The sequence below is a fragment of the Zingiber officinale genome, chromosome 8B, assembly GCF_018446385.1.
Source record: "Zingiber officinale cultivar Zhangliang chromosome 8B, Zo_v1.1, whole genome shotgun sequence".
NCBI lineage: Eukaryota > Viridiplantae > Streptophyta > Magnoliopsida > Zingiberales > Zingiberaceae > Zingiber > Zingiber officinale.
Genome location: NC_056001.1, coordinates 3277725 through 3421903, shown reverse-complemented (window position 1 = coordinate 3421903; position 144179 = coordinate 3277725). Strand labels below are relative to the sequence as shown.

The window sequence follows — 144179 nt, the reverse complement described above, 5'->3', positions numbered from 1 at the left end:
ATTTTACTATTAGGGCATGAGGGGGAGGACTATTAGGGCATGAGGGGGAGGATGGGTTTGTGTTCGAGGAGAGGTTTTCTCCGTCGCCATCCTCGCGTGAGAGCCAACACCACCACCTCTCCTTCTGCATCCTCCTCGAGACGCCAGCCACTCTCCTCCCCTCCTGCGTCGCCCGTCGGCGCACTCCACACGACGCCGACAGCTTTCTCCTCTTCTCCCTCTCTCACGCTCTCTTGCAAGACGTCGCCCCCATAGCAGAGTCGCTGCCGTCTCCGGCCAGCCGATGCCTCCCTTCTTCCCTCACCTCTGACCTCGACCATCTCCCCTCTTGTCGACCTCCTCCTTCGAGGTCTAGGTGCCGCCTCAGGCGTCACTGCCTTGTGACCTCTCTCGCCGCCTTTGCTGCCCGTCAACTATGCCGGCTTCTGCGCCATCTACCCTTTTCTCTACACATGGACCGCCTCCAGCAACCGCCATCAGTCACCCTCATCCTTCTCCAGAGCCAAGGGTGTTGTCCTCGTGCTCAGGGGTCGCTGCCCACGTGCTAAACTCATCCGACGCGGTCTCCTCCAAGATGCCATAGCACCATCTCTCTCGCCGCCGTAGTGCAGGCCACCTCCATGTCGTCCGCCATGTCGTGCGTCTTCGAGGTTGAGCGGGCCTCCGGGCCCCCATTGCAGTGAGCTCTGATCTGATTGTGCTCCGTCTTTGCTATGTTCCGGTCTTTGTGTCGTCTGATTTGTGTATTAGATTCTGAGTTGTGTGTCATATCTTGACCTGGGTGCCGATATCATATTTCGGCCTTCGTGCCACCATTGTATCTCGGCCTGCGCGCCGTGTCCCAGTCTGCGAGTCGTGTCCTGGCTTGCGAGCCGTTGTAGTATTCCGGCTCAGGAGCCTTCGTCCTATTTCGGCCGACATGCTGCCTTTGGATCCAGGCTGCACTGAATTCCATATCGTCGCCCCCAGATCCGGCTCCTCAGCTGCCGCATATTCGTCTACTCTTTAGGGTCGTGACGACTCAATCAGGATCGTGACTAGCTCACCGATCCATCCGAGGGCGCCCCTCGGGGCCAAGGTACGTTCTCGTAATCATTATTCGTGCATCTCATTTCTCTACTATCATACGGCTGCTCATAGATTCGTGTGACCCACCTCGAGCATCGGGGTACCAGAGATCAGGGCAACCCGGTCGCTGGCTGCAGGTGACATTGACCAGAGGTCTTTCGATGATTTGGTCAACACAAAAGGCAGCTCACCATCCGGACATGGAGATGCGGTCAACATTCCAGACACATCGTTCCGACAGTTCCGTCTTCTCAGATTCCCGATAGGATCACCATTCTTGATACACATAATCCAAAAGTAGATCCCCCTTTAAACTTAATATAAGTTGGGGAGCGATATCCCTACTCAATATCAACAATTATTATTCCATCCGAACTCAGCATCTTGCAAAATTGAAGCAAACGAGGAGTAGCTAGAAGCAAACTAAAAAATAATTTGCCTCACACAAGATCTCATTGGCATGATTCAGACAACAGTAAAGTTATCTTTTCTTCTTTCAGTTTGTCTGCCATAATATCATTTTATTTGTTCGTCATATAGGTCAATTGTGTCAACCAATTATTGTTGCTCCTTTGATGATGGGTAACATAATAATATGAAGTTTGCTCACTTGTTGATCATTTGTTTTCCCCTATCGAAATCATTGAATTTATTTGACGGATCCTATTAATGTAATTTGATGCTACTTCATAGAATTTCACAGCCAATGCAACAAAGAAACGCACCTTACATTTCCCCATTTGAGAGGTTGGTTCTCCAACTTCTTATATAGTTTATAGATCATAGGATTTGAATCAACATTAGTTATTTGATTTATTGACACTAATTAGATCAAAGAATGAGGTGAAACAAATTCTTTCAAGGAGAAGTATGGCAAGATGCTTACCCTTAAGATTAATATAAAATAATGATTACGTGTATAAACTATTTACAGGTTCAGGATCTGCTAAATGAAAGACCCTCTCACACCTAGTAACTAGATTGATTCAAAAGCTTGTGACCACACCTTCCGCTTGGTATGTGGAATTGTCAGTTGTTGAGGTGTTAAAATAAAAGACTCTGAATGATGCCATTTGGCATTAAATTAACCAAGGAAAGACCAATCAATGGAGCAAAGTGGCAACGAAGCAGCAAGTGTCCAATTGTCTCATCAACAGTTACAAAAGATGCAACTCCAGTGCATTGAGATGCCAATGTCACGAAATAAGTGGGTTTTGTTCAGTTAGCCTTCAAGGATCAGATGGGTAAGATCCCTGTATTTGTTCGGTGCTTTCAAAGACCTAATAAATTCATTTTAGCAAAAGTCTAAGTTCTCTTCCTGGAAGAAATTTGTAGATAAGTTTTCATCTTCACCAAGTTTTTAACAAGTTGACTTTGTCGTTCATCAGTTCAGAGTTGTTCTGGAAGATGATCCAGAGTTCTATAACAAGTGTTGCAGAAACAAGAGATCATTGATTCAACTCATGTTTGGTGGCCATGGTGTGATGGAAGCACATTAGTTTCTTCTTTGGAATTCCTTGGCCATCTAGCTTGGATTTATTCTTTGAAGGACTTGACCATTTGGTGGTGAAGAAGAGGAACAGGCTTTCTGTTCAATAGATTGTGTCAACTATAGATATGGCTGATTTGTTGGAGATAGAACAAGTTATGTTTTCACCAGTAAGCCTCACTGATGTCCAGAATTTGGTTTTTCTTCAGTTCATGGATGGATGCCACTAGAAGCATCAAGAGGGCATAACTCTAGATTACCTACGCCTAGATAGAGAGGGATGCCATTGATTTTGGGTTTGCAGATTAGTTTCTGATTCAGTAATATTTTTTATATTGTACTAATATATTTTGAAAGCATCGTGATGAGCTTATTTCCCCCGACAAGTTTTTCTTTTCCTCAAAAAAAAAATGATGCAGGCTTACAATGTCATTGTTCCACAGTAGTCCTTGTCATGTGACATAGCATGTTCAGTTGTTCATTAATTATATACGCAAGTGAGTAATCAATAACTTGACTTGTGAGGTATGCAAGATGAGTTATACTGGAAATGCAATGTAGATGGCAGTTGTGTCAACACAACCTATAGATTCATGTTTGAATTGGATGATGAAGCATCAAAAACCTCAAATCTATGGGCCTGAATGATAGATTCAACTCAAGAAGGACTCGTAGCAGCAAAGGTATGACTTTATCAGATACTGATTGTGTTTTCTGTTGTGGATAATATGAAACTATAAACCTCCTTTTTAGTGAATGCAAATACACTAAAACTGGGTGAAATTGTGTGGCTTCAAGCTTTGGGAATTGCTATGAAGTATTGCACAAGAACTTCTCACTCATGTGAAAGATTCAAGCATGCAAATGCGACAGCTTTAGCTTGGTGTCAATCCTGATCATGTAAGAAAGCCTGTTCCGAAAGAAAACCCCAATTTATATGAACGGTATCGTTTATGCAAACTATGGTTGGAGAGGCTGAACCAAAACAAAAGGTTAAAAGCAAAAATTTTGCTCAAGGATATCAAGAACAAGATTAATTGTTTTAATGGGTAAAGGACCATAACTATGATGTAAGACTGAAGAACTCGCAACTGCCTATGGAGCCACAGCAAGTCGAGAGTGCATGGGTTGTCATATTTTGCTTTGAATTGCTTTTTACAATCTTCAGGGTGAAGTTGCAACTGCGCGTGTGTTTACAATCTTCAGGGCGGAGTAGGTAACTAGATTAGGATGATTCACCACAATCAAAATGAAATCTTAGGACATATTTGGCAATATCTTGTTATCAAACAAGCACAATGTGTTTGAAACAAATAAGCAAGCAGTTGTTGGGCCTTCCAAATATATATCCATGGAAGAGCAAGCACTAATTTCGGAGGCAAGAGGAAAATATATACACACCGCTGGAAGCAAGGTTCATCTGTTGTTGGCGAGATTGCTCCGGTCGTGAAGCTAGATCATACTCAGCCCAAGCTGCAGCAAGAGAAAGAGAGAGAGAGAGAGAGAGAGAGAGAGGTTACGAACTTTAATCGAGGAGCAAAAGAAGATGAAAAGTAATACCGGATAAAGATTACCAGAAGACGACGACGACGATCAAGGATGGGAAGAAAGTTTCCATCTTTCTCCCACTCCCACTCCCACTCCCGCTGCCCTCCCACAGAGACTGACGAAGGATCTCACCCCATCTGAAGAAATATCTCGCCCATTGCTAATGGCCATCCACGTTTAATCTGACGGTTCAGGAATCCCAATCAAAGCGAAAGTGGAGAGTGCCACACGATGCCGTTTCCCGATTCGCTTCCCTATTCGTGTCAGCGTCGAAACGCTCCGAGGACGGTTCTTTCCTTGAGGGTATTCCAGAAGAGGTCCATCGTAAGGAGTTAATCTACTGCAAAAGGCGAAATCGATCGTAAGGAGTTAATCTAAGATCAAACGGGAGGGAGATAGAGAGAGAGAGAGATGGAAGCGAACAGCGGCAGCGGAGGCCGGAGAGTGGACGGGAGCGCCAAGGCAAGAGTGGTGGAGCAGATCAGCCAGGCGGTGCAGTCGACCTCTAATCTCCTTCGCCTCATGCAGGAGTCGTCTCCTTCCCAGGTTTGGGGAGGTTCTTTGTTCTCTCATGTTTAAATGCTCTAAAATATTGCATCGGCTAAATTCCTGTAGCTGAGATTTTTACCTAATAACCCGTTGGCATTGCACTAACATTTTCCTGAGCATAATATGCCATTGAGAAACTTCAATTGTGGAAAACAATTCCGGGTGGAAACTCGAACTGGTAGGTTGATTTCGCAATGTGAATTGCAACTTAGATAAAGTAGAGGGCGACAATTAGGAAATCATCAATTTCAACAATCTCGGTACTATGTTGTGTCAATTGATCATTTATCTACATGAAGCTCTGTTACTGATCCTAGATAATTAGGAAAGTTGCAGTGTAGTCACAATTCTTGTTGATAGTTTCAGTTTGCCTGATTTTGATTCTAACAAGATATGCATATGAAGAGAAGAAAAGTTCAATTTATATAAAGAAATTGGACCAAATAAGACTAAAATTTCATTTATATTTTGTTGAGATAGATCACAATTTGTTGAGATTTCTCTAACCTCGTGAAGGTTCATTATGAATAAATCAACTATGAAGAGAGTAGTATCTCGAGACTATGGACATGAAGGTTCAGTGTTTAAAGGGTGTATAATTACAAGACTGTTGAAACTATACTGGAAATTTCTGAACCTTAGGCACTCTAAGGTCATGTTTGTCTGAATATGTTTGCATCATGCATTTTATGTGTTTCTTCATGTGCGAATGATTTTTAACATAAAAATGTAAAAGACCTCGGAAGAGACTCCAGACATTAACCCATTGTGGGTCTTAGGGCATCTCCAATGCAAGGTTTGTAAGAGGTTTCTAAAATCAAAAAAGTTGAATAAAAAAGCTTGAACCATTGTAGAGGTGCTGCTCTAAGTGAGCAGTAGTGAAAACTCAAACCTCCTCGTTTGTATCAAATTGATGTAATATGCATGGAGCCATACAACTACATGTTATGAATTAAATCACAAAAAGGCTCACTTAGAGCTTTAACTATTGGGATGTTTCAATGAGTTTTTATAATGTTGATGTGGCATATTGGAATCATTAAAAAAAAAACTCATTTAGAGCTTTAACGATTGAAGATGCCCTTACATTAGAAAGAACTTTTTCCTTGGGATCACCCATTCCATTGCTAATTCCAAATTCTTAGTTATTTGCTCTTTCTCTGTGTGTGTGTGACCATTATTCTCAATATGTGTTTGCGACAACTGTTTGGGATTGGCAACGTGAATATCATCCCTCAGTTATGCTCTATGCATTTGTATTAGATTGAGTAGTTTCTTTGATGACCCTATATGCTTATATCTTCCACTCTAATGGATTCAACCTTATGTATATGTATATTTACATATATAGAACAGAGAATAAGCAACTTAGCATCACCTCAAAGGCATGTCGATCACAACTATCTGCACAAATGAGTTCATAGCAAGAGTTGATAAAATCTCTGTGCGGTTAGAAGAGTGATAAGGAGTCACTTTTTTATCCAAATGCCCTAGTTGCCTTGAGTTTTTGAATTGTAATGAAAACGCACTTTTGTCAATAAAGAGAGAAAATGTTAAAAAGATAAAAGTTATTTATTGCAATCTATGCTTTGGAAAGTGCTTTTAAGTAATTATTTTTCCTTAAATTTGTAAAAGTCATATATCATATCATTGATATGTTTTCCCTTGGTATTTCATTTTTATACCTTTCTCAATCCTCACTATTTGAAAACTCTCCTACCTATTTTTCTTGACTTTGAATGTTACAATATGTTTTAGATTTGTATATTTATATTTATATTTTTAACTACTCTTCTCCAGTGTTGATATCACAGCTAATATTACTTCAAAACTTTAGAATGAGGTCCAAAGAATGTGCAAAATTAACATTAATAAAATTATATTAGAATTATTGTGATAGATATTTAATTAATCAATATTATTTGTTAAGTCATGTCCATTATATCTTTTTTAGTTTCTTGCACTTTTAATACAGTTTTAATAAAATCGCATTTGAATGGTAGTTTTTGTAAACCCAGTATGAACATTTTCCCAGAAAAAAGCCATGTCTATATAGCTAACATCTGTGTACTTATGCACTGGACCGTTGCTTAATCTATTTTGGACCTATACTAATAGGAAGCACTTCTGTAACGATTGCTCAACAAACATTTATCTGCAGATTTGCTATCTCCTGTCTAATGAAATTGGTGATGCTTATTCAATGTGTTTGCATTGCGCTTTTGATTAACCTGTGTATCTCTTTTCCTTTTCTTCTTCTAGGTTCAATTGGCAAAGCTGCCAAAGAATCTCTTGGCCAAAGTATCTACTATTAAGAACACCGGGCACGTAAGTAGCTGGTCAGTTGAGATGTAACTGTGATTGATTAACCTTCGAAGTTGTTTAATTTCAAGATTTGGCTGATCGCTCTTAGGTCCTGGAGCAACTGCCTCGTGTCATTTCTTCCTTGGATGCTTACATAGAAAGCAGCTTGCATAGGTCAGGCTTCCATTGCAGTTGTGTAGTAATCCTTTTTTTGGTACCTCAGGAAAATATCTGTGCACAGTGCATATAAGGGTTTGTTTTGCTGCTTTGAATTTATAATCTATTAGGAGGTAGTATATTGCCCTTGTTAAACTGTTTAAAGTGTTCATGCCACCTCCAAGTATTTAAGAATGACTTATTTTGGTTTCAAGTCTTTGACAGGCCATGCCTGATGATTGATTTGATTTCCAAACTATACATGCTCCATTCTTGCAATGTTATGTCTAATATCCAGAAACTATATACATTTCATTTCTCCAAACTATACAGACTTGAATTTGCACAGTTTAATTCTTACAACTTTTGATCCACAGTGCTACGCAGCTGATGCCTGTCACCCAGTTGCTTTCTAACATGCAAAACTCTCAGCTCAAGCATGCATTTCCAGCCAGTCGGCAAGGTGAAGAGCCAAAAGAAATCGAGTCAGCAAAAATCGATGAAGCCTAATCTTCTTCTGGCGTTGGAATTTCATCCTTAACTTGCAGATTAGTTGCTAACATTACCAAATTGTAACTATCGACGTAGAATATCTTTTCATATTGATTTCATATTGCACTTGTATCAAAAGACATCAAATGATATAACTTCAGCTTTTTACCGAACCAACGACATAGGTAAGTTTTTAAAATGATCAAATCGCATAGGATAATTTAAAATTATCAAATTACGGCATCATATTGCACTTGTATCTATTTCTAATTTTATCTTTATATTGATATTTTGATGTAGTCGAATCAATTTGGTTTTGTATCGAAACGTCAAAATTTTAATCAAATCAGTCGATTGATTGTTTAAATTAGTGGATTGATTTTTTTCGAAATCAATTTTAGATAAAATTGGTTGATAGATCAAACGATCTCGGGTTGACATGAAATTAATTCTTATGTATTCATCTATCTCTCTTTATTATATTTATACCCTCAAACATCAATTTGGCATCTGGTATATCAGTTAGTTTTGTCTAAAATTGATTGATTAATCAAATAACTTTGAATTGACATGAAACTAATTTCTACGTGTTCCGCTATCTCTCCTAATTATATTCATGCACATTTGACTTAATATATTGAGAGCAATGCTTTTTTGAACACAAATATATTTAAAAAATTTAATTCCTATTCAAAAAATTCTGCTGATAACCAAACGACTAAACGACTTCGAATTAACATGAAACTAGAGCTTATGTGTTTGACTAGTTCTCCTGATTATATACATGCCCTCAGACTTCAATTTGACCTTGTATATTAAGAGTAATGATTTTTTGAACATAAATTAAAATTTTCAAATATATTCGTGTTCAAAAAAATTATTACTCTCAATATATTAAATTAAATTAATATTTGAGGGCATGAATATAATCAAAAGAACTAGCTGAACACATAGGATCGAATTTTATGTCAATCTAAGATTATTTGGTGCATCAGCCGATTTTTCCTAAAACTGGCTTATAGACCAAATGGCTTTGGATTGACATAAAACTAGTTCTTATGTGTTTGTCTACCGCTCTTGATTATATTCATGTCCTCAAACTTCAATTTAACTTAGTATATTAGAGTAATGATTTTTCAAACACAAATTAAAATCCGGAGAACTAACCGAATACATAGGATTTAGTTTCATATTAATCCGAGGTCATTTGATTTATCAGTCCGATTTTTTGAACAATTGATATTTGAAGGCATGGATATAATCAGAAGAGATAAATAAACACATAGAAATAGTTTCATATCAATTTGAGGTCGTTTTGTCTATCAACTAATTTTATCTAAAATTGATTTTGATTAAAAAAATCAGTCAATTGATTTGATTAAAATTATGAAATTTCGATATAGAGTCAAATTGATTCGGCTATTTAAAACCTTCAATGATAAGATAAAATTAGAAATAAGTACGTGATTTAATAATTTTAAAATTATTTTAAGATTTAATAATTTTGAAAACTTATTTACAGTAAAAAATTGGTATAACTTGGATAAACCATTATAATAAAACACATAAATATCAGAAGAATGAAATTCGATGGCAATTTCGAGCTCATTGGCTTTCGATAGAATTTTTTTTTTCAAAGTAAGTTAAGAAAAATAAAGGATCGAGGATGTTCGAAAGTTCTTGATAAGATTTTTTTTTTAATGAAGTTTTGATCGTGCTTCTCTTTTATATAATTCGAGATTATCTTTTTAAGAAAATCAAGGATCAAGTCTCTAATAAAAATTAGCACTAAATATTAAAAATAATGTAATAAATGTATGATGCGATGACGATGGGCCTCCCACCCCTGCTATCACGGTGAAAATCAAAGGAGTTCAAAGTCAAGACGGTCAACGGGTTGACGGTGTTGACCGGTCGGGCGAATCATACTCTGACGAGGGATTATGCACCAACCCACCGACACAAGGAATAATCAAGTCAATGCTCAAAGGACACGCAGAAGCTGAGCCGAGCGGCTCCTCCGCTCGGCCTAGCAGCAGACTCGATATCAGCCGAGCACGCGGACAGTAACCTGCCCGTCGAACGGCTATCCCGCTCGGCCAAGTAATAGAGAATGTGGACAGTGGGCTTCCGGCCGAGTGATCATCCCGCTCGGCCCAGCAACGGACGACACTTGGACATGAGACTTTTAGCCTAGCGGCTATCCCGCTCGACGTGACAGTAGACAGCAGACATCACAGGGATAGCAGAATTCTAGCCGAGCGGCTATTCCGTTCGACCAAGCAATAGACACAGCAGGATATCTTTGGACGCCCTTTTGGGAGCTAGTGCCGCTGACAGGCGGCATGGTCAGACAGAAAATCGTACGGAAAAAGCTTCTACTGTCATTTCAAATATATGCTTGGGCCGTTAAGGTACCGTGTCAGGGACACTTTATTGACACGTCTTTTCAGAGAAAGCTTTGAGATGCGTGCTCACCTTGGGAAGCGTGCACGGGCGCTTCCGGGGCTCAATATAAAGGGGGTCTAAGCTGTTGAGGTTGGAAGGTTGCAAATATAGTTTCATATTGAAAACACATGGGAAATATCATGAGTTTATAAAAGAAAAGATATCTCCATTGGAATGAGACATTTTGGGTAGAGCCCAAGAGCAAAATCATGAGGGCTTAGACCCAAAGTGGACAATATAATACCATTGTGGAGATATCTAAATTGTTTTCAATCCTACAATTGGTATCAGAGCTTGGACCGCCAAAAGGTTTAACCGTTGACTGTGCATAAGAAATATGGTCTGATTGAGCCATGTGGGTACAATATTGACCTCGAACAAAGAAAGCGGGGGCTCCTATGTTCGGATCAAAATGACTAAACACCAGGCAGGAAGTCCTAGTTGCGACTAGGCAAGGAAGTCCTAATAGGTTGGGTGGATCGAGGGGTAGGAAGACCTGATGGGTTGAGGATCGGGCATGGGAAGATTGTGGTCCTTTGTTTGAGGGGGGATTGTTGGGGTTGTAAGGTTGCAAACATAGTCCCACATTGGAAATACATGGGAAAGATCATAAGTTTATAAGAGAAAAGATATCTCCATTGGAATGAGGCCTTTTGGATAGAGCCCAAGAGCAAAATCATGAGGGCTTAGACCCAAAGTGGATAATATACTACCATTTTGGGGATATTTAAATTATTTTCGATCCTACACAAGCATCGGCGGAGGTATGCTTTTCATGTGATTTATATTGTAGTTCTTGCTTCTTCTTGCTTCGCCAGAGACTGACTTGAGCGTCGGAGGGTCATCACCAGGGACCCCTTCCCTGGCTCAACACTGACGCTGCTTGTGTTATAGGCGGGAGCAAAGTCCACCGGAAGTCAGCAGGAGCGCCACATCCCCAGCATTCATCTCTTCGACTTTCGGGCAGGATCGTATTTGGCGCTGTCTGTGGAAACGTCACCTGAATCCGATCCGAGAAGATGGAAGACACTAGACGACTAACGATCGTGGCACTCACCGTGGCATCCTCCTCTCCGCCGTCGCCGAGCCCGAGGGCTTCTTCATGTTCTTCTTTCCACTGCTACCACGAACCAAGAGGGGAACCTCTACTCCCCTTTCTCGTCGCCTTCCTTCTCCTCTCTCCCTTCTCCACGTCGGCCTCGCCCAGGAGCCTAGATGCAGACTCCTGCAGCCACCGCCGCCGCCCCTAGCGGCTGACGCCGCTTCCTACGGCCAACGTCGTTGCCTCCAGTGGTCGGCGCCGTCTCCAGCGATCATCGCAGCCGCTGTCACCTCTTCCTGCGGTATTACAGCCGACTCCGGCTTCCCGACCGTCGACTTCGACGGCTGTATAGTCACTGTCCCCTCCGCTTTCGGCGCAGATCCGATCCAACGCCATGTTTCCGGACATCTGTTGTGTTTCCGGCCATCGAGTCGTGGTGTTCTGCTCTTTGTATTACTATTATGATTGTGAGACGCTTTTACCAGCCAGCCTATGAGTCGTTAGTGTGTGTCGTATTCCGGCCTGCAAGCCGCCTTGTGGGTACATGTTACACCGGATTCCACGTCGCCGCTCCCAGACCCGGCTTCTCAACTAACTCACATCCATCCATCCGTCAAGGCCGCGACGACTCGATCATCATAGCGATCAGCTCACCGAGTCATCCGATGGCACCCCCCCCCCCCCCCCCGGCCCCCCCGGGGCCAGGGTACGTTCTCGTACTCATTAATCGTGGATTTACTTCTCTAGTAATATCTGACTGCTCATATGTTCGCAGGACCCACCTCGAGCATCGAGGTATCAAGGATCAGGGCAACCCGGTCGCTGGCTGCAGGTGTTGTTGACCAGAGGACTTCGGATGACTTGGTCAACATAGAGGACAACTCACCATCCGGGTCATGAAGATACTGTTAGGATCCTTTCGTACGGCTAGAGAGGGGGGTGTGAATAGCCGACCCCAATTCGTTCGATTCTTTCTACAATGTCGAGTTAGCGCAGCGGAAATAAAACAATAGAAGCGACAAGGAAAGAAATCAAACCTCAAACTCAATGGATGTAACGAGGTTCGGAGATTAGGGCTCCTACTCCTCGGCGTGTCCGTAAGGTGGACGAGTCCGGTCAATCCGTCGGTGGATGAGTCCCCGGAGAACCGGCTAATAATATACTCCTTGTGGGTGGAGAAACCTCACCACAGAGTCTCTTGCAACAGCAAGATAAGTGTACAAGAAATACAGCAAGAAGCAAGAACAATATGAATGTAATCGCACTCTACCAATTGCTTGCTTTCTTGTCGACTGGAGGTGAAGCAGCAACTTCACGCGACGCCTACAACAGCAGGAACCCAGCCGGAAGCTCACGCGAAGCTTTGGAGGAGCTCAACAAAGCTCAAGCACACTTAGAACGGCAAGAAGGAAGAAGGAGATTTTTTCGCACGAAGATGCCTCGATCCTTTATACTGCGAAGAAGAAACAGTGAAGAAACTAACTGTGCAACGGCTAGAACCTGATCGGTCTGACCGTCGGCCTAAGCGCATGAGGCTTGTTTGTCACTGATCGGTCCCGCCGATCGGTGTCGCGATCAAGCCCTGATCGGTCGTGGACCGATCAGAACCTCTGATCGGTCCATAGACCGATCGCTCCTCACGCCATCGATATTCCGATCGGTGCCCGATCGATCAAATGGATCGGTGGCGGCCGATCCACGGTTTCTTCTCGCGGTTGCGTTGCCTCTGATCGGTCTCGGACCGATCAGATTATGCCTGAGCCATTCAGCACGCCCGATCGGTCACCGGACCGATCGAGGCAAGTTCTGATCGGTCTCACCGGACCGATCCAACTCCTCGGTTTAGAGTGCCCTCTAACCTAGTTCGGAGAACGAGCTACCAAGCCCTCTCCGACTCCATATGCCAAGCTTCACTCACTTGGACTTCTCAACACGGATGTCCGATCACCCTTGATCCATCTGGATTTTCCCTTGCCCGACTTCACTCACGGGACTTTCACCTAGCTTCACTCACTAGGGTTTTCACCGGCTTCACTCACTTTTCCACTAACCGGCTTCACTCACTGGGACTTTCACCTTTCACCTAGCTTCACTCACTAGGATTTTCACCGGCTTCACTCACGATTTCCACACGCCTAACATCCAGTTAGGACTTTCTCATTCACCTAGCTTCACTCACTAGGATTTTCACCGCCTCACTCACCAGGATTTCCAATCTGCGGCTTCACTCACGGGACTTTCATCTGGCTTCACTCACCAGACTTTCCTCTGCCTCACTCACCAGGACTTCCCAACCGCCTAACATCCCGTTAGGACTTTCCCTGTCAGCTCCACAGGACTTTCCAACCGCCTAACATCCAGTTAGGACTTTCCACCGCCTGGCTCACCGGGACTTCTCCGTGCCAAGTCTTCATACTTGGACTTTTCCGTGCCAAGTCTCCATACTTGGACTTTTCCGTGCTAAGCTCCTGCTTGGACTTTTCCGTGCCAAGTCTCCATACTTGGACTTTTCCCGTGCCAAGCTCCCTGCTTGGACTTTTCCATGCCAAGGCTCCATACTTGGACTTTTCGCGTGCCAAGCTCCCTGCGTGGGCTTTTCCGTTGCCAAGTCTCCATAATTGGACTTTTTCCCGAATCAGGTCAACCAGGTAAACCTTGACCTATGGTTGCACCAATAATCTCCCGTTGCACCATAATCTCCCAAACATCTATTCTTGTCCCATATCAAGAATAGAACTCTCTCACGAGTGTCAAACATCAACATGCAACACAACTAGGTCAACCTTGACCTAAGGTTGCACCGACAATCTTCCCAAGTCAAACATCAAAATACAACTCGAGTCACGTCAACTCGAGTCGGGTCAACCAGGTCAACCTTGACCTAAGGTTGCACCAACAATCTCCCCCTTTTTGATGTTTGACAAAACCATAATCAAGTTAGGTTAACCCGATAACCTAACTTAGGTTTTCAATCATCTTCCAATGTCCAATGTTCTTTCCTTGAACATTCTCTGGACATTCTCCCTTAGGTTAACCCGATAACCTAACTTGGGTTCTCTAATAATTCTCCCCTTTTGACACACATCAAAAGTATTCCAATGTTCTTCCTTGACATTCTTTCCCTAGCTTAGGTTAAACCGATAACCTAACTTGGGTTCTCCAATAATTCTCCAATGAACACTCTCCCTTTTTGACACACATCAAAAGAATAAGGAGGGTATCAAGGTCAAGAGTTTCTTCCTAATGAAAGTCCCATACCTTTCATTGAAACTCTTATTTTCCCTTGATACTAAGCTCAATAATCCACTTAGTGATAATCCCATATCACTAATCCTCAAGGAGTAAAACTCCCCTAAAAGTCAACTCCCTTGACTAATAGTTAAAACTCCCCTAAAGGCCAACTCCCTTGACCATTGTACCAACAATGTCTTGGAGAATTTCAAACCTTTATAAATCTAAAACCAACTTTCACCAAATTTCAGACATGCGATGAATTTCACACATTGGCACGCTTATCGACCTCACGGATCGGTCACCGGACGATCCACGACTGGATCGGTCCAAGGCCGATCCAGCCCTCTGGATCGGTCCGACCGATCCAGATCACAGGGATTTCGATTTTCTCCCGAAATTGAAACCCCTAATAAATTCCAGAAAATTGAAAAATTGTGAAATTTTGAGGATACATTCCTCATATCATACACTACCATGGAAAAATAATTTTCTATGAAAATAGTTTCCATTTTCAAATCTTGATACAAAGTTCAAAAACTTTGAAATAGTTCAAGTTTTAACTCAACTTTGTATCACAATGTTCAATGATGAATGCTATCACTAGGAAAGCTTCATCAAGGTTTTTCAAATCAATTTTAAAATGCTTTTAAAACCATTTGAATTTAGGACCATAATCTTAGGGCTAGATGTACATGACTTGTACACAAGCTTTCCCTATGATCCTCAATTTCTTGAATTAGGCTCATCTAGGTACAAGAACTATGCACCTTGATCCTAATTCATGATCCTAATATCTCACACACATCTAAGGTGTATCAAACCACATTCAAGTCAATTTGATGTGAGATATGGGTTAAGGTCAACTTAGGCTAAGTTCTCATGCATTTTCTAAACATCAATTTGATCTCAATATCAAAATGTGTTTTTCCTTAAATCAATTACATTGATTATAATGCAAGAGATGATGACATGGCATATAATGATATCATAAGTAAAAACATGTGCCAATGTCATGATGTCATGGCATAAAGTTTGAAAACTTAAATAAAGCATGACATATAAACTAGCCTAGCACTATCATGACATTTCAAATGATGATAAAACTAAACATGATGTCATGACATGTCATATGGCAAACAACCATGGTAAGTTAACACAAATAAAATACCTAGATTACCTATCTAAGTATCCTTAATCTCTTAGTTAACTTAAATTCTAATCCTAGATTGCCCATATATCCCTAAGAGAAACCAAAATCCCAATTATGGTTTTTCTTTACTTAAATTGTGCCAAATAAGATTAAAATATTCTCACTTTGGCACACTTTACTCTTCCAAGGAGTGAATGATAAAGATTATCCCCTTTCATTTTCAAAGGTTCCCAAAAACCTTGAAAATGCTCCTTGAGTGTCAATTTCCTCAAAGTTGGGTTAACTACCCTTCTTATTGGAGTTGACACTCTCTAACCCATCTATGGGGTAGAGAAAATGCTCCTAGGAACCCAATACCTACTTGAGCTCATTGGGTTCACTAAAAATTCACTAGGGATGACTTCCCTAGCAACCCTCCTAATGACCCTCTTAGGCTTTAAAGCCTTGGTCATTTGGGTCTCATCAAGATCAACTCTAGGGGTGACTCCCCTTGTGACCTTGGTGGTGGTCTTCCTAGCCCTAGGTTTTGTTCCATAATCGAATGGAACATTATGATAGGTGGGCTTGACCATTTGGGACTTAGGTTTGTGACCCAAACCTTTCTTGTCCTTGGGCTTTGGTTTTTGACCCTTAAACCCTAGAGATGACTTCTCCAAATTCTTAAGAGTCTTTTCCAAAGTATCAAGTCTTGACTTCAAGACTTGATTCTCCTTCTCTAATACCTCAATTTTTGATTTATCACTCTTCCTTGAGGTATTCCTAGGCATGTGTCTAATTGATTTAGGATTCCTACCTAGGTTATCCTTTTCTAGGCTCACATGTTTGGCACCTAAGCACATATATTGATTCCTAAGATTATCATGCTTATCATTATTTGCAATTGCAATAAAACTCCTAGCATGCATTTTATTAGAATTGCAAAAATGAACCTTAGAGGTTACCTTAGGGTTTGCCTTAGCTCCCCCTATCGATGTGCCCGGTCTCTTGCCCTTGTGAGGTTGCCTCCCCCTCGGACAATGACTCCGATAATGTCCCCTTCGCTTGCATTGGAAGCATACCACGTGCTCCTTGCCTTTGCGTGTCGGGACTCCGGCTCCCTTGACTTTTGGTGCCGGTGGAGTCTTCCTAACCCTCCTTGGACACTTACTCTTGTAGTGCCCAAACTCCCTACACTCAAAGCATATTATATGTAACTTATTTGAAATTACGATGCTTGAGTTACCTAGGGTTGAGGATGGATGAAGGCTCTTTTCCTCATCCCTTCCGGAGGTAGATGCTTCTTCTTGCTCCGATCTTGAAGAAGAGCTCTCCTCCTCTTCTTCCTTGGATGTTGAGTAGCCCTCAACTCCCAATTCTCTATCTCCATGAAGTGAGCTACTTGATGACTCACTTGTCTCCTCTTCATGACTTGAAGTGGAGTTCTTCTCATGAAGTTTGGCCAAGTTGTTCCACAACTCCTTGGCACTATTGTATCCTTCTACCCTACACAAAACATCATTAGGTAAAGAAAATTCAATGATTTTCGTTACCTCATCATTGATGGTTGATTTGTGGATTTGCTCCTTCGTCCACTCCTTCTTCTTGATAGGTTTTCCTTCCTCGTCCATCGGAGGGGAAAAACCTTCTTGTACACAAAACCAATTTAACATATTAGTCCTAAGAAAGTACATCATCCTTACCTTCCAATATGTGAAGTTGTCGTGAGACTCGTAGAAGGGTTGAATCGTGACATCTTCTCCATAGAGATCCATTCTCTAGCTTTGCTCCCACGGGTGTTGATCCGATGAAGAGCGAACCTTCGCTCTGATACCACTTGTTAGGATCCTTTCGTACGGCTAGAGAGGGGGGTGTGAATAGCCGACCCCAATTCGTTCGATTCTTTCTACAATGTCGAGTTAGCGCAGCGGAAATAAAACAATAGAAGCGACAAGGAAAGAAATCAAACCTCAAACTCAATGGATGTAACGAGGTTCGGAGATTAGGGCTCCTACTCCTCGGCGTGTCCGTAAGGTGGACGAGTCCAGTCAATCCGTCGGTGGATGAGTCCCCGGAGAACCGGCTAATAATATACTCCTTGTGGGTGGAGAAACCTCACCACAGAGTCTCTTGCAACAGCAAGATAAGTGTACAAGAAATACAGCAAGAAGCAAGAACAATATGAATGTAATCGCACTCTACCAATTGCTTGCTTTCTTGTCGACTGGAGGTGAAGCAGCAACTTCACGCGACGCCTACAACAGCAGGAACCCAGCCGGAAGCTCACGCGAAGCTTTGGAGGAGCTCAACAAAGCTCAAGCACAGCAGCACTTAGAACAGCAAGAAGGAAGAAGGAGATTTTTTTCGCACAGAAGATGCCTCGATCCTTTATACCTGCGAAGAAGAAACAGCGAAGAAACTAACCGTTGTGTCGCAACGGCTAGAACCCTGATCGGTCTGAGGCATCGATCGGCCTAGGCGCATGAGGCTTGTTTGTCACCGATCGGTCCCCCGATCGGTGTCGCGATCAAGCCTGATCGGTGCGTGGACCGATCAGAACCTCCGATCGGTCCATAGACCGTCGCCCTCACGCCATCGATATTCCGATCGGTCCGCATCGATCAAATGGATCGGTCCGCAGACCGATCCACGGTTTTCTCGCAAGGTTGCGTTGCCTCCTGATCGGTCTCCAGACCGATCAGATTGCAATCAGTGAGCCACTGATCTAATTCTGATCGGTCACCAGACCGATCAGGGCAAACGCAGTATCACTGGATCGGTCACCAGACCGATCCAACTCCTCGGTTTAGAGTGCCCTCTCTAACCTAGTTCGGAGAACGAGCTACCAAGCCCTCTCCGACTCCATATGCCAAGCTTCACTCACTTGGACTTCTCAACACCAGATGTCCGATCACCCTTGATCCATCTGGATTTTCCCTTGCCCGACTTCACTCACCAGGACTTTCACCTAGCTTCACTCACTAGGGTTTTCACCTGGCTTCACTCACCAGGATTTCCACAACTGCCTGGCTTCACTCACCAGGACTTTCACCTTTCACCTAGCTTCACTCACTAGGATTTTCACCTGGCTTCACTCACCAGGATTTCCACACTGCCTAACATCCCAGTTAGGACTTTCTCATTCACCTAGCTTCACTCACTAGGATTTTCACCTGGCTTCACTCACCAGGATTTCCAATCTGCCTGGCTTCACTCACCAGGACTTTCACGCTTCACTCACCAGGACTTTCCCTTGCCTGGCTTCACTCACCAGGACTTCCCAACTGCCTAACATCCCAGTTAGGACTTTCCACTGCCTGGCTTCACTCACCAGGACTTTCCAACTGCCTAACATCCCAGTTAGGACTTTCCACTGCCTGGCTTCACTCACCAGGACTTCTCCGTGCCAAGTCTTCATACTTGGACTTTTCCCGTGCCAAGTCTCCATACTTGGACTTTTCCGTGCCAAGCTCCCTGCTTGGACTTTTCCATGCCAAGTCTCCATACTTGGACTTTTCCGATCAGGTCAACTCAAGTCTGTCAACCAGGTCAATCTTGACCAAAGCTTGCAACTTTTCCAGTGCCAAGTCTCCATACTTGGACTTTTCCAGTGCCAAGCTCCCTGCTTGGACTTTTCCGTTGCCAAGTCTCCATACTTGGACTTTTTCCCGAATCAGGTCAACCAGGTCAACCTTGACCTACGGTTGCACCAATAATCTCCCAAACATCTATTCTTGTCCCATATCAAGAATAGAACTCTCTCACGAGTGTCAAACATCAACATGCAACACAACTAGGTCAACCTTGACCTAAGGTTGCACCGACAATCTTCACAAGTCAAACATCAAAATACAACTCGAGTCAAGTCAACTCGAGTCGGGTCAACCAGGTCAACCTTGACCTAAGGTTGCACCAACAGATACGGTCAACCATCCAAACACGTCATGCAGGCAGGTTCATCTTCTCGGATTCCCGACAGGATCACTTTCCTTTTATAGCTTTCTACAAAAGATTAAGAGAAAGATTTGATATCTTTACTTATTTGTAGATTGAAAGAAAGATTTTAATTTTGGAGAAATTTTTCTTTTTGTAATCATCCACATGTTTTAATAGAGAGATTTTAATTTATAAAAGTTTCCTTTTATAAACAACCATGAAGGGAATTTTTAAAGAGAAATTTTATTTTAAAAATTTCCGAAAACAAATTAGGAAGTTTTAATTTTGTATTTAAAATTTTCCTTGTTTAGAGCTCAAGGTGGTGGTCGACCATTGAAGTTTAAAAAGGAAATTGTTGTTTAAATTTTCCTTTTGTTGGCAAGGAGAATAAGGAAGTTTTTATTAAAACTTTCCTTATATGCCAAGACCAACGAATATAAAAGAGATGGTAGATGTGTCTCACTTCATAACCTAACATCTATTATTCCCTCTCTTCTCTTCCTTGGTTGGTGGTCGACCCCTCTCTTCCTCTCCCTCTCCTATTCTTCTTCCTTGGTCGGCGACATCTTCATCTCAAGGAGCTTGGTTGGTGGCCGAATCTTGCTAAAGGAAGAAGGAGAGATAGGAGGTCTTGTTTCTTAGCATCTCTTGAAACTTGGTGGTGGTCGAACCTCATCTTCTCTTGGAATTCTTGTGGTGACCGAAACTTGCTTGGAGAAGAAGGAAGCTTGGGTGATTCTCGTCTCGGTAGATCGTCGCTCACACGACGTCCGAGATAAGAAGAGGAATACGATAGAAGATCAAGAGGTTGTTGCTTACAAAGAAATGTATAACTAGTAATTCTATTCCACATCATACTAGTTTTCTTTGTATAGATTTTGAAATACCAAACACAAGAGGCATATGATTCTAAGTTTCGAATTTGTGATTCGAGTTTGTGTTCTTTTATTTTTTTTCGATCTTGTGATTCAATTGTTCCTTTTGGTTAAACCTAGGGTTACTATAAGGAAATTAAATATTAAATTTCGTTGAAAGGCTTTGTCTAGGAAGTGGCGGATGCTCTCATACCCAAAAAGGCCTAGTGCCTCACCATGTTTAACCTGGAAGTCAATCTCTGAAATTAATATTTAATTGAATTTGTAACATGGGTGGATTTGGATCAATAATGTTAAGTATCATTTGTGATCCAAGTCTAAACCTCTAATAACAGATAAGTTAAATTTGGAATCAATAATGTTAAGTTCCGCTTGTGATTCCTAATTTAATTTCTAAAGAACACAATAGGTTGTTAGGAATGGCTCAGGACTTGTACAAAATTTTTGTACAGGGGAACCGGTACGATATTTCGAATATCAACCAACAAGTGTCACATTAGAGGAGACCGAGCCCGACGGCTCCTCAGCGGGAATAATGGGCGTCGTTCGGCTGGAGGTTATGAGCCTGGGGCGACTCCTCCGCTCGGCGCATGGCTGGCCTCACCTTCGCCCACAACAACGAGCGTCTCCTCGCTCACGCCGAGCGGATCGTCATGTGAGCCGACCAGCTGCAGGCCTCGGCTTGCCGGTTCTTCACTGGCCACCGCATCGATTGCGACGTCCTTGAGCTTCACCTTGCCAGTCATACGTGCTCGCATCATGACTTTGGCTGCAAGAGAAAAGGAAATATCAGTTAGCATTAAAGGAAGAGGTAAAGAAGCTTCATACCTAGGCTAGTCGGCAGCCGGGTGCGGATCGGACTCAGGCCGAAGATGTACAAGACACCCTCCAGCAGCAATTTATGGATGCCATACTTCTAACCGGCTAGCATGGAGGCTGCGTTCAAGTAGTCCGAACGACTCTTGTAACTTTTCAGAGGGAGTTGAGGGGCCACTTCGAGCTACCAGCTGGTCGGGAAATCTGGCCGCTCGGGAATGCGCATGAAGAAAAAGTATTCCTTCCAGTGTTTATTGGAGGTTGGCATCTTGTCGAAAAAGACTAGACCAACTCGAGACTGGAAAAGGAAAGTCCCCGGATCGGACAATTTGGGATAATAAAAATAATGAAAAATCCGGGGGTAAAAGAGATGTCGTGCAGCCGAAACAAAACAATGACGCCACACAACAGTCGGAAGGAGTTCGACATGAGTTGATTAAGGGAAATACGAAAATATTTACACACTGCGGGAATAAAGGGATGAAGGAGAAACCGCAGACTGGCGATAAATTGGTCTCGGAAGAAACAAATGCAGCTGGTCGGCACAAAGTATGGTTGATAGGACGAAGAAGCTAGAATGATCTGATGATCAGAAGAAATTTCAAAAGCCTCGCGCAAGCTCTCAGCATCGCCCCCATCAAACCTACACTCCATGGATGAGTACCAGAGTCCAGGGACGGGCGCAAGCGACTGAGAAGAGCTGGCCATCGCAAAAACAGAAGAAAAAGGGGGTAGAAACACAATTGAAAAGGAAGAAAGGTCACTCGAATACTGTCGGAGCAAAAAAGAAATGCTGAAAAGGAGCGAAGGCAGACGCAAAGGGGAGAAGGCTTACAAGAGAGAGGTCACCGGGGAAGCCGAGATCGTCAAAGAAGAAGCACTAAAGATCGTCGGAGATCGAAGGAGGCAAGAACTCGAACACTAGGGAACTCGCACGTGAAGTGTGGGAAGGAAGCAACGCAGCGGGCTTATAAGGTCCGGGCTCGGCCGACCGGAACCGTCTAATCTAGGTCGCGGAAACCCAGGCCAAGATCTCACCATTGAATTTAAATCGCCAAACGTCACATCATGGCTATCACGTCAGGCATGCGGTGGAGGCGGGCGTGACACGTGTTGCACCTGTTAGTTAGAACCCTAGAGCCAATCATATGATGATTGTTGTATGGACTCATTGTATCATATTCCTATGTATATAAAGGCATTTGTTTGGTTATTATACTTACTTGTATTGGTGTCAAATAACTAAGTATAGTAGCCTCCTTGAGTAGAAGGTTCTTATCTATATCAATCGATTGGTTGAATCGATAGTGAGATGATATAGAGAACACTACTCTTAATCATTCCTAGTCAAGTATTAACATTCAGAGACAATGTTAATGCGACAAGACTAGCATGCAAGTCAACTCGATGACTTGATCTCACAAGTCATGGATATAGAGATATCAAGTTGACACATGGGTATGCATTGGAGAATGTATACTGAATGACCCGCCATGAGAAAGTATCATGGATCGTTATATGAGTGTCATTTACTTTCTCATGTGGCTATTAGTATGACTATTAGTCCTTGGACCTGAAGTCACCATGGTTCCCTATATAAGGAGTTGCATACTTTGGCTTCGTCAAACGTCACCCCTAACTGGGTGGACTATAAAGGCGATTACTGGGTATGTAATAAATTATGCGGAGAGATGTGAGTGATGTAGATGGGATCTATCCCTCCTATATGACGGGAGTGACATCATTATTCTTGATAGAGTGAGACCACTAAGTGCATGGACATGCCCAAATGAGTCAATATGAGATATTGAACTCATTTGATTATAGTGAGTCTACTTGGAGTTCAAGATTTAGATTGATTAACGGATGACACGATCTATGCCTCACATTGATCAATATAGGTGTCAAGGATAGAAGGACACTTGTCATAAATTGTGAAGAGTCACAATTAGTAGCCACAAGGTGATGTTGGATCTCAACATTCTTGTAACTTGGGTAGTAATGATGTGTTGCTAGATACCGCTCATTACTTATGCTTCTAAATGAGTTTAGGAGCATTGCCAACGTTACAAGAACCTATAGGGTCACACACAAAGGGCAATTAGATGGAGATTAGGTTCATTTGATGAACCAAGAGGATTAAGTTCATGTGATGAACCAAATTGGATTAAGAGTAATCCAAAATAAATTAATTGAGTTGGACTCAATTTGGTTCATGTGTTAAATGAGTCTAATTTGGACTTAGACTCATTGAGCTAATTTAATTCAATGAATAGAGATTCATTAAATTAAAATTGATTTGAGTCAATGGTTAGATTTGATCAACTATGGGAGAGAAGTGGTCAAATTTGACTTGACTTGAGAGGAAGATGAAATGTCAAGTTTGACTTGACCATTGCCACCTCATTTGTGAGTTGACATTAAGTGGACTAATGATGATGTGCCACATCATCAAGGCTAGCACATGTGTGTGCCACCTTATGAGGGAGATCAAGAGCCTTGACTCTTGATATCCCATGGAGGTTTAAAAGCTTTTTGAAGTGGTCGGCCACTTTAATTCTTGTGTGAGTTTCATTTTTGTTTGGTAACCTCCTTCTTCTTCCTCCTCTCATCTTCTTCTCCCTCCTCTCATCTTCTTCTCCCTCTCCTCCACCTTGGCCGAACCTTCAAAGGTGCTAGCACACCTTTTGTTTGGTTTTTCTCCACCTAATCGTTCGTGTGGATACGTATAGAGGAGTGTCCACTTGAACACTCTCGAGATCCGACAAACTTGGACGAGCGGGATAAGCGAAGGGCTTCGCATCAAGGGTAATCTCTCTACCATGTAGATCTAGAGTAGATATAGGTTTAGAAAACATGTACACGAAAATTTTGTTTTTATAACTTCGTATGGATCCGGTGGCATGAGATTTCGAGGTTTCCGCAACGCAAAAAGCGGTTTTTGTGGCTCGAAAATCCCAACAGCACCACCACATGTCGGCAATTAAAAAAGACATAGGAACATGTTCAACCTTAATGAGCGGGGATTTGCATGATTCCTAAGAAATCTGGGTGACGTCAGCCAAGCCCGCGCTCGCCCGAGATAGCCTAAGGAAAAATTCTACAAGTGCAAACCTTTGTTCGTCCGATCGGATCTAGAGAGCACGCTTATGACCGAGCGACAAGCTTCAAAAGGTCGATCAGCGAGGATCGGGCCTATCCCGATTGAAGTCCATACAGTGACGAAGGCCGATTGGAGAGGGAATCTGCTCACACAATTGTCCAGTGAGTCGGACTACAGTCTCCTTCGACTAAACTTGAAGGGGAGGCTTGTGATGCGATGATGATGAGGGGTCCCTGCCCCTGTTGTCACAGTGGAGGTCAAAGGAGGTCAAAGTCAAGACGGTTAACGAGTTGACGGTGTTGGCCGGTCGGGCGAATCATACTCCGACCAGGGATTAAGCACCAACCCACCGATACAAGGAATAATCAAGCTGACGCTCAAAGGACACGCAAAAGTCGAGCCGAGCGGCTCCTTCGCTCGGCCTAGCAGCAGACTCAGCATCAGCCGAGCACACAGACAGTAAATTGCCCGCCGAGCGGCTATCCCGCTCGGCCAAGCAATAGAGAATGTGGACAGTGGGATTCCAGCTGAGCGGTCATCCGCTCGGCCCAGCAACGGACGACACTTGGACATGGGACTTTCAGCCGAGCGGCTATCCCGCTCGACTTGACAGCAGACAGCAGACAGCGCGGGGATAGCAGAATTCTGGCCAAGCGGTCATTCCGTTCGGCCAAGCAACAGACACTGTAGGATATCTTTAGACATTCTTTTGGGAGCTAGTGCCACTGACAGGCGGCATGGTCAGATTGAAGATTGTACGACAAAAGCTTCCACTGTCACTTCAGAGATATGCTCGGTCCGTTAAGGTACTGTGTCAGAGACACTTTACCGACACGCCTTTCCAGGGGAAGCTTTGAGATGCGTTCTCACCTTGGGAAGCGTGCACGCGCGCTTCCGAAGATCTATATAAAGGGGCTCCAAGAATCGGCGAAGGTATGTTTTTCATGCGATTTTTACTGTTGCGCTACAGTTCTTGCTTATTCTTACTTCGTCGGAAACTGACTTGAATATCGGAGGGTCATCATCACGGATCCCTTCTCTAGTTCGGCACTAACGCTACTTGTATTATAGGCGAGTGTAAATTCCATCGGAAATTAATAAGAGTACCACGTCTCAGTATCTATTTCTTTGACTTTCGTACCTAATCAATGGATATAAAATAATAATAATATGGTTAACTTTCTACCTCAGCACCGTACTTTTTTATTAAAAAAAAGTTATTGTCTTATTTTAATTTTGGAAGCAACTTGAAGAAATAAATTAACTGATACAACAAGTTATCCTAATTTATCAAAAGTCAAAACTCCCGTGAAGTTCATCCAAAATGGTTGTCAGTTTTTCATTGGGTCTGACTAGGTCGGATGACCCATCTACATATTTACTTTGAATTATAAAGAAAAGGTCAAACTAATCAGAAGAAGATGGCTTGGATAATATCGACGAAGGCGGCGCACAAGAGTACCAAGGAGACTTCAACTCATCAGATTGAATCATCTCTATCTCTATCCCCCAAGAATTTTGGAGCGATGTCATCAAATTTAGACGTGTCGATGAATTATCTATTACTTAAATCTGGATATGAGTACTCGAATTACAGAACTCGAACAGAATTAGAAACGTCTAATAGCCGCTAGCTACCATCCCAATTCTCACGCTCGTCTCCTTCTTTTCCCTCGTCCCGTGCAAAAAAAACAAAGCAACCACCTCCAAATTAACCAGCGGTGATATAACGAGCGAGAAGAAGGATTAGTTGAAGCAGTTAAGGTCGACGATGATTCGAACGCATTCGTGGTGATGATTCTTCCAAATTTGATCCTTCAGTAATCCTAACAATTCGTCCCCTGTTCTTGCCGAGCAATTCAAAGAAGAAACAAGTTTCCGGTTTTTTTGTTTATAAACAAAAAACTTCTGTCGTTGTCTTCTTCTTCTTCATCTTCTTCTTTAAAGCCGAATTAGTGCAGAAGAAGGAAAGAGGAAGCTGTGTGTCTGCTTTGAAATCTGTGCTTTCTTCTTCTTCTTCTTCTTCTTCGATGGAGGGGACGAGATGGAGATGAAGTGCGCGCGGCATCCACTCGAGGACGGCGTCGGCGTCTGCGCCACCTGCCTCCGCGAGCGCCTACTCGCCCTGCCCGCCGCCATGGACGAGGGGATGGGATCCTCACCGTCCCCTCCTCCGGCGTGGCTCTCCTTCAGCGGCTCTGCCTCCCCCTGCGTTCCCGCAGCGACCGGCGGAAAATTGACACCCGTTAAGCCCTCCACCACCCCCGAGAGGAAGCACCAGCGATCGAGCTCTTGGTTCTCGGCGCTTCTCCGCGGCGGCCGCGGCAGGAGTAAGAACTCCTCCCGCCCGGTCTCCTCCTCGGAGGACACCGAGGCGGCGGCCCGCGTGGACCGGGACATGTCGCCTGAGAATTGGCTCGAATCGCCCCTGCCGCAGCCCGGAGGGCTGCTTGGGCGGCAACAGGATAATCTGTCGCCGACGTCGGAGCACCACCGTCGCCACTGCCACGGCGGCGGCCTTTCCGGTTTCGCCATATGCTTCAACCCGCTGGCGACGGCCAACCCCAACAACAACCGACGCTCCAGGGTGTCGGAGTTCAGCTTCTCCGAAGAGCCGTCGAGGGCGGCTGCCGCGCCCCCACGGCCTCAGCACCGGGTGGGGCCTGCGACAGGGCCGGCGCTGGGGCACGATCGCTCGTGGAAATTAGTAGATATCGGCAAGTTTAGGTGACAAACTTTGCCTTGATTGCTGTGATTTCTCTCGCCTCTTCTTCTTCTTCTGCTATCGATTCGTCTACGTAAAATCTTCAAGTCCGTCGACGGACGGTGAGGGACGTTCATAATCACCTTTTACTTGTGTACTCAAAATCTTAATTAATCTTGATCAATTACAAAACTATTGCACATTTCATTACTTAAGTCTCGTAGCCATACAAATTTTTATGGCAAATAATTCTTTGGTATCCGATCTAGTCTCTACTTTATTCTTTTACAAAGGGCTCGTTAATCAACTCCCCCACTAGGATCTCTTTAGTTGGCTCTCAAAATTATGATACAACAATAGGATCATCTAAATATTTATAGTAAATTTATAAGAATTTATCCTCCATACTGAATTTCTTGACCATCCACCCCAAAACTAGTCAATGCTAACTGATTTATCATTTTTATCTTTAATCTGCTATATTTTCTAAGTCACCCGTCTCAAATTTTATCTTACTGAAATTTCTACAGGAACAAACTATCATTTTTTCCCCCTTTACTCTACGATTCGATGTCTACACAATCATAAATATAGTATTTTGCTTTGTCATCAGACTAAATTGATCATGAATTTACTCTTTTGGACGAAAGCAAACATTTGATAATTTAAAAGAAAATTTGTTTACATGCAATTTTTTTATGAACAAAAAGAATCAAAATAATATATATAAAGAAATGTTGCATATACACCCATCTATGAATTAACCTCTAGTGTTATATATAAAGAAATTTAAGTATATTCCCTTATTCACCCTTTCACAAAACTAGAAATAAAAAGTAAAACAAACAGAAAAAGTAGACGATCAAAGGAAAATTATTTGTTATGATGCTGTATAAAACATCTGCTTCAATAATATGTTTGTATAGTGCAAGGAACACAATAAACAGAACTGAAATAAGTATATGATAAACCTTTGTTACCATCATTCATCAGTCATGGAAGATAAACCCTGACTCGTGCCCACAACGGTAGCAGTCCGCAGTGGCTCTTGGCGCGGCAATGCGAGTACGCACTCCAATCGCTTCACGCTCCAAGCTTTACGGAGCGTAGGAGCCTTGCGGATTGGAACGACGACAGAGGCGTCGATGTCCACTGTTGCTGGCGCCTGTCCTTGTCGACCATGATGATCAGCATCTTGTGTTGTGTCATTTATATTCCTCCTCTTCGGCGGCCGTCCGCAGCACTTACGCACCGCCGAAGAACCGTCTCCACAGACACTATTAACCTCTGTAGTCTGCGATGCCAATGCCTGCTTTGGCCCAGTGTGGCCAGTATCATTACAAACCCTGCTTCTACTCTTGGGAGGTCTTCCGCGACGCTTAGACACGGAGGGAGGGGGTAATTGCTTGGTGCTACGAGGGTCAGGTTCAGGCAGCAACTGTGTGGACTTTGGTTCCTTGTGGGTATCATTACAGCATCCGCACTTCTTGGGTGGTCGTCCGCGACGCTTATGCATGGAAGCAGGCAATTGCTCCACGACAACAGGGACGGCGGCAGGGATGATCGCCACGGCATGGGTTCCAATGCAAGCAATAGGGATTTCCTGCAGGCAGCTCATAGTAAATTAATAAATATTAAATACTCGTGAAAAAAAGCATTATAATAACGCATTTATTAACAAAACCTTTAGGTAATTAATGGCAATCAAGCAGAACTAAGATGTTCAAAAGTGCACCAACAAGTCAGCTTGGAATTTTAAAGCTTTGTTCATGAGAAAAACTTGTCAATAATTCATAAACAAACTGTTTGTAGGCTCATTAGTATAAAGTATCCAACACTATAATATATAGCCTGAGATTTATTAGTAATGACTTTGTTTCCACATATAAAATACCATTTACATGGCAGATAATTAATTATGATAATCATGAAGATCCATTGATATGTCATCATCCGAGAGCCCACATATCAAATTCCAATAGTATTGATTGATGCATTCAAACTTACAAATCTTTACTTGGAAGATCAGTCAAATTTTCCAAGCTCAGCTCAGCCTAATTTTCATAGTTTCATCTTTACAGGTAACTATACTATAACTTATGGAATAAAGATGTATTATGGATCCTAGATTTATGGAAATTGTCTCCAGACTGAATCTTGGATAAATTTTGAAAGTTTTCAATAATGTAGAACATGATCAACTTCAAGTTACTTTTTTGTGGCAGTAAACTTGAGTGTTCCAAAGCTATGGGACTAAAATTTTGCAACATATACAAAAAAAAATGAAAGAGTTCACTAGCTAGCTATTCTACCAAGTGTTGTTTGTTAGACATTATTTAGATTGTTTATCAACTACAAATGCAAATCCTAAGGATTATATGTTTATATTTCTCGTAAAAGTGGCCACTTTCTTTCATTCTTTTCAATTTCACATGAACAACAGACCAAGTTTTTAAAAAATGGTCAGTATAATGCAACCAAGTTAATTTGAAACTGAAGAACCAACAACGAAATCAGTAACAATTTGCCTCTTGAATAAATCAGACGTACCTGTTCTTCGGAGCGTCCTGATTTTGGTGGTCTGCCGCGACCTCGGCGTTTGGGAACTGCAAAGCCATTATCTCCAGTATTTCCACGGATCATTGCAGGACTAACTGGCTCTGCTTCGTCACGCTGGACCTCACCACGGATGCTGATGGTAGAAATTGATGCCTCGTAGCAAGGGAGAGCGAGTATGAACTCCAATTTTTCGTCACTATGCTTGTCGTATTGCACGAGAATCTTATCATCCCTTGTCATTGGCAGAGGAATCAACTCTGTTCTCGATTGGCCGTGGTCATAGCTGGTGCGGGCAACCGCACCCGCGTCGATTATTCTTTCCCTCTTCGGAGGCCGACCACGGCGCTTACGCTTCAAGGAACCACCGCAATTGTTGTCGCCATTCTCGATCACCACCAACGGCGGCGGCATTGCTGGCTCAGATCCGCACTGACGATCAATAGAAGGGTTTCCGACTCCGCTCCTCTTGGGCGGCCGTCCGAGACGCTTAGGGATGAAAGGAGGAAGCAATTGCGGCAGAGCGGAAGCGACCACGGCCTGGTGAGGGCAGAGGGCCATCGACGCGGGCCCATGTGGCTGCTTGCTTGGCGGCTGCGGCGATGCTTGGTCGTCGTGGACCGTCACGTAGCGACCGGGCGCGCCCTGGGCGAACTCGCCCATGCGAGTGAGCTTGCCGAGGTAGTAGGGGAGGAGCCGGTCGTGCGCCCATGGAAGCCCGTCATAGTTCGCGCGGATGTAATCGGAGATCGCCGCCTCCGTCGATCCGTCCTCCTCCGCGAAGTGGTGGATTGCAGCCGCGATCATCTGCATCCGCCGCAAATCCAAATCAATAAAAGAAAATAACAAAACAAGGGTTTGAAATCTTGAGAAAAGAAAATAACCAGGGCATACGGAGGGTGATCCGGTATGCAATGATTCGACGGGATAATGGCGGCGGCCATTTTCCGCTCAACGTGATGGAGACGGAAGCCGAAGGAGGAGGAGGAAGAAATCGTGATCTCCGCACTGGGGTGCCCTGGGGTTTGGATTGCTACCGGCGATAGTCATATCGATGCATAAACTTTGAACGAGTCCTCTCTCTCTCTCTCTCTCCATATTCCAATTAATAAATATTAATTTTATGGAAACGTACGTATATCAAAATAACTTCTATATTAAATTGACGATATATTTACAATTTAAATCGACAGATAATTAAAATTAAAAGGATTACCAAAGTAACAGTACCTTCAATAAATTATATGTACTAGCCATCACATGCGTTATATATTCAATATAATAAATAAATACGTGTAAATGAGTATTTTATAGGTTAATACCATCAGGTGTATTTCCTTATAAAAAATTAATTTAATTTTTAATATAAATATTAAATTGATAAAAAATAAATATTATATTTAATTTTAATCAAAAGATGAAAAATATATTTTCTAATATCATTGATCCAATATATTTATATAAATTTCTCATATAATTCATTGTATTATTAATGTTAATACGTGAGATTAAATAGAATTATGACAATATATTTTTTATTAAAAAATTGATTAATAAATCTTAAAATTATTTTTCATGTGATGTGAAAAGAAAAAAACAAATGATACTAACATAATTTTATTTCAAGCTTAATTAATTAGTAAAAGGTCCCAATTTTAAAATAAATAATAATAATAATAATAATAATAATAATAATAATAAGAATAAGAAGATGAGTCATAGTTGGTCTGGTAGTACACTCTCTAGCAGGAATCCTCTGATCCGTAAATTGCGGATCAGGAGATGGTCCATTGATGAGGACCGTTGATTTGGATGGACCCCATCTTTAAATAAATAGGGTCCATCTAAATCGAAGGTCCACATATAGTGGACCATCCCCTGATCCGTAATTTACGGACTAGAGGATCTGCTCTCTACACTCTCTTAGTTTTTTTTTTTAGACATTTAAAGATGGAATCTTAATTTTATTAAATTAATGGATGAATTTATTTTTGTTGGACAATTTATTGCTTGAAATATTAGAAAAAAATTTTGAATTAAATTATACAAAATCAATTTTAATTTATTTGTTAAGATGACATAAGTGGATAATCTTAGGTTGCCAGCGGGGCTTATTTTGCCAAGTTTCCAGTGGTCGAGTTGCGAAATTAATGTGGTACGTAGCAGAATCAGGAGTTAATCATCGAGCAGCCCCATCTCAAGGTTCCATGAGACCCTAGGTCAAAAAAAATTTAGGTCTTTAATATTTTTTTTAATAAAATTTTCTCTCACACTTTTTCATTCGGACTTGGGATCGATAATGTCGGGTTTAATTTTTTTGTATAAAAAATAAAATATTAATTTAAAAATAGATTTTTATATAAAATTTAATTTTTTTGCTTTTTGAGATGCAAAATTATTAATTAAAATTTTATATTCAAGTTTTGATAATAATTTTTTTTCAATTGATAAAATTGTTAGATTATTTAATCATTCTTAAAATATTGTTGAACGTAAATAAGACTCATTAATTTTAATTTTGAAAAACTTATTTATGTTGAAGCGATACTAATCGATATAGTTAATAATATTCTATAAGCTATCTATGCATTATGAAAATAATTTAATTTTTTTAATAAGGTTTAATACTTAATTCTGGATTTATTATTTTTTTAATACTTTTAATTCAAAAAATAAATCTAAACCATCAATCAGATAACATATGTTCAAATCTATTTTGAAATGAAGAAATAGCATCAATAATATAATTAAAGTAATTAATTTTAAAAGATTCTTCAATTGAAAGCTTCACCCCATTCATTTTATTCTCATCAAATTGTTTATTTCTTCTAATTACATGTTTTTACTAAAATTTTAATTTTATATTCATTTCATTTGCGGCATAAAATTAGGGTCCCAGGTCTATTGTCGAGTTAGGAAGAGAATTAATAAGATACTAGGGCATGTGCTCAACATAATTTCCTTGAAACATAAATGCTTCATGATGATTTCATAATGTAAATTAATGCTTCACTTTTTTTAAATGACGATCTATCAAGTGTTTGCATGAACTGCTATTTGGGCATGAAACAATATCATCTATAACTTATTTTTCATAATCACAATAACAATACGAGATCACTTATTCCATTTGGTGGAATTCACAGATTTATATATACTATATGTATGTATATAGTGCAATATTTCCTCTTTTGATTGAGTAAACCATGGCAGGAAAAATCAGTGAAACTATTCTAGATTGGTCGAGTTGGATTAAAGGTGACCTTGTTAGGTCTGATTATTCCCCATTAATTTTCTGAGCAGATAATCAAAACTCTAAGAATTTATGTGAGAAAAGGCTAGTAAAGCATCCAATTGGTTAGATTTCGAGGTACATTGAATGAGTTGAGCTTGAATATGAATCAGTTTCAAATGGTGAGACTTTCTAAGACTACAGGGGGCTAAAGGTGGAAAGAAGAATAATTGATAAAAAAAAACTAAAAAGTTTATATCAAGAATAATAAGTCTCACACGATGGCAAAAGAACCTATCTTGGTTGGGACCGGTGGAGAGACGGTAGAGTAGTAGAGCAACTCTGGTGCAACATGGAGAGGGATAGGAGCGATATCAATAAAGCTATTGAGGGGCACTCAAGTGGTAGGAAGTAATTTTTTGAGAGCACTCACTTCCGTTAATATTATGTGGGGTGGTATTGAATATATATAGGTGACAATTTTATTTAATTAACTAGATATTTAGATATATTATAGTAAAGGGCGATTGTGCTCCTCTCAATTGTCTCTAAGCTATGTGAAGAGAGATAAATCACGAGATTTATAGCTGGTCGTCAAGTAATTAGAAGGTGGAAGCAGAAATTTAGATATATGATGGCAAAAGGCGAATACGTTCGCTCCCAACGCCCCCGTCAACCCGTCTCAAGACCAACACGAATGAGGTAAATCACGGACGACTACTAGCCTCCCAAGACCAATACGGAGGAGGTAAATCACGGACGACTACTAGCCTTTGGAATAGTGACTAGCATATAAGGGAGACATTTATCTCGGATTTGCCAAAATTCGAACCTCAGACTTCATGGTGACACCACCTCATGCGTTAGTCACTAGATCCATTTGAAGGGACTAGAAATTTATATATATGTATATTATGTTAGTTGTGATGAATGATTCAATTTTTATAGTCCAATAAAATAGGAGAAAATTATGTTTTTAGTCCTGTAACTTATATTTTTTTCAATTTTAGTCCTGTTATGAGTCAATTTATATTTTTAGTCCTGTAACTTATAATATTTTCCAATTTCAATCTTTTTTTCTCTAAAATTATAATTTTTCAACGGAAAATGATGAGATGTAAATTGAATTTGGGGATTTTGATTTTTTATGACTCATGTGTTTTTTATATTTCAACCATAAACTAGACATTTTCCGTTGAAAAATTTCAATTTTGGAGGAAAAATGATTGAAATTGAAAAATATTACAAGTTACAGGACTAAGAACGTAAATTAACTCATAACAGGACTAAAATTGAAAAAGATGTAAGTTATAAGACTGAAAATGTAATTTTCTCAATAAAATAGTAAGTAAATAAGATAAGGATTAAATGTTCTATCATTAAGAATAGGTCTTATGGTAAATAACCTTATGATTTATAACGTATTTGGACATTTAAGTCAAAGGATGGATGAACTTATATTCCATTCATTGGTTGTTTTGCTTGAATTACGATCAATCAGTTGGGACAAGGCCCACCCAAATCAAAAGGTGGATAGGAATAATTGGTTAATTACTAAATTCACACTATAATTCCCTAAATGTTCACTAGCTTATCGTTGAATTCCATCACATGCCGTCACCACAGATTTGTGAAGAACCTCATTCATGCGTCACCACCCATGCACCAACATCGTCCGTGCGATTGCAACTCCAGTGTTTGCTGTTACCTTAGCACCAACAGGCAACAACCACTGCCTGCTTCGCCAATTTTTGCCACTTGAAAAAATAACATTGATTAATTACAATTGATTGCTTTTGAGAGGTTTGATTAATTATAATTTTACATTTAAATAAATAGATAAATTACAAATTGAGATTAAGAGCTTTAAGAGGTCGCATGAGAAAATTTTAAATTACTTGATTTTAGTAATTAAATTAAAATTTGAGATTGACTTTTTTGTCTTACTACTATATATGATAATCATGTCACTATCCATATTTAAAAAATATATAATGGAGTTGATTGATAATTGAAAATTTGAAATTTTATTATATCAGTGTCACGTGGTATCTGTTTGCATGTAAAGTTGTCTTGTTTTTAGGTGGCTTTATGTGGTTATGACCACAGGTTTGATGTGTAATCTTCATTTGGAAATTTAATTTGTCATTGCTTTTACAGCAGTAATTATCATGTTTTCAGTTTTAAGTAATTTAGTTTTAAGTAACTGTATGTTGCTGATTTTTTCTTTTCTTGAGACTTCCTTGAACATACATGCATGGTTGTAAATCTGCACTACTGACAGCAATGTGCTAACATTCTGCAGCAAATTCATCATCTTGTTATGTGCCTTAATTTCAAGGGGATAGAGATTAAGTCTGCCCATTCTTTGGTATATCAATGTCAAAATCTATCAAGTGTCAGGAGCTGTTGGATGCTTAACACCTTGGCTAGCTTGAGTATCACATGTCGAGTTCCATGGGATTCTCCACACCCATGGTGGATTTTAAATAAGAAAGGATTAGATGATCATAATGATGATATATTAATAGAAGTGTGAAAACTTAATTTTTATGAAAGGTTAGTTTTAAATCAGATTATATGATTATTACATATAATAGTGTGACAAATGATTTATCTCAAGAGTCAGTTCTAGATCTCTATTTTTTTTAATGTTAATACTAAATGAACTTTAATACGTTAACAATATTGTATTAATTGATGAGAGGGTAAATCGTTTAAACTCAAAACTTAAATTGTGGAGACTTTTTTAAAAAACTTATGCTTTTAGTTAAATATAGCTAAAAGTAAAATAATGAAATATAATTTGGATAACAATTAAACAAAATGAGGGAAATATATAAGATAGATGGAGATGAAACTCCTATCAGTTTTACATATCTGAAAAAGAGATTTTAATAAAGATATCATTAACAAAATAGTGTGTAATTTGTTATAATTAAAAAAGAGCTTCCTAAGTCTTGTGTGATTATCTTATGCTTGTTAGGTTAAAAGAACTTTTTTTAAGTCTACATAGAGAATAGATCCCTTGAAATAAAAGACTACATCTAGATGTCTAATAGCTTGAGATATCATGTTGGTGAAAGTTAAAAGAAACATGTGGTAAGATATACAAAATTTAATATAGGTGAGATGAAAATGTTAAGATGTATATGTGTTACGGGATAAATTTTGAGAACAAGTAAGTAACTTCAATAGTTGATAAAACAGGAAAAAAGTAAATTGGGATGATATGGACACACAACTAATGCCTTCTATAACCGAACAAGTTGAATCGTTTAGAGTTGACATAATAAAAACAAGATAAAAAGAAAATTATGATTAATATATTAAAAGTGATTTAGTTGTTTGAATATTTACTAGTTATATAGTCTATCATGTCTAGTGGGATAAGATTTAGTTGTTGTTGTAATATTTACTAATTATATAACATTGTATAGACTATAGAATTCAATAGTAGGTAAGATCCATGCAGCTAACCCAAAAAAATTGGTTGTTGTTGATGAAAAAAATGATACTACTATATGTGTGATTCATTTCCGAACAAATATATGAACATAAACAGATCTAGAGGAAAAAGGAGGAATCACTTAATCCACACATTACAATCAATAACCTCAAAGCAATACTATACCTTGCGCAAAAATGGATTTGTAGAACCAAAAATGAATACAGTGCAAGAGAAAGTGAGGAAACACTACCATCTGAGCACTTATTCTTAGATAAGGACAGATCCTCTGGCTGCTTCCCGGAGGAGGTGGAAGGTACAGACAACTTAGACGAAACCCTGAAATCGAAAAGCAAAAGCAACTCTATTTCCAAGAGGCGCTCGGTTTCGAGAAATTAGACGAAAGATTTCGCGATCTTGAGAACAAAAAGTCTCGATTCTCCCACTGGAGAAGAGACGAGGAGAAGGGAGCGAGGGCGGAAGTGCTCACGCCTCACGCCTTCGGGATTGAGTGGAAAATGATCGGATGGAGGGTAAAAAGCTAATTTACGGATGAATTGAGAAATTCCGAAAATGGAATGGTGCGTCTCTAGGTGAGTATCTTAAAGATGATTGCATCAGAACCGTCGGATATATCATCGGAATTGCATGTCCTCGTCTCCCAACTTTATCGGATTGTTTGAGCCATCTATTAAAGAAAGATTTATAGAATTTTAGATTAACCCATGATTTTAAAGTTATTTATTTATCTATCTATTAAACAATTTTTTTTTTTTGTCTTGGACTTTCTTTTTGGGATAGATGTTGATTTTATATATACCGTCTATTTATTTGACAAAAAAGAGCTACACAATTCAATTCACATAAAAAAATATACTCAGTGTCGTTGAATTAATAGTTAGTTATCTGAAACTAAGCATCATAAAGAGCGCAAGCCCTACGACTGACATTTGGGTGGTCGTTCCTAACCTCTACACACTGGAACTCCCTCTAATACTACGACTGACATTTGGGTGGTCGTTCCTAACCTCTACACACTGGAACTCCCTCTAATACGTTGCCAATGGTGTCTCCTTCAGCGGCCGTTTTCACCGGTTCTTTTTCAACGTCCCTCCAGGGTGCTCCGTCGTGGTTGCCCTGACTCGTGCCCACAACGGTGGCAGTCCATAGTGTCTCTTGGCGCGGCAATGCGAGTACGCACTCCAATCGCTTCACGCTCCGAGCTTTACGGAGAGTAGGAGCCTTGTGGATTGGAACGACGATAGAGGCGTCGACGTCCGCTGTTGCTAGTGCCTGTCCTTGTCGACCATGACGATCAGCATCTTGTGTTGTGTCATTTATCATCCTCCTCTTTGGCGGCCGTCCACGACGCTTACGCACCACCGAGGAACCGTCTCCAGAGACACTATTAACCTCTGTAGTCTGCGGTGCCAATGCCTGCTTTGGCCCAGTGTGGCCAGTATCATTACAAACACTGCTTCTGCTCTTGGGAGGTCTTCCGCGACGCTTAGACATGGAGGGAGAGGGTAGTTGCTTGGCGCCACGAGAGCCAGGTTCAGACAGCAACTGTGTGGACTTTGGTTCCTTATGGGTATCATTACAGCATCCGCACTTCTTGGGTGGTCGTCCGCGGCGCTTATGCATGGAAGCAGGCAATTGCTCCATGACAACAGGGACGGCGGCGGGGATGATCGCCACGGCATGGGTTCCAATGCAAGCAATAGGGATTTCCTGCAGGCAACTCATAGTAAATTAATAAATATTAAATACTCGTGAAAAGTATTATAATAACACATTTATTAACAAAACCTTTAGGTAATTAATGGCTATCAAGCAGAACTAAGATGTTCAGAAGTGCACCAACAAGTCAGCTTGGAATTTTAAAGCTTTGTTCAAGAGAAAAACTTGTCAATAATTCATAAACAAACTGTTTGTAGGCCCATTAGTATAAAGTATCCAACACTATAATATATAGCCTGAGATTTATTAGTAATGACTTTGTTTCCACATATAAAATACCATTTACATGGCAGATAATTAATTATGATAATCATGAAGATCCATTGATATGTCATCATCCGAGAGCCCACATATCAAATTCCAATAGTATTCAAACTTACAAATCTTTACTTGGAAGATCAGTCAAATTTTCCAAGCTCAGCTCAGCCTAATTTTCATAGTTTCATCTTTACAGGTAACTATACTATAACTTATGGAATAAAGATGTACTATGGATCCTAGATTTATGGAAATTGTCTCCAGACTGAATATTGGATAAATTTTGAAAGTTTTCAATAATGTAGAACATGATCAACTTCAAGTTACTTTTTTGTGGCAGTAAACTTGAGTGTTCCAAAGCTATGGGACTAAAATTTTGCAACATATACAAAGAAAAATGAAAGAGTTCACTAGCTAGCTATTCTACCAAGTGTTGTTTGCTAGACATGATTTAGATTGTTTATCAACTACAAATGCAAATCCTAAGGATTATATGTTTATGTTTCTTGTAAAAGTGGCCACTTTCTTTCATTCTTTTTCAATTTCACATGAACAACAGACCAAGTTAAAAAAAATGGTCAGTATAATGCAACCAAGTTAATTGGAAACTGAAGAACCCACACGAAATCAGTAACAATTTGCCTCTTGAATAAATCAGACGTACCTGTTCTTCGGAGCGTCCTGATTTTGGTGGTCTGCCGCGACCTCGGCGTTTGGGAACTGCAAAGCCATTGTCTCCAGTATTTCCACGGATCATTGCAGGACTAACTGGCTCTGCTTCGTCACGCTGGACCTCACCACGGATGCTGATGGTAGAAATTGATGCCTCGTAGCAAGGGAGAGCGAGTATGAACTCCAATTTTTCGTCACTATGCTTGTCGTATTGCACGAGAATCTTATCATCCCTAGTCATTGGCAGAGGAATCAACTCTGTTCTCGATTGGCCGTGGTGATAGTTGGTGCGGGCAATCGCACCCGCGTCGATTATTCTTTCCCTCTTCGGAGGCCGACCACGGCGCTTACGCTTCAAGGAACCACCGCAATTGTTGTCGCCATTCTCGATCACCACCAACGGCGGCGGCATTGCTGGCTCAGATCCGCACTGACGATCAATAGAAGGGTTTCCGACTCCGCTCCTCTTGGGCGGCCGTCCGAGACGCTTAGGGATGAAAGGAGGCAGCAATTGCGGCAGAGCGGAAGCGACCACGGCCTGGTGAGGGCGGAGGGCCATCGACGCGGGCCCATGTGGTTGCTTGCTTGGCGGCTGCGGCGATCCTTGGTCGTCGTGGGCCGTCACGTAGCGACCGGGCGCGCCCTGGGCGAACTCGCCCATGCGAGTGAGCTTGCCGAGGTAGTAGGGGAGGAGCCGGTCGTGCGCCCATGGAAGCCCGTCATAGTTCGCGCGGATGTAATCGGAGATCGCCGCCTCCGTCGATCCGTCCTCCTCCGCGAAGTGGTGGATTGCAGCCGCGATCATCTGCATCCGCCGCAAATCCAAATCAATAAAAGAAAATAACAAAACAAGGGTTTGAAATCTTGAGAAAAGAAAATAACCAGGGCATACGGAGGGTGATCCGGTATGCAATGATTCGACGGGATAATGGCGGCGGCCATTTTCCGCTCAACGTGATGGAGACGGAAGCCGAAGGAGGAGGAGGAAGAAATCGTGATCTCCGCACTGGGGTGCCCTGGGGTTTGGATTGCTACCGGCGATAGTCATATCGATGCATAAACTTTGAACGAGTCCTCCCCCCCTCTCTCTCTCTCTCTCTCTCTCTCTCTCTCCATATTCCAATTAATAAATATTAATTTTATGGAAACGTACATATATCAAAATAACTTCTATAATAAATTTACGATATATTTACAATTTAAATCGACAGATGATCAAAATTAAAAAGATTACTAACAGTAACTTCAATAAATTATATGTACTAGCCATCACATGCGTTATATATTTAATATAATAGATAAATACGTGTAAATTAATATTTCATAGGTTAATAGTGTGTAGGTCAATCTCTTATTAAAAAATTAATTTAATTTTTAATATTAAATATTAAACTGATAAAAATAAATATTATATTTTAATTTTAATGAAAAAGTTAAGAAAGATATATTTTCTAATATCATTGATCCAAAGTATTTATATAAAATTCTTGTTTATGGTGTAATTGGTGGTATTATTAATGTTAATATATGAGACTAAAGAGAATTATGATAATATATTTTTTATTGAAAAAATAATTTAAAAAAATTATTAATAAACCTTAAAATTATTTTTCATGTTACGTGAAAAAGAAAAAAAAATGATATTAACATAATTTTATTTCAAGCTTAATTAATTAGTAAAAGGTCCTAATTTTAAAATAATAATAATAATAATAATAATAATAAAATGAAGTTACAATATTATGACAACTGTAAAATTAAAATACTGACAACCACATATCTAAAGTTGCTTGTTCTCGGTCGTCGGAGCAGCGTTTAGACTTTGAGGAGGCATTTTCTAAGCAACACGCAAGAGCAGAAGTCGTTCTGAATGTTGTTGTCAAGCTCTTGGTCGAATGCTGCTTATATAGGTTGGTCCAGGCGCCTGGAACTGCTCCGAGCTCCTGGACCACGTGTTCCGGCCAATTGACGCGCTCCACGTAGACTTTTGGATGATTTTTCGGGTCCAGGCGCCTGGACTGAGTCCGAGTGCCCCTCGCCTACCCGGGGCGACCCTGGTCCAGGTGCCCGGACCAACTTCGGGCTCCCGAACGCCTTCCGGGCGCTAAGACCATCTTTTTCTAACTTTTTATTTTCTGCAAAATAAAGTTAGTTCAGGCAGTATAAAATATATGTAAAATAAGAATTTGACAGTCTCTGACTGTCCGGTTCTGACTTTGAGTTTTGCCGAAACTCTAGGTTAGATCAACATCTACTATTCCCTCTTCGGGGAATGCATTCTCACATACTTTTCTCAGGAGAGTTTACCTTTCGCCAGATCGATCCTCCACGATTGTCTAGACTTTTGCTCAGCGTCCGAGACTTTAGGTCTCCATGCTGAACGTCCGCTTCACGACCCATCTAGACTTGCACTTGGTCCGCGACTACCAGGATTTTCACCTAAAGTCCCTGACTTTAGGATTTTGCCCAAAGTGCTCGACCCACCAAGACTTTCCGCCTAGAGTTACCACCTCTATGACCTAGGGCTACCACCCCTTAGGACCTAGAGTTACTTCCCCCAAGGATTTTCCACCTGCTTAGAATCTACTAGGACTTTTACCTAAAAACACTTAGGATTTTCCTACAAGCTCCATCACACTTGTTAGACAACAAGTAACCTTAACATTGGACCCTTTTCCATAATCAAAACTTAGGTTCGATCGTCTGGTGCTCCCTACACCAATAATATCCCCCTTTTTTATTATGACAACCTGGTTCAAAGTTAAGTAAAACATAACAATAATTTAAATAACTTAAGCATGAAACATAAGTAAAATAATTTGAAAAAATTTCTCCATTATGCTCCCCCTTAATCAAAAGTTATATGTTTAACTTAACTTTAATCTTTCTCTCCCTCTTTGATATATATAAAAAAGATACTAAGTGAGAAAAAAAATTTAGTTATAAAGATAGTTAAAAAAATTGTAATCTCTTTCATAATTACATCATTAGCCTCCCCTTAAATAAACAATTTTAATTTTTAAAGGAATTTAAAACACTTAATTAAGTTTTTAGAAAAAAAAACTTTTAAGTACCTAATTAGTTTAAGAAGGAAAAACAAAATTTAACAACTTTGCTTAAGCAGTTATCTTTAAAAGGATTTTGATAAAAACTTTTAAATACTTAGCTAAATACGTTTGAAAGGATTTAAATACTTAGTTTTTGAAATATCTTTACAAAAATTATCTAAATACTTAGCTTTAGAAAAAAATTATCTAAATACTTAGCTTTAGAAAAAAATTATCTAAATACTTGACTTTTTTGAAAAGATTAAAAAAACTTAATTAAGTACATAAAATTTTTATTATTTTCAGATTGAATTTTCTTTTTCAAAAATGTTTAAAGTTACTTTTCAACAATAATTAGACCCCCTTTTTTTTCAAAAATAGTAAAAAAAATACTAAACTTCCTTTTAAAAATACTTTGAACTTTTTAAAAAACTCGATTTTAAAATTTGAAAAGAATACTTTAAATTTTGAGAAAAATATATTTTTTTTAAAAAAATTATTTAATTTAACTTGAGTTGTTTCACTTCCCCTTAATCAATGTCAAACAAAAATTAAGAGAATTATTTAAATTTAAGGGTCCTAGAGTCTAAGTAAACAAAATAAGATAAAAGTAATTATTTATTTTCCTAATTTTTCATCTCATCCTTTCTAGGTTATCAAGCATGTTAAGTTTATGAGCTTGTGTAAGATGGAGAATTCTAAAAAAAAAAAAGTTTGAACTTCAGGAATATTTAATTTTGAATATTAAAATATTTAAGTTTAACTTAAATATTAAATTTTGAATTTTAAAATATTTAAGTTTGAATTTTAAAAATATTTAATTTTTAATATTAAAATATTTATGTTTGAAAAATATTAAAATTTAAAATATTTAAGTTTAAATTTCAAAAATATTTAATTTTGAATATTAAAATATTTAAGTTTGAATTTTAAAAATATTGAATTAAAAAATTTAATTTTAAATTTAAAAAATATTGAATTTTAATTATTTAATTTTTAATATTAAAATATTTAAGTTTGAAAAATATTGAATTTAGAATTTTAAAATATTTAAGTTTTAATTTCAAAAATATTGAATTTAGAATTTAAAAATATTTAAGTTTGAATTTCAAAAATATTTAATTTTAAATATTTAAATATTTAAGTTTGAAAAATATTAAAATTTTGAAATTATTAGAAATATGCATTAAGTATACTTTTAAAATTAATCAAGAATTAATTAAAGTTTTGAAATTAATTAAAGTGACTTAGGTTAGTTAAATTGAATTAATTAAGTTAACTTAATTGAATTGAGTTTAATTAATTTAGATTTGGTTAACTACGATTTATTTTAAACCTACGCCCATCTCACCCTTTTCTAGATTTACAATCAGGGAATCTTATAAGTTTTTGTGAGATGATTAATTTAATCTTTAATTAAAATTAAAATTTAAGGATTGATTTACTTTTGAGTTAGACTAAGATTTACTAGTTAGTCAATTAAATATTTATTTCAATAATTGACTTTCAGACTGTGGCAAGGCACTAGGCCTTCTTAAGTATGAGATCATCCATCACTTCTAGACAAAGTCTTTTAAAGAAATTGAATATTTAATTTTCTTTCTAAAAATCTAGGTATAATTAGTCAAATGTGAATCAAGCCTAGGTCCTTATCTAGTCTAGTCTAGCCTAAGTATGTATAATGAAAGCAATAAAGCAAGTATCAAGCAAGTCTATCTAATGATAAAAATGATTTTTTATTGGCCCCCTGGATCATAGTCTCGATAGGATCCATCAAGGTAGTCGATTTGATCATTGGAATCCAATATTGACCAAGTCCAACTTGATTAATCAAGTTCGACTTGGGGACTCATGCTTGGACCATGTTTCTATTTGATCGATTCACTAAAGACAAGTAAGACTTGAATCGATTTCTAGCCTTGCATCCAAGTCTGATTTTATTGTATATGACCCTTTGTTTTCAAAATATGTTGGGGGAGGGGTGAATAGCTCGTCTCACGCAATTGCTTCTTCTTTGATGATGATATGTAGCGAAAAATACCCAAGCAATGCTAACACTTAGGATTTACTTGGTATCCACCTCAAGAAGAGTGTTGTGATCGAAAAGTAGCTAGAGGGGGGGGGGGGGGGGGGGGAATAGCTCGTCGCGTGCTCGTAGTCGGCGTTGCTTGTTTCTTCAAAGATGTGCAGCAAAAATATACAAGAAACAACACATCCAACGCTAACAAGTAGATTTACTTTATGACTAGTCCAAGGATCTACACACTCACACACCCTCCACTATGAATAACACTCCTTTATGCTAACTACCAAAGGCGGAGAAGCCCTACAAGTTCACACTACAAGAAGAAAGGGAAAGGATACACAAATACAAGCAAAAGCTTACAATGAGTATAGAAAACCCTAACCCTAGCTTTCTTCCTCAGCTGTAGAGCCGCCTCTTGACTTGGAAGACCTCCAAGAACCCTCAAGAACTGACTATCTGAACTTTGTGGAGAAGCTCTGGAGTTCCTGTAAAGATCTGAGATGAATCGTATAAGCACTGCTGAAGGAAACGCTCGTCTGCAGCTAAATACGACGTCAACGGTCGGATCCCGATCGATTGGATTGCTCCCAATCGATCGAGGAGGCTTTGGATCGATCAACCGATCGATCCAGAGTGCCTCTGTGCTCTCTGGAATAGCCTGGATCGATTGGCTGATCGATCCAGGGCTTATCGCGTACAAACAGCAGCTCCCAATCGATCCACTGATCGATTGGGACCTCTGGATCGATCCACGGATCGATCCAAAGGGGTTCTGTTCGTGGGGACTCACCCGATCGATCAGCTGATCGATTGGGCATGATCTAATCGATCGGCTGATCAATCCAGATCTGCTGGATCGATCGGCTGATCGATCCAGATTTGGGTTTTTGCCCAAAAGCAAGTCCAAAGCCCCCTAAACCAACATCCAGTTAACCATGACTTGTTGGTACATAAAGCCTAGCATCTGGTCACCCTTGACCAGCTAGGACTCTCTCACCAAGTGTCTGGTCAATCCCTTTGACCCACTTGGACTTTTCTCCTCTTGCCAAGTATCCGGTCAATCCCTTTGACCTACTTGGACTTTCACCAGATGTCTGGTCAACCTTGACCCATCTGGATTTCCCCGTGCCTGGCTTCACTCACCAGGACTTTCACCTAGCTTCACTCACTAGGATTTCTCTTCTGCATGGCTTCACTCACCAGGACTTTTACCTAGCTTCACTCACTAGGATTTCCCTTCTGCCTGGCTTCACTCACCAGGACTTTCACTTAGCTTCACTCACTAGGATTTCCTTCTGCCTGACTTCACTCACCAGGACTTTCACCTAGCTTCACTCACTAGGATTTTCAGTCAAGTATCTAGTCAACCTTGACCTACTTGAGTCTTCTTCACAATCTCCCCACATAAACAGTTGCACCTGCAATGTTCATGTGTTGTCTACAAGTATTGTCAAACATCGAAACCAAATCATCAAGACTCGAGATTGACCAACCAAGTTAGCCTTGACCTGAGGGATATTGCACCAACAGAGGTGACTAATCCAAGGATCCATACACAACACGCTCTCCACTAATAAAAACTTTTTGATCGTAGCCGGAGGCAGAGAAGCCTCATACCAACTCCCATAACAAAATACAACACACGCAAAAAGAAAAATAAGAATACCAATGAAAACTTTTTCTTTTTGTTTACTTGTTACTTGTTGTTGCCTCTTGAACATTGGAAGTGCACCAGCACTTGTCCCTAAGAGCCTTCAAGAACTGACGGAGAAATAGTGGAGAAATCACGTGAAATCCTTGGAGAAGAATCGGGCGAAAAGCTGCTGAGGAAATCGCTCGCAACGACTATATATAGTGCTCCCAATCGATTGGGCTTTGTCCCAATGGATTGTCACGTCACATCCCAGACATCGTAGCCATCCATCACCTGCATCATGTGCAACGGTCAAATCTCAATCGATTGGGGAGGCTTAAATTGATGGGTCGATCGATTCAGGACGTCTTTGTGCATTTTGCAGAAAATCTGAAATAGATTGACTAATCGATTCCGTCTGCCTCACATTCTCGAGAGAAAAACAGAGCCTAATTGATCGGTTAATCGATTGACAGCTTTCAATCGATCAACTGATCGATTCAGAAGTTCATTGTTCGCTCAAAAACTCTCCCAATCAATTGACCAATCGATTGGGGAAGTTTTGATCGATTACCCAATCGATCAAGATAGTTTCTGCACCAAATCGCGCCAACCAATCAATTAACTGATCGATTGACCCCCAATCAATTGGCCAATCGATTGACAAGCAGAAAAATGCGTAGAGCTTGAAACGTGCTTCGTTTCACATCGCCAAACGGACGATTACATCTGCAATCACCATGTATTATTAAACATTGAAACCCAAACATTAAGACTCAAGCTTGAGTAAACTCAAACTTAGTCAACCAGGTCAACCAGGTCAACCTTGACCTAGGGATATTGCATCAACAATCTCCCTCTTTTTGATGTTTGATAATACCTTTAAGTTAGGCTAATCCCATAACCTCAACTTCCTTTCATGCTAAGGCATGAATGAGGGTTTCCTTAATTCTCCCCCTTTCCCAGAGGGTAAACTCCCTCTTTAGGTAAAGAAGGCCTAACTTAAACATTACATTCTCCCCCTATTGGTACACATCAAAAAAACTCTCCCCTTGAAGAGTTACTCACCGTTGTTCACAACTTCACTCGTTGTTCACAACACCACAGTGAAGGTCTCATACCCTTCATTATCTCCAATGCTCACCCTTGAGCATTAACCAATCCAGCAATGAAGGTCTCATATCTTTCATTATCTTCAATGCCCACCCTTAAGCATTAAATCTCTTCACAAATACAATGAAGGTCCTATACCTTTCATTGTATCTAATGCTCTTCCTTGAGCATTTTTCAAGCGAAGGATATACCACCTTCCATGGTTTCAAAAAATAATTTCCATGTCCTTAGCTAGTGACTCCCCATAAGGACATGCTCCAAACTTCTGTCATTGCATCAACAATGACTTGGGATCCCTAAATCTTTAGGAAGCCCAAAATTAAAAGTTTTGAGGTTTAAGTATCAATATTTGAATGCAAACCTCAACCTAAACTTCCACTTAGTCTTCCTTCACTACAACAAAAATGACTTTCCGCAGCACATCATCAACGGCGTGCAGTGAAAGCACGCCGTTAATAATAGTTTTTACGGCACGCCTAATTATGTGTGCTGTGGATAGTAAAATATTTATGCAAATCCGTCCTTGCTTTCATCATGAACCCCCCCTCCCAAATGTGTACAAATGTATTTCAAGAGATTATGAGTGATTCCCTAGACTAAAAATAATTTAAAGTGCTGAAATCAGACATTTATAGTCGAAATAAACCTTCTCAATCTATTGGGGTTGAGTCTCTATCGATTGACACCATTTCAATCGATTCACTGATTGATTATGCGAGTTTTTGTTAGCGGAAATTACCCTTGAATCGATCCGCTGATCGATCTAGCCTGGGTCAATCGATCGGCTGATTGATTCCACGATGCTCTAGTAGCAAAAAAATACATTCTCGATCGATCTGCTGATCGATTGAGACCTTCCAATTGATCGGCTGATCGATCGGATATCTGATTTCCTGAAATCTAATTTCAGTGAAATTCAGAAATACCCTAGAAATTTTACAAAATTCTAAAAATCATAAAAATTCATGTAGACATTACTTAGGGTATATACTATCATGAAAAAAATAGTTTTGTATGAAAATATTTCCTACTTTCAAAGATTGACACAAATTTGAAAACTTGTAACAACTTCAATGTTTTCTTCTAGTTTGTGTCTAACTTTTTAATGATGATTACTATCAAAAGATAGTTTTCACCAAGGTTTTTCAAAGTATATTTAAAATCATTTTAAATCCAATATCCAACCATGTTCTCTGGGCTCAATGCACATGACTTGTACATTAACTTTCTCAATGATTGTAAAACACATAATTATGTGCTTTGATGAACCTAAAACTCAAAAAGAATGTACTAAATCAACATCTTGAGTTTTGTTTATCATTCTAACATCTCACTTGTATCTAATATGTACTAAAATACACACAAGTCACCGTATAGTTCTTTGTGAGATGTAAAGTTTGAGTTTGCCCTAAACTAGGGATTATGCATATCCATCTAGACATTTTAATTTATGAACATCCACCTACGATGTTACTTGCTAATAAATGTCATTTGTCCTTAATTACAAGGAAATTGAACTAATGCATGATAAGTTATGACATACATCAAAATGAATAATTTTCAAAGAAAATTTGCTATAACTACGTTATGTATGTATGACATGACATGATATTTTTATATTTTTCATAATAAAGCATGAATGTAAAAAATGATGTCATGACATATAATGGGCAAACAATCATGACATGTTTTAGCATAAATAAAATATACCTAGATTATCTATCTAAGTATCCTTAATCCTTAGCTAAATCTAAAATTTATTTACATTGCCCCCATTTTCTTCAAGAAAATGTCAAAACCCAACTTGACATTTATTTTGTTCTTTTCCTTTTTGTGCCAATAAAAATTAAATCCATTTCCTCAAATAATGACACATTTTACTCTTCCAAAGAGTAAACAATAATCCATTTCATTTTCAAAGGTTAACAATAACCTTGAAAATACTCTCCGAGTGTCAACTTCATCAAGGTTGGGTTAACTACCCTTCCAATTAGAGTTGACACTCTCTAACCCATCTAAGGGGTAGAGAAGATGCTTCTAGGAACTCAACACCTATTGGTGCTCCTTGGATATGTTCTAGGTATTCACTAGGGATGACTTCCCTTGATACCTTCCTAATGACCTTTGTAGGCTTCTTAGAAGCCTTGGTAATTTCTTTTATATCAACTCTAGGGATATCTTTCCTTGTAACCTTCTTAGTGACTTTCTTAGACTTCTTAGAAGTCTTAGTCACATTTGTTGTTGCAAAGATACTCCTAGGGATAACTTCTCTTGTATCCTTGACTTGACTCTAGACCTAGGGTTGGTTCCATAGTTATATGAAACCCTATGATAAGATGTTACATCCTTTTTAGCCTTGGGTTTGTATCCCAAACCTCTATGGACATTGGATGACCTTTGATGTCATAAATCTAGATTATGCCCATTTTGGCCCTTAAGAAAATTTTCGATTCTCTTTAAGATCTTTTCCATGTTATCAAGTCTTGACCTCAAGACTTGATTTTCCATAATTAAATCCTTAGTTTTGGATTTTTCTTTAAATCCTTGAGCATTTCTATTTTTGGAATTGTATCTACTATCCTTAGTGTTCTTGCCCAAATAGTTATCTACATTCCTAACCTTAGGTGAGGCAGTTTTAGTATGAAGAGCTACATGTTTTTCCTTAATACTATCATGTTTTTTTTATGGTAAATGGCATTAAAATGATATAAACTAGAATTAGCATGTTCTTTACCATTTTTAAGAGGAATTGCATCAATAAATGTTACCTTGGGTTTGCTCTTAAGAGCTCCCCCTTGACTTATGCTTCCTCTTTTGGGCTTGACCGGCCTCTTCCCCTTTGGACATTGGCTCCGGTAATGTGCTTTTTGATTACACAAGAAGCACATTATGTGCTTCTTGCTCTTCTTTATTGTGGGGGTGATCTCCTTGGGCTTCTCCTTACCCTTTGGTGCCACTTGGCCCTTCTTCTTGTCCAATTTGGGGTACTTGCTTTTATAGTGCCCATGTTCCCTACATTCAGAACATATAATATAATTTTTATTTTTACTTGAACTAATTATACCTTCTTGTGTAGGGATGACACTTAATTCTCCATTTGATTTTGCTTGTGTTGTGGAGGTTGCCCCATCTTCTTCTTCTCTTGACTCGGAAGTAGAAGCTTCTCCTTCTTCTTGATCTGGTGTCAACGAAGGACGCTCCCCCTCAATCCTCGAGATGGAGGCCTCTTCATCTTCATTCTCTACATGGAACAAAGAGTATGCTCACTCTTTGCCCTTCTCGTTGCACTCTATTGAGGATAAAGCTTCTTCTTCTTCCGATGTTGTGCATCTTTCAACTTCGGTGTCCTCCTCCTTTTGGTCTTGCTCCAATGAGTTGCCCTATTTGAATTTCTCTTAGTTTGGTGTAGTGGAGGGTTTTTTCATGAAGCTTGGCCAATTTGCTCCACAATTCTTTTACATCTTCAAATTCTCCAATTTTGCATAGAATTGTGCTTGGCAATAAACTAACCAATAATTTGGTTACCTTGTCATTCGCCTCGCACCTTTGAATTTGCTCTTGACTCCATTTGCTCTTTTTGAGGATCTTGCCTTTTGAATTCTTTGGAACTTCGAAGCCTTCCATTAGAGCAAACCATTGCTCTATCTCCATTATAAGGAAAATTTTTATTCTTGATTTCTAAGAGTCGAAGCTTGTTGATATGAATGGTAGAGGCACCCTTGTGTCAAATCCGAGTCCATCTCGGAATACGATCTTGAAGTTGAGCTCTTGATGAATTCTTTGACTAGATGAATTTTGCTCCAACTTCTTCACCCTCTAACCTTCTTGCCTCTTCCAGCGATGATTCTAGTAAAGAACGACCTCGCTCTGATACCACTTGTTAGGGTCGAAATATGCTAAAGGGGGAGGGGGTGAATTGCTCGCCGCGCGCAATTGCTTACTTCTTTGATGATGATATGTAGCAGAAAATATTCAAGCAATGCTAACACTTAGGATTTACTTGGTATCTACCTCAAGAAGAGGTGACTAATCCAATGATCCACACATGACACACTCTCCACTAATAAAATCACTCATTCTCGGTTGCAGCCGGAGACGGAGAAGTCTCGTACAAACTCCCACAACAAAATACAACAACACAAGAAGAAAAACACAAGAATACAAATGAAAACCCTTTCTTCTTGCTTACTTATTGCTTGTTATTGCCTCTTGAACCTTGGAAGTGTACCAGCACTTATCCCCAAGAGCCTTGAAATCATTGGAGAAGAATCGGGCGAAAAGCTGCTGAGGAAATCACTCATAATGGCTATATACTGTGCTCTCAATCAATTGGGCTTTGTCTCAATCGATTGCCACGTCACATCCCAACCATCGCATCCGTCCATCGCCCACATCCTGCGCAATAGTCGAATCTCAATCGATTGATTAATCGATTGGGAGGCTTGAATCGATCGACCGATTGATTCAGAGTGCCTCTGTGCTCTTTGCAGAAAATTCAGAATTGATTGACCAATTGATTCCGTATGTCTCGTGTTCTCGTAAGAAAAGCTGAGCCCAATCGATCGACTAATCAATTTACAACTTTCAATAGATCATCTGATCGATTCAGAAGCCCATTGTTCTCTCAGAAACTCTCTCAATCGATTGAGGAAGTTTTGATCGATTACCTAATCGATCAAGATAGTTTCTGCACCAAATCGCGTCAACCAATCGATTGGATGATTGATTGACCCCCCCCAATCGATTGGCAAGCATAAAAATGTGTAGAGCTTGAAATGAGCTTCATTTCACATCCGAGATCACCTTATTCCGATATCTGAGTCAAAAGTTATGGCATTCGGAAGTTTACCACATCCGAACTTCTTAGTTTCATGCCAACTCCCTATTGGACTTATGACCGCTAAGTGTTCGGTCAACTTTTGACCCATCTGGACTTCCTTCCACTAGATGTCCGGTCACCCTTAACCCATCTGGATTTCCTTGTGCCAAGTATCCGATCAATCCTTTGACCTACTTGGACTTTTCAATACCAAGTGTCCGGTCAACCTTGACCCACGTAGATTTCCACGTGTGTGGCTTCACTCACCATGTCTTTCCATCTGCCTAGCTTCACTCACTAGGACTTCCTATCTGCCTTGCTTCAGTCACCATGTCTTTCCATCTGCTTAGCCTCACTCACTAAGACTTCATATCTGCTTGACTTTATTCACCAAGACTTTCACCTAACTTCACTCACTAGGGTTTTCACCTGGCTTCACTCACCAGGATTTTCCCACTGCTCGGTTTCACTCACCGGGACTTTCACCTGCCTGGCTTCACTCACCAGGACTTTCAACTGCCTAGCCTCTAGTTAGAACTTCCCCAGTCAAGTATCTGGTCAACTCTTTGATCTACTTGACTCTTCTTCACATCTAACTGGTCAACCTTGAGCAGAGGGGAATTGTATCAATAATCTCCCCAAACGGATGATTGCATCTGCAATATCCATGTATTGTCAAACATTGAAACTCAAACATCAAGACTCAAGCTTGAGCCAACTCAAGCTTAGTTAACTAGGTTAACCTTGACCTAGGGATATTGCACCAACATTGCGAGGCACTAGGCCTTCTTGGGTATGATATCATCCATCACTTCTAGATAAAGCCTTTCAAAGAAATTAAATATTTAATTTCCTTTCTGAAAATCCTAGGTCTAACTAGTCAAGTGTGAATCAACCCTAGGTCCTTATCTAGCATAGTCTAAGTATGTATAGTGAAAGCAATAAAGTAAGTATCAAACAAGTCTATCTAATGATAAAAATAGTCTTTCTATTGGCTCCTCCTAGATCATAGTCTCGATAGGGTCAATTAAGGTAGTAGATTTGATCCTTGGGGATCCAATATTTTGACCAAGTCCAACTTGATTAATCAAGTTAGACTTGAGGACCCATGCTTGGACTATGTTTCTATTTGATCAATTCACTAAAAACAAGTAAGACTTGAATCAATTTCTAGCCTTGCATCCAAGTCCGGTTCTGTTGTATGTGGCTTTTTTTTTTTCCAAGAATCAGATCAAAATTCTTGAAACCCAAGGTAAATCGTTCCAACGTGTTCTTAAGTTCCTTGACTTGACTTGACTTTCAAATTGGAATTCTCATCCTCAAGTTGTTGGACTTGAGTTGAGGTTCCTTCTTAAATTTGCTCAGTTAAAGAACAAGAATTAGTCACTTCCTTAAGAATTGTTACCTCCTTTTGGAGTGACTTGACCCGGAAATTGGATTTAGCCAATTTTCTTAACAAGTATTCAATTAAATTTCGTAATTTGTCTATTTGAGTACTAGCGAACAGAGAACTTACAAAGTGGTTTGACCCTTTGGAAACGGATATGGATCCGTGACTTCTTTCGGACTCTGTTTCTGATTCCGCTCCGGTTTCATACTCGAACTTGGTTTTGGCAATGTATGTTTGTGCTGGTAGAGCAACGAAGTTTGCTTGCTTGTGTTCTTCTTTGTCTGACTCTTCCGATGACTCGGATCATGTTGCCTTCAATACCTTCCTTCTTTCTTGCATTTGGTTTGGACATTTAGGCTTGTAGTGTCCCTTCTTGTTGCAACCATAGCAGGTAACTCCAGACTTGACCTTCATGTTCAATTGAGTTACCTTCTTCTTCTTAAGTACTTTCCAAACTAGTTTGACTAGTTCGGTAGTGATTTCGTCTTCTTATGAGTCCAACTCATCTTTGGACTTGGGTTCGGTCCGGCGCTTGATTTTTTGGTTCCCGCATTCTGCTTGTTCCTGTAATCAAAGCAATACCTTTCTCGACTCGAGTAGCATTAGTTTGTTTGTGAAGCTCGAATTCGAAAAATAATTCGTCTAACTTTATTAAGGAAAAGTCCTTCGATACTTTGTAAGCATCTACCATGGATGCCCATAAAGTATTCCTCGGAAAGGCGTTGAGTGCATACCTGATAACATCATGGTTTTCCACCTTCTGACTGATTACGTGGGGGTCGTTGAGCGGGTCTTGAATCCGCGCGTGAAGTTGGCTTGCCGATTCACCTTCCTACATTTTTATATTATATAGTTTATTTAATATCAAATCTCGTTTGCTTACCTTCATGTCAGAGGTTCCCTCATGCAGCTTGATCAACTTTTCTCACAACTCCTTTGCGCTTGATAACGAGCCGACTTGGTTCAGCTCTTCTTTTGTCAGACCGCATTGGAGAGTGCATGTTGCTTTGGCGTCGACCTCGATCTTCTTTCTAGTTGGTGCATCCCATTTGTTGTACGGGACGAAGACTCCATCTTCGGTGGGATATGTGAATCTTGTCTGGATGATTATCCACATTTCGACTTGTGTCTTAAGGTGATACTCCATTCAACTCTTCTAGTAGTTGAAGTATTCGCCGGAGAATAGAGGTGGACGAGCGGTGCTATAGCCTTCTTGGTGGGCCATTTAGAAAAATCTTGTATAGACAAAAAAATTGACAAATGCCCCAAGACTTGGTTTTGGATTAGTAGCGCCGGAGAAAAATAAAATAATGGTATTTCACGAATTTTGAGTAAAAAAATAATAATAAAATATTATGACAAATTTTGTTAAATACGATATTTCACCAATTCTAACTAATGGTGAAAAAATGGAAATAATTTTTTTAAAACATTTAGAAGGAAAAAAATGAAACACAAATGATATACAAATTTCTTTTTCAAAAAGGAACCCCTGCTTAATTGGCGGTTTCACCAATTCATAACGGCTTACCAATTGTAGGATTGTTGTGCTAGAGGGGGGAGGGGTGAATAACGCTCATGACTTTTACGTTCGTTTAGAAACGTTCGAGTAAAAACACAGCGGAAATAAAGAAAGAAAAAAAAGTAATCGCTAACACGTTTCTTTTACTTGGTTCAGAGTATGTGACGACTCCTACTCTAAGGCTCGCGATCATTGATCGCTTTCATTGGGCAATTCACTATCAGTTCTGAATAAGTACAAGTATGGAGTTACAATATTATGACAGCTGTAAAATAAAAATACCGACAACCATAGATTTGAAGTTTCTTATTCTCGGTCATCAGAGCAGGATTAGGCGTCGAGGAGGCATTTTCTGAGCAGCGTATAAGAGCAGAAGTCGTTTTGAATGTTGTTGTCAAACTCCTGGTCGAATGTTGCTTATATATGTTGCTCTGGGCGCCTGGAACCCCTCCGGGCATCTGGACCACATGTTCCGTCCAATCGGCACGCTCCACGTAGGCTTTTGGATGATTTTTCGGGTCTTGGTGCCTAGACCGAGTCCAGGCGCCCCCACCTGCTCGGGATGACCCTAGTCCGGGCACTCGGACCGACTTTTTCCAGCTTTTTGTTTTCTACAAAATAAGTTAGTCTAGACAGTATAAAATATATGTAAAATATGAATTTGACATCCTTTGACCGTCCGGTCCTGACTTTGAGTTTCTTCGAAACTCTAGGTCGGACCGACACATACTGCTCCTTCTTCAGGGAATGCGTCCTCACCTATTTCTCTCAGGAGAGTTTACCTTTTGCCAGATCAGTCCTCCACGACCGTCTGGACTTTTGTTCAGCGTCCAAGACTTCATGTCTTCATGCTGAAGGTCCGCTCCACGACCCGTCCAGACTTCCACCTGGTCTGCGACCATTAGGATTTTCATCTAGAATCCCCGACTCTAGGATTTCCCCCAAAGTGCTAGATCCACCAAGACTTTTCGCCTAGAGTTACCACCCTATAGAACTTAGGGTTATCTCCCCTAGGACCTCTCCCCCTAGGATTTTCCACCTGCCTAGAATCAATTAAGACTTTTACCTAAGAATACTTAGAATTTTCTTGTAAGTTCCATCACACTTGTTAGATAACAAGTAACCTTAATTTTGAACCTTTTACCATAATTAAAATTTAGGTTTGATCGTCTGATGCTCCCTGTACCAATATAATAAATTATTTTCGTCTCGACCTCTTTATTACATTTACATTTCTAACAATTATAATTTTAATAGATGATTAACCTAATAATATTGAACTAATAAGTCATTAATTATAAATACTTCTCGATTTATTGTCAAATAAAATTTTTAGTAAAATCAAATCAGTCATCTGATGCCAACTCAATAAAAAAATAAATATACACGTATAACTTAAAAGTTTTTTTCCCTCTTTTTCCGGTTCATCTGCCTGGTTTACCACTGCAAACAATGGTAGGCCAAGCCAGATAAGGTCATGTGAGGATTGCGTGTTTAGGGGAGGCTCACATGGCCTTCAAATGGCCAGCTTGTATACTTGATATTAGTTTTAGGGAGTGCAAACTGAATGCCTATCCAAAGCCATGTTCAAAAAATTAAATGTCTCTAGCTTCCATCATTACTGCATCTTCACTATAACTTTGTGGGGCACAAGGCCCACCTCATGCATGCTCCTATATAATAACCATATCACCAATGGCTTCCCAAGGCCACCATGCACCACTTGGGTGCCCTGATCATGCTAGAATTCTACTCCACTAGCAACCTGTGTGCCTAAAAAAATGGCACTATTGTGGATTCACAAGTCATGCCGATCATAAATGTATCAAGAAAATTTTGAATGAATTGCAGTTGATAATAAGCCAAGGAATCAAACAGTATGCACAGCCCAACAAAGTGATCAGAAATGGCAGATAGAAAGGTTTTGAGTCATAGTTCACATGCGAAAAGAGAGTGGTACACTACTCATAGAGCTAATCAAGAGGCTGATCTATACAACAGCAATCAAACAGCAAGCTGCTTCTGCTGGCAACTGCTGGATTCTTCCTCAGCCAAGCAACAGAGCAACCTCGATGCAGGAGCAGCAGGAGCAGGAGCAGGAGCAGGAGCAGGAGGAAGAGGAGAAGGAAGTGATTCCCTGCACATTTCCCTCTGAAGAATAGAACAGTAGTAGCTGAATGTGACAGGAGTAACATTCAACTCAAAGCCTATGCCGAACAAGAAATCTACTTCCAAGTAGTTCATCTCCATTAGGCTGATCCCCCCAACTTTAGCATAGTATGCGTTGTTGTAGTATCTGCACGTATAATGAACTAAAATTAATTAGCTAGTGTTTAAGCAATTAGAAATCTTGATTGTGTTCTTGAGTTAATTGTTGGAGTCTTGGAGATAGATAGCCAATTCATACAACAATACTCTTGGCTACTTGCAACTACTGTATTATACTTGATGTGATGTGATTTGATAATTGGTTCTTTGAAGATACCATCTAAAGGAAGCCACTATCTTCCAACTCATTGTCAATATCCGATATATATGAAAAGGGCGTTCTGACGAATGGTTCCAATTATTTGTCTCAACCCTCATTCTCTTCACAATCAACCTGTCGAACATACAGAATTAAACCAAAGGTTTTTTTTTTTTTTTCCTTTCTTTCTTTTCTTCTTCTTCTTTTGTTTTATTAACCACATGCTGCCAGAATCCTTTTTGACGGCACGCCCAACTCATTCTTAGTTGGCATGTGTAGAGAGAGAGAGAGAGAGAGAGAGGTGGCAATTTATGGGATCGCAAATTTAAGAACAGAGTAAAGGAAATTAAGAAGCACTAAGCAATGCAATTGCGAGCTTCGAATTCGATCGATTGCAGCATTGATAAATATAATTAAGAAACGTACATGTCGTCCATAAACTTGACGGCGGTGAGGACGCTGGTGATGAGGAAGCGGTGGACGTTGAAGGAGTCGAGGGTCACGGCGGGGTGGCTGCCGGCGAAGCGGTCGAGGTAGATGTAGGCGACGACGTAGCAGGAGGGGCTGCAGCAGGCGTAGCGGAAGATGCGCTCCAGGTAGCGGTGCACTGAGATGGACGGCTTCCGGACGCCGTGGAAGGCCGACGGCGCTCGGCAGCCGCTGGAGGCCGCGTCGTTGCGCTCCGCCTGCCGCTGGAGGATGGCCGAGAGGACGGAGACGACGGCCGGGACTGCAACAGGCTGCTCCTCTGCCATGGCGGAGGATCTCGCTCCCCCCTAGCTCTTTTCCAGAGGTGGTGTGGTGGTTGGACAGATTGGAGACGTGGACGCATCCAATCATATATTTATACAAAGACTTGCCAGATGGGGTCAAGTTAATCAATCTATGTACAGATCGCTCATGGTAACTGTTATTTTACCAAATTCATCCAGTAGTCTGCATCTATACCTCTTCATCAAAAGTTCAAAACCCTTCACAGCATTTGCAACTGTATATCTACTAATAGAAAAAGAAAAACAAAAGACAAGTTTTGTGCTCGAGGAACACAACTAGATCCCATGATTTAAACACAAGTTGCAACGTGAAGTCATGGTTACAGGCGCATCGGATAGATTCAATCGCTATCTAGTGCCATAAATAAGCATCATTAAGAAACAGATGTGTGCCGCACACTGCGTAGACATCTGGCGGCAGAGGAATTATTATTCTCTCTGTATACTGAATTTTAAAATGGATTTATATGTAGATTTTAAAGTATTAGTCTATCAAATTAATGCTATTAAATTACATTATAGATGATATTGAATTTTGTAGTTTTTTTGAGTTTCCTTTTGCAGTTGAGCTACAATGGGGCTTTATTTGTTTGTCTACCATACTTTATAAAGCAAATAAAAAATATTTATTTATTTCATACTTATCTATTATATTCCTTAAGAATAATTATGTTATCCTTCTTTTTGATTCCGCGAATCAAACTCTTCCATCTCTAGTTGTCTCAAAGTCAAAATATAGATAGTAGTAACTACGTCATCCTTCTTTTATATTTCTGCGAACCGAACTCTCCCACTACTCTGTTTCTTCTCTAAGTCAGGAAATAGCACTCGTCACGAGTGCTTTCATGATTCATCTTCCTCGGCTCGGCGTTGACTTCGAGCAAAGTTTGAACAGAAGCAAAATTACTTCCATTGAAATGACTTTGAGCTCCTAAAGGCATATGATGAAGTTACTAAGTACTGCAGACAAACGATCATGCATGCAGTTATAGGGAGATAAATACTCTGTACATCAGTGTTTAACTTTATATACTGAAAGCCCATAGATTGCCAATCAACTGGAGCAGAAATTCTAGATAACATCTGGATACACACTTATCGTCCCGATCAATTCGTGCATAGTTGGCCGGTCAACCTCTGATCAACGGAAGCCCGGCGGCGGTGACGATGAGCGTCGACGGAAGCCCAAACACAATGTGAGCCCAGAAGGAGAGATTGAACTTGTGGAGCTCCGACCGCCGCGCTTGCTCGCATACTATCAGATTCGCTGCCGATCCCAGCAGCGACAGGTTGCCGGCGACGGTGCTCACGTACGCCAGCACCAGCCACGCCCTCGTTTCGTACTTGGGCGACACTGCCGCCGCCGACTTCGCCACCTGAACTCCCAGCAACAATACTGCATGCAAGTTGACGTGTCCATTATTTCAAGAAACCAACAAACGGATACGTGTGTGTGTGTGTGTGTGTGTGTGATGAATCATGAACCCACCAGTTGGTACGTTGGATGCCAAATTGGAGAGCAGCAGTATGACGATGGAGAGCACTGCGATGCCGCTCACATGATTAATTCGCGAATAAGGTTCCATGAAGTTCCAAAATGCACTAGGAATTCCGGTCCTGTTGAATCCATCGACAGTGATGAACATCCCGCAGAAGAACACCAACAGCGAATATGAAACCTGAAGGAGATAGAACACAGAAATTGTTAATCAGCTTCTCTTTATGATCTTGGGGGTTAAGAAACAGGGTGATTACCTTATCGAGACAGGGTCCGGCGTCCTTGAAGTCGATGGCGACCAGTATCAAAGCAGCAGAAATGGCAGACCATGACATATTAAGCCCCATCAGCAGAGCGACCAGCATCCCTAAACTCACAACATAAACAGAGGTCTTCAAGAACGCTTCCTTCTTTGGCACAAACTTCTGAACTTGGTAGCAACCCTTCTTAGATACGTTCTTCTCGACGTCATCGTTGTCGGAGGCATTCCCCTCTGATGGATCAGGGTGCGACATCCTCGCCGGCAAGAAGGTGTGCCCGTCCACTTCGTTCTCGGAGATTGCATCCAACTCGGCTCCCTGTTTTTTACTCCCCAACTGGTTCCAGAACATGAGGAGAAGAATTGCCACGTTGATGACGACGCCGACGAGCATGGCGGGAAGCACTCCGAGGAAGAACTTGGTGAACGAGATTTTGCTCTCGACGGCGATGACCAGGTTCTGCGGGTTGCCGATGGGGGTGGCGCTGGAGCCGATGTTGGCGCTGGACGCGAGCGCCAAGAGGAAGGGCTTGGCGGGAAGGCCGTGCTGCTTGGCGAGCTTGAGGACGAAGTCAGTGAGCACAATGCAGGTGGTGTCGTTGGTGAAAAGCGCGCTGGCGAGGGCGGAAACGAGGCAGACGCGGCAGAGCAGGTCGCGCCCGCCCTGACTCCGCCAAGACAGCAGCCGGGCTAAGTACTTGAACATCTGCGCGCGCTCCAGGTAGATGCTAACGACCATGGTGCCGAAGAGGAGGCCTAGAATGGGGAGGTCGATGGCGGCGTACGCTTGCTCGGGATCGATGACTTGGAAGACGACCATGAGCATGGCGCCGAGCAGAGACCCAGCAGTGCGGCCGACGGGCAGGAAGGGGACGGCGGGGAACACCGCCAGCATCCAGAACGTGGTGAAGGCAATCGACCCCAAAACCAGTTGTGGAATGGAAGCTAGCGCCATGGTTAAGCTCCTAGTAATTTTGAGTATCTTTCAATATAAACTGCAACAAACGTCCCAAAAACACATCAGCACTTAGATCTTGGCATGAAAAATCTATGCTTCGACAAAGATTGTATTTTTTTTTTAAAAAAAATTTGAAATTTGAAATTTGAAACTTGAAATTCGTGTTCAATCTTCAAGTACCAAAGCCTTCTTTTTGGTCTATCACTATTCTAACTTGATTGGAACATAAAACACTCAAAGCTATCGTAACTGAACATCTAGAAACATATCGAGATTAGAGCAACATGTTTCTTAGAGTATTAAATGAAGAAAAAAAATAGTGTAAAAGTCCATAATTAAAAATAACAAGAAGCAAACAAGCAGGATTTAAGCAAGAAGAAGATTGTGAGTTCAGCTTGCAAATTTTGTGATCACTTTGCACGTTGCGACTGAGAAACCATCCATGACGGTTGATCTCATAGACTAATCAAAGAATGGAATTCTTTAGTTGACAAAGGACTTGTACCTGTGGAGAGCTGAGAATGTAAAGGTTGGCACAAACTAAAGCATGGAAACGGCAATTTATAGAGTGTGCTCCAGGGTTTCAGATTAAATTAAGTGCATTAGTGGGTGGATTTCACATTGCAATAGCTTGATACTACTCTAATGCAAAGCTTAGAAGATAAATTGGTGCAAAGAGAAAAAGGTAGAGTTGTAAAAGATATTTACTTAGCCTTTTTCATTTAATGCCAATAACACCATAGATTGTACTATAGGTTAGGTTTAAACTACCGAAAGACAACATAGGAAATTGTTCTTGGATCTTTGTTATGACCTCCACTCTTCGGCTAGTGGGCATGAGTGAAGCAATCCTAATGGATGAATGAAAGGAAATGGCATCACCAATCAAGCAACAAGTTTTCATTGAGGTTTGGAATGATCTTGCTTTTGACCAAAATTTGCATATCAGTCATTCCTGTCTCTATTTTCAGCTGCATAAGTAATGCAACCAAGTAAAGCACAAATCACAGATCAGATCTCTTAATCGCTCCATCTTGTTCGAAAGGCAATTCAATCTAATTGTATTACCTGAAGAAGGTTTATTCTTTGTTTTGGGAATTGATTCTATATTAGCATAATGTCCCAAGTAAATTTATGATTACTATTTCATGATCACTAGACCTTAAAAGAGTGATTGAATTAGAATTCTTCCAAGTGATCATAAGGGTAGTCACCAAAGAGTCAAACCTAAACTAATTAACCAAAACCTAGATGGCAATGAAGGCTAAACTAGTTCAAAAAAAAGTAATTGAGCAGTGTGTTGGTTGCTACTCGGAAAGCCTAGAGGTTCCACTGTACAAAAATTTTGTACAAAGGTCTGAACCTTTTCCTAGCTACCATGTGTTCTTTTAAATTAAATTTTGGATCGCCTGCGGAACTTAACACGTTTGATCCAAAACTTAATCTATTCGTTCTTTTAGGTTTTGACTTGGGTCTCCTGCGGAACTTAACACGTTCAACCCAAATCACCTTAAGTTATTAATTCCATTAAATATTAATTTCCATAATTGGTTCCCAGTACTGACGTGGCGAGGCACATGGCCTTCTTGGATATGGGAGCAACCACCACCGACTAGACAAAACCTTTTATGGAAAGCTAATATTTAATTTCCTAAAATAACTTTAGGTTAACCGAAAAGAACAATCAAATCACAAGGAAAAAGAAAACAAAAAAAACACAACATCGAAAAACATATTCGAAATACTAGAATCGCATGCCTCTTGTATTTGGTATTATTTCCAAAAATAACTAGTATGATGCGGAAAGAAAAATTACTAGTTATACCTTTTAGAAAGACCTCTTGATCTTCTACCGTATTCCTCTTCTAACCTCGGACGTTGTGTAGGCAACGATCTTCCGAGATGAGAAACCACCAAAGCACCTTCTTCTCCTTTCTTCAAGTTTCGGCCAAGCACTATGCTTCCAAGAGATGAAGATCTTTTTCCACCAATCAAGCTCCAAGGGATGTAAGCTTTCTCTCCTTCTTCTCCAAGCTAAAATCCGGCCACCACTTGATCTTCAATGAGGAAGAGAGGTCCGGCCACAAGATGGAGAGAAGAGAAAGGAAGGAGGCCGGCCACACCAAGGAAGAAAAGAGGGAGAAAATAATAGAGGTTGTTCACCATGAAGCCTTCTCTACCCCCTCTTTTATAATCCTTGGTCTTGGCAAATAAGGAAATTTAATTAAAAACTTCCTTAATTCTTTTGTCATGAAAAGGAAAATTTTATTTTAATTAAAATAATTTTTCTTCTCACTTAAACATGGCTGGCCACTTATTTCCTCAAATCAAGGAGAGTTTTAATTAAACAAGAATTAAAACTTCCTAATTTGTTTCAGAAATTTATAAAAATTCTCCAATAATTTTATCCCTTCATGATTGGTTTATAAAAGGAAATTTAATAAATTAAAATCTTTCTTTTAAACATGTGGATAAAAGAAAGTTATCTCTAAAATTAAAATCTCTTTCAATCTACAAATAAGGAAAGACATCAAATCTTTTCTTAATCTTTTGTAGAAACTTATAAAAGAGAATATTTAATTTTAAACTCTCTTTAAATCATGAATATGTTTAAAAGGAAAGTTTTCTTAAAATTTAAAATCCTCCTTTAATCAACAAATAAGGAAAGATTTCAAATTTTAAACTCTCTTTAATCATGTAGATGATTTACAAATAAGGAAAGTTTTACAAAAATTAAAACCATCCTTTTAAACTACAAATAAGGAAAGAGATTAATCTCTTCTCTTAATCTTTTGTAGAAAGTTATAAAGGAAATTTTAATTTTTAACTCTCTTTAAAATCATGATATCCACATAAGAAATAATTTTAATAAAAATCCTTTTAATATTCTAGTGGCCGACCACCTAAGCTTGGGACCCAAGCTTTGGCCGCCACCTACATGGCTCATCCACTTGGACTTGGCGGCCCTAGCTTGGGTTCCAAGCTAGCTTGGCCCGCCCATTGGATGGGTAAGAAGGTGGGTATCGGTGGGTATAAATCTCTATATACTAGAGGCTACGATAGGGATCGAGAGGAGGAATTGGTTTTGGTCTCCCGATGAAATTAAGCATCCGTGTTCCCTGAACACACAACTTAATTTCATCAATAATAATTCATTCCACTAAAGAACTATTATTGAACTACGCACCAATCCCAAATTACATTTTGGCTCCTTCTTATTATGAGTGTGTTAGTCTCCCTGTGTTCAAGATAACAAATGTCCACTAATTAAGTAAGTTACTGACAACTCACTTAATTAATATCTAGCTCAAGAGTAGTACCACTCAACTTCATCGTCATGTCGGACTAAGTCCACTGCAGGTTTAACATGACAATCCTTATGAGCTCCTCTTGGGGACATTCTCAACCTAGATCACTAGGACACGTTTCCTTCTATAATCAACAACACACACTATAAGTGATATCATTTCCCAACTTATCGGGCTTATTGATTCATCGAACTAAATCTCACCCATTGATAAATTAAAGAAATAAATATCAAATATATGTGCTCGTTATTATATTAGGATTAAGAGCACACACTTCCATAATAACTGAGGTCTTTGTTTCTTTATAAAGTCAGTATAAAAGAAACGACCTCTAATGGTCCTACTCAATACACTCTAAGTGTACTAGTGTAATTATATAGTTAAGATAAACTAATACCTAATTACACTACGACCTTCCAATGGTTTGTTCCTTTCCATTTATGGTCGTGAGCTACTGTTTATAATTTATAAGGTACTGATAACATGATCCTCTGTGTGTGACACCACACACCATGTTATCTACAATATAAATTAATTGAACAACTACATTTATCATAAATGTAGATATTTGACCAATGTGATTCTTATTTCTAGATAAATGTTTATACCAAAAACTAGGCTTTTAGTATACACTCTAACACAGTGATATTTGAAAATTCGACGAAGTGAGGCCAACAATCCATTCGAAATGCATGATAGATGATAGCTAGTTGAGATTGAAGTAACCCTCATTTTTGAGGATTATGAACTATGAAGGGTCTCTATATCTAGTTATGTATGAGTTTGCAGTTAACTGCACTTTTAGAAAAATTAAATTGTACAGGGCCTTATTCTTGGTCTCCTACTGTTGCTAAATCAACGTGAATCTTTTTTATATATTTTTGCTCGAACTCACTAAATAGTATTAAAACCTGACATCAGAAACAAGAAAGTAAAACTGAATTGGCTAGTGGAACAAGCAAAGTTCTTACATTATAATCAAGATACTGAAAACACCTGTTGCTAAAGAATCAAAAAGTACCTTTACAGTTAATCTATATATTCCTAAAGAACATACAAACAAGTTGCAGCGATAACAAACAAACTACTAGGGACATTTTAAGCCTAGTTAAGGATAACAAAGCAAGAGTCACCATAACACTAACAAAAATGAATCAGTGCACTGTAGCTGATTAGTTTTTTTCAAACATTAATGATTGAAAAAATGGATAGAGATACAATTGATTGCTCGATTAGATTCTGTACTTTATATAGTTGATGAATTATTTCTTACATGATCATTTTCTAAAAAGTAGAAGCATTAGTGAAGCACTTGTACTAGTTAAATCATTGAGTTTGTACAATTGAGCAACAAATTACATTTAGCTAGGGATGTTTGACCTTTGCACTGTGTTTGATTCAAAATAAAATAGTAATAAAAATGAAAATGAAATGGATTAAGAATTATATTATTTTATTTATTTTTTATTGTAACAAAAGAAAAAATGATTAATCAGGTTGGATAACGTCATTCAGGTTGTCATTCAGGCATCCACAGTTCGAGCTCCAATTATGATGAATTTATAGAAATTTTTCCTCGAGACACGTAACTAAAGGATGATATAACTAGTTGTTTAATAATTGTCTTATTTGATTAGTTTTTTTTTTTTTACCAATTTAACTTAATTTCTCTCATCTATTGGATTTTCTTATATCTATTTATTTGTCCAATAAATTTACCTTTATCAATCTAATCAATATGTTTGGCTAAATCACACAACCCCAAAAGAAAAAAGTTTCTTCTCTAATTACTTAAATTGACATCTACCCCTACAGTCCCTAGATTGATAACTCACAAGACATAATTCTTTAGTTGAACTACATTTGGATTTCTAAAATGGCAAATAGATTTTAATTCGAGTATTCTTAATTTTATATATTCTTAAAGTGCTTCCATTTTTCCTTATTAGATAATCAAAACAAATAAAAAACATAGGAAGTTTATTTTATTAAACTTAATTATAATAGACTCATTGTTTTGATTAAACTAGTAAATTTATAAATTAATCAGAAATCTTTATTAATTTTATCAAACCAGTAAAAATAAACTTAGGTTTAAATTAATGACTCTTAAGGGCTGTATGGTATGCACTTTTGAGCATCAAGTTAGACTCCCACAGTATTGTACTTTGCTTATTTGGAGGCTATAAATTAATTTTTTATTAACTTTTTGGCTCTTTTTTAGGTAGATTGGCCATCTTTTCTTCTTTTTGACAATTGTTTATATATATATATATATATACACACACACACATTGGCACGAGGCAAATAGAATTAAAGGTCCACTTATTTTTTTTATCTTTTCTTTTGTTTTTTAGGAGTAAAACTTGAATTAGTGGAGTTCCTAGTGTCCACTTTGAATAGATTTGTCACCTGGTTTGGAAACTCGAAATTATGTTTGTGTGTGCACCCTCAGCTTACACTACACCAAAGAAAAAGATAAAAGATTTTGACCTAATCCACTTGTGATAAAAAATCTTGTCTTTTCTTTCTTTTTTATCTGTTCTTTTGAGTTTTCTTCGATTGATTTTACTCTTTGTTTTTTCCAATTTTTTGGCAGATGCAAACACCGGTAGTGCCATGTACTGTCATCAAGGAATAAGAATTCTCTTTTAAGATAGATTATTTTATACTTCTAAAAATTATTTTTTATGCTAAACTTATTTTTAAAATATATTTGAATTTGCCTAATTGTAATATAACATGCTAATAAAGTTTATCTTACGAATTAGGTTTTTTATCTTTTCACTTGATGATAATATTTAAAATTTATTTAGACGATAAATGCCTTTGTCTCAAAAAAAATAATAGTTGACTTATCTTTGTAGAAATAATTATTTTTTTATCTCTAGCACATGATAGAAATGAATAAAGAGTAATCAATCAAGGCATTATGGCTTATGGCTTCTCTTGTTAAAAATTTCTAAAGGTAAACAAATTTAACTCTCCAAAAGTTTGAACATCTATTAAGGCGTGATGGCTTGTCTTAATAAATATTTTCTTATAAGAGAAAAGGAAATTGACTACAATTTTTGTATATTGAAATAGTGCTATAATTTAATTCATTGTATATTTAAGTAACCATTCACTTAAAAAATTATCATTGATTAAAACATATTAGAATAAATATATATCATTTTTATTAAATAATTCATTATTCAATTCATAATATCATAAATATTTTTATTTTTTAGAAGTGTAATCAATTATATATCATTTCAATCAAATACTTGAAGCTCTTGATAAGTGAGTGATCAACTGCACAAAATAAAAAACACAAACTGTTAGATTTTGTAGCCATTGAACAAAATAATAAATTATTCTCTCACTAGATATAAAGCCAAGAAATGATTAGCTAAACTAATATCAAAACTAATAATTAAACTATCCTAATCAAATGCCTAAATAGATATATATAAGAACTAAACCGGAATAAATAAATATAGGGTATCGAATATTATTAAAGAAATGATCTTTGTTCCAATTAATTGATTCCAATAATTCATTATGAATAATCCATTAGATTTTTGTCTAAATTCATTTTCCTCATCATGGTTTGCTACTTTTCTAAAACAGTCTCATAGTTTCTAAGTGATTGTTTCTGGATATCACTTCCTCTGTTGAAAGTAACACTATAAGAATCTGGCAAAGTGAGCATGGGAAGGAAATGCAGAAATCAGAGTAAATCATTGAAGAGGATAGAGAAATCTAAGTCCCTGACAAATTTATTACCACTTTAAAATCTTCCAATAGATTAACATCAAAATGTTATGATAAATTTATTAGAAACAGCTTTTTCCAGCTATTAATTAATTTTAAGTGATCCAGCCCGGAGGATCCTGCCGGCAGTGGTGGATCCAGATAAAAAAGAAAGAGGGTGCTTAAAAAAGAGAACTGGAGTTTGTCTTCTTTCTCGCTGCCCCTCGGACTACAGCATATTGGTAGAATTTTCCGGGAGCAAGGGGGTACTCAAGCACACCCCCGCTCCCCCCTAGATCCGCCACTGCCTGTCGACAGTCGAGTTCTGTGTTCTAGAAGAGACAACTGAACTCACAGACCATAGCGTTGACACTTAGGTCGAAGTCGTTCGCAGAGTTTGTAGTCCGACAGGAATTGACCATGACGAGGATGAAGCAGCGAAATCATCCAAAGGCCGTCCTGCATAAGTCTAAAGATCGAGGAGGAGGGATCCTCTGTCCATTTTTTTTTTATAGATCAGGCGATGACTCATAATATAATTATGGCCGGATTATGATCGATTGTAATTGATTGCAATCCTTTTCTGATTCATCTTTCCATTTAGGTTATAGTTTGGATTGGGATGAACGGTTGAAAGTCGACTAGAGGTCATCCCCGCTCGACGCCTGACAACCCTACCATCCGTCCATTGTCAGTCGCCTCCGATTATTTATCCGATCTAAATTACAATATGAATGAAAAGATGAATATAAAAAAAAAAGTCATAATAAACTATAATTAGATCGCGACTATGATGCAATCACCGTGACATTATAGACCCTCCAGAAAAAAATCATCCCTCCTTTTCTAGCCCATATTGTGGACGACTTTTAAAGAAAAAGTCAACAGTGTCCACTGTCACTGGAATAGGAAAGTGAATTATAAGAAAATAATTATAGCTAGCTTCAAGATTTTTACTCGTTAAATTATCTCTAACTACGAGATCTCAGCACAAGTAGGTACATTATTCTTTCGATTAACAAGCAACTCCGCAAAGATTAAGAGCATCTCCAATGCAGCTTTTTTAATAGGTTTGTAAAGTTGAAAAAACTCAACAAAAAAGTTCTAATGAGTGAAGACATAAGCTTTGAGGTTTTTATTTTAAGAGTAGGTTTGATATTTCAAACATGTTTTTTTTCTCTTGAAGATGGAGCCATTAATCATTGAAAAATTAATATTGCATGTTTGATTTTTTTTTAAATCATTAAATATTTTATTTAATAGTTAAATTATACACTTTTCTTTTGAAAATAAATATATTTGGTAAGTTAAAAAAAAATACAAATGACTATAATTAAATTAAAATTCATAAGTTAATTAAATATTAAATAAAAATTATAAATTAAATTAAATTAAAAATTATAAGTTTATTAATTTATTAATTAAAAATTACAAATAAATTAATTTAAAGATGAGAATTAAATAAAATATTAAGTAAAAATTATATAGAGATATTAAATGAAAAAATAAAAATAAAGATGTATGATTTGTAATGTAGGACCCACAAATTAAGTAACCTACGCTGATGACGAGAATCTCCGATGCAAATTTTGTGAAAGATTTGTAAAATTGAAAAATCTAATTAAAAAGAGATTTTATGATTGTGTAAGTGAAGTTTGAGATTTTTAATTTAAAAATATATTTGAGTTTTTAAATCTATTTTTTTTCTCTTGAAAGTGATTATTTCTAAATAATTAAAAATAAATTATTTGGTGTAATATTTAATTATAATGTTTTATTTCATAAATAGTTAACAATAATTAAAATGATTTTTTTCTATTAAAAATAACTATATTTGAGATAAGTTAAAAATATAGAAATGATTATAATTAAACTAAAATCATAAATTTATTAATTAAAATTATAAATAAATAAAATCAAAATCATAAATTAATTAAAATATTAAATGAAAAATATATAGATATATTAAATAAAAAATTAATAAATAACAATATATGATTTATAATATAGGACACACACAAAAAAATTGTATGTAAGTTTTTTCATTGTGGAGATATAGTAGATGTTTATACTTGTGATGTGACAAGAAGTGACATATTGAAAATTATAAAAAAGCTCATTGAAAGGTTTAACCATTAGAGATATTTTAAAAGCTTTTTATACTTGTGATGTGGCATTGATGTGACATATTGGAAACTACAAAAAAAACTTATTGAAAGGTTTAACTATTGGAGATGCCCTAAGGACGGTAGAGGCGGCGCGTCAAATGTAGCTACGCCTGCTCGTCCTCCTCAGTAAATTCGAAGCTGAAATTCCAATTGACGGCGTGTCGGCACTCGGCAGCAATCGATTCTGAAGCAGGCTACTTCAACCTCTATAAGTGGGTGATCAAATTGGCCCCTCACTTAATCATTTTATTCTGGAGCATTTGCACTCTCCATCCCTTCTACTGTAACACCATCAATCCACGAAACTCCATGATAACATCCGGATTTTGGATTGACTCATTATATTATATCGGAGTATGATATTCTTATAGAAGTTATCTTATCATAGATCTGACGTGGTACAAATAGATAATGACTTAGGTTTATAATTGCTCATATCATCCTTTCATTCATGTGATCGTACTTTCGCATGCACAACACTCTTCATATTCCTTTTATCACTAAAAATTTACTTTCCGTACGTCAATTTGATTTTGATAATAATCTATTTTTTTGAATTTCATATTCATCATTGTCTTATGAAAGAACCCGCGACAAGAACTATTTTACTCTAAGGGGATACTAAAAACGAACTTTATCATATTCAACCCACCTTTCTCAAAACCTTTGTTGGAGAACGCATGGACAAATTTTATTGTCAGGCACATCTTAGTCATCCGTCCTACGTCTTATTCAGAACATTATTAATCATTTTGGTTACTAACTTCTTTAGCATCATCATCTCATATAGGGCTGTAAATGAACCAAGCGTTCGTGAACAAGCTTGGTGTTCGGCTTGGTAAAAGCTTGTTTATGTTCGTTCAATATGCACAAGATTAACTAAACAAACAAGCTTGAACAGCTCGTTAAGCTAAACAAACAAGCTTGAACACATATGTGTTCAGCTCGTTTACGTTCGTGAACAACGTTCATGAACAATGTTCATGAACCATATTCAGTAATAAAATTCTTTTCAATATACTAAATAAATAATAAAATAAAATAAAATAAATAAATTTAAATTATCAAGCTCAATAACCAATCAAACAACTGAAAGTTTTAAACAATCAAACAAACTTGAATTGAGAGCTCGATAACATCTAAACAAACCAAGCTCGAACCAAGCTCAAGCCAAGCTCGAACCAAGCTCAAGCCAAGCTCGAACCAAGCTCAAGCCAAGCTTGAATTGAGAGCTCGATAACATCTAAACGAACCAAGCTCAAGCCAAGCTTCAAACAAGCTCAAGCTCATCAAAAATAAACCAAGCCAAGCTTGAACACTCATTTCAAAAGCTTGGTTCATTTTAAGCTCGGCTCGGCTCGGCTCGGTTACCTTATCAAACAAGCTTGAACACCCCAAAGCTCGGCTCGGCTCGGCTCGTTTACACCCCTAATCTCATATGTGAAGCTTGTATGAAAGCAAAATATCATAAACTACTTTTTGTATCCGCAACTCACAACTTTAGCTTTCCTTTAAAAATTATTTATTCTAATATATGGGGTCTTGCTCCTATTCTTTCTAATCAGAATTTTTTTATTATGTTATTTTTATTGATAACTTTAGCAAGTTTACTTGGATTTTTCCTATAAAAAGAAAATCTGATCTCTTTTATGTTTTTTATCGTTTTCAAAAGCATGTTGAACGTTATTTTGATCGTAAAATACTTTCTCTTAATTTTGATTGGGGTAGAGAGAGTATCAAGAGGTTCATCTTCATCTTACTTTCTCTGACATCCTCCATCGAGTATCTTATCCTCACACTCATGAACAAAATGAATCTGTCGAGAGAAAACATCATCATGTGGTTGAAACTTCATTAGCTCTTCTTAATCATGCTTCAGTTCCACTTAAATTTTGGGATGACACCGTTCAAATCATAATCTACCTTATCAATTGTTTACCCACTCCACTACTTCAAAATAAGTGTCCTATTTTATAATCATCCTCCATATTACTCTTTCTTCTGTATCTTTAGTTGCGGATGTTATCCTTGACTACGACATTACTCTAAACACAAGTTAAACTCGCCCTGTATAATGTATTTTCCTTGGTTATAGTAATTTGCATCATAGGTACCGTTGCCTCTATATTTTGATCGGATAGATATATATTTCTCGACATGTCACTTTTGATGAATTTCTTTTTTCGTTTGCAGTTGGTACCTTAGATCCTCCTTCAGATAATCAAGGCACCTATTTAATATCACCTGGTAATATACTAGAATCCCCATATATTGCTTCATCAAGATATATTGAAAGTACAAGGAAGGATGGTATTTTATGTCCTGCTCCATCTCTACAAAATCTTGTAAACTCAGCGGCTAGTGGTGATCCATTCTCTAGTTCTGATTCTCATTTATCTGACCACTCATCTCTAAGTAGCTCTGATGATGATACCCCTCGATGAATACTTCCTCTAAGCGATATTTATGCACAATGTCAACCAGTTTTCACTCGTTATCCTTTTCCACGTGCTCTTATTGTTTTTTCAAATTTTGTTAAACCTTCTAGCTTTAAACAAGCGGTTAAAGATCCAAATTAGCGTGTTGCGATAACTACAGAATTTGATGCTCTTCTTCGTAATGCAACTTGAAGCTTAATTCCTCATACTCCATCTATGAATATTGTGGACTCTAAATGAGTTTACCGAATTAAGTATCGTGTAGATTTATCTATTGAACGTTACAAAGTTCACCTTGTTGCTAAAGACTTTAATCAACAATCAGGTATTGACTTCAATGATACTTTTAGTCTAGTCGATAAATTTACAAGTATCAGATTGCTACTATTTATAGTTGTTAACTTCAATTGGTCGATATGACAATTAGATGTTTCTAATGCTGTCCTTCATGGACACCTTGAAGAAATTTTTTTTATGGAGCAACCACCTGGATTCAGCCACCCACAACTTCCAACACATGTGTGTCAACTTCAGAAATTTATATATAGTCTTCGGCAAGCACTCGGGCATGGTTTTATCGTCTATCTACTTAGCTTTATACTTAGGGATTTTCTGGCTCAAAACTGACTCTTTCTTATTCTACAAATGTAATGAGAAATTTTCAATATTTGTTCTAATTTATATGGACGATATATTAATAACTAGTAGTGATCAAAAAGACATTATTACTTTACTCCATCTTCTTCATCAAGAGTTTCCTATTTGGGATCTTGGCAATGATCGTTTTTTCCTTAGCATAGAGTTTCTCTCACATTTTGAAGATTGTCTTCTCTCTCAGAGCAAATATATTACTAGACTTCTATAACGAGCTAAAGTGGATGTTGCACATTCTATCTCCACACTAATTATTGAAGGTGGTTTCACTGCACCTTCATTCTCCTCTTCAATGACTGATCCCCAAATCTACCGAAGTATTGTTAGTGCCCTACAATATGTCAATATTACACGACCCGACATTGGTTTCGCTATCAATCATATCTATCAATTTATGCATGCTTCTACTGAACACCATTGGAAAGGTGTTAAGAGAATTCTTCGATATCTCAAAGACACTATTCTATATGGTATTCCTTTATATCGTCAGTTCTCATGAGAGTTGATTGCCTACAGTCATGCAGATTGGGCTGAATCTTGCGAAGATGCATGTTCTACTAGTGGATATGTCATATTTCTAGAGCGAAATCTTGTTTCATGACTTTCAAAGAAGTAACCTATAATCTCTCGCTCAAGTACTGAAGCTGAATATAAAGTTATAGCTAATGCGACGTCAGAAATTATTTGACTACAATATCTTCTTTCAGAATTACACTTTTTCCCAACCGCTACACTTAAAATCTGGTGTGATAATATTTGAGCAACTTATCTTGTGGCAAATCCTATTTTTCATGCTCATACGAAGCATGTAGTGATTGGTTTTCATTTGTTTGTGAGCGTATGACGACTTGACACCTTTCAGTTTCTTACATTTCTACTAAAGATTAAATTGCTGATATATTTACCAACCTATTATTCAGACAATGTTCCACCAAGTTAGCACTCAAACTCAGCGTTTAAGCACTCCCGTTGAGTTTGTTGAGGGATAATGACAATAATAGAAAATAATCTCGAATTGATTTCAATCAATTAAGATTTATTATATTTGACATCATAATCAAGATTGACATGATTAAATAGCAAAAATAATACTTTCAAATCTATTATATTCATTAGTATACTTATAATTGCATATCATATTTCATCTTTTTCATTATTATTTGGACAACTTGTATAAATAAGTCTATTGGCTTCAGTAAATAACTGATTAAAAAATTATTCTCTATTCTATTTCTTTCCTCTATCTATTAGTTTCAACAAGCCCTTCTTCATCATTACCCTCCTTGACGCTTCCTCATCCATCACCAGCGCCGCTTCCATCTTCCTTTTCACCACCGTCATCATCATCGCTACTGAGACTGGCAGGGTGGCTAGATCGTATCTTGATGAGAACCCTATCTCGTTGGGGAAGTTGAGGATGGACTTGCGGTAACACATCTTGAATGCGGCATAATCATATGCACATGCAGCATCAACAACAATGTCGTAGGTCCTGAGATAGAGCCGCAGCGGTTGGGGTCTCGATCTAATCTCCATGGTTAACTTCCCCTATGGCCGCTATCGGATGCCCTGAGTAGCGAGTAGGTAGCCTCATCCATGGCTAGTCTAATCTGAGGGAGGCTGGGAGATCGACAATGATGTCAGGGTTGGGTCGGCAAGAGGTGAAGCTGATCATCGGGACTGAAAGCTCAGGGAAGCTACGGAGGGCAACGTTGTGGTAGCTTGTTGGGGCCGCGGGAAGCGGTGGGGGCCAAGTGGAGGATGGGGGAGTGGGTGGGAGATCGGTGAAAAGATGGCGGCGGATGAGGTCAATGGTGGTGAAGTTGTCGTTTCCACCGCTACTACTGGATGACGCCATTAGAATCCAATGGAGAACAACAGAAGATCGACTGGTGCAGTTGATGGATGGAGAAAGATCATCCGGGTACCTATGATTTGATGTGTGTCCTTTGTTGCGCACGCCCACATGCGCGACTGAGAGGCGCGCTCACGTGGAAGTTAGGGGTCAAATAAAACACGTGGTAAAAATAGTTGAAGTGTTCGCTCCAACACCCCATCAATCCAATTCCATGTGGCAAAAGATGATTCGTTCATCCTAGTGTCTCGGTCATTTCGTCCCTAGGTTAACACGGAGAAGGTAAATTATAGATGACTATTAGCCATTAGTATAGGTGGCTAAGGCATAAGGGAGTGCATATTTGGACACACCGAGTTTTAAACTCAAGAATTCATATGACAATACCCTATGTCTCAATCATCGTACCATCCCGAAGGGCCTCCAATCAGTTCAATCCCGGATCAATAGATATAAGTAAATTACTCTTGAATGAAGAGACAGGTGGATGAGGGATGATTTATATAGGATACAGATATTTACATCCCATAACTCCGAAGTTCGGCTTTTCGATCTCAAATGATATCATCTCTGCTATGTCCGTCCGTGGAGCAGGGTCAAATAAAACGCGTTCTGGGGGTGGATTGACAAGGCAAAAAATAGTAACTGATTAAGATTGAGAAAGAGACCCGCCGATGGAAAAAATACGCTCAAGGTAAATAGATGGATCCACGACAGCCTTTCTGGAGATGGATCCTGCACGTCGAATGACGTGCCAACGGATAAGTCCAGATTAAGCATACTCTCGGATCTGCGTGGGGATCTACGTGAGATATCAGATCCTTTGATCTGTGATCACTGATTCCTTTTGGAATTTACATGTCCGATCATTGTGGAAATCTGATTAAAATTATCTAGGATCTTTCTCGGATTCATCTTTTCATTTAAATTATAATTTTAGATCGAATTAGGTAGCCGGAGGTCGTCCATAATGAATAGACTTAATGATGCCGAACAAGGGGCGACCTCTCATCATCGACGGACTCCAGCTGTCTAACTCGACTCAAAATTATAATTAAGATATAAAAATCAACACAAGAAAAATGACAGTCAATTTTAATTGGATTCTGACTATAATTTGACATGTAAATTATAGAAGAGGTCAGGAAGAAATTAGAAATTGCGAAAGAGAAGATCTAGACTCCCTTCTGGACTCCTAGGGGTGTAATCGAGCCGAGCCGAGCCGAACTCTTGAATGTTTGAGCTTGGCTCGTTTATAATCGAGCTGAGCTCGAGCTTTATTTAACGAATATATTCTTGGCTCACGAGCTTATTCGAGCTTTTATCGAGCCTAAACGAGCTTAATAAATATAAATCATAATTTAAATATTCATTAAAAACTACATTATATATTTAGAGAAAATTATAATAATATTATTAAAATTTATAATTTTATTCTAATAAATAAATTTAATATATTTATCTATATTTTTCATAAGTAGAGTGTAAAATCTATAAATTCAATATCAAAATTATTATTATTTTTATTTAAAAATTACTTAATGAGTTTAACGAACGTGTTCACGAGCTAACGAGCCGAATACTGCGAAGCTTGAGCTTGGTTTGTTTATCTTAACGAGCCTCATTAAACGAGCTCAAACGAGCTTTTATCGAATCGAGCTTCGAATAGCTCGCGAGCGGCTTGGTTCATTTACATCCCTATAGACTCCCTATGTGAAGGCCTCGAGACAACATTCTAAATGAAAAATATGCTTATTATATGATAAATTATTTTACAAAATAATTTAATTTTTCAATAAGGTACTCTACTGAACAAAAAAATCATTAATATCTTACTTTAGTTACTTAAAAGCATAACCTGATCAAAATTTTTAATTATTGTCTTACATACTATTCATCAAAATAATTTAGTGTTCCTAACTTTCCGAATTGTACAGGTATAAGGGCATCTACAGTGATCGTTAGAACGATAAATGAGCTCTTTGTGAATTTTTCCTTGATAATTTTTTTATAATATAAATATTTAATATTTTAAACTGATTAATTATAAATTTAACCATTAAGATAAATCCAAAAATATTTATAAAGACACATCCAAATGCCTAACATTTTTAAATTTCATGTGACAAAAAATTCCCTACAGCATACAATAGTTAAGACTTAAACTTTAAATTTCTTAATTATCTATTTGATTTTTTATTGAAGGATTTAACCATTACATCATCATCATCATCGAAGGCTATTAATTGATTTTATTTTACCCTATAGTAATGAAATTTTAATATGCCAACCTATTAAATCTACTAATTAATATGCCAACATGTGTATAAGGGATTCCTAAATGTAAAAATTTATTATTAGTTTCATTATTAAAAAATCTTTCAATAATTCTTTTTGGTCTCACGTTATCAAATCACATTATTAGTTACTGTAGCATCAAATGGCCTCACCCATATTTCAATTTTGATAGAAAATAGTAACTTTAAAATTTCACTATGAGATCAAATGCTCTACTTATAACCGCGGCTTGATGGGGGGATTGAAAGGAATCTCTATCCTGGAAGGAAGAGAAAGGAAATAAATCGGATGAATAACAAATCCCTACGGAAAGGAAAGGAAGGCATAAAAAAGGAAAAGAAAGAAAGACAAAAAAAAAACAGAGCTGCTGTGCAAGCGATGGAAAACGAGCAGTCGGCTGTGCGGCCCAGCGCAAGCAACCTGCTGTGCAAGAGATGAGATTCTCTGTTCTGAAAATATCGTGTCCCCGTGTCCTAGCGCCGATTGGATGACTATGACATTTTCATGATGTACACTACATCCTTGAGATGTGATTTAGTTCGTCCAATCGACACTGAGATATGAGGATACGATATTTTCGGGACAGAAAATCTCATCTTGCTGTGCAAACCGTGTGAGCAGGCGAGCAGCCAGCCATAATCAAGGTGATGCCTCTTCTAAAATTGTTGAAAAAAAATATGAATAAAAACATGACTTATGGATTGCTAGTTCTACATTTAACATGGCTGATCGACTATGGAGAAGAAGAGTAAATTCAGGATCAGATTATATCAATCTAAGAATTCTTGTATGAACATGCAGCGAATTGCGGTCGGGACAGAATATGCCCACGAGAATCAGTCAGCCTGCGTGGCTCAGCCAAGAGCGTGCCACATGGCACGCCACTTGTTTTGTTTGTATGACACATGTTTTGTTTTCATATGCATGACACCTTGCTATATGCATGCACGTCGTGTTGCTTGGATTTGCTTGCATGCGGTGTTCTTGCTCTGCATGCATGCCATTTTGTTGGGCATGCTCACATCCACTTAATGGTGTCCGACAACAGGTTGTTCCTTTATAAGGAGATTATGCCGGTGCAATAAGGACAGAGAGAAAAGCTTAAGAGCAGAAGCTTGTCCAGCTTTCTTCACGAAGAGAAGCGAGCAAAAGCAATTCTGTACGTGTGTAAGTGAAGCATAAGTGAACACTTTTTCTTCGTAAAGTAAGAGGGCTCTTCTCTTTCCATCCTTAGTTCTTCCTAATTTGTCTGTTGGGCAATTTTTTATTTGGCAGATATTTATCATAGCGTTCATGTATATGTTTAGTTTGTCACATTAATCTATGTTAGGTTGTGTCATGATCTCATTATTTTATCCTGAAAAATAAATGTCAAAGCATGACCTCTTAGTACCATTAGAGGAGATGAATCTATGTCAAGGAGGTTGTCTCGCTGCAGGATTCAGCGTCTTTGTTCTTTGGACGATGCCCCTCACGTAACTCGGATTTAGACTCTGGTTCAACGTCCATCTCAAGCCTTCGACATCCGCTTTATCATGTCGGCACTTGTAACACTCACCGACTCAACAACTAGATGAACTAGCGATTCATCAAATTCCCTCTCCCACTAGGACTTGGACAGCTCCGGATGACATTGGCGATCGACCTACTCAGCCAGATCGATAGCTTGAAATTATCAACTTAAGCAATCTTGATAGATTAGTAAGTAACAGATTCGCTTTGTTGAGATAGCGACAACAGATGTTGAGATGCAATAGACTCAACATGTGCCAACCTCCTCCAGCCCAATTGAAAATGTCTTGATCAAGCCAAAGAAGTTCACTGGGTTGAATTTTAAGCAGTAATAGCAGAATATGTTCTTCTACCTGGTCATATTGAACCTGACACGGATCTTAACTGAGGAACCTCCCAAATATACTAAGGCTGTAAATGATGTGAAAATTATCACTGCAGTCAATAAATGGAATGAGTCTGAGTTCTTATATCGAAATTATATCTTCAACAGTCTTGCAGATTCACTGTATATTATATACTGTGAGATGAAAACGACAAAGGAATTGTAGGAGTTTCTAGTTAAGAAATATAAATCGGAGGATGTTAGGGCCAAAAAAGTTCATTGTTGGTCGCTTCCTAGACTATAAGATGATTGACTCCAAGTCGGTGATCTGCCAAGTCCAGGAGCTTTAAGTGATTTTTTGCAAGAAATTCACTCAGAAGGCATAACATTGAGTAAAATCTTTCAGGTGACAGCGATTATTGAGAAGTAGTTTTTTGGCTGGAAGGACTTCGAGAATTACTTTAAGCATAAGAAAAAGAAGATGCATATAGAACTCATTGTAAGAATTTGAATTGAGGAAGACAACAAGAATTCAAAGAGAAAATTGTTCTCTCAGGCTACTATAAAAGTTAACATGGTGGAGGACGGTCAAAGCTCAAAACAAAAGAACCCCAAATCTTCAAGATGACACTCAAACGAGATGGTTTCAAGAAAAAAATTCTCTGGAAAATATTACAATTGTACTAGAGATGACCATAAAGTTTTGAAGTATAAAAAAATCGAAGAAGAAGCAGAAAGCCAACTTGAATGAGGAACTAGACATGAACCTCTGTGTCATGGTCTTTGAAGTGAACCTGATAAGTTCCAACTTATGACAATGGTAGATCGATATTGATGCCACTAGACATGTTTTCTGCAACATGGAGCTACTCTACAACTTTAAAGAAGTTAAAGATAGGGACAAATTGTTCATGGGCAATTCAGCCAGCTCAGACATTAAGGGATAAGAGAAAATGGTGCTGAAGATGACTTTTGGTAAGGAGCTAACTTTGAACAGGATACCATTACTTGATACTTAGTCCATTAAATAGGATTATGCCCCTTCAGTTGGAGAAGATCACACGCTCCTAAATAATTTTCTATAACCATCCATAAAGGAAGTTTGATCTAGTGATCCGCAACAAACCCATCCGTTGTGGAGGGAGACACTCAGAGCCAACACGCAAGCTTGTTGCATCACTTATAAGCCAGTAATGGAGACCGTGAGATTTATTTAAAAATCTCTCTCCCACTTAGTTATTTAAGTTGAGGAATTTTAACCTATGTTAGCATACGTCACATGCAAGCACACATCACAGTAAATAAAAGCAATAAATATGGAAATTAATTTTCTAACTATTATGACTTCTTCCATCACTGTCCTTCGCGTGCTGCCATCCCTAGGGATCATGTCATCGGGTCCATCGAGCTTCCTTTTCCGCTGCGCCTCTGGTCCTCCAATAGCACCACGCCTAGCAAGGATACGATCCGCGACAAAAATAGAATTTTACATATATCGATCATATATTCCATAAAGGAATATACATGTAATCTAGATCGAAACAAAATTGTAAAATCCTAATAACTAATACAGCTCCTGCTGTATTTAATATTACAATCATGCACACACAATAAAATGCCTTTGACATATCCAAGGGTCTATTCACACACAATATCTATATGTCATAATAGTTGGAGCCTGCAACAACAAAGTTAGCACATCCTACTATTATCCTGCCTAAATTATGTATGACATGTGCATAATCTATTTGAAAACCAAACACACATAGGCAAACCCTAGCTCTGATACCAATTGTTGGTTGGTCCTAGGAAGATCGTACCGGTTCCACTGTATAAAAATTTTATACAAGTGTCAAACCTTTCCTAAACAACCTATTGTGTTCTTTAGAAATTAAATTATCGATTCCAAATTTAACTTATTGATTCCAAATTTAACTTATCTGTTCTTAATGGTTTAGATTTGGATCGTAAACGGTGCTTAACATTATTGATCCAAATCCATCTATGTTATAAATTCAATTAAATATTAATTTTCAAAATTGGCTTCCAAGACTGCATGGCGAGGCACTAGTCCTTCTTGGGTATAGGATCATCCACCACCGCCTAGACAAAGCCTTTTAAGGAAAGCTAATATTTAATTTCCTTATATAACTCTAGGTTTAACTAAAAAGAACAATTGAATCACAAATTCGAAAAACAAAAAAACACAAACTCGAATCATAAATTCGAAACTTTAGAATCATATGCCTCTTGTGTTTGGAATTCATACAAAGAAAAACTAGCATGATGCGGAAAACAATTACTAATTATACCTTTTCTTTGTATGCTAATAACCTCGAGATCTTCTGTCGTATTCCTCGCCTCCTCTTGGACGTCGTGTGGGCGACGATCCTTCAAGATGAACACCACGCAAAAGCTCCTCCTCCTTCTCTAAGTTTCGACCACCACCACCACCAAGGAATAAAGAGAACAAGGGGAAAGGAAAAAGGGAAGAGGACCAGCCACAAGAGGGAGCACAAGCAATAGAATAAGAATAGATGCAATCCCTTCTCCTTCTCTTCTTCTCCTTCTCTTTGTATCCGGCCATACAAAACAACCACAAGAGGTGGCCGGCCCTAGCATGAAGAGAAGCAAGGGTCGACCCTTAGGAGAAGACTAGAGAGAAGAGAGAAAAGAATAGCATAGATTAGATTGCTCCATGAGACCTCTCCTCCTCTTCTTTTATAATACTTGCCCATGGCAAATAAGGAAAGACTTTTACAAAAAAATAAAATCTTCCTCTTGATTTCCTTTTTCCCTTTTATCTTTCCTTTTCTCCTCCTTTATACTTTCAATGGCCGGCCCCTTGCTTGGACACCAAGCAAGGGTGGCCGACCCCTATAAAGAGGGAAAAAATATTTTATAAAAATTTTATAAGCAAAGAAGGAAAGTTTTTATAAAATTTTACAAGCTCTCTTTTAATTTCCTAATGTGGATGTTAAAAAAGGAAAGTTTTAAAAATTAAAACCAAGTTTTAAAATTTAAAACTTTTCTTCTAAAATTTTCTTTTTAAACATGGTTACAAAAAAGGAAAGTTTTTAACTTAAAACTCTCTTTTTAAAAACTCATGTGGATGGTTAAAAACGGAAAGTTTTAAAACTTTCTTTTAAACCATGTGACCTAATTCAAATAAAGAAAGTTTTGTAAATTTAAAATTATTTTTTTAAAACCTGTAGATGTCTATAAAGAGAAGATTTTAAAAATTCAAAATGCCCTCTCAACTTTGAATTATGTGGCCGGCCCCCTTATTGCTTGGGCACCAAGCAAGGGGCCGACCCCCTTTGAGAAGATTGTGGCCGGCCCTTGGCTTGGTCACCAAGCCTTGGGCTGACCCCCTCTTGGACATCAAGATGGGCTTTTCATGGGTGGATATGAGGCATTAATGAGGCTACAACAGGGACCTAGAGGAAAAATTGGTTTTGGCCTTCCGATGAGCTCGAGTGTCCCGTGTTCGCAACGAATATACAACTCAAGTTCATCAATAACAACTCATTCCACTAGAGAGTTATTATTTCACTACCGCACCAATCCCAAATTACATTATGGGCTTCTTCTTATCATGAGTGTGTTAATCTCCCTGTGTTTAAGATGTCGGATGTCCACAAATTAAACGAGTTACTGACAACACACACTATAAATAATATCATTTCCCAACTTATCGGGCTTATTGATTTATCGAATTAAATCGCACCCTTTGATAAATCAAAGAAATAAATATTAAGTATATGTGCTTGTTATTATAGTAGGATTAAGAGCACACACTTCCATAATAACAGAGGTATTGTTCTTTTATTTAGTCAGTATAAAAAGAAACTACCTCAAATGATCCTGCTCAATACACTCATAGTGTACTAGTGTAATTTATCAGTCAAGATAAACTAATACTTAATTACACTACGACTATTCCAATGGTTTGTTCCTTTCCATCTCAGTCGTGAGCTACTGTTTATAATTTATAAGGAATTGATAACATGATCTCCACACACCATGTTATCTATAATATAAATCAATTGAACAACTACACTTAGCATATAAATGTAGATATTGACCAATGTGATTCTTTTATTTTAAATATAAATGTTTACAAAAAGCTAGACTTTTATTATACACTCTAACATTACAATCACCCCCACTTAAAGACACAACGTCCTTGTTGTGTAATCACACCACAGACAAATCTCATAATCTCCCTCGCTAGGTGGTGCCCTGGGTGCTCCTGCCACAGGCACACTCACGGTCGCAAGATCACTATGATATCATCTGTAACGCTCCGGCCCGAGCGTGCCCCACCCTGACTAAACCAGGAATGCCACCAGAATTGTCCATCAGGTTGACGACTAGCTCCACAGACCACCGGAGGTCCTTTCAGTGTGCTTTGTCCTCACTCGCACTCACCTTGGAAACTTCCCAGGAGGTCACCTATCCTCAAATTTCTCCAAATCAAGCACACTTAACTTTGGAGTTCTAAAGTTTGAGCTTCCGTAAAGGAAGGTGCACCTTGGTGATATGGATAATACCATCTAACTTTTTAAGCCATACTTAACCAGAATCTCAGAACCGGGGTATTACAACAAGGGCAACTTTTGTATAATTTCTGCTTATTCATCTAAGACTTTAATTCTTCAGAAGCACTGTCTGCAGTTGGTGTATGTTTTTTTAGAGTTCACTATTGTATTGTGTAGATAACTTTTCTTAGTTTTCTCAGTGACAAAAATACTTCACTCTTATTTTATGGTATTGTTATGGGCAAAAATCAAAAGAGATTTCTTCATTTTCAAAATTATCAAATGTGTGCCCCTACAAATTATGCTCAGAGGTCTATATGCTCGTCAAGATATAGAAGAGTAGTCCTACTTAAGATTTATGGTTGTTGGCCTAGATTCTTTGAACTAAACATAATATATAGTGTTAGTTCCATAACAAATGATCTTCAATATTCCTTCTGCAGAATGTTATAATTTTTTTTAATCTAAGTATTGAAAATTTGATTATTAGGTTGCTATTTCATGGCATCATCAAGTTTTAGCAGCATCGAAAATATAAGATTTCAACCTGTAACATGTAGGGACTGCAAACAAAGAACATTGGTGTATGTTTCTAGATCAACCAAGAATCCTGGAAGACAGTATTACAGCTGCAGGCAACATGGATAGTAAAAGTGGGTGATGCCCGATACTAGTTCATTTAGTAATATTGAAAGTGAACACAATACTTCTCATGAACATAACCCAAGAATAATCCAAGTACCGAAATTTATTTGGATATCAGTGATGGTGAACTTGATTCTCTTAGCCATAATCCTGATTGTATTGTTAGTTCATCTTGTTAGTTAGTGTTAAGTAATGTTCATTTTGTAATGTAACTAGCTAAATGTTTACAATTCTGGACGTAAAATTAGTTTGTTAATTGTTGTTGGAAACATTAAACATTGTTGCATAATGTTGGTGTTATAATTATGATATGATAATCGTGTTCTTTGTGTTAAAGATAAAATTTATCTGAGTTGAAGTTGAAACATCTTGATTATTGTTATGCTATTTAGTGAAATTTTTATTTTTAGTCAATTATCATGGAGTTGGCTAATTTTGTTTTGGTATTGAAAAACATCTTGATGCATGTTGAAGAAAATGAAATTGTTGGTGTTTAAGTGAATCATGTTTCGTTTGAGATCTTTTTTTCACTATGTACTATGTAATTCATGGTTTAAGATCTTTTTTTCTTCACCAATACAACAAAAGGCGGAATTCAACAAATCAAGAAAATTGTATCAAGAAGTTTCAGGTAAGTTTTTGCACAAAAGGTGGCAAGCCGCTCATGGTATGAGCGCATATATACTGATAAATATACAGGCATCAAGCCCTTTGTTAACTTAGTTTAAGTGGTTCTACACCCCAACTAAATTAAATTACTACCTAAAATGAACAGCTGAGGAAATTCTCCAGGAGTTAGATGAGCGAGAGCGAATGTTGCGGCACTTATTCTCCAGGAGTTAGATGAGCGAGTTCAATTCTCCAAGAAATTCTCCAGAAATGTATTTTGTAGTGCGTTTGGTTCATAGAATTGGCTCTTCTATTCCCTATGAACTGGTGATGCTATATGAAGCGCTAGGAAAATGTAAAGTATTGTGAATAACAAAGTATATTCTGGAACAATGTGTCTCTTCCCTTATTGTGTGATGCTTTCAGATGGCGATGTTGATTTGTCAGTTTCATATTATTTGATGGTGAATAATTATCTATGTACATTTTGCATAAACTAATAGCTCAATGACAATTGACAATATCGAAACAGTTGATCAAACTTTAAGATAGACCTATAATTGAATCACTAACATATTGGGAGCGGCAATTAACAAGTATTAAGAAAAAAAAAAGTGGAACAAAAAAAAGTGGAACCACCAAAAGCTTCACCATCATCCCACTTGACTTGAGCAAGTAAAATATGTAGCTAGCAAATATATGCATTTGGTTCATCATTTTAGTTTACATAGTCAAAATTATTAGCAAAATCAACAACCAAAATGGTCCTTCTACGATTGAAGGCCACCCCCAGTTTGATGCAAACACCTCAATGGAACTCATGTGTTTGTGTCTTCTTCTGTTCTTCAGCAGACACCTCAATGGAACTTTCAGGCCAAAGGTGAGAAGATCGACACAAGTTGAAAAAAAGAGAGAGTAAAAACTTGAATCGGATCATGTAGTCAACGAAATTATAAAAATAATTTACATTAAGAACAAAGTCCAAAAAAGTAGAAAACAATCTCATCAACATGAGTATCAAAGCTACACTAGCTAATCTTAAACTCTATCAGTATGACCATGGAAGATATACTAGAACATGGTGTTTACTTCATTACTTCGAGGGGCAGTAGGAGATAGAGAATTATAGTAGTTTATTAGAAAGGAAATAGATGAATATCAATCATAGATAATTACAACAACCTAGCGCATGTTGTTAGAACCTGGAACAATAAAGATAATTTATTAATTTTATTTTCTCAATAAATAATAAACTACTATAATTTAACAAATTAAAACTTTGATAGTACCAGCTATAAATCCCAAATCCGGTTCATATGTGTCGTCAAGACTGATATGATTATTATCTTCAACTGATCTGATAATTGACACATTGTCATATACAAAATATAATAAAAATACAAAATTAATCAACACATACCCTTGCTATAAATTGGGATAATTACGCTTGTCATGTGATACTCCTCGATGTCCGCATCCATGACAAAGCCTGGAATTTGAGGTTGATTTCTCCTTTGATGGTTTTAATCTCTTCCCACATCTTTTAGTTCTTACTGTAGAAGGATCAATAATATCAAGACCCTCATCAATGGATTTCTTTCTTTGACTTTTATCACTGTATGTTGTGCTAATGGACATCTATTGAATTTTGTTGTAGATATAAAAAAATTGTTCATCCAAGAAGGTTAACCTCTCATTACTCAAAGATGCATCATCAACTAATACTGAACCTTTATAGGATAACCTCGAGTACCTCGAAATCAAATACCATTCTGAATCTGGATCATCAATGAAATTTTACTCCCCTAAAGTATATATTGCTCCAACTTTTGCATCTCGTGTCCATCGTTTGAGTATATACGTATCAGGCAAAAGAAACACTTGATTGATATGAAAAAAAACTAACATATGTCTGCCTGGAATTCCCTCGAACTCAAATTTTGTGCAGCTACACGATATATAGTCCCTTTGTTTGTCATGCATGAGCACTCTTGATTTTAAGGAAGAACTACTTTGAAACTTCTTCACATGGTAAATCATTGAGGCAACTCCTGTAAATGTCTGTTGCACATAATAACTATGACTCTCGGTCATTTTACTTTGAAACTTCAACCATTTCTTTTTTGTGTATAGCTTAACTATTTGAGTTTCCATTGGTCAGGTTGTCTTAACCTTGGAATACTTATTCATATCAATATTGTCTGCAACTAACTCATTATGTCTTTGGTGTCTCAGTGCTCTATTAAAACGGGTGATAAAATCCATTAATGAGTTCTTATTTGAAATATATTTCTTGAAAAATACATGTGAGCCTTCAGATCTTTGACTACTTGACATTCCTACAGAAAATACATGACTAAAATATACTGGAACCCATCTGTGTCGCAATTCAGACATCAAGGATAACCAATCATTTTCCTCTAAGTTAGCACACTTGATAGACTCTTTCCATGATTTCTCAAAATCATCAGGTGTTGTAGAATTTGTAATGGCATTCTTTATGTTGTGATAGTGGTTTTGAAAAGTCAAAAGGTCTAATTTATCTGAAAATTTATTCAATATGTGCCATAAACAATATTGATGCACTGTTTGAGGGAAAACCTGTGCAATAGCTTTTGTCATAGCAGAATCTTGATCAGTGATGATAATGTTTGGTGTACCTTTAGGCATGGCTTCTAAAAACATTGTAAGCAATCAAACAAAAGACTCAGTTTTCTCATCACTAATAAATCCACAACCAAAAAGAATTGTCTGATGATGATGGTTAACTCCTACAAATGGTGCCAAAATCAAGCCATATCTGTTGGTGTTATATGTAGTATCAAATATAATTGCATCACCAAATACACTGTATGCCCTTCTTGATACATGATCAGTCCAAAAGCACTTATTAAATTGTTTATTTGAATCAGTTTTGTAATCAAAGAAAAAAGTTAAATTCTTTTCTTGCTCAGATGTAAAAAACTTAATCAGTGTTTCAGCATCAATATCCTTTTATTCATCCCTAAGATTTATCTCAAAGTTTCTAATATCTTTTTCTGTACAACCCACCCACTCAGGGCCTCCATACTCTATCTCTAATAAACACATTTGTTGACAAGTTGGTACATTGGCTTTTAAAAATTATTTTGTCAATGCTTTCTTGGCTACCGAAACACTACAATGTGAGTGTAGCAAATGCGCCTTTGATGGAGTCGAGAGCGGATGATTATAGGTTTTTATGAAGTTACAGACAACCCAATTAGGCCCCATCTGTTCTTGACAAATGCAATATTTGACTTACAACCCGTTCTAACTGCGTCATGTGTTCTATCCCTTGTTACTTGATTAGGGTTTGGATATTTATTGTTCCGTATTAGATCTGTATGCCCTTCTTTAAAGCATACAATTTGTTTCCATGTCACTTCATTTGTCATCTTGTTTTTTCTACTCGTGCTATTCCTTGAACTAAATCCGGCTTCTCGAGCATATTGGTTATAGAACGAATATGCATCCTCTAGTGATGGAAATTTCATTCCAATTTTTGACTTTCGAGCATCTGCAACTTGGGGAATGAATTCTTGATCATCAACTTTACTTTCTTCCATTTCTGTGCGTCCTCGCATTATATTTGATAATAGATAAATAAATAAATACTATATCTTATTTCAGAATAAACAACAAACTTAAGTTTTCCAATTATTTTAATAGAGACACTAAACAATAAATTTGATTGAACAAATCATGCAATTTCTAAATCAACACAAATCATGTAATTTCTAAAGCAAAATAAAAAAGCAAACTAACAGTTTTCTAAAGCAAAATAACATAAGCAAAATAATTTATTTTTCTGCCAGTATAAAGTAGAAAAAAAAATCTGAAAAAGGAAAACAAAGGACATTATCATGGACATGAAAAATTTTTTGCATAAAAAAAATAATAGATCTGAAAAAAGTTAAACAAGGGACATGATTAGGGACATTTAAAAAAAATAGGACAAGAATTAGTAGTTCCAGAAAAAAGATTAGCTTCTCTTAATATTTGTCCACTGAAATTTGGCCCCTTTGATCAACTTAGATCAAACAAACTTTGAAAATGTTTCCTTTTCATTCCAAACAAATATATATGTTAGGGTTTCAATTACATTTCCTTCCATACAAAGTCATAATAGATACTTAACAAATTATATCAATCTTACTGTCTTATGGAGTAGTGTTGTCAACTTCTGTGAAATCTCCAATCACTGTTGCGAGAGAGCTTGCAGGGAGGAGAGGATCACATTGCGGCGAAGGAGCTCGTTGTGGATCGCGACGAAGGAGTTCGTCGTGCGTCGTGGCGATGCGAGAGAGGGAGGAGCTCCTGCGAAACCCTAGTTCGACGATAGAGGGAGGCGACAAGCTTTGGTGGAGAGAGGGGCTAGAGGGAAGAGAAGGAAAAAAAACCCTAGATCATGGCGAGAGAAGGCTGCGGGCGATACTGCATTTTTTTCTTTAACTCATTTGACGTGGCACGTCCAACTCATCTCTGCCGCACCAAACCGCAGGCGAGCACTATTATATATATATATATATATATATATATATATATATATATATGTATAGGATTTGTGTCGCCGTCGCTGCCGAGCTCCGCTGGCAAGCGTCCGACCCTAGCCAGTGGCACTCCCGCCAACCAACAGCTGCCCCGATGCCAGTAGAGGTTTCCGTCATCGCCCAAACAACAAGAGGCGGTGCCTCTTTACTGTCCATCGTTGCACGCCAACAAGCAGGACTTGCTGCTACTATTCCGGGGCTTCTGTCGCCATTTGTAAGCAGCTCTGAACGACAGACGTCCGACGCCCGCCGATCAGCCATCGTTCAACGCGAACAGCAACAAACTGCTGCTGTGCATGTGTGCCACAACTGCTGTGTCACAGGTCAACGTCGATGCCGACCATCTGCAGCCTTTCGGAAGTTATCTGTTGAACCAGGAAACTCTTGCCATCGGCCACAACACCGGCAGCAGCAAGATTGGTCGTCGAACAACAGGGAGAGCTATTGTACATGTGCTGTCGTCGCCCTCCTAGAGCCACCGACCTCTTTCCGTCGGCTCACCACCGGCCCTCCGGCTGTTGGAATGTATACTAAAAGTCTAGCTTTTGTAAACATTTATTTTGAAATAAAGAATCACATTAGTCAAAAATATCTACATTTATGTAGTTGTTCAATTAATTTATATCGTAGATGGCATGGTGTGTGGTGTCACGCACAGAAGATCATGTTATCAGTTCTTTATAAATTATAAACAGTTGCTCACGACTAAGATGGAAAGGAACAAACCGTCGGTAAAGTCGTAGTGTGATTAAGGATTAGTTTATCTTGACTAATAAGTTACACTAGTACACTCTAAGTGTATTGAGTAAGATCATTTTAGGTAAGTTCTTTTTATACTGACTTGATAAAAGAACTAGACCTTAGTTATTATGGAAGTGTGTGCTCTTAATCATAATATAATAACAAACACATATATTTAGTATTTATTTCTTTGACTTATCAATGGGTGAGATTTAGCTCGATAAATCAATAAACCCGATAAGTTGGGAAATGATATTACTTATAGTGTGTGTTGTTGATTATAGAAGAAAACTATGTCCTAGTAATCTAGGTTGACAATGACCCCAAGAGGAGCTCATAAGGATTGTTATGTTAAACCCTGCAGGTGGACTTAGTCCGACATGACGATGAGGTTGAGTAGTACTACTCTTGGACTAAGATATTAATTAAGTGAGTTGTCAGTAACTCATTTAATTAGTGGACATTCGACATCTTAAACACAGGAAGACTAACACACTCATAATAAGAAGGAGCCCAAAATATAATTTGAAATTGGTGCGGTAGTTCAATAATAATTCTTTAGTGGTATGAATTATTATTGATGAAATTAAGTTGTGTGTTCGAGGCAAACACGGGAAGCTTATTTTCATCGGGAGACCAAAACCAATTCCTCCTCTCGGTCCCTATCGTAGCCTCTTGTATGTAGAGAATTATACCCACCTATACCCACCTTCTTACCCACTCTTTGGTGGTCGGCCAAGCTAGCTTGGAACCCAAGCTAGGGTCGGCCAAGACCCAAGGATTGAGCCAAGATTAGTGGCCGGCAAAATCTTTCCTTATTTGTAGATTGAAAGGTAGATTTTAATTTTGAGAAAACTTTCCTTTTTTAACCATGTTCATGATTTAAAAGAGAGTTTAAAAATTAAATATTTCTTTTATAAGTTTCTACAAAAGATTAAGAAAAGATTTGATATCTTTCCTTATTTGTAGATTGAAAGGAGATTTTAATTTTTTAGAGATAACTTTCCTTTTTGGAAATCATCTACATGTTTAAAAGAAAGATTTTAATTTATAAAATTTCCTTTTTACAAACCACCATGAATGAAAAAATTATTGGAGAAATTTTATTTTTAAAATTTTCAGAAACAAATAAGGGAGTTTTAATTTTGTTTAAACCTTACCTAGTTTTGAAAGCTCTTAGGGTGGCCGACCACTTTAATAAGAGAAAATAAAATTGATTTTTATCAATTAATTTTTTCTTTTTCATGGCAAAGAAAATAAGAAAGTTTTATTAAACTTTCCTTATTTGCCAAGGCCAAGGATTATAAAAGAGGGGGTAGAGGCACGTTCATGTGTGCTAACTCTATTCTATTTCTTCCTCTCTTTTTCTTCCTTGGTGTCGCCGACCCTAGAGCCTCTTCTCCTTCTCTTCTTTTCCTCCTTTGTGGCCGGCGTCATCAAAACAAGAGAAGTCCATGGTGGTCGGTTCTAGCTAGGAGAAGGAGAGAAAGGAGGTTTGTTTCTAGCATCCCTTGAAGCTTGGTGGTGGTGGCCGAATCTCACATCTCTTGGAGTTTTTTTGGTGGCCGAAACATGCTTGGAGAAGAAGGGCTTGGGTGGTTCTCATCTCGGAAGATCGTTGCCCACACAACGTCCGAGATTAGAAGAGGAATACGATAGAAGATCAAGAGGTTATTTTTGCTTATAAAGAAAGGTATAACTAGTAATTGTTTTCTGCATCATACTAGTTTTCTTTGTATAGTTATTTTTGGAAATATCAAACACAAGAGGTATATGATTCTAGAGTTTCGAATTTATGTTTTTGTTTTATTTTTCAAATTTGTGATTTGATTATTCTTTTTGGTTAAACCTAATGTTATGTTAGGAAATTAAATATTGAATTTCTATTAAAGGCTTTGTCGAGGCAGTGGTGGATGATCCCATACCCAAGAAGGCCTAGTGTCTCGCCATGTTTGACCTGGGAGTCGATTTTAGAAATAAATATTTAATTAACTTTGTAACATAGGTTGGACTTGGATCAATAGTGTTAAGTTTCGCTTGCGATCTAAGTCTAAACCATTAAGAACAGATAAGTTAAATTTGGAATCAATAATGTTAAGTTCCGTTTGCGATTACTAATTTAACTTCTAAAGAACACAATAGGTTATTTAGGAAATATTCGACACTTGTACAAAATTTTTGTACAGTGGAACCGGTACGATCTTCCTATGACTAACCAACACCGGCCTCCTTCCGTTGGTTCACCACCAGCCAGTGGAGGCTTTTGCCATCGACTACAACCACCAGCAGCGACTTTGTCTCCGGACAACAACTTTGTGACAGTTTCTTGTCGGTTGATTTGTACCATTTAGTTGTAATTGTTGTCGGGTACAAATCAGATCATGATCCCTCTCTCGGATCGAACCCTCCTACCTTTGGCTAGTACCGAAGTGGAGACACGACTTGTGTTGGGGTTGCAAGGTTGCAAACATAATCCCACATTGAAAACACATGAGAAAGATCATGAGTTTATAAGAGAAAAGATATCTCCATTAGTATGAGGTATTTTGGGTAGAGTCCAAAAGTAAAACCATGAGGACTTAGGCCCAAAGTGGACAATATCATACCATTGTGGAGATATCTAAATTCTTTTCGATCTTACAATTGGTATTAGAGCCCGGACTGCCAGAAGGTTTAACCGTCGACTGTGCACAAGAGCTATGGTCTGATTGAGCTATGTGGGTACAATATTGATCTCGAACAAAGAAAGTGGGGGCTCCTATGTTCGGATCAAGAGGACCAGACACCAAGCAGGAAGTCCTAGTTGCGGCTAGGCAAGGAAGTCCTAGTTGCGGCTAGGCAAGGAAGTCCTAATAGGTCAGGTGGACCGAGGGGCAGGAAGACCTGGTGGGTCGAGGATCGGACGTGGGAAGCCTGTGGTCCTTTGTTTGAGGGGGATTGTTGGGGTTGCATGGTTGCAAACATAGTCCCACATTAAAAACTCATTGGAAAGATCATGAGTTTATAAGAGAAAAGATATCTCGTTGGTATGAGGTCTTTTGGGTAGAGCCCAAAAGTAAAACCATGAGGGCTTAGACCCAAAGTGGACAATATCATACCATTGTGGAGATATCTAAATTCTTTTCGATCCTACAATATTGGATCATGAAAGTCGATAGAGGGAGGGGGAGTGAATATCAATTTAAAAATTCGAAAAGAAGATCGAGTACGCAGCGGAAAAATCGAAATTGGAACAATGCTAGCACAAGTAATTTTTTACTTGGTTCGGAGCCTTGGTTGACTCCTACTCCAAGGTCTGCATTCGTCGAGTGCTTTCGTTGGGCAATCCACTAGCAATTCGAATAAGTTTTTTACAAATTGAAAGTACAAGAATGCTTAAGAAGATTAAATACCGACAATAATTAAGAAAGAAAGGAAATAGCGCGGTGTCAGAGAAGCTTCAGCATCGCAGGAGCACAACACGACAGAGTAAGCTTTGGCAGGCTTTGTTGTTAGTTGTTCTTTACTCAGGGTGCATCCTCCTTATATAGGAGGCTCCGGGCGCCCGGATCCCTTCCGGGCGCCTAGAGTGTGACGTAGCCCAGTCAACCATGAAGCTCCACGTGGTGACGCGGCGAGGGAATAAACTTTGTATTCCCGGCGCCTGGATCCCTTCAGGCACCTGGACCACTTTTCTCCAGAAAGTCCTTCTCCTACAAGAAAGAGTTAGTCCGAGGTAAAATGCAAACTATATTACCTTGCAAAACAAAGTATTAACACAATTATAATAAACAAGCAGAGTATTAATTAGATTCTGTCTCCTCGAGACCGAAATCTAGTCACGATCTAAACTTAGAGTTTCGAAATGGTTCTAAGTTGGATCGGCGCCTAAGTTCCCCTCCCGGGAACGCGTCCTCATAGTCACTCTCCTCCAGTGACTTACCTTAACTTACTTGCCAGACGTCCGGTCAGACCTTCGACCTGTCTGGACTTCATGCCAGACGTCCGGTCAGCCCTTCACCCCTAGCTGGACTTCGTGCTAGCTATTAGGTCTGTCCGTCGACTCGTCTGGACTTCATGCCAGCTATTAGGTCGGCCCGTCAACCTAGCTGGTTTCGTGCCAGCTATCCGATCGGCCCCGTCGACCTAGCTGAGCTTCTTCTGCACACTTGATCACAGTGTTATATCACAATGAACCTAACTTAACCTACTTTGTCATTCATCAAAACTTGAGTTAGACCGTTAGTGCTAACCGTACCAACAACTTGGACTCATTGAAGTCATCTTGAAGATAACTCGGTGTAGATACAAGTAGAGGCGAGGCTCGTGCGTCGCTTGGTTGATCTCCTTCTCACTCCGGATCATCCGATAGAATCTTCTACGTATCATCCGTCAGATATAACTAGCGTAAATTTACTTTTCATAAAATTTTAATTATGCGATCATGTCTGACATGTTGTATCTTTGTATGTGTATGGTGTGTGTGATGTAATAGTTAGGAATTATTATTATTTTTATTTTTCGCTACGCATGTTTACAAAACTTGTTTTAGTACGCACCTGCATCGAGCTACCAATAGTGGTATTAGAGCGTGATTGTGCTTCGATATGATCGTAAAATTATTTTACAGTTCGTAATTAGTGTTGTAATTAATTTTAGAATTTTTTTGAAATTATTAAGAATTTTCTATTTTTGGAAGTTTCCTAAATTGTTAGGAAATTTTATTTTTGAAAAGTTTCTAAAATAATTTTAGAAAATTAAATTTTAAAATATTATGTTAATTTATAGAATTTTCTTGAATTTTAAGAAGTATTCTATTTTTGAAAATTTTCATAATTTGTTAGGTAATACCAAATTTGAAAAGATTCTAAAATTCTTTAAAAATACAGATTTGAGATCTTCTAAATTAAATTATAGAAATTGTATTTTCTAAAAATTTTAGATTTATTAAAATATTCTATTTTTAGAAAGTTTTCTAAATTTATTTAAATATAGATGATGATATAATAGGAGATAGAGCTCAATGGCGTAAAAGGATTCATATAGCCGACCCCACCTAGTGGGAAAAGGCTTGGTTGTTGTTGTTGTTATTGTTGTTGTTGTAGAAAGTTTTTTAAATTGTTAGGAAATATTAAATTTGGAAAGATTTGAAAATAAAAAAATATTTAAATTATTCTTTAATAAATTAAGAAATATTAATTATTTATTTCTTAAATGGTTATAAAATTATTTTAAAAATTTATTTTCAAAATAATTAAAGATTCTTTATTGATAGAAATATTCTAGATGAGATGTGTTAATTAAATGCTAGATGCAAGTTTTTCTAATTTGATTAAATAAATTTTGATTTATTAAAATCATATTTATAATATATTTTTATTTCTAAAATAGAATTATAATATATGTAAACTTATGTCATGTTCATGTCATATTGTATGTCATGTAGATGCATTAATTATAACATGATTAAATTTTGTCATGCATACGATGTGATTAGATTTTGCCATACGTGTGATGTGTCATGTTATGTCATGCATGCGATGTGTCATGTCATCATTTATATCATGCGTGAGATATGTCATATCATCATTTATGTCATGTATGTGATGTCATGTAGTTTGTAGATTTGCATGATGATGATGAAACTTAAATCCCTTACATCAAAATATTAAAGTCTACACCTTCTATTAATATGGTAAGAATTAAAGTTTAAGTTCTTGTTTGAGTTGTTGACCAAAGTCAAGCTAAACGTGAAATTAAATATGTTCAAATCATAGAGATAAATTCTCATGATTAATGGGTTGGTTTTAACTTGAAGTGTTGTCTTGTTGTGCCAAAGTAATGATTAACGTGGATAGAGGTGAAGTTGGGTGATGTGCATTTGATGTATACTTGTTAATGTGTTAACAACCCAATGTTTATGCGAATATCAATTAGTTGCTAGCATAATGTGATAGTTGCATATAAGTGATATGCAATCGGTAAACTTGTTACCTACGACTATAACTAAGAATGACTTATTGGTTAAAGTCAAGGTTGTTCTTATCTATAGTGGATATCAACCCACTTGGAGAGAATCTACCATCTCCCGAATTTATAGTAAGGGCTTTCGAATTCAATAAGTAAGTGGACTTCGTATTTATATGTAAATTGTTTACATTTACGAAATAAAATCATCTTTCCTAGACATGCTCAATTGTGTATTTCTAGACTACTAGAGTTGAAATGTTTTCTTTGAATTTGCGCTCAACTATGGAAATAAATAAACTGACTGTGCTAACTCCAAAGGACTCATATTACCGTTATGGTAAGATGTGGCATTGGAGAAGAAACGACAAGATTTATCTTGAGTCCATGAAGAAGAAAAAAAGACATCCGATGCCCTATCTCCTATCTTTGAGATTGGATCTCACACTATTTCTTTAAACACTTAGGTATTGGATACCGACTGTGCCTCACATATATGTCATGACATAAGTGAGTTAAAGAATAGTAAACAATTAGATAATCAATTAACTTCCTATACGTGTCAAAGTCACCTTGGTAATATAAGTATGAAACACATATTCTAATTATACTAGTATGTAATTATAGAATCATTTGAATTAGATTCATTTGATACGTGTGTGCTTCATACTTAAAAGGTAAGATGACATAGTTACCTTTTATTTGAAAGGATGAATAGGAGAATGACATATTGAGTCTTATACATACTGATGTAACTCATGCACAAGGAAATTATAACTATTTCATCACTTTGATCGATGATCACTCACAATTTGGGTATGTGTATTTATTAAAATACAAGTCTAAACCTTTGAAAAGTTCAAAGAGTTCAGAAATGAAGTAGAGAAACAACTTGACAAAGTATTAAGATACTTTGATCCGATCAAGGTGGTGAGTGCTTAAGTCAAAAGTTTTAAAATTATCTAAGAGATAATAAAATATTGTCTCAATGGACTCCATTTTACATACTACATGTGACGGTATATTCGAAGGTGAAATCGAACTTTGTTGGACATGGTTTGGTTGAAAGTAAATCATGCAAGTCTTCCCAAAGCCTTTTTGGGATTACGTACTTATGACAATTGTTTACTTGCTAAATAAACTCACAACAAAGGCAGTTTCGACTAATTCATTTGATATATGGAGTAGTCAAACCCTCAGTTATCTTATTTGAAAATATGTGGTTGTCCTTTTTATATGAAGAGGACTGTATCAGAGAAGTTAGAGCTAAGTCTGATAAATGTCTATTAATTGGTTATCCTAAGGAAACTACGAGTTACCAATTCTATGATCCCTTGAAACAAAAAGATATTTATTTCAAGACATATTGTATTTCTAGAGAAAGAGTTTCTCTTGCAAGAAAACAAGTAGGAGTGAGGTCCCACTTGTTTGGACATTCAAGATTTATTCTGCTGTCAAAGTACGTGGATATCTGCTTCCAATTAATATTATTTGACAAAGTTAGATTACATGTATAATTTTACCAGATGATCTCAAATCTCATTAGTTGTCTTGTACTTAGCCAACTGAGCATCATTGGAATGTGAAACAGAATTATTGATCCACGTAATAATCTTCACATTATCAATCTTCCAAATATCCAACGACTTTGCATAATTATCAGTGTTGATGTCTGTAGGTTGAACTCGCACACCTAAAATATATCTCCACGTAGATTTTGCCCACAAGAAGTTTTTCATAACATATTCCCAATATGAATAATTTTTTCAATCCAGTCGAACACTAATCAATTGAAGTGAATCATCTGTGCGACCACTCATGATGACAGAACAAATTGTGCTTACAAATAACTGAACGAATTGTGCTCGTTAAAAATTATGGATCGAATTAACAATTCTTCAATCAAATTATTAAAAAAAAACATAAAGATGAAGGCTCTAATACCATATAGAAATTGACGCTAAGGAAAAAAATAGCCGTCTTGATTTAATGAATCAAAAAGTGATTAGAAATAAATAGTACAAAATCAAGATCTTATTTAGTTAGTTACAAGAAACACCTAAACCCTAAATTGAAAAGGTAAAAGACTAAATTGTCCTAAATACTGTAAACAAATAATTCTAATAAATTTATATAATCTAACAGTCAACATCCGAATTAATCATTTTCGGGCCTCGCTCGGGTGATCTCTGGTCGTCCAGAGTTAAGCTCACCCGAACTCATCTCCAACCTTCTCCTCAAGTATGTTTTTTTCTTGGCTTCTCGTCCTTTGGATGCGTTGTGCTCGTCCTTCTCCCTCCACTAGTATTCTTCCGTAGTTTCTCGTCTCTCGGATGCACCTAACCCGTCAATTGCCTTCCCGTGTCATCTTTCTCGCTCACTGTGTCTTCTGCTCGATTTCTTGTATTTCTAAGTCCCTGCACAATCAGATACAAGATATCAAATATATATGACTTAACTCGGTTAATCACGTTAAAATTAACCCAAGGTATTTATTGTCCTAAAAGATCTAAAAATTATTTGGAAATTTTAGATGGTATAAATAAAATTCATGGGAATTGATGCTATGTACGAGATGTCTTCCGTATGTTCTATTCATTTAATTTATAATCCCCAGGATATAACTAAGTTGATTATCACATGATAAACTTTTAGAATTGATTAAGAGCCGAATCGTGATAAAAACTAATAAATTATCTTTCATGTGATAACTACATTTAATTTCTGGATTTACTCTCTACTAATATTATGAGATCCTCGTGGAGGGACATCACGATGACAAATTTTACTTTTTATAGAATTAATTTAATTTAATTAAATCTATATTTTTTTAAGCCCTATTTATTTGACTCTAACTTTAATGCTCAAATTAATACTTTGAATTTATCTTATTCGAGTTTGGATTGAACTCCGTTTTTCTATATAAAAGTTTGAAAATTGGTGCTTAATATTTATCAAGATCTTATTGTTCAAACTAGGTGGGCATGGTTACGTTCAAGTTTACCGTGTTGGCGAGGGTGTTGACGGCGTAACAATGCCGTCGTGGATGTAGCTTCTCCCACTCTTACTCTCGGATCAGATGCAACAGCCACTGCAATGTTTCTCCGTTCGTCGACTGCCACTTATGCATCAAGATTGTAGTCTCTATGCGCCTTTGCCAAATGGACGGACGATTTTGAATTCTAAGAAATGCAGGGATTGATAGTTTTGTTCCGTTTTTGGGCACGAGGCGAGGGGCTATTGGCAGTTGAGGTATGGCCCACGAAGCAAGGAGCCGTGAATTGACCGTCCACGTTATAAGCGAGGGAGGGGGAAGGATCGGTGGGAGGGTGTTTGGAGAATCAAGGCGGTGATGGAGGCGTGGGAGACTTTGAAGCAGGCGGTGGAGACCTACACGGGCCTGTCGCCGGCGTCGTTCTTTACGGTACTGGCTTTGGCGGCGGCGATATACTATACTGTGGCGGGGTTCTTCGAGACACAGCCAACTGCCCCGCAGGCGCACGCGCGCGAGGTGGTGGAGCGGGAGCCGCTGCGGCCCCCGGTGCAGCTTGGGGAGGTCACCGAGGAGGAGCTCCGAGCCTACGATGGCTCCGATCGCGAGAAGCCGCTCCTGATGGCTATCAAGAGTCAGATCTACGACGTTTCGCAGAGCAGGTAATTTTGCCATTTTCCCCCCTGAAATTTCTTGCCCTAAACTAATTTGAGTTGCTAGGGTTTCGGTTATTCCTTAATTATTTTTGCAATCTCAAGAAAGACTTCGATTTCGTTGCTAGAAGAAAATTCTTATTCCAGTAGTCAAGTTAGCTCTTCGATTTAGGCATTGAGTTTGGTAATACCTCACAAAATTGGAACTTTAACACTGATTGAGAGAGATAGCGAGACAGAGAGATGAAAATAGTGGCAAATGGGCAGGTCAGGCGAGTTTTTGCTCATACGATCCCAAACCTGCAAGAACACACGCATCCTCTCATTTTTAGTGATATTTGTTTGATCACTTTTATATGTTTAGTGATAATTGATCATTTTTATTATGTTCAAACCAGCTCATCAGATTCTTCTCTCATTTAACAATTTAACTGTTTTCAAAATTGTCTCTCCATTATTATTATTTGAAATAACACATTCATGTTGGAATTCTCATCATCATCTTTTAGTACATTCCCATGTTCTTAGCGTGAGGCAAATCAAATGGAAAAAGATTGAAGGAAGAATATGAAAGGAAAAAAAAAAATTAAGTTTTTGCAATAAGCTCTTTTGACTTCCATGACCAACTTGACTAACATGTGGTTGACTATTGGTATTGACTTTTTGTGGAGAAAAGGAGACCTGATTTGGTGGTATTCTAGATGGCAAATTACCGTTTTTCAAAGGCACATGGTAGTCTACGGTACCATTTTTCTCCATAGTTCCTTCCCAGCATGGGTGGAAAGACAAAGAAGGCTCATTACCGCTAACGTTGACTGGTCACCAAACATTCTGTTAATACACAGAGAGCAAGCAGTCTTTGTGACTGATCCTTATTTTTTAGAAATTATTCTAATATACTCTTCATCTTCTCTCTCCAATTACTCAAATGGAAGAAATGTCTTTGTCCCCCTTCCCCCACCCCCCTCTTTTCTCTCCTCTTCTTGTTTCTATCACCTGCCAATGCTCTTAAAACTGAACCTGTTATCAGATCAATCCTAACATTGGTAGGCAATAGGAACCTCTTTTGGTGGATATATCTAATGTCTACTTGCTCTGGATTCTTTTTTGGTGGCAACTATTTTGGAAAAAGATAAAGTGTATATATGTTCCATCTATCCTCATTGGCATTGTTATTTGTTGGTCTTTCTTCTTATTATATTCACACTCACATGTTGCTATATTCACTTCCACAGGATGTTTTATGGACCAGGTGGTCCGTACGCATTGTTTGCTGGTAAGGACGCCAGTAGAGCATTAGCAAAGATGTCATTTGAACCAAAGGATTTGACAGGCGATCTCTCTGGTCTTGGCCCCTTTGAGCTTGAAGCCCTCCAGGACTGGGAAAATAAGTTCATGAGCAAATATGTAAAAGTGGGTACGGTTATGAAGACAGTGCCTGTTACGGTGACCGAGGGGTCAGATGCTGGTGCTTCCAACGTGACAGAAGCTGCTGCTCCGGCCATTGCCACCGAGAATAAAGGCACTCCAGCAGATGATGTTGCAGCTGGCCTTGATGCTTTATCAGAGAACCAAGAAGCCAAAGAAAATTAACGGTTCATAAGGTGAGGGCACGAAGGAAATTAGGATATGTTCCTTATGAACAATATTAAAATAATGTTTTTGTAGCATTATCTTTCGTCTTATTCTTGGATATTTCTAAGCAGCTAATATTATTAGGTTTTTAAGTAAAGAAAGAGACCGATATAATAAGAAGGATGTGAACTGTGGAGCCGCTTCATGATGCTTGTAGTTTTTATTATTGTGTGATAAGAGATTGTTTTTGGTTGAATCTTCGAGCTCGTGTTTCTGTTAGCTAATAACAAGTTTGCAAGGTTTGAATGACACGAGTGTTAGACATTTGAGTCAGCAATCTAGACTGGCAAATTATTGGATTATTTTTCTCATTTTGCCAATTGTCATAAATTAGTATCAGGCCCAAGGATTTAGGAAAATCTAAAGATTGGGAGATATCAAATTAAGATGTGACTTTGTATGACGTTATATGTCCAAACTAAAACAAATAAACAGGTCGGAGCAATTGAATCAGACATTAAATATTTTGATAAAATATTGAAAGCCCAAAATTCGAATACCCCCATCACAAAACAGGATTTGTCTAACAAGAAATACACAACAGAAACTATATATAGATGTAACATCTCGTTTAATTAAGTTCTTTAGCTAAAAAGTTTGGACCAATGCAAACCATAAATACATGAGCAAACATCAGGAAAACTGAAGGTATTAGATATGAACTGGAAGCATATGGTAAAGGCACATTATAGGATCCTTCACATGTCCAGTGAATTCCGAAAGCAAAGGGAAATATGATTAACTGGTACTACAACCATACCATCACTCAGAAAGAGTCGACTTGAGCTCTCTGCTGCTCTGCAATTCCAACACAATATCACATCCTCCGATCAACTCACCCTTGTAGTAAAGCTGAGGATAGGTTGGCCAGTTAGAATAGGTTTTCAAACCCTGTCTTACTTCTTCATTAGAGAGGATATCAAAGGATTCAAAACTGATTTCTTCTTCCCGAAGGGCATTAACAACTTTTGAGCTGAAACCACAACGAGGTGCATCAGGCGTTCCCTTCATGAAAAGCATCACTGGTGCTGAGGTGATCAAGCTTTTCAGCCTATCCTCAAGTGTAACATTTGTAGCCACACCCTTTTCAGCTAAAACCTTCTTTAACTCCCCATTCTTCTGCATCTCCAACACAATATCAGATCCTCCAATCAGTTCACCTCCTATATATAGTTGTGGATAGCTCGACCAATTAGAAAAAGCTTTCAGACCCTGCCTCACTTCATCGTCGGATAAAACATCAAAACTGTTAAAAGCAACCTTCTCTTGCAGAAGGATTTCAACAACCTTGTGACTGAAGCCACACTTAGGTTCCTCTGGTTTTCCTTTCATAAATAACATCACAGGGGTGGAATTTATAAGAGTTTGAAGCCGATAAACTATTTCAACGTGAAGGCCTGTGGATTCAGTAATGCCGCCTCTCATTTCTGGTATAGGACCTTCTGAATCTTTTGCAATTTTGGTTTCATTAGAGATGATAGGAATTCCATGGTCCTTGAACACATCTTTTAACTCGCCACTTTCATGCATAGCAACTACAATATCATACCCACCAAGAAGATCACCCTTGCAAAAGAGCTGAGGGAAAGTAGGCCAATTGGAAAACTTCTTCATTGCTTCACGTACCTCATTGTCCAAAAGGATGTCAAAGCTTCTGAATTCAACACCCTCATCCTTCAATAGATTAACCACCTTTTGACTGAATCCACACTTAGGTTGCTCTGGACTTCCTTTCATAAATAAGAATACAGGGAATGACTCAACAAGCTGCTGCAGACGCTTTCTCAATCCATCACTGAGCCCAGAGTTCAATTCTTCAGTTTTGGAAGAGATACTTTGTGTCGCCATGTTTTTCGCAGCTTCCAGAATTGTAGGGTCAGCAGTCCCTAGGCTTACAGGTGAAGCAGATTCTACAGAACTAGCAGGTCCAACATGTTTTGCTACCTTGTTAGCTAAAACAGTTGGGTTTGCACCTTCAAGTGCATCGATACTTCTACTATCCTGACAAAATAAAATATTCATATTCTTAAGCAGGCAGCTAAAGAATAAATTTTTGTCCTAATAAACCAAATCTAACACTCAGATGTTATGGCACAGTTAGTAAAATCTTCTTTCTTAACCCCAAAACAAAGATATTGCAGGATTCTAAAGTTGGTGATCATGAATAGATAAATTGCAAAGGGTTGTTGAGAAAATATATAGGTAGTTTTTTGATATCTAAGATAGATAGGGAGAGATGCTGATAAAGTTCAATATTACTTCTGAGAGATGAGATTTCACCTCTGGTGAGTAACAACATTCTCAATTGCTACTTGACCGGAAAATGAAACTGGAAGAGAGACAAAGAATAATCAATATTTTGAAATTGAACTGAATGAAGAGATGATGTATGAGTAAGAACCCTGTTGTGCAAAGAAGGGGGCAATACCTCTCAACCTTTCTGAACCGCGGAAGAAGAGGAAGAGAGAAAAGAGATCGAGCGGAACAACAAGACAAAGACGCACAAAAGAGAGCAAACACCAGGAAGGAGAAGAAGAAGAGAAAGAAAAAGAGTTACCGTGGTTCGGCGACTTGCCTACTCCACAAAACGGCCGAAGCTTTATTAGAATTCTCTTCTACACAAGAGAATCACATCTAATGATTCTTGTGTTTTCTGATCTTCAATGGGTTTACAATGATCCCTATAAATATTGCTAAACCCCCAGACCCGGTAAAAACGTAACAGAATTTGTTATGAAAAACATAACAAAATTTTGTTATATAAAATCTTAACAGAATTTTATTACGAAAAATCTTAACAGATTTTTCTTCCATGACATCCCTTCATCCAAATATGAGCCACTCGTCAACAATCTCCACCTTGGCGAATATTTACCCTTCGAAGAATACGAATATCTGGACAAAACTCCATCTGGATCTCTGGGTCTGGGCTTCCTTCCTCTAGCATCTAGAGATATGGATCAAGTTCAAGCAATGCTTAAACTTCTCTGTGGTCACTGGCTTTGTCAGCATATCTGCAGCATTGTCTGCAGTGTGAACCTTCTCAAGTTGAATTTCCCCGGAAGCAATCAACTCTCTGATCTTGTGAAACCTCACATCAATGTGTTTGGTTCTCGCATGATACACCTGATTCTTCGCCAAATAGATAGCACTCTGACTATCGCATAACAACTTGACTCCACCTTGCTGAACACCCAGTTCTCTGACCAACCCTGTAAGCCATAAAGCTTCCTTCTCTGCTTCAGTTGTTGCCATATACTCGGATTCGTAGTAGACAATGCAACAATAGATTGTATCATAGATTTCCAACAAATAGGTCCTCCTGCCACGGTGAATACGTATCCTGTAGTAGACCTCCTGTTATCTAAATCTCCTGCATAGTCTGCATCTACGTACCCAGCAACTAAAGGATCTTCCGTTGTCTACCGAACATGATGCCATAATTAGTTGTATTTCTCAAGTATCGAAAAATCCATTTCACTGCATCCCAATGTGGTCGACCAGGATTTGAGAGAAACTTGCTTACCATACTAACTGCTTGCGGGTCTCGTGCAAACCATGGCATACATCAGACAACCAACTGCACTGGCATAAGGAACCTTTGACATCTCTTGGATCTCGTCATCCGTCTTTGGACACTGTGTACTGGATAACTTGAAGTGATGCGCCAGGGGTGAGCTCACCGACTTTGCATTCTTCATGTTGAACCTATCCAACACCTTCTCCACATAGCTACGTTGAGACAACCATAATCTCCCTGCAACTCTATTCCTGTGAATCTCCATCCCAAGAATCTTCTTGGCCTCTCCCAAATCTTTCATGTCAAATTCCTTGCTCAGTAGCCTCTTCAATTTGTCAACCTCTCTCATCTTCTTCGCAACAATGAGCATGTCATCTACATATAGTAGTAAGAAAATCAGTGATTCATCTTCAAGGCCCTTCACATATATGCAGCAGTCATACTCGCATCTCCTATATCCGTTTTGAATCATGTATGAATCAAAACGTTTGTCCCCTTGCCTAGGAGATTGTTTCAGTCCATAGAGCGATTTCTTCAACTTACAAACCAACTGCTCTTGTCCGGACTGACTAAATCCCTCAGGTTGTGACATAAAAATCTGCTCCTCCAAATTTCCATGAAGAAATGTCGTCTTCACATCCATTTGCTCCAAATACAAATCGTGATGTGCCACCAAAGCTAATACCACCTAATTGACGTATGTCTCACCACTGGAGAGAAAATTTCTTCATAGTCAATCCCCTTCTTTGTGAATACCCTTTGCTACCAACCGAGCCTTAAACTTCACTTCTTCTCCCTCTGACATTGCTTCTTTCTTCTTGAATATCCACTTGCACCCTATAGCTTTCTCTCCTTCAGGAAGTTCCACTAGATCCCACGTTTGGTTCTTATGCAACGACTCCATCTCCTCTGCCATAGCACCCATCCACCTATCCTTCTCAGAGCTATGTATTGCCTCCTGAAAAGATGTAGGGTCTCCGCTACTAGTGGTAAGTGCATAAGATACCAAGTCTTCGAATCCGTATCTAGTGGGTGGTTTTACGACTCGTCTCGTTCTACCACTAGCTATAGTGCGATGCTCCATGTGCTCTGAGCTAGAATCATCGAAGTCATGAGTCTCTAGCTCCACCTGCACAATATCTTTCTCTTTGTTGCTTTGTGGTGTTTCCTTTCCTTCTTCCTGAGTACGTTGTAACATAGCTTTCTCGTCAAACACCACATCTCTGCTGATCACCACCTTGTTTGCCTTAGGATCCCAAAGCTTGAAGCCTTTAACTCCTTTCTGATAGCCCAGAAAAATGCATTGCTTTGACTTTGCATCCAGCTTTGATCTTTCCTCACTAGATATATGCATATAGGCTGGACATCCAAAAACTCGAAGATGAGAGTAATCTACTTGATTCCCTGTCCATACTTCCTCTGATACTTTGCCTTCTAGTGCTGCCCTTGGTGATCTATTAATGAGATAACATGCCATGTTAACTGCTTCCGCCCAGAAATTCTTTGCAAGCCCTGCATTCAGCCTGAGACATCTTGCCTTCTCAATGATTGTCCTGTTCAACCTTTCCGCTACCCCATTCTGCTGAGGTGTCCTGCGAACCGAGAAGTGCCTCATTATCCCACGCTGCTCCCAGAATTCCTGAAACTTTGACTCTGTGTACTCGGTCCCATTATCGACCTAAGGCATTTGATCTTCCTTCCGGTCCGGTTCTCTACTTCAGTTTTCACAATTTAAACTTTGCAAAAGTTTCCGACTTGTGACGTATAAAGTATCCCTGGACATTTCGTGAGAAATCATCAGTAAAACTCACAAAATACAAGTGCCCTCCACGTGATGCTACACTGGCTCGTCTCTAGAGATCCGTATGTACGTAGTCTAGAATCCCCTCCGTCTTGTTTCTTACCGTCTTGAATTGCATTTTGCTTTGTTTCCCAAGAACACAGAATTTGCAGAATTCAAGCTTGCACGTTTTGACACCCTTCAACAAATCTCTCTTGTGAAGTTCTAGCATCCCACGCTCATCCATATGCCATAATCGCATATGCCATAAGACTGTACAGTCTGATTCAGACTCTACCGAGGCGGCTTCACCTACAACTATAGTCCCTATCAACTTGTAGATGTTCCTGCTACCTTTTGTCCTTTCATTACCGTCAGAGCTCACTTGCTGACTTTCATCACCCCGCTCACTGATTTGTAATTACAACCAATACCATTCAGTGTGCCTAGTGAGATCAAGTTCTTCCTTAGCTCTGGTATATATCTGACATCACATAAAGTTCTGATCACACCATCAAACATCTTGATTCTGACATTCCCTATGCCGATAACCTTGCATGATGCATCGTTTCCCATCAACACTGAACCAGAATCCACTGCCCTATAGGTGTCAAACCAATCCTTGTTTGGAGTCATGTGATATGAACATGCAAAGTCTAAAATCCATGCATCCGTCAGCTGCTCCGAACTTGACATAACTGATAGCATATCTCCATCACCGCTTTCTGAATTTTCTTCTTCAACTATGTTTGCAGACTTTGCCAAACTACTTTTGTTCTCTGCAACATATTTCTTTATCTCTGGACAATTTCTCTTGATATGACCTTTACCTCCACATTTATAGCACGTGATCACCTTCTTCCTTCTCGACTTAGAACGAGTCTTGTTGTTGTTGTCATATCCATGTCGAGATTTGCTCCTACCACGCTCTTGGTTGCTATTTACCACAAGTCCTTCTCCTTGAGAAATTTCATCGCTTGTTTTCTTCCTTTGGTGAAAACCTAGCAACGCACTTGTGATCTCCTCCAATTTGAGAGTTTCCTTACCCCACATCAAAGTAGTAACCAAATTCTACGTAGGAGATGAAGGTAGAGAATTCAACAACATCGCCTTGTCTTCGTCTTCGATCTTCACATCAATCCGCCGGATCACTTACAACTGGTTGAATACGTTGATGTCTTGGCTCGATCGGTTCCTTCCGCCATCTTCACCAATAATTTACGCTTGAGATACACTTGTTTGTCAATGATTTTGACATGTACTGGCTTTCCACTTTTGCTATCAGTGACTCGTCCATGACATGGTACATCACGTCCATCCGTAAGACAAAGCCCGATTGTTGCACTACCTTCGCCTGAAGTTCTTCCCAATCTGATTTCTCCATGTTTTCCGGTTTTCTTTCTCTCGCCTTGCCATGCCTTGTTGCACCAACAAGTCCTTGACCCTTCTCTCGCCATAATCCAAAGTTTCCGGTTCCGCCAAACTTCACCATATCAAACTTCGCAGAAGTCGTCCCCGACACGTTGAAGAAATCCGCCAAAACCGAGCTCTGATACCAATTGTTGTGCAAAGAAGGGGGCAATACCTCTCAACCTTTCTGAACCGCGGAAGAAGAGGAAGAGAGAAAAGAGATCGCGCGGAACAACAAGACAAAGACGCACAAAAGAGAGCAAACACCAGGAAGGAGAAGAAGAAGAGAAAGAAAAAGAGTTACCGTGGTTCGGCGACTTGCCTACTCCACAAAACGGCCGAAGCTTTATTAGAATTCTCTTCTACACAAGAGAATCACATCTAATGATTCTTGTGTTTTCTGATCTTCAATGGGTTTACAATGATCCCTATAAATACTGCTAAACCCCCATACCCGGTAAAAACGTAACAGAATTTGTTATGAAAAACATAACAAAATTCTGTTATATAAAATCTTAACAGAATTTTATTACGAAAAATCTTAACAGATTTTTCTTCCATGACATCCCTTCATCCAAATATGAGTCATTCGTCAACAAACCCCAATCTACACAGACAGTCTAAGATGGGAGAAATGTCAAGAGAATTAATTTTTTGACATTTATTATAAAAGATGAAGATGGTATCAGGTGAAACTACGACTGAATGAAGTCTAACACCCACAAACTGACAAGAAATACATGTTATAAGAAACAGACAAGACCTAACTACATATTATATAATGCACAGAAGATGAGTGACTGATGAAACATAGTGGCATCTTAGAGACATGGAATCTCTACACTTCAATCAATTTATTAAATTGTCAACCAGAGGTCAGGAAAATTACTGGGAAATTTTGGAATACCTAGTAAGACAGATGAAACATGGGAGGTTGTGTCGTCATATCAAGCTTCAGACTCCAAAGAGCTTGAAGATAACCTAATTCTACATTACATATATATAGAACTCAGGCACAACGCCCTATCGGTAAATACATCAGGTGGCCCTAAACCAAAAGCATTTACTCTCATAACTCTAAAATGTAAAAGCCTAACGGAGATAATGAAGAGACCTTAGTACCTTGCTGAATATCAAGCCTTCCAGCCTTTTACAGTAAATGTATAAATAAAGATAACTCAATGTCAGAATTATTTCTACCACATAACAAGGTTCAAAATTTTCACCAAGAATTTAGTCATAACCCTAACCAATTACCTGTTTGAAAAAAAATTACCATGATAATTATGAATAAAAGTAAAAGTTAAATGAAATAACAACCTGATCATTATTGTCAGACTAATTCTTTCCAGCATAATAATTTTATAGGTCAGATCTGACTAACAGTCCTGTTATAATCTTCCCAGCAGTATGCAAACTCTTCTCCAATAACCGCTACTACAGAAAATTGATTTCAAATTAAGGTACCATCAACATATATTTAGGTAGTCAAGATCGCAATGTAGGAATCATCCATCTTTGTGCACCTTTGAAAATGAGAAAAATCTAGGAAAGAACTAACCTTACAGAATACAAAATATGGCACAGCTGAAACAGAGTAAGTCTCAGAAATTTCTGGGTGCTCTTCAGCTTCGACCTAAAAGGGATAAGAGATCAAATAACAATGGAAAAAATGTAAATATCACAGTTCCAAGGCAAACATTGACATATCAAAACTAATTAAGCAATAATAATAATAAATAAAACAAATCAAGGATGCTTTTCTCTTTGAAAATAATTAGATACTAAAAGACTTGACAACACAAACTATTTTTTCATTAGATATGACAATAATTAGGTCTAATTTTTGGCCATCATACAAGTTGTTTTAATGATTAATCACTTTCTTTCCTAATTTCAACCCATCTATTAGTTAATCACTAGAGCAATTATGATATTGAAGTCAATCCAAGGAAAATATTCAAATCTATTATGACATAAAAATTTAGGTTGTATTTAATTGAATTCACTATATATTGGCATTCATGTAAGTAGAACTCGAATAATGGAAGAACAAAAGGGTATGGGTAACAGTCATATACATACTGAACATATTATCAAACTGATCTAAGGACACTGTCCTCGAATAGGACAATAGCAATCTTCAAGTTTGACAAAATTCAATTCATCCTATGATGTTAACATAAGAGAAACAAAGTAATTGAGATTGAATAATGAGCATGAGAAGGATACTAATACAAAAATTCATAAAAATTTATACGTAGAAGAGACAACTTGATTAAGCTTCGGAGAAGAATAAAAGTGGGCGTAAATTCCTGTAACCTTAGTAAACTCACCCCCACCTACCACATGCCTTCTCAGTCGGTGGCTTACCTACTCTGTGTTGGTCTTGAGGCAGGCTGGCGGGAGCACTGGGTGTGAGCGTATTCATCTTTTGTCATAGAAGCAGAATAAAAGCAGCATTGGCAAGAAGAGCAAGTAATCACACTGAAAAACTAATGGAGGGCAGTTAGCTCCTTCGACAACTACAAAAAAAAGTGTAAAACGTACGGATAAACGACTGCTGCCAGGAAAAGTCGAATTTCACTAAGTTTACAGCACCTGCCAAAGTGATTTCTACTATATTACATAAGAACCCTAAGCCCATTTCTGGTTCCGTGCCGATAACGCTAAAAGGCATGCTAAAAATCTAATCATCAGGGAAGCAAAGCAGTAAAAAAAAAAAAAGGTACCCAATCGGATAAAGATTCTTTCTTGAAAACCGCAAGACAAAAAATAGAGAGCAGTAAACCTACCCTAAAGAAAAGAGCGTGAGGGAAGTCTCCGGCGAGATGGCTGAAAACTTGACCCATCTGCTTCGATGCTTCGCACCACGACGCCCAGAAGTACAGGACCACCGGCGCCGCCCCACGGAGTGCCTCGTCAAGCTTCGCCTTTGACCCGACGTCCTTGACCACGCCGCCTTCGCCGCTGCCCATCCTCTCACTCTCTCTCTCACTCCCTCGAGACATGCCACCACGGACTGGATCAGCTGGTTAAGTGCATGTAGCTTGCCACTAAAATCGTAGAGTCAAAGATCGTCAGTTGCACTTCGGGATAAAACTCTGGTCTGCTATACTAAAAATTCCTTCGACCCCTAGTCATCTATCCTGCCGAGCATTAACCGTGATTTACTCCCTCTGAAATCTTGTGGGACTGGGGCCAAGGGACCGTTAGGGTGGCGGTTCCACCTTTTGCCACACTCCCCTCGAGACATGTTCCCATGGACTGGATCAGCTGGTTAGGTGCTTGCAGCTTGTCACTGAAGTCGTGGGGTCGAAGGTCGCCAGTTGCACTCGGGGATAAAACTCTGGTATGCTGTGTCAAAAATTCTTTCGACCCCCAGTCACTTATCCTACCCAGCATTAACCGTGATTTACTCCCTCTGAAATCTTATGAGACCGGGGCCAAAACTAGGGTGACGGTTCCACCTTTTGCCACACTCCCCTCGAATCACAAGACAATTGGAAATAGTAATAAAGCTGAAGCCTGTGGTTCGTTTTAAATATTCTTGCGAGGTAAGCAGTAACAGCCGTTATCATGGAATCGTTCCATAAAACATGACATAAACTTCCGTTATATTTTTCATAACAGTCGTCATGAAGCTGTATGTTAATGTGGCAAATGATGACACCTCAAATCTTTACGTAATCTTAACTAAATAAAATAGAAATAATAGTATTCTTTACCTTTATATTATAAAATACTTTACATAGATTCAATATTATAAGATATTTTTATTGCCTTAAAATTTTAATTTATCTCCTCAAATTTCAATATTGTTAACATTTTTTTTTTCAAAATTTAACAATTTTTACTCATCCCCAAATTCAATTTCTTTTTGTCTCTAAAAGAATAAATATGAAAGAATTTACTAACAACTCTAGGATAATTATGATATTATCAAAACTCTTTGGTTTAATTTGAGTATGACATAATTCTTTTATAAAAATAAATTGAAGGGGAAAATGTAAATAAAATATAAATATTTAATATAAAGATTAATAATTGGGATATATTAAAAATATTTCAAACCACATAATTCTATGTGATTAATAATAGAGCATGTACAAATATTTTATCAAAGAAAATCGAGACAATATGGGATTTATGTTTGATTGAGTCTAGCGCTTCAAGTATCTGATTCGGATGAGAAATGAAGCAGAAACATAGCTTTGCAAATGAAATGTACATTTTGAAATCTAAATAATTTTCAAAATATTTTAATCTCGATATGAAAAGTATTTTAAATGCTTTTTTCTTTTATAAAATTCAAATTTGAATGGAATAATAAAAAGTTTGAGCAGCATTCCTTTTTTCAAATACCACAATTTTGGTTTCCAAATTTTGATGATTTTTTTCTTCAATTTATTAGATTCATGATCAAAATCTGGTTAAGTCTAAGAGAGTTTGGAAAAAAAAAAAAACTGGAGAAAAAAGGAATCAGAAGCTAAATTGGGATATTTGAAACTTAACGAGTCAAATTGAGAACACCTTTTACATTCCAAGAAATGCGAAACTAAATTGAAGTCAAAAATTCCAAGAAAAATATCGAAGTCAGAACAAAAACGAACCCCATGCCACTTTACTTTGATCCATTTTTTTCTTATTTTTGTTCCTGCATTGTGTTCCAATTTCTCAAATGAATGAAGCAAAAAAGAAGAAGATTTTGTTTCAAAACATGAACGATATATCTACCAAATATTTGAAATCATCACAGTTTGTGATAGATTGCCAAGAGATCAGAAAACTGTAAGATCAACAGAACGCCGAGCGCTAGCATAGTACAATCTAAGCAATATAAATCACATCGACATAATAAAAAAATCTACGATTCTTTGCTGCAAGCGAAGAAACACAGTTACTTCATTCATACAGCTTGAAGCGTAATTTTAGGCTACGAGAATCGCTCAAATTAAGAAATTAACATAGTAGTCACAGAATTTCACACATACCCGATGGCTCGAAAGACAAACGTGAACCCGATTAGGGTTTCAGCTCTCCGCCGCGAGAATGCCGTTGACAACGGAGACCGCGACGAGCACCCCGAGTGCCTCGGCTCCGGCGACCGCGCCGGCCTGGAGAAGATTGTCTGCGACGCCGAGGCTGGAAGACGCCACTATCCCCTCCTCCGCCGCTTGGATCTCCTTCTCAGCCGCCACGATGCCCTTTTCCGCCGACTCGATGCCCTTCTGCAGGGCCTTCTCCCCTTTCTCCACGATCTGCTCTGCCTCCTCCTCGATCTTCTTTATCCTGTTCCTGATCCCGAAGAGTGGTATGTCCGCTGACCTAGCCGGGAAAGGGAGAGCGGCAGAGGAGAGGGCGAGGAAGAGGAGGCACTGCCTTCTGCTTCCCAGACCTTGCCGGGGCGCCGGAGACGAGGTGGGGCCGACGCCGCAGCGTACGGAAGCGCGTCGGACGGCGGAGCAGCCAGTGGGAGGAAGGGGGAGGAGAAGGAGAGCCGCGGAAGAGGCGGCCATGCGGAGATCAAAGGTAGTGGCCGCGGTCGAAGAATGGCCGATGCGGATAGATAGACTTTCTTTCTCCTGCTACTACAAATATTGGACTAATAATATTTTTCTTATTTGGAAATAAAAATATAGAATAACATTTTTATCTTTTACAATTTTTAAAAACAATTTATTATAATCCCCGATATATCCTCCTCCTCCTCCTATCCTCTAATTCAAAAAAAAAAAAAAAAAAAAAAAAAAAAAAATATGAATAGCCACGTCAGCGGCTTCATAGAGTTGGTCCCACAGCTATAAAAGAAGGAAAATACATGTACATAACTAAAAGTACATGGCCGATTCGTTAACCAAGATAATGACATCCGGAGGATCGAATCCTAAACCTCTAGCCACGAAATCATGCACCACCAACTGTGCTACACCCTAAGGACTACTATCTGCTAGGGGTATAGATGAATCAAGCCGCTCGTGAGCTATTCGAAGTTCGATTCGATAGAAGCTCATTTGAGCTAATTTAATGAGGCTCATTAAGATAAACAAACCAAGCTCAAGTTTCACAATACTTGGCTCGTTAGCTCGTGAACATGTTCATTAAGCTCATGAATCAATTTTTAAATTAAAAAAAATAGTTTTGATATTAAATTTATAGTTTGTACACTTTATTTATGAAAAATATAGATAAATATATTAAATTTATTTATTAGAATAAAATTATAAATTTTAATAAGAATATTATAATTTTCTCTAAATATATAATTAAATTTTTAATGAATATTTAAATTTATAATTTATACTTATTAAACTCGTTTAGGCTCGATAAAAGTTCGAATAAGCTCGTGAGCCATGAATATATTCATTAAATAAAGCTCGAGCTCGACTCGATTATAAACGAGTCAAGCTCAAACATTAAAGAGTTCGGCTCGGCTCGGATCGACTCGATTACACCCCTACTATCTGCTAATTCGAGTAAGGATGTTCAATTGTCTCCTAAGCACTCACGGTTCAATTCTCAGTCACGACTTATTTGTAGGAATTTTTCCTCCAAATGAGACTTGCAACTAAGGGATATCAGGCTTCTAGACCGCTGACCGCAAGTGCTACCCGATTTATCCTAGTGATCAATAAAAAACTTATGTAAGGTCGGGTCGATCACCCTAGGCTCGACGTTACCCAACCTGATTAATCATTTAATATCCACTAATTCAAATGTCTATCTAATAGGAATGATAATGGATATGTATCTTTATTTAATATATTCATCCTTATACTCATTCTCATATCCTACCACCATCTTATTACTATCTACCATTCTCTTTTTTTTTAAAAAAAAAATATATTTCTACTTGTATGTTTTTTCTCATCTTGTGCTCCTTCGATTATCCGACTATCATTCTATTATTATCTATCATTCTCTCTTTTAAAAAAAAAATCTTATCTGTTGTTTCTCGTCTCATGCACTTTCAATCAGATGAGAACTTCTTGTGAAAAAAAGATAAGACACGTGTTGGTGATTGGATAAATAGACAAACTAAATTTTTTTTCGAGGTAGAAAGCAGGCTAAAATTTATTCTTTCCCAATAAAAAATGAGACATATATATATATATATATAGAGGAGTGATCTCCTGCGCGCTCGCACAGTGCGCGACTGTGCGCGCGCGCAGGAGATCGCTCGGTTTTTTTTATTTTTTTGATTTTTTTAATATTTTAAATTTTAAAAATCAATTAAAAAATTTAACATTTCCTTATATAAATATTTAATACCTTAATATATCCCCTCAACATATTACAATACTCAATAAATGCTTAAATTAATTTTATTTTAATTTTTTTTAAAAACCAAATACTATAACTTAATTGGAAAGTCTAAACCCTAGAGGTAAAATCTAAAAAAAATAGCTTTAACACTATAACCAAAGCCTGAACCCTAGAAATAAACTCTTAAAAAAATATTTTATTTTTTAATTCATAAATTAAAAAAAAAAAGAAAAAACAGTTGTTATCCTGCGCGGCGCGCACAGTCGCGCACTGTGGCGTCGCATAGGATAACAAATTTCTATATATATATATATATATATATACATGGACTGGTGACGCGACATAAATTTAAAAATTTTTAATCTCTCTCTCTTCCTTCGTACAGACTTATTTTTGCTCTTTCGCTTCCCTCTCTTCCCTAGAATGAAAACCCTAAACCCTCTTTGTCGTTCACTCGCTCCTCTCTTCCTCGATCCTATATACAGGTCATCTTGTACAACTCTCAGCTCGTGCCAAGTGAGTTAAGGTTTTCACTCACAATTATATTGAGCTCGCGCCAAGTGGTTTTTGCTCACAACTATACTGGTCTTGCATCCTCCTCTCCTTTTTCTACTTGTGTTTTAGAATGATGAAAAGGTGCTACGAAGATATGTTAAGTGTTTGTCTTGTACCCATCGTAGTTTCTAAGAACCAACTGTTTAAAAACTACTACGAGAATTCTTTGATGCTTGATTTTGAAGAACATGATGATGCTTATTTTCAAAAATTATAACTTGGTATTAAAAATCCATTGACTACAAGTTGGTGTTGGTTTTTACAAACCAGCACTAATGTTGGTATTAGTTTTTGAAGGCCAACACCAATGCTGCTGCTGGTTTTCAAAAGCTAGTATTTTCCATGTGCAAGTATTGGTTTTAAAAAATTAGCACCAACATTGATTCTGATTTTTCAAAAACCTATTGACTACAACATTGGTGTTGGTTTTTGCAAACCAGCACCAACGTTGGTGTTGATTTGCAAAGACCAGCACCAACGTTGGTTCTGTTTTCAAAAACCCATTGATTACTACATTGGTGTTGGTTTTCAAAAATGAACATGTTGGTGCTGGTTTTAAAAAACTATCATTAATGTGGTACTAGTTTCTTAAAATCAGCTCCATCCAATTTTAAAAAACACAGAAGTCACACCAACGTGTTTTAATATATGTTTTAAAAACCAACATCAATGTGATATTGCAATATGAAAACTAGCATCCCCCAACATGTTGATAAAGACATAGAAATCAGAAAATATATTATTATATCAATATTAAAATCTTAGAACTATTATTTGTGCATATGTAAATTTGTTTATTTATGTTAATAATGTACACTTTAAATAATTCTAGTCATCAATTGATGTTGGCCATAAACTTCAATGGACCAATATTTTTGGTCGCTTTAATGGTTTTTTGGTCGTCCAATAATAGGATCATGGGTCAGTTCATGTACATAATCGACACAAAATGATCATTAAACAATCTCCTTTTACTATATTTTTGGATATATAAGATATACAATCAATTCATGATTTATTGGTCAATATATTTTAAAGTTGGGATTCAACATCTCAAATCTTTAAATTTTCAAGTACATTTTCTAGTTTTGAATGTTAGAAGTACATAATAGAAATTAATCATTGTAAATTTGCCCAGTTACTTTCACTAGAAGAGATATATCTCTGTTGCTTGGTATATTAGATAGAGGTGTTTCTGTTCTTATGAACTCAACTAATGCATCGGGTGATCTCTTTCTTGCTCACTTCTTTGATAAAAAAGAACCTATTAGATCAAGAATTGAGAAGTTGTTTCAACTCTATTCTCATAGAGTTGAAGTAGATTATGATGCTTTAGTATTTTATAAATTATACATTTATATATATTTATTTGTGTTATTTTCTTCTAGTACATATAAGGTTCCATTAGGTCTTATAGATATTATCGGCACTATAGAGGTCGTTAATGTAGTGGATCTACCTTTTTTTAATATTGTAGATGATTTTAAAAATTTGGATAGATTCAATTGGATTGAAGTGATTCTTCACCTCCGTCATGACTATTTGTATCTCCCTAACTAGTAGTCTACCCAACAGCCTCGTCATCCAGGCCACGAGAACATCCTCCCAAGAGCATCTCTCTTGCACGCCAACTTTTCCCGTCATTTTGTTTAATCATTTCTGCTATCTCTCCTTGAATCAAGATCCTTACAGCAAGCAGCGTCAACAACATAAGTGTAGCAGGGAGATAATTAGTGTTAGGTGATTAGACAAGTAACAACTCATGATGGTGAGAGTCAACCTGGTCTAGGTGATGGCAGATCTCTTGGGTAGATCCCTCTTTGACAAGGCGACAAGTAATCATTCCTCTAGCAGAGGATAGGACATGCTCTTACCTTTGATCACCCAATCAACACACATGCTAGTAGATTAGTTCGGCAGAGCCCAACTCTCTTTAGGCTCTCCCGAGCTCTATCACTTTCTCTTGATGAGTAGAAGTGAGCAAAAATTCAATTAAATTGAAAAAACTGACCGAACATACCGAATTTAAAAATTCGATTTGGTCTATTCAAAAATTCAGTTTTTTCTTTTAAAAAATTAGTTATATCAGTTCAGTTTCGATTTTAGAAATCGCTATTTGGTTAAACCAAATAAATCAAAATAATATTAATGAGAATTTAAAAATCCAAACCTATAGAAAGTATTAGAAACCCTAAATTCCGAATCTATTCCACCGCACTTCAACCATCCACGACTTTTTTCTCCTTTTCTCCACATCCCTCAACTTCGCATCCCCTCCCCGCTACTCGATTCCTCCCGTCCCATCGTTCTCGCCTCCGGTGCCAGCGAGCCTCGATCCCCTCTCGTGATCTCCTACTGTCACTCTCTCACAGGAGGGCCCTCAAGGCCTCAACCCTCCTCAGTCCTCACGTCGATCTCTTATAGTCGGGCCCTCAAGGCCTCAACCCTCCTCACGTCGCTCTCGCCTCTGTCACAATCAAGGTCTCCCTCTCGTCTTGAACCTTGAATCTCCACGTTGAGCGATAGCAACTAGTAAGTGCTTTTCTGTTGCTACTTTTGTTGTTTTATTTTGTTGTTCGTTTGTTCTTGGGTTAGAGGCATAGCTTTTGTTCAAAAGAGAGGAGAAAAACATGACACTTAAGATTGTCATTGTGTTGCTTTTGCCTAGGCATAACTTCTGTTCATATTCAAATTCACAACTCATAAGAGTGATTTACTAGAGTCCATTCCTCCCGAGCCTCATCCCCCTCTCGTCCTCACACCATAGTAGCAAGGACCGCCAACTAATGTGGGTAAGTAGTGATTCTATCTTCTCAATATTTTATAGTAATCTATGCATTGATTTTGTTCTGGTCATATGTATTCCTTATTAAACTCAAATATCCTGATAAGTATTAATCATGCTTTTAGTTTTATATTTATCTTTTGGTTTTAGTCAATTATATTTTGAATAGTCTTATCAATTATCACACCTTATAATATTTTGAACAGTGTTATGTGATCATTATTTGTCTAATGTCAATGCAAAGAGATTTACCAAATATGGATACTGATAATAGTTGTTCGGTACCACAATCTGATACCGATCCTTCGGTGGAAACAAAAACTACTATAAATTGTAAAGGAAAGGTAACCAAGAGGAAAACAATACAACTAAGAAGTGAAGTTTGGGATCATTTTGTAAAGTTTACTAATGTTGAATCATAGATAAAAGCTATATGCAAATATTGTGATAAAGAGTTTTTTTTGTGATTCATACAAGAATGGAACTACAAGTTTGAGATCTCATATCACCTCATGTAAAAAACACCCTCATGCTGTTGAAACAACTTAAGCACAATTAAGTTTACAAGTAGGTTCAAGAGAGGGTGAGATGTCTCCGACTTCTTAGAAATTTGATCAAGATGTATCTAAAACACTAGCTAGAATGATTATAATGGATGAACTCCCTTTCAAATTTGTAGAAAGAGAAGGATTTAAAGCATTTATAGCCATGGTATGTATGAAATTTTGAATTCCTTCAAGATGGACGATTGCACGTGATTGTATTGAATTATATATAGTTGAAAGGGAAAATTTGAAAAATTTATTACATGATTCAGCACAAAGAGCTTGTTTGACCACTGATTCATGGACATCTATTCAAAAAATCAATTATATATGTCTAACAGCTCATTTTATTGATACAAATTGGAATTTACAGAAAAGAATTATCAATTTTTGTCAGATTACAAGTCATAAAAGTGAGGCTATTAGTTTAAGCATTGAAAATTACTTAAGGGGTTGGGGAATTAATAGAATTTTCACTATTATAGTTGCTAATGCAAGTTCAAATGATGTTGCTATCAATAGTTTCAAAAAAAAAATGATTAATTGGGATTCCACTATTTTAAAGGGAGAATATGTTCATATGAGATGTGTAGTTCATATAATCAATTTGATTATTGCTGATGGCTTAAAAGACATAAATCAATTTGTGATGAGGGTGAAGAATGCGATTAAATATATTAAGCAATCTTCCTCTAGATTAAACAAGTTTAAAGAATGTACAGAGATTGAAAAAATTGAAAGCAAGAACTCATTATGTTTAGATAGATCAACTAGATGGAATTCAACTTTCTTAATGTTGAATATACCTCAAAAATTTGAAAGAGCCTTTGATAGGTTTGATGAACAAGATTCATGCTTTAAATTAGATATTTAATATACAGATTGGCTTGTTATTTTGAATGAAAATGGAGAGATAATATTTGAATCATATGGTAAACCTAAAAGAGAATTAAAGACTTTTGATGGGAAGCCAACACGTACAGATTGGAATAACATTAGACTCTTTGCATCTCTACTGAATATTTTTTATGAGCTAACATTAAAAGTTTCTGAATCTTTGTATGTCACATCCAATACTTTTGCACACGAGATTAGTTCTATTCATACCATCTTGAAGGAGTGGCAAGAAAGTGATGATCTTAATGTGTATTCGATGGGAATTAAAATAAAAAATAAATTTGACAAGTAGTGAGGAGATCCTAAGAAAATGAATAAGTTGATTTATATTGCAGTGGTGCTTGATCCGAGACATAAATTGGGGTTCGTAGAATTTATGTTGATTGAATTATATGGAGATGAGGAGGGTGCAAGAGTAGGAAAGATGATAAAGGACATTTTATTTGCTTTGTACAAGAATTATAAGGAAAAAAATGGAGTCTCAATGCAATACTTCAATAAACATTCCATTTATTTCAGAATCAGGTAATAACAATGCTTCAACAAATATGAGTCAAATTGATTTAAAAAGACAATCTATCATTGAGAAGTATAAGAAACAAAAAGCTAAAGTTTTTGGTGATGACAACATGTCAGAATTAGATAATTATCTTAATGGAATAGTTAAAGAGTATTGTGATATTTTTGACATTTTGGGATGGTGGAAGCAAAATTGTCAGAGATTTCCTTTACTTGCTTAAATTGCTCATGATGTATTAAATATTCCAATATCTTCATAATCTGCTTTTAATACCAGTGGTCGGGTACTTGATTATTTTAAGAGTTCATTAATTCTTAGAGTAGTAGAAAGTCTCATTTGTATTTTAGGAGTTCATTAATTTTAGAAAAAATTAACTCTATTTCTTAAATGTTATGTATTCTGCCAATTTTATAATTTTTTTATAAAACGTATGATTTTACATTTTGATACCATAAGAAAACATAGTCATCTTTAATTAAAATAGCCACGGAAAATAGAAACTAGGGTGCTAATGTATCACTCGTATAACGTATTAATATATTTATGAGTTTTAAATAAATAAATAAATTTAGTTATTTCGGTTAAAAATCAAATTAACTGACATTATATCAGTTCGATTATTTTGGATTTTTTAAAATTTCGATCGGATCGGCTTGGTTCGGTTGGTTAAAAAAAAATTCAATTTATTCAATTTTTGATCTATTCGATTCGGTTGATTCAGTTTTAACCGAATGCTTAGGACCTATTCGATTCGGTTGATTCAGTTTTAACCGAATGCTTAGTCATATTTATGAATAATCAAGAGTCAAAACAATGGGTTTACTTGGTCCATTATTATTATTATTAACTCAAGTCCTTTCTTTATTGGAAGACACTCTGCCCCCAGGGCGTAGCACAGACGATGGACGCATGATATCTCTGGTGTAATGGCCAGGGGTCGATTCTCAGGAACTGACGACCTGGGGTTTACCCCATCATGCGCCCATGGCCTGTGTACCTACATGAACCTCCCTCCATATCCATAGGGCCAACACTAGGGGGACCGCTAAGATAACAAATCTACCTTTTTTTTATTGGGAGACACTCTTTCTCATAATTTGCTAAAATCCTTCCTTAAGCCACTCTCTTTTTTAGTTTAAGTCTTTCTTTTGAAAGAAGACAATCTTTTTCTTCAGTACTGAATTGTAGATGGGATATGTAGCTTGAGCACAACAAATTACAATTGGAATTGCATAAAAATAACAAGTTACAAAAAAGTCACTGTACTTATAGAGAAGTAAATATGAGTAACTAATAGTCCTTTAAAATAATAACTGATACATTAAAAAAAAAATATTTATCTCAAATATACTAAAATTCAAATTCCAAACCTTAATTTGATATTATACTACACCGGAGGATTAAAAAAAACACCGATTAAATGGATATACATGGATGGATGTATGCATTGTAATTCAATTTATTTATTTTGTTATAAACTGCATAATTATTGTTGATTTATGTATTATACTTTGATCTCATTTATATATTTTTAAAATTGTAGTTGTAATATATAGTTAGGTATATAAAAAATAGAAAAATAAAATAAAATAAACCTTCGTAGAAATTATATAATGCACGGGTTTACATAAAGCACGGTTTTACCAGCGCAGTTCCTTCGTACAGCACTGTTCGGTGTCCGTATCCGCTACCTTCGCCTGCTCGCCACTGACCTAGGAAAAGGGCAAGGTTTCAGCGTCCTGGTCCTCTCTCCACCCTCATTCTCGCGTCGACCTTGATTTCATTTGGAGGGTGATTCGGCCGAACTCCATCTCAGATGCAGCTCAATCCTTGTGCGGGTTCCCAAGGGGCACCATCGTTAGTGAAATAGTGGGAGAAGCGAGGATCACCGCACACCTTTGAGATGCTTTCTTGGGGATTTATGACCTCAAGGCTTATACTTGAGAAAAAAACCCTAAGATGCAGGTTTGGTTGCTCCTTAGGTTTCTCTTTTTTTCGCTGCATGCTTATTTCGCTGCTAAAACTAGTTATATAATATGCCTCTTGAAAATTAGTCTCGATATGTCGCAATTAGAAGTATACCAAGTACTCAGGTTTGTCAATTTCTGGATAGTGTAAATTTTGATGATTCAGAGGAAAAGAAAAAACACCATTAGATAAGTGATAGAAGAAGAGAGTAGAAAGTAACAAGTGATAGCGTATTAATTGAAATGGTTTCTTGCTTGTCTACATTGCATTCTATCTTTCTATCTCTGAATATAGAGATTAAAGGTAATGTGAATGACAGCCAAAAAATAGTCAAAATGACAGCCATTGGCACAATACAACTTCTACTAAAGTTTTTATAAAAATACGAACTTGCCTTCCGTCAAAAATATACATAGATAGAGCCTAGTCATAAAAAGAGATCTGGTATGTGTATATATATAAAGTAGCATTCATGAAGTTAATACCAATTATTACATTAAGCAAACACAAACTTTGACATAATAAATTGTAGCATACACACTCCAACTTTAGTTTATGATGCATCCTACTTTCTCCGTAGACACAGAAATTGTTCTAGAAGAAATTCACATGTCATGGTAAGCATCCTCGCACAACAGATTAACTATAATTATAGTTTACAGAGCATTCCAGCTGATTTAGACAACAAGCAGTAGAGACATGATGCTTTGAGAAAGCAAACTCATCGAGGCGAGTATGGTCGTTGGTACATCATCTCTTTCTCTGAGCTGTAACTAGTAGAAGTACCTTGATTTCTTTGGTCCACCAATTCTGTTGAAGGATCAAATGCATCACTCAGGTTTGTCTCAGTTGCTTCATTGTCTTCTGCAAAAGAAGGTAGCCTCTTTTTCGTCATTCTGATCCTTCTCAGCCCTTGCAATTTGTACTCAACTTCTTTCATCGTAGGTCTCTCCGCTCCCTTCAAGCTCAAACATATTTCTATCATCTGCATTATTTCCAAAAGCTCTTCTTTGTTTCCTTCTTTCAAAACACGATCCTCTACAACATCAAGAGCATGGTTTTCTCTCATTGCTTGAAGAAACTGCTTTGATAGGTTCACCTCATCACCATGTTCGTTTGAGTAAATAGGAGCTTTTCCTGTCAAAAGTTCTAGGAGAATGACTCCAAAACTATAGACGTCGCTCTTTTCTGTCAATTCACTTGTTTGATAATACTCGGGATCCAAGTATCCGATGGTGCCTTGTACAACAGTGTGTACATAATTTTGATCAAGTGGAATAAATCTTGAAGCTCCAAAATCAGATACTTTTGCAACCAAATTATCGTCTAGAAGAATATTTGATGATTTAACATCTCTATGAAAAATAGACATAGAAACATCCGAGTGCAAGTAGGCAAGTGAGCACGCAATTTCTGTAGCAATCCTCAAGCGATCATCCCACGATAATTTAGATTGTCCATTGGGAACATGGAGATGGTGTGATAGGGTGTCATTTGAAATAAATTCATAGATCAGTAAGGGGATTTCAGTCTCTAGGCAACATCCAAAAAGCTTCACTATGTGCCTATGATTAATTTGAGAAAGAATTGCTACCTCGTTTATGAATTCATCAATCTCACTTTTTTTCAGATTTGTGGATTTCTTTACGGCAACAACTCGTTGATCTGATAAAATTCCTTTGTAAACTTCTCCATGCCCTCCGCGACCAACCAAGCGAGTTTCATGAAAATTGTTTGTTGCTTTTTCTATCTCTTCCAGTGCAAATAATTTAGTTCTCTCAGCATCATGTTCGCTTGTAGAGATCAGTTGTTTCAGCAATAAACCATGATTCTGGTGAAAGTTCTTTTCTCTTATTTGCTTTTGCATTCTTTCCTTCCATTTCTTACTTAGGATGACCAACATTATGCACAGGAGCAATAGGCACACATTGCTTGCAGCGATGATGAGAACTGCACCATATACAAGAATATTAAATTTCATAAGTCTCTTATATTTGATGATACCTATGATGAACTACATGTTACAACAGTCTACCTTTGTGTCTTTTAATGGTGAGAACTACATTGCTTGCACTTTGTTTTCAATTTTTTTTCTGTTACAATTGATTTGATCACACGGTTTATATATTCTCAAGTTTCAAGGACTTACCTAACATAATGGTTCTCTTCTTAGTATGAGGGATGCACTCTCCGATCTTTGGATCACCAAAGGTTCCTGGTTCACACGTGCAATTGTAACTGCCCTCTGTATTGGCACAAATCCCCTTGCAAGTATATTTAGTTGAATTGCCGCACTCATTGATATCTAAAGAACAACAAAAACATAGGTGAGTTAATTATGCACACCAATACCATAAAAACAAAGCAATTTTACATGAAATCAATTAATAAAAACTTATTTGACAATGGAGTTACAATTTATGTTTTGCACTTATAGCTATTTTTTCCCAAAAAGTTTACTGAAATTGGAGATATAAGCCTAATTTAGCAAGAAATATATTACTCACCTTGCCTAGTTAAGACATCAGATTCTCTTCTAAACCTTTTTTTAACGCTGGATGAGGTCCCTCAAATCTACGCTATAGCTTTTGAACCAAATTATTAATTTTTTTAGATTGTAATATATATTTTGAGAATGGTCATATGTACTTACATTCTAGTGGATTGATGTAGCTGATGAGCAAGAAAATAAATGTAATTTGTCGCCCTTTTGATATTTTTTGTTACCATATCTTGTAGTAGTAGTAGTACTTTGAATTCCATTTGTTGATTTATTAATATTTGTCAGTCCACTTGGGACATCATTTTTTATGACAGTCTTGTACAGAACTTGAACATGGGTGTATTTGATGACGAACTTGATTATGATGATGATGAAATTGTTGATACGGATGGAGGTTAGTTTTGTTATTGCTTGGCATGTTAAGAGCAACATTTTATGTATTATCTCTTCTATATATCCTTGTTTAGTGTCAGGAAACAACGCCCATGTCTCTATATGAAACTATTGGTTGATTATTCTGGTGTTCTGGTTATTTGTGGTTTAGATGAAATGTTGTTGGTTTTTGTGTGTCAATTTTGTTTCTTGGTTTATAATTTACTTGAATATTATAATTTTCTTGTCTTCAAAAGTTATATGGTATTAGGAACATTTATAATTGTCTCTGTAAAAGGTTTTAGAAACAAATACTTATTTTTTTTAAAAAAAAAAGTGAATGCTTATAGAGTTGCTTAGTGTTAAGTAAATGATTATTTCTTTAAATTATTAACTTTTTAAGACCATTATAATTATTTTATAGAATTATATTTGTGTGTGTGTGTGTATGTATGTATGTATTTTTAGAGATAATTTCTAATTATCTTTAAAAGAATTATTATCTTTTAGCGATAATATATTAGTTTAAATAAGTATTAGAATGCACAAAAAAGTGGAGATAGGGAGAGTTTTCAGGTACCTTGGCATCCATTCAGTACGTACGGGTTTCCTGCATAACCTTGCTCGCACTGGCAACGATATCCCAATTGCAATTGACCTCTATTGCCGCCGTTTACGGTGTAGCATGTGCTGCGTTCACTCACGCATGCTAAGATAGACTTATTCCTTTTAGCATCCTCGCAGGAATGATTAGGGATCAACCAGCTGTAATGTCCTTCAATGAGAGTGAAGCCTTGTGAAGAATTTCTCATTTCTATGAGACTCAGTTCACCCCTTTCCACGCCTACCTCGCTCACATTTATGCCCTGATACAGGAGAACGGGAGGGGTCGTCGTTTGGTTGCAAAATAGTGCAAATAATGAGTCTCTGTAGCAATCCGATTCATTATCGAGTCCAAAAGGAAATGGTATATCCACACTTCCGCATTTCCTTGTACAATCGCCGGCTGGATATATTTTCGGAGTTGTAACGTCTGTTGACAATTGTAATTAATCAATGCAACACACAAAAACCAACTGTTTACTTCAAGACTGATATATCTAGAGATAGCTAGGCAGAGTTTTCAGGTACCTTTGCATCCATTCAGTACGTACGGATTTCCTGCACAACCTTGCTCGCACTGGCAACGATATCCCAATTGATCTCCTTTGCTGCCGTTTATGTTGAGGCATGTTGTGTGGTTGCTCACGCATGCGAAGAGCGACTTATTCATTTTAGCATCCTCGCAGGAATGATAGGGGATTGACCAACCGTGTACGGAATGTCTTTCAGTGAGAGTAAGGCCTTGTGAAGATTTTCTCACTTCCATGAGGTGCAGTTCTCCACTTTCCACGTCTACCTCGCTCACATTTTTGCCCTGATATTGGAGAACGGGAGGGGTCGCTGTTTGGTTGCAAACTAGTGCAAATGATGAGTCTCTGTAGCAATCCGATTCAGTATCAAGTCCAAAAGGAAATGGTATATCCACACTTGCGCATTTTCTTGTACAATTTTTGGCTGGATATATATTGGCTGTTGTTAAACCTGTTGACAATCGTAATAATCAATGCAACATATATATATAAAAGCAACATTAATTCTTCCAATCCAATTTTACTCAAGAAAACTTATATATCAAGAAGGTAATGAATTTGTTAATTAATTACCTTGGCAGCCATCAGTTAGGTACGGATTGCCTTTATTTCCACCAGAACAACTACAATAATATCCGACGGTGACATCCCTGATCTCGCCAGAAAAAGCACTGTAGCAACCGCTGTTGTTGCTTATGCAAGCATAGGTCTCCATATCGCTCATGGCCTCTCTACATGAAGAGTGATCGTCCATGTACCAAGACAGTTTAAAATCCGAACTGCCGATCGAGGAACTCACGTAGGCGCTGACTGCAGTGGCATTAGTCTGGTCAAGTCGAGTTAAACGAACTCCTAGGAAGACACGGTCTCGAATTCCCTTCCTAATCGGAACGCTACACTCTTCACGCCGGATGGGCGACGAATCTGGGCCGACGTCCAAACAAATGGTAGAGCAATTAGCTATGATTGTGTTATCCTTGGCGAGATCGACTAGACTAGCATGAACATTGCAACCAGAAACAAACAGAACGTTGTTTGTCGCCCAAAAGTTGAAGTTGTGATAATTTTGCAGATCGATCAGTGGGACGGTGATGAAACTCTGGTCGACGGCCATTGAGATAACCGGCAATTTGAAGTACACGTACCCTGAATATAAATTTATACCAGTAACCTCGAGTGTGCCATCGCCACCCATGAAGAGCTGGGTTGGCACACTGCTATCGTATTGCTCGAAGCAGGTAAGGCCGAAGCCGGGAAGGTAGCAACCATCGCCGATGCCGAAAGGGTATTGGATGCTGATATCGCCACAGCTTGTTTGACAGTTGGATGGGAGTGTAAAAGTTCCTTTTTCAATTGGCGTCGTTTTGATCTGTTGTGGCCCGTTCGAAGCCTCGGAGAAACGCCAAGGAGATCCCCAAGTAGTAGCGAGTGCAAGTAGTACCAGTAACACTTTTCCCCACGCCATCGATCCCTGGGCATATAAGTACGTTTCATTAATCAAGATTGAGCTCATCAAGTGAATCGAAAAAAAGAATTAAACAGAATTTGCTTGCACTGAAAAATGAAGAAGACATTAATAATGCATGGTTCATCCTCCAGCTTTTAATCAAAAGAAAGACATTAATTAATTCCATTGTACAACGAGCTAGTTTTAATTTGATTAATCTGGATTTTTTTTTTTTTTGAATTTGAGAAGATCAGAAACTCACCTTGGCTTTGTTGAGCTTCGAAGAGAATTACGCGCGACTTGAGGTCTTCTTAGCAAATCAATCGACTTAAGAGAAGACGACGAGGAGGACTTCTAACAGAGTACAGTGTGCTTATAAAGGCCGTGACGGTGACGGGGTCTTCTCATCGAAGTCAGTCAACTTAAAATAGGTTCATCATTAATGCTTGCTGGTACAGTGCGCCACAAATAAAGTGAGCAAGAAAGGAGGCAGAATGCAAATTAAAATGACCAACAAAGTACTACCCAAAGCAAACCTATCGTGGAAAGAAAAGCTATAAAGTCGGCGAATCGAGAAACAAAGGGCACATATAGTAAGACGATAAGCAGTCGCCACAGCCTGTCGGAAGTGGGGCAAACAATTGAATATATATATATATATATATATATATATATATATATATATATATATATATAATTCGAGTTTAGTTACGAGTAATTTATCGACTTTCTAATAAATTATTATAGATTTAAATTAAATTTTAAAAAATTATCAAAAATATTTAAATTCGGCTTAAATTTGATAATTTCAATTATGAATCAGATAGTTTTCGAATCGGCTTAGCTGAATTGTTTGCACCCAAGGAAATGAAAATAAAAGAGTTACTTTTTTTATTCACATCGTGACTTTTTTATTTAAAAACATTAATAATTTTCTCCCTTTAAATATCGAAGAGCATCTCTCTTTAAATATTATAATGCTCTATCTACAGTACTATCATATTTTTTACTTAAAATTAATTTAATAAAATTATATAATCCTAGGCATCTCCAATGTAAAATTTATGAGAGCTTTGTAAAAACTAAATAACTGAATAAAAAATCTTGAATAATTATATAGGTGAAGTTTAACTTTTTTTTTTCAAATTTGATACAATATGCATGAAATCATACAATTCAAGATATAAATGAAATCATTAAAAATTCACTTAAGCTTTGACCATTAAAGGTATTTTAATAAATTTTTATATTATTAATATGACATATTAAAATCATAAAAAAATATATTTAAAATCATTTTGGTCATAATTATTTCATTTAAAAATAAAGAAATCCTCATTTTCTAATTTTTTTTTAAAAAATTATTCAATGGATAGGATAAAATCCTATCAAATAACTTAAACATTACTGCAAATTCTAAATCATAAATACACAACATATTAAAAATATCTTAAATATTATAAAACTAAAAATTATTAAAAATAATAAAAATAAAATTCAACGACTTAATATTCCAGATATAAAATTTAACGCTATCTGGTATCTAGAGCTATCAGACGGGTCAATCCGTGACAGGGTGGGTCGATCCGTGGCGGGCTAACCATTTGGCGGGGTAGGGCGGGTCAACCCGCTAATTTGGCGGGTTGAGAAATTTCCAACCCAACCCATTCTAAGGCGGGTTGCGGGTTTGGCGGACCAACCCGCGGGCCCATCAAAATTTAATAAAAAAATTAAAAAATATTTCATATTTTCAACATTTTACTTCGAAATTTTTTTCTACAATTAAATATATACATAAACATGTATTTTAAATATAAATGAACACAAACGAGTACTTATGTTGAATGAAAAGTACTATTTTTATTTTAAAATTATAACAAAAAAAGATAATAAATTGGCCTAAAACTTAACTTACATATATTTTTCAACCCGTGGGTCAATCCAAGTCCGAGTGGACCGACCCGCGCGGGTCACGGGGCTAGGCGGGTCGGTCCACGGCGGACTTAGGTTGATAAAATTCTAATCTAACCTGTTTAAATTGTTTGGCAGGATGGACTAACTCGACAGGCCCAACCTAAATTAACGACTCTACTAGTATCGAACGTATATAGATCTAATTGAGCGGTGTTTTCTGTATTCGCTGCCTCCGCCTATTCTCACCACTAACCGCTTACGTAGTTCACCCTGCCATACTCCGATGCTTCTTATTTTACAATTTTTCGGATGCTCCATCAGCTTTTTATTTTCACGGACCTCGACTCATCGAGCCATCGCGACCTTGGCTACACCAAGTCAACCTATGCACTCGATAGATCCTGCACACTGACCTAGGAAAAGGAATGGGTTTGGGACAAGGTTTCAGAATCCTTGTCCTTGTTCTCACCACTGTAAAAGAACATGAAAAAGAAGCCGAAGAAGTTGAGTAGGACTGAGATTTTATATATTTGTTTATTTATATTTTTAAAGATGATTTATTTGTTTTATTCTAGATTTAAGAGTTTATACGATGTATTTCTAATACTAACGATTGGATTTAATAATATGGATAGTATTTTTTTTTTTAATTTTTATATAGTATCAGAATGATTCTTCTTCTCTGATCTAATTTTTCTATTATTTTGTTACTGCTTTTTGTTACCGTTGTCGTTTCCTATTACTACTATTAATTTCGACGTCGATATCCTTTTCTACCGAATTTGATGCCGACGTCCTTTTCTGTCGATTTTGATGTTAATGTCCTTTTTTTTGTCGATTTTGACGTCGACATTCTTTTTTGTCAATTTCGGTGTAGATGTCCTATGCTGTCGATTTTAACACCGATGCCCTTTTCTCCTAATTTTGGTACTGACGTCTATGTGTAGGATCGAAAAGCACTAGAAAGGAGGGGTGAATAGCGCTCGTGGTTAATTCGTTCGTTTTGAATAAATATGCAACGGAAAGCAAAGATAGACAACGTAAACACTAAGAATTTACTTGGTTTGGAGCGTGTGGTGACTCCTATTCTAAGATCCGCATGTGAGAGTGTTTTTGATGAGCAATCATTAATCAATCCAAAAGATTACAAATAGAGTTTTACAAGAAATTAAAAATTTAAAGAATACCGACAACTTTGTATAAGAAAATCTTCAGTAGAACTGTCGTCGGAGCTTTCAGGCATCGTAGAAGTGTTTTCTGAGCAGCTCAAAGAAGCGGAAGTTATTCGTTGTGTTTTTTTCAAGTTCTTGGTCGAAGCTGTTTTTATAGGCTGTTCCGAGCGCACAGAACCCCTCCGGGCACTTGGACCACGTGGATCGGCCACTCCGCGAGTTCCACATCAGTTTGGCGATAACTTTTGAGTTTCGAGTGCCTGGACCGACTCCGGGCGCCTAGACCAACTCCGGGCGCCCGGAACCCCTCCAAGCGCTTGGACCACGTGGCTCGGCCACTCCGCGAGTTCCACATTAGCTTGGCGATAACTTTTGAGTTCCTAGCGCCCAAACTGATTCCGGGCGCTTAGACCCAGCTCCGGGCACCCGGATCAGTTCCGGGTGCCCGGACCAGCTTTTTCTAACTCCTTAGTTTCTACAAAATAAAGTTAGTCCAAGCAAAAATAATATATCTAAACTTAAATTTGACAGCCTCTAACTGTCGGGTTCTGACTTTGAGTTTCGTCGAAACTCTAGGTCGAACCGACGCCTACTGTTCCCTCTTCAGGAAACGCGTCCTCACCTACTCCTCTTAGGAGAACCAGTCCTCCAGACCAACTGGACTTTTGCTCAGCGCCCAAGGCTTATGATCTTCATGCCGGACGTCCTCTCCATGACCCATCCAGACTTCCACCCTGTCCGCAACCACCAGAATTTCAACCTAGAGTCCATAACTCTAGAATTTTGCCCGAAGCGTTCGACCCGCCAAGACTTTTCGCCTAGAGTTATCACACCCAGGACCTAGGGTTACCGCCCCCTAGGATTTTCCACCTACCTAACTGCAGCTAGGACTTTTCATCACCTAGGTTACCACCCCCTAAGGTTTTCCACCTGCCTAGAATCCACTAGGACCTTCCTGCAATCTCAATCAACCTTATTAGATAATAAGACATCTTAACTTTTGAATTCTTTGTCATTATCAAAACATAGGTTTGATCATCTGGTGCTTCCTGCACCAATACTATGCTATCGATTTCTATACCGACATCCTTTTCTGCCTCGAATTCTTCGTATGATGACTGATCATCCTGACGGCTGACACCAGTTTTTGCAGATCATATAGAGTTTGATTATTCTAAGTATTATTCGTTTTGTCACCATGTTTGGTCATACAAATGCTTCATAGAAATCTGATTTGTATATGTTAGAGCAGTTTCAACAGTTTCTTGCTTCACAACCCTTTGTCATGTCAGCTTCCTCTCAAATAGGTTTGTCATTGTCTGATATTTCAGGTTTATCTGTATCATTATGTATTTTGGACTCTGATGTCTCCCATCATATATCATCTAATTTATCATCTTTTGTTTCTTTATCTCCCAGTTTATCTATATCTATTGTGACTGTTGATGGTACTTCTATGTCATTAGTAGGTATTGGTTCAATTATTATATCTTATTTATCTCTTACTGATGTTTATTATATTTGGAGTCTTTAAATCTTGTTTTTGTTAGTCAATTATGTGAGTCTGGATACCTAGTCTATTTTTCTTCATCCAATTGTTATGTTCAAGACTCGCGATCTTAGAGGTGGATTGGGAGAGGCCATATACTTTTTGGGCATGGAGGTCACTTATTCCCCGAAAGGTTATCTTTTATCCCAATCAAACTATATATCTGATCTGTTTGAGCGTGCTCGTCTTACTAATAATAGAGTCGTTGATACTCCTATTGAGACTAATGCTCGATATTCTCCATCTGATGGCTTACCTTTGTCGGATCCTAATTTATACAGAACTATTGTTAGAACCTTGGTTTATCTCATTGTAACTCATTCAGATATTGTGTACGCTATTCATGTGATTAGTCAATCTATCATTGTACCAACTACAGTTCATTGGGTTATTATTCTTCGTGTTCTCAGGTATCTTCGGGACACTCAATTTCAAAACCTTTTATTTCCTTCTACTTTATTTCTAGAGCTGCTTACATATTTTGATGTTGATTGGGCTGGTAATCCTACGGATCACAAATCTACCACTGACTTCTATATTTTTCTTGGTGATTTCCTCATTTCTCAAGAGAGTAAGAAACAAGATATTATTTCTAGATTTTTCATAGAAGTTGAGTATCGTGTCATGACCTCAACTATTTGTGAGATAGTTTGGTTGCATTGGTTGCTTGCGTAGGGATGGTAATAGGTCAGGTTTAAACCCGGCTCCATATTAAGTCCGCCCCCCCCTCCCCCCGAACGGGGCGGGTTTAAACTTAGTTAAATGGAGTAGGTTGATGAAGAGAGATACCCATATCCGCAAGCATAGGGATGGCAATAGGGCAGGTTCGGGCCGGGTTTGGCCAATTCCAAATCCCGTCCCGCCAGAAAAAAAAATGAACCTGAACCCGGACCCACCTTGCATACTTTTTCAACCCGTCTCGCCCTGAACCCACTCAAAACTCGTCCGTTTCGGGGTGGGTTGGACCCCGCAAACCCGCTAAGTGTGTATATATATATAGGGATGACAATGGGGCAGGTTCGGGTCGGGTTTGGCCAATTCCAAATCCCGTCCCGCCAGAAAAAAAATGAACCTGAACCCGGACCCACCCTGCATACTTTTTCAACCCGTCTCGTCCTGAACCCACTCAAAACTCGTCCGTTTCGGGGTGGGTTGGACCCCGCAAACCCGCTAAGTGTATATATATATATATATATATATATATATATATATATATATTATTATTATTATTATTATTATTATTATTATACAGGGTGGGTTCATTGATAATTTAATAATAATTCTTTAGTGGTATGAATTATTATTGATGAAATTAAGTTAGGTGTTCGGGGCGAACACAGGAAGCTTAATTTCATCGGGAGACCAAGACCAATTCCTCCTCTCGGTCCCTATCGTAGCCTCTTATTTATAAAGTGTTATACCCACCTTCCTACCCAACCTTAGGTGGCCGGCCAAGCAAGCTTGGAGTCCAAGCTTAGGCCGGCCAAGCTAAATGTTGAGCCAAGTAAAGGTGGCCGACCCTAGCTTAGAGTCCAAGCTTGGTGTGGCCGACCATATAAAAATAAAAGGGATTTTATTTAAAATATTTCCTTATGTGGAAGTCATGGTTTTAAAAGAGAGTTTAAAATTTAAATCTTTCCTTTTATAGCTTTCTACAAAAGATTAAGAAAAAGGTTTGTTATCTTTCCTTATTTGTAGTTAAAAGGAAGATTTTAATTTTTGATAAAACTTTCCTTTTATGAAACCATCCTCATTATTTTAAAAGGGAGTTTTAAAATTAAATCTTTCCTTTTATAGTTTCTACAAAAGATTAAGAAAAGATTTGATGTCTTTCCTTATTTGTAGATTGAAAGGAAGATTTTAATTTTAGAGAAAAATTTCCTTTTTGTAAATCATCCACATGTTTTAATAAAGAGATTTTAATTTATAAAAGTTTCCTTTTTATAACCAACCATGAAGGGAAAAATTATTAGAGAAATTTTTATTTTAAAAATTTTCGGAAACAAATAGAAAGTTTTAATTTTGTGTTTAAAACTTGCCTTATTTGGAGCACATGAGGTGGTCGACCATGATAAGGGTTAAAATGAATTTTTAATTAAATTTTCTTTATTAACCAATGATAAGGAAAATAAGAGAATATTAATTATAATTAAATTTTCTTATATGCCAAGACCAAGGAATATAAAAGAGGGGATAGAGGTGCCTCACCTCACACAACAATCTATCTTGTTTGGTTCCTTTCTTCCTTGGTTGGTGGCCAACTCCTCTCTTCCTCTCCATCTCCTATTCTTCTTCCTTGGCCGACGGTATCTTCATCTCAAGGGTGGTGGTTGGTGGCCGGATTTTGTTAGAGGAAGAAGGAGAGATAGGTGACTTTGTTTCTAGCATCCCTTGGAGCTTGGTGGTGGTGGTCGAACCTGATCTTCTCTTGGAGTTCTTGTGGTGGCCAAAACTTGCTTGGAGAAGAAAGAAGCTTGGGTGATTCTCGTCTCGGTAGTGTTAGGACCAAAAGTGAGCTAGAGGGGGGAGGGGGGGTGAATAGCTCGTCGCGTGCTTGGTGCTTGGCGTTGCTTGTTTCTTCAAGGATGCGCAGCGGAAACACAAAGAAACAAATACAAACACGTTAACACTTGGATTTTACTTGGTATCCACCTCCAAGGGAGGTGACTAATCCAAGGATCCACACAACGCACGCACCCTCCACTAATGAAACTCTCCTTTATGGTAACTACCAAGGGCGGAGAAGCCCTACAAGATTCAATACAAGAAGAAGAAAGGGTAGTAAAGAAATACAAGCTTACAAGCTTACAATTAGGGATGTAAATGAGCCGAACCGAGCCGAACAGTATCAGGCTCGAGCTCGGCTCGTTTAAGTTATATTCGGGCTCGAGCTCGGCTTGAGCTCGAATCGAGTTTTTATCACAAGGCTCGAGCTCGGCTCGTTTTAGAATTATCAGGCTCGCGAACAGTTCGAGCTCGGCTCGTTATTAGCTCGATTATCAAAGTTAACGAGCCTAACTCGTTAAGCGAGCTCGGACTCGTTTTCGGGCTCGTTTAGAGCTCGTTTTTGGCTCGTTTTAGAGCTCGTTTTTGGCTCATTTTAAGGCTTGTTTTAGAGCTCGTTTTTTTGGCTCATTTAAGGCTCGTTTTAAGGCTCGATTTAAGGCTCGTTTTAAGGCTCGTTTTTTTGGCTCGCGAGCCTATAAACGAACATGTTCGCGAGCTCACGAGCCGAATATCCTTAAGCTCGAGCTCGGCTCGATAAAACTGTCGAGCTCGAAATCGAGCTCGAGCTCGGCTCGATAAGATAAACGAACGAACTCGAACGAGCATTTTACCGAATCGAGCTCCGAATAGCTCGCGAACCGTTTGGTTCATTTACATCCCTACTTACAATGAGTGCACAAACCCTAACCCTAGTTTCTTTTTCTTGCTTTGATCCGCCTCTTGACTTGGAAGAGCCTCCAAGAACCTTCAAGAACTGGCGATCTCGAGCTTGAGAAGAGCTGTGGAGGAGATGGTGAAGATCTGAAATGAATCTGTGAAGCGATACCGAAGACAACGCTCGCTTGCGGCTCAAATACGACGCAACGGTCGGATCCCAATCGATTCGATTATTCCCAATCGATCGGGGAGACTTTGGATAGATCCACGGATCGATCCAGAGCGCCTCTGTGCTCTGGAAAAATGCCTGGATCGATCCACGAATCGATTCAGCGCTTATCGCGCGAAGCAGCAGCGTCCCAATCGATCCACTGATCGATTGAGACCTCTGGATCGATCCACTGATCGATCCAGAGGCTTTCTGTTCGCTGGGAAAGGTTTGGATCGATCCACTGATCAATCCAGAGGCTGGATCGATCCACTAATCGATCCAGCACTTGGCTTTTGCCCAAAACCAAGTCCCAAACCTCCTAAACCAACATCCGGTTAACCTTAATCTGTTGGTACGTCATGTCTAGCATCTAGTCACTCCCTTGACATGCTAGGACTCCCTCACCAAGTGTCCGGTCAATCCCTTTGATCCACTTGGACTTTTCTTTCATGCCAAGTATCCGGTCACTCTCTTGACCTACTTGGACTTTCACCTGGCTTCACTCACCAGGACTTTCAATCTGCCTAGCTTCACTCACTAGGTCTTTCACCTGGCTTCACTCATCAGGATTTTCCTTCTGCCTGGCTTCACTCACCAGGACTTCCACTCTGCCTAGCTTCACTCACTAGGTCTTTTACCTGGTTTCACTCACCAGGATTTTCCTTCTGCCTAGCTTCACTCACTATGACTTTCACCTGGCTTCACTCACCAGGATTTTCCTTCTGCCTGGCTTCACTCACCAGGACTTCCACTCTGCCTAGCTTCACTCACTAGGTCTTTCACCTGGCTCCACTCACCAGGATTTTCCTTCAGCCTAGCTTCACTCACTAGGACTTTCACCTGGCTTCACTCACCAGGATTTCCTTCCAGTCAAGTATATCTACTTGACTCTTCTTCATTCACACTGATCAGTCCCTGATCAGAATCTCCCCATATGAACAACTGCACCTGTATTGTCCATGTGTCTACATGTATTGTCAAACATCGAAACTATGACCAAGACTCAAGCTTGGTCAAACCAGTCAACCTTGACCTAAGGGATATTGCACCAACAATCTCCCCTTTTTTGATGTTTGACAATACCTTTAAGTTTGGACCATTCTGAGTTAAGTTAACCCATAGCCTTAACTCCATTCATGCTAAGGTATGAATGTTGGTTCCCTTCATTCTCCCCCTATGACCTCCCCCATAGGTAATGAAGGCCTAACTTAAACCACACATTCTCCCCCTATTGGCACACATCAACCCATCTTTGAGCACACATCAACCCGTGCCTCAATTTTGGGCACACATCAACAAATCCACTTGTTGAAAACTCTCCCCTTGAAGAGTTGCTCATCGTTGTTCACAACTTTACTCGTTGTGATCAACACGATAATGAAGGTTCCATACCCTTCATTATCACCAATGCTCACCCTTGAGCAGTAACAAAGTCCAATGACCTAAATGAAGGTCTCATACCCTTCATTTATCCTTAACCCTATATTTCTTCCTCAATGTAGGCAAATGTCCATCCTTGAGCATTATCCACTGAAACCAGTTGAACTATGAGGTTGTCCACTCCCCATTTAAGTTCAAACGCTCAACCTTGAGCATTTTTAAACAGAAGGTTAACCACCTTCCAAGGTTCATGAAAAATAATTTTCATGTCTTTAAAGAGTACCTCCCCCTAAAGACATGGTGGTAACTTCTGTCATTGCACCAACAATGACCTGGAATCCCTAAAACTTTAGGAAACCCAATTGTAGAAGTTTTGAGGTTCAAAATATTCAAGATCTAAAACAACCCTCAGCCTAAACTTCAACTTAGCCTTCCTTAACCAATCCATCCTTGTTTTCACATGAAAACACCCTTTTTATGTATACAAATGTAATTTCAGAGGTTTGAAAAGGTTACCTAGACTAAAATAGGTTTAAAGATGCTGAAATCAGGCTTTCCCAGCCAAAATCAGCAACTTGGATCGATTGGAGTTGGGTTCCAATCGATTGAACCTTTCTGAATCGATCCACTGATCGATTCAGACTTCCTGGATCGATCGGCTGATCGATCCAGCGAGCTTCTGCTCGCGGGAGACTTGCCTTCTGAATCGATCCACGGATCAATTCAGGCACTCCAATCGATCTATGGATCGATCGGAGCTCTGATAGTTGCTGAATTTCAAAATCAGCCAACTTCAGAAACCCCTAAAAAATTCTACAAAAATCCAAAAATCATGAAATTTCGTGTAGGCATTATTTAGGGCATATACTATCAAGGGAAAATAGTTTTCTATGAAAATACTTCATATTTTCAAAGATTGACACAAACTTGAAAACTTGCAAAAACTTTAGTGTTTTCTTCAAGTTTGTGTCTAACTATTCAATGGTGATTACTATCAAAAGATAGCCTTCACCAAGGTTTTCCAAAATCATTTTGAAAACATTTTCAAACCAATATCCTACCATGTTCCTTGGGCTTAATGCACATGACTTGTACATTAGCTTTCCCAATGATGGGAAAACACATAACTATGTGTTTTGATGAACTTAAAAACTCAAACGAATGCACTAAATCAACATCTTGAGTTTTGTTCATCATCCTAACATCTCACTTGTATCTAATGTGCACTAAAACACATACAAGTCACCTTATAGTCCTTGTGAGATGTGAGATTTTGGTTTTGCCCTATTCTAGGGATCATGCATATCTATCTAGGTATTTTGAGTGGTAGACATCCACAAAGGATGTTGCTAGTTGATTTCACTTGTGTATAAATACCACTCGAAACAACTTTTGTATAATACCACTTGTTGGAAAACTTGTATATGAATGCCATTTGTCCTTATTTATAAGGAAATAAATATAATGCATGATAATGCTATTGGCATACATCAAAATAAAATAGCTTTCAAAAGAAAGATTCCTATAACTACATGATGTATGTATGACATGACATGATATTTTTGTATTTTTCATAGTAAAGGAATGAATGCAAAATACAAAACCAAATGTGCTGTCATGACATATAATGAGCAAACAATCATGGCAAGATTTAGCATTAATAAAATACCTAGATTACCTATCTAGGTGTCCTTAACCTTAGCTAACTTAAAATTAAACTTTAGATTGCCCAAAAGTGCTTCAAGAAAATGCCAAAACCTAAATTGACATTTCTAATTCCCTTGATTAATTTATGCCAATTGAAATTAAGTATATTCCTCAAATGTTGGCATATTTCGTTCTTCCACAAGAGTAGCATTTTAAATTAAGGCTTAGATTGACCTTAAATTTCCTAAGAACATACCAAAATCCCAACTTGGTAGTTCTTATGATTTTCCCAAATTGTGTCACTTAAAATATCATTCAATTTATCAAATTGTGACACATTTTACTCTTCCCAAGAGTAAACATAAATCCACTTCATTTTCAAAGGTTAATAATAACCTTGAAAATGCTCCTTCAGTGTCAATTTCTTCAAAGTTGGGTTAACTACCCTTCTTCTTAGAGTTGACACTCTCTAACCCATCTATGGGGTAGAGAAGATGCTCCTAGGAACCCAAAACCTATTGGTGCTCCTTGGATGCTCTAGGTATTCACTAGGGATAACTTCCCTAGATACCTTCCTAGTGACCTTGTTTGGCTTCTTAGAAGCCTTGGTCACTTTTTCTAGGTCAACTCTAGGGATAGCCTCCCTTGTGACCTTGTTAGTGACTTTCTTAGACTTCTTAGAAGTCTTAGTCACATATGTTGTTGCAAAGATACTTCTAGGGATGACTTCCCTTGTATCATTGACTTGACTTCTAGACTTAGGGTTGGTTCCATAGCTATATGGAACCCTATGGTAAGTAGGTACATCCTTTTTGATTTTAGGTTTGTATCCCAAACCTCTATGGCCCTTGGATGACCCTTGTTGTCCTAAACCTAGATTTTGCTCATTTTGCCCTTTAAGGATATTTTCCATCTTTTTTAGGGTCTTTTCTAGTTTGTCAAGTCTTGACCTCAATACTTGATTTTCCATCACTAAGTCCTTAGTTTTTGATTTTCCATTAAATCCATGAGCATTTTTGTTTCTAGGCTTGTAGCTAAAATCCTTAGAGTTCTTGCCTAGACTTTTACCTACATTCCTAGCCCTAGGTGTAGTGGTTTTAGCATGAAAAGCTATATGTTTTTCCTTAACGCTATCATGCTTCCTATTTTCATGGTAAATAGCATTAAAATGATATAAGTTAGAACTATCATGCTTTTTACCATAATTTAAAGGGGTATGCTCAATGAAAGTTACCTTTCTTTTTACCTTGGAGGCTCCCCCTTGACTTGAGCTTCTTCCATGAGCCTTGACCACCTTCTTCCCTTTAGGGCATTGACTTCGGTAATGCCCCTTTTGATTGCACAAGAAGCACACAATGTGCTCCTTGCTCTTCTTTGTTCCGGGGATGGTCTCCTTGGGATTCTCCTTGCTCTTTTGTGTCACTTGGCCCTTCTTCTTGGCCAATTTAGGGCATTTACTTTTGTAATGCCCATGTTCCCTACATTCAAAGCATATAATATGATTTTTATTATTAATTAAAATGTTTATACCTTTTTGTGTAGGGATGACACTTTCTCCTTTGGATCCGGAGGTAGAAACTTCCTCTTGATCCGAAGGTGATATTCCTCCATTTGATTTTGCTTGACTTGTGGAGGTGGAAGCTTCTTCAACCTCTTCTTCTCTTGACCCGGATGTGGAGGCTTCTCCTTCTTCTTGATCCGGCGTCACCACGGATCGCTCCCCCTCAATCCTAGAGGTGGAGGCTTCATCATCTTGAATATGAAACAAGGAGTATGCTCCCTCCTTGTTCCCTTCGATGCATTCCCTTGAGGATGAAGCTTCTTCTTGGACTTCTTCTTCGGAGGTTGAGCATCTCTCAACCTCGGAGTCCTCCTCTTGGTCTTGCTCCAAAGAGTCACCCTCTCTGGATACTTCTTGCTCTTGTACAGTGGAGGGAATCTCTTCATGAAGCCTGGCCAATTTGCTCCATAAATCCTTTGCATCTTCAAATTCTCCAATTTGAGCCAAAATGTTGCTTGGCAATAAATTTACCAAGAGCTTGGTCACTTTATCATTTGCCTCGCTCCTTTGAATTTGCTCCGAGCTCCATTTGCTTTTCTTGAGAAGCTTGCCCTTGGAGTTTGTTGGAGCTTCAAATCCTTCCATTATAGCAAACCATTGCTCTATCTCCATCATAAGAAAGTTTTCGATTCTTGATTTCCAAGAATCGAAGCTCGTGGAAGTGTATGGTGGAGCCACCCTCGTGTCAAATCCGAGCCCATCTCGGAATTCCATTGTAGAAGTTGAGCTTTTGAATTTCTTTGACTTTGACAATTTGCTTCAACTTCTTCACCCTCTAGCTTCTCTTATTATGCTTGACCCTTTCGGCGATGATTCCGGTGAAGAGCAACCTTGCTCTGATACCACTTGTTAGGACCAAAAGTGAGCTAGAGGGGGGGGGGGGGGGGTGAATAGCTCGTCGCGTGCTTGGTGCTTGGCGTTGCTTGTTTCTTCAAGGGTGCGCAGCGGAAACACAAAGAAACAAATACAAACACGCTAACACTTGGATTTTACTTGGTATCTGTTGGTGCGAGAAGCATCCGACGATCGAACTCGTGTTTTGATAACGGCAAAGAATTCAAAGTTAAGATGTTTTTTAGTCTAACAAGTCTACTTGAGGATTTCAGGAAAGTCCTAGTTGCGGTTAGGCAAAGGGAAAACCCTAGGGGGCGGTAACCCTAGGTCATAGGGGGTGGTAACCCTATGCGGAAAGTCTTGGCAGGTCGAGGGCTTCAGGCAAAAGTCCTAGGGGGTGGTAACCCTAGGTGAAAAGTCCTGGTGTCGCGAACCAGGTGAAAGACTGGACTAGCCGGGGAAGCGGATGTCCAGCAGAAAGTCCGGAAGCATCGGGTGCTGAGCAAAAGTCCAGTCGATCTGGAGGATCGGCTGGCAACAGGTAAATCTCCTGAGTGGAGTAGGTGAGGACGCGTTCCCCGCAGAGGGGACAGTAGGCGTCGGGTCGACCTAGGGTTTCCGGCTGGAAATCCAAAGTCAGACTCGGACAGTCCGAAGACTGTCGTTTATTCCTTACTATGTTTTATCATATTCTAACACTGTCTTGCAGGGTATTTTGCTCGGACTAACCTTTGTTTGCAGGTTAGGAACCTGCTGGAAAAAGAGTGTCCGGGCGCCCGGGACCAAAGTTTATCCCCTGCGCGACTTCGCCACGTGGAGCATCCTGGTTGGTTGGCCACGTCACACTCCAGGCGCCTGGAAGGGATCCAGGTGCCCAGAACCGCATATAAAAGGAGGGTTGAGGTGCAGCTTCAAACACAACTTTCTAAAGCGATCTTCTGCAACGTGCTGCGAATACGACCATCCTGAAGTGCTGCAAGTACACCCCGACGACCCGGAGCTCAGTCTTTTCGATTCTACATTGTTGTTGGTATATTTTATTAGTTATTGTACTTGCAATCTGTAACTATTTAACGGATTTATAGTTGTTGCCCACCGAAAGCGATCAAGGATCGCGAGCCTTCGAGTAGGAGTCGCCTTAGGCTCCGAACGAAGTAACTCCTTCGTGTCTGTGTCTCTTAACTTAATTTCCGCTGCATTAACTCTTAAGTTTTACGATTCCGATAATCGAACGATTTTAGCCACGAGCGCTATTCACCCCCCCCTCTAGCGCGGTCTCGATCCAACAATTGGTATCAGAGCGGGGTCATTTTGAATTGGTGCAACCACCTTTCAAAACAAATTTTTTTTTCGTGGTATTTTTTTTTTTTTTTTAAAATGTCAATTAACATTTAGCTTTATAGCTATATTTTAATTCTTTTATCGAATCATTTTTTGCTCAAAGTTGGTCAATACCACTTGAGCTCATTTTCTTTTTCTGCTTCCAGCACTACTAATCCAAGACTCAGTCTTGGAATAGATCTTCGTGTTTTTGTACTTTTTCATGATCAAAATGTCTCAACAAGAGGGGTTCAGTACTGTTCGTCCCCTACTATTCTCCGGAGATGATTTCGGTTACTGGAAGGAAAGAATGGAGACGTATCTGAAGATTCAGTTCGAAACATGGATGATCATTAAGATGGGACTTCAGCTACCATCCGATGACGACGGCAAACCGACTCCCTGCGAGAAGTGGGACGCCTCTCTAATCAAAAAGGTGGAAGCCGACGCCAAAGCTACCTGCACCCTTCAGTGCGGCCTTACCAAGGAAGAGCTCAACAGGGTCGGCCCATTCACCTCCGCAAAGGAGCTCTGGGAAAAGCTAATCGAACTCCACGAAGGCACTGACGACACCAAGGTAAGTAAAAGAGATCTTCTACTTAATAAGTTATATAATCTAAAGATGCAGGAAGGCGAGACGACGAGTTCTGTACATGCGAGAATCCAAGACATCCTCAACTCTCTTCACGGAATCGGGCAGAAGATAGAGAATCGGGACGTCATAAGGTATGCTTTAAACTCATTTCCAAGGAATACATTGTGGGCATCAATGGTAGATGCCTACAAAGTCTCTAAGGATTTGTCCTCCTTAAAATTAGACGAATTATTTAGTGAGTTTGAACTCCATGAACAAACTAATGCACAGCCATCCGAGAAAGGGATTGCTTTGGTTGCAGGAACGAATCGAATACGGGAATCAAGAGGACGGCGAAAAGTTGAATCGGAATCAGAAGACGAACCCGATTCAGAACATTCAGAAGATGAACTGACCAGCGAATTTGTGAATCTTGTAAAGAAACTCTACAAGAAGAAGAAGGGCTTTAACAAGAAAGATCTGAAGAAGGCAGTTCAATCCAAGGAGGCTCAACAGAACTCAAAGACAAAGTTCGAAGTCACTTGCTACGGGTGCAACCAAAAGGGGCATATAAAAGCCAACTGCCCCAATCAAAAGGAAGCCAAGAAGCAAAGAAGAAGGAAAGTCCTAAAGGCAACCTGGGACGAATCCTCTTCGGAGGACGAAGACGACGAACTCGACCAAACGAGTTTACTCGCATTGATGGCCCGGGACCAGATCAACGAATCCGAGAGCGAGTCAGAAGCCGACTCCGAGCAAAGCCACGGATCCGCATCCATTTCTGAAGGGCCAGACTCCGCTGTAAGTATTCCTAGGCTTAATAATTTAGTCAATTATTTACTTCGCAAATTAGCCAAGTCAAATTTGAAAATTAAGTCACTTTTAAAAGAGGTAACCATTCTTAAAGAAGTAACTAAATCAAAACCTCTAACTGAAGATTCAACTCAAGTACAACAACTTGAGAAAGAAAATTTAAATCTGAAAAATCAGTTAAAAGAT

General features: G+C 38.3%; 11 protein-coding genes and 2 long non-coding RNA genes across 17 annotated transcripts in view; 4 read left to right on the top strand and 9 right to left on the bottom strand.

The window, feature by feature from the left end:
- Positions 1-4336, bottom strand: part of LOC122014304 — a 24171-nt gene extending 19835 nt beyond the window's left edge. Inside the window, exons 1-2 of one of the 3 annotated variants that reach the window (XR_006120639.1) lie at positions 4132-4336; positions 3959-4030 (exon numbers count right to left, since the gene is read on the bottom strand). This is a non-coding gene — a long non-coding RNA (uncharacterized LOC122014304). The remainder of the gene's footprint in view (positions 1-3958; positions 4031-4131) is intronic. The other 2 variants (XR_006120641.1, XR_006120640.1) reach the window with 2 other exon arrangements.
- Positions 4337-4379: 43 nt separating this feature from the next.
- LOC122014303 (tobamovirus multiplication protein 2B-like) lies at positions 4380-7783 on the top strand. The gene is made up of 4 exons (XM_042570498.1): positions 4380-4651; positions 6917-6982; positions 7068-7132; positions 7492-7783. Exons 1-4 carry the CDS (start codon positions 4517-4519, stop codon positions 7622-7624), a joined length of 399 nt encoding a protein of 132 aa, XP_042426432.1. The 5' UTR covers positions 4380-4516; the 3' UTR covers positions 7625-7783.
- An 18005-nt stretch (positions 7784-25788) lies between these two features.
- LOC122017209 lies at positions 25789-27085 on the top strand. The gene has a single exon (XM_042574764.1). It carries the CDS (start codon positions 26231-26233, stop codon positions 26915-26917), a length of 687 nt encoding a protein of 228 aa, XP_042430698.1. The 5' UTR covers positions 25789-26230; the 3' UTR covers positions 26918-27085.
- A 658-nt stretch (positions 27086-27743) lies between these two features.
- Positions 27744-30520, bottom strand: LOC122016192. Of its 2 annotated transcripts, none has more exons than XM_042573424.1 (3): positions 30331-30520; positions 29441-30253; positions 27744-28493 (listed from the first exon to the last, which is right to left on the bottom strand). In XM_042573424.1, exons 1-3 carry the CDS (start codon positions 30388-30390, stop codon positions 27873-27875), a joined length of 1494 nt encoding a protein of 497 aa, XP_042429358.1. In that variant the 5' UTR covers positions 30391-30520; the 3' UTR covers positions 27744-27872. The 2 variants fall into 2 exon arrangements, with proteins under 2 accessions (XP_042429358.1, XP_042429359.1); XM_042573425.1 differs by having other exon boundaries at positions 30341-30469.
- A 6490-nt stretch (positions 30521-37010) lies between these two features.
- Positions 37011-39889, bottom strand: LOC122016384. Of its 2 annotated transcripts, none has more exons than XM_042573663.1 (3): positions 39679-39889; positions 38789-39601; positions 37011-37857 (listed from the first exon to the last, which is right to left on the bottom strand). In XM_042573663.1, the coding sequence occupies exons 1-3, from the start codon at positions 39736-39738 to the stop codon at positions 37150-37152; spliced, it is 1581 nt and encodes a 526-aa protein (XP_042429597.1). In that variant the 5' UTR covers positions 39739-39889; the 3' UTR covers positions 37011-37149. The 2 variants fall into 2 exon arrangements, with proteins under 2 accessions (XP_042429597.1, XP_042429598.1); XM_042573664.1 differs by having other exon boundaries at positions 39689-39889.
- Positions 39890-56243: 16354 nt separating this feature from the next.
- On the bottom strand, positions 56244-57640 carry LOC122017996 (cyclin-P4-1-like). The gene is made up of 2 exons (XM_042575731.1): positions 57240-57640; positions 56244-56642 (listed from the first exon to the last, which is right to left on the bottom strand). Exons 1-2 carry the CDS (start codon positions 57566-57568, stop codon positions 56351-56353), a joined length of 621 nt encoding a protein of 206 aa, XP_042431665.1. The 5' UTR covers positions 57569-57640; the 3' UTR covers positions 56244-56350.
- A 964-nt stretch (positions 57641-58604) lies between these two features.
- Positions 58605-60934, bottom strand: LOC122017995 (silicon efflux transporter LSI2-like). The gene is made up of 4 exons (XM_042575729.1): positions 60807-60934; positions 59342-60338; positions 59076-59265; positions 58605-58982 (listed from the first exon to the last, which is right to left on the bottom strand). Exons 2-4 carry the CDS (start codon positions 60296-60298, stop codon positions 58717-58719), a joined length of 1413 nt encoding a protein of 470 aa, XP_042431663.1. The 5' UTR covers positions 60299-60338; positions 60807-60934; the 3' UTR covers positions 58605-58716.
- Positions 60935-73834: 12900 nt separating this feature from the next.
- On the bottom strand, positions 73835-74143 carry LOC122015658 (ethylene-responsive transcription factor ERF104-like). The gene has a single exon (XM_042572662.1). It carries the CDS (start codon positions 74141-74143, stop codon positions 73835-73837), a length of 309 nt encoding a protein of 102 aa, XP_042428596.1.
- Positions 74144-98963: 24820 nt separating this feature from the next.
- On the top strand, positions 98964-101129 carry LOC122016754 (membrane steroid-binding protein 1-like). Its single transcript, XM_042574148.1, has 2 exons — positions 98964-99307; positions 100534-101129. Exons 1-2 carry the CDS (start codon positions 99006-99008, stop codon positions 100889-100891), a joined length of 660 nt encoding a protein of 219 aa, XP_042430082.1. The 5' UTR covers positions 98964-99005; the 3' UTR covers positions 100892-101129.
- Positions 101130-101369: 240 nt separating this feature from the next.
- LOC122016252 (monothiol glutaredoxin-S11-like) lies at positions 101370-110862 on the bottom strand. Its single transcript, XM_042573487.1, has 3 exons — positions 110439-110862; positions 109205-109279; positions 101370-102934 (listed from the first exon to the last, which is right to left on the bottom strand). Exons 1-3 carry the CDS (start codon positions 110652-110654, stop codon positions 101696-101698), a joined length of 1530 nt encoding a protein of 509 aa, XP_042429421.1. The 5' UTR covers positions 110655-110862; the 3' UTR covers positions 101370-101695.
- A 1814-nt stretch (positions 110863-112676) lies between these two features.
- On the bottom strand, positions 112677-113162 carry LOC122015655. Its single transcript, XM_042572656.1, has one exon. The coding sequence runs from the start codon at positions 113160-113162 to the stop codon at positions 112677-112679; it is 486 nt and encodes a 161-aa protein (XP_042428590.1).
- An 8700-nt stretch (positions 113163-121862) lies between these two features.
- Positions 121863-125197, top strand: LOC122015202. Its single transcript, XR_006120849.1, has 2 exons — positions 121863-122176; positions 123810-125197. It is a non-coding gene; the product is annotated as an uncharacterized LOC122015202 (long non-coding RNA).
- Positions 122590-127980, bottom strand: LOC122015201 (wall-associated receptor kinase 1-like). Its single transcript, XM_042571965.1, has 6 exons — positions 127897-127980; positions 126761-127658; positions 126186-126638; positions 125635-126087; positions 124329-124484; positions 122590-124129 (listed from the first exon to the last, which is right to left on the bottom strand). The coding sequence occupies exons 2-6, from the start codon at positions 127650-127652 to the stop codon at positions 122901-122903; spliced, it is 3183 nt and encodes a 1060-aa protein (XP_042427899.1). The 5' UTR covers positions 127653-127658; positions 127897-127980; the 3' UTR covers positions 122590-122900.
- Positions 127981-144179: the final 16199 nt, after the last annotated feature.

What these genes read in the sequence shown, in the direction of transcription:
- LOC122014303 (XM_042570498.1), top strand. Translation starts at nt 4,517, where the DNA reads ATGGAAGCGAACAGCGGCAGCGGAGGCCGGAGAGTGGACGGGAGCGCC. An exon ending in AGGAGTCGTCTCCTTCCCAG is followed by an intron (nt 4,652 to 6,916) that starts GTTTGGGGAGGT and finishes TTCTTCTTCTAG; the next exon opens with GTTCAATTGGCAAAGCTGCC. An exon ending in ATAGAAAGCAGCTTGCATAG is followed by an intron (nt 7,133 to 7,491) that starts GTCAGGCTTCCA and finishes TTTGATCCACAG; the next exon opens with TGCTACGCAGCTGATGCCTG.
- LOC122017209 (XM_042574764.1), top strand. Translation starts at nt 26,231, where the DNA reads ATGGAGATGAAGTGCGCGCGGCATCCACTCGAGGACGGCGTCGGCGTC.
- LOC122016192 (XM_042573424.1), bottom strand. Translation starts at nt 30,390, where the DNA reads ATGGCCGCCGCCATTATCCCGTCGAATCATTGCATACCGGATCACCCT. An exon ending in ATCACCCTCCGTATGCCCTG is followed by an intron (nt 30,254 to 30,330) that starts GTTATTTTCTTT and finishes CGGCGGATGCAG; the next exon opens with ATGATCGCGGCTGCAATCCA. An exon ending in CAGGACGCTCCGAAGAACAG is followed by an intron (nt 28,494 to 29,440) that starts GTACGTCTGATT and finishes AGCTGCCTGCAG; the next exon opens with GAAATCCCTATTGCTTGCAT.
- LOC122016384 (XM_042573663.1), bottom strand. Translation starts at nt 39,738, where the DNA reads ATGGCCGCCGCCATTATCCCGTCGAATCATTGCATACCGGATCACCCT. An exon ending in ATCACCCTCCGTATGCCCTG is followed by an intron (nt 39,602 to 39,678) that starts GTTATTTTCTTT and finishes CGGCGGATGCAG; the next exon opens with ATGATCGCGGCTGCAATCCA. An exon ending in CAGGACGCTCCGAAGAACAG is followed by an intron (nt 37,858 to 38,788) that starts GTACGTCTGATT and finishes AGTTGCCTGCAG; the next exon opens with GAAATCCCTATTGCTTGCAT.
- LOC122017996 (XM_042575731.1), bottom strand. Translation starts at nt 57,568, where the DNA reads ATGGCAGAGGAGCAGCCTGTTGCAGTCCCGGCCGTCGTCTCCGTCCTC. An exon ending in GTCAAGTTTATGGACGACAT is followed by an intron (nt 56,643 to 57,239) that starts GTACGTTTCTTA and finishes TTATACGTGCAG; the next exon opens with ATACTACAACAACGCATACT.
- LOC122017995 (XM_042575729.1), bottom strand. Translation starts at nt 60,298, where the DNA reads ATGGCGCTAGCTTCCATTCCACAACTGGTTTTGGGGTCGATTGCCTTC. An exon ending in CCGGACCCTGTCTCGATAAG is followed by an intron (nt 59,266 to 59,341) that starts GTAATCACCCTG and finishes TATCTCCTTCAG; the next exon opens with GTTTCATATTCGCTGTTGGT. An exon ending in GGCATCCAACGTACCAACTG is followed by an intron (nt 58,983 to 59,075) that starts GTGGGTTCATGA and finishes ACTTGCATGCAG; the next exon opens with TATTGTTGCTGGGAGTTCAG.
- LOC122015658 (XM_042572662.1), bottom strand. Translation starts at nt 74,143, where the DNA reads ATGGAGATTAGATCGAGACCCCAACCGCTGCGGCTCTATCTCAGGACC.
- LOC122016754 (XM_042574148.1), top strand. Translation starts at nt 99,006, where the DNA reads ATGGAGGCGTGGGAGACTTTGAAGCAGGCGGTGGAGACCTACACGGGC. An exon ending in TACGACGTTTCGCAGAGCAG is followed by an intron (nt 99,308 to 100,533) that starts GTAATTTTGCCA and finishes TCACTTCCACAG; the next exon opens with GATGTTTTATGGACCAGGTG.
- LOC122016252 (XM_042573487.1), bottom strand. Translation starts at nt 110,654, where the DNA reads ATGTCTCGAGGGAGTGAGAGAGAGAGTGAGAGGATGGGCAGCGGCGAA. An exon ending in CTCACGCTCTTTTCTTTAGG is followed by an intron (nt 109,280 to 110,438) that starts GTAGGTTTACTG and finishes TATCCCTTTTAG; the next exon opens with GTCGAAGCTGAAGAGCACCC. An exon ending in CATATTTTGTATTCTGTAAG is followed by an intron (nt 102,935 to 109,204) that starts GTTAGTTCTTTC and finishes TTATTTTGTCAG; the next exon opens with GATAGTAGAAGTATCGATGC.
- LOC122015655 (XM_042572656.1), bottom strand. Translation starts at nt 113,162, where the DNA reads ATGGCCGCCTCTTCCGCGGCTCTCCTTCTCCTCCCCCTTCCTCCCACT.
- LOC122015201 (XM_042571965.1), bottom strand. Translation starts at nt 127,652, where the DNA reads ATGGCGTGGGGAAAAGTGTTACTGGTACTACTTGCACTCGCTACTACT. An exon ending in CGTACTGAATGGATGCCAAG is followed by an intron (nt 124,485 to 125,634) that starts GTACCTGAAAAC and finishes GTTGTTCTTTAG; the next exon opens with ATATCAATGAGTGCGGCAAT. An exon ending in GAAGAGAACCATTATGTTAG is followed by an intron (nt 124,130 to 124,328) that starts GTAAGTCCTTGA and finishes TATATGGTGCAG; the next exon opens with TTCTCATCATCGCTGCAAGC.